The sequence below is a fragment of the Dryobates pubescens genome, chromosome 11 (genome assembly GCF_014839835.1).
Source record: "Dryobates pubescens isolate bDryPub1 chromosome 11, bDryPub1.pri, whole genome shotgun sequence".
In the NCBI taxonomy this organism is placed as follows: Eukaryota; Metazoa; Chordata; class Aves; order Piciformes; family Picidae; genus Dryobates; species Dryobates pubescens.
The window spans coordinates 13,987,788-14,128,997 of NC_071622.1; the positions used below are offsets into that span (position 1 = coordinate 13,987,788).

General features: G+C 44.9%; 4 protein-coding genes across 10 annotated transcripts; 2 read left to right on the forward strand and 2 right to left on the reverse strand.

The window, feature by feature from the left end:
- The first annotated feature begins 607 nt into the window (after nt 1–607).
- On the forward strand, nt 608–28,707 carry RNF2 (ring finger protein 2). Of its 2 annotated transcripts, XM_054165466.1 has the most exons (7): nt 608–846; nt 21,873–21,961; nt 22,835–22,995; nt 24,085–24,300; nt 25,116–25,388; nt 26,990–27,161; nt 27,946–28,707. In XM_054165466.1, the coding sequence occupies exons 2-7, from the start codon at nt 21,875–21,877 to the stop codon at nt 28,045–28,047; spliced, it is 1,011 nt and encodes a 336-aa protein (XP_054021441.1). In that variant the 5' UTR covers nt 608–846; nt 21,873–21,874; the 3' UTR covers nt 28,048–28,707. The 2 variants fall into 2 exon arrangements, with proteins under 2 accessions (XP_054021441.1, XP_054021443.1); XM_054165468.1 differs by lacking the exon at nt 21,873–21,961 and having other exon boundaries at nt 609–846.
- A 3,678-nt stretch (nt 28,708–32,385) lies between these two features.
- Nucleotides 32,386–55,160, reverse strand: TRMT1L (tRNA methyltransferase 1 like). 3 transcript variants are annotated; one of them, XM_054165293.1, is made up of 16 exons: nt 54,857–55,160; nt 51,986–52,132; nt 50,958–51,018; nt 49,588–49,703; nt 47,726–47,790; nt 46,388–46,517; nt 45,263–45,386; nt 43,733–43,812; nt 42,343–42,589; nt 41,195–41,407; nt 39,386–39,576; nt 38,025–38,103; nt 36,693–36,859; nt 35,073–35,129; nt 34,368–34,494; nt 32,386–33,889 (listed from the first exon to the last, which is right to left on the reverse strand). In XM_054165293.1, exons 1-16 carry the CDS (start codon nt 54,978–54,980, stop codon nt 33,646–33,648), a joined length of 2,172 nt encoding a protein of 723 aa, XP_054021268.1. In that variant the 5' UTR covers nt 54,981–55,160; the 3' UTR covers nt 32,386–33,645. The 3 variants fall into 3 exon arrangements, with proteins under 3 accessions (XP_054021268.1, XP_054021269.1, XP_009900959.2); XM_054165294.1 differs by lacking the exons at nt 51,986–52,132; nt 54,857–55,160 and having other exon boundaries at nt 49,588–49,701; nt 50,908–51,018; XM_009902657.2 differs by lacking the exons at nt 51,986–52,132; nt 54,857–55,160 and having other exon boundaries at nt 34,368–34,500; nt 49,588–49,701; nt 50,908–51,018.
- Nucleotides 55,161–55,269: 109 nt separating this feature from the next.
- SWT1 (SWT1 RNA endoribonuclease homolog) lies at nt 55,270–91,152 on the forward strand. Of its 2 annotated transcripts, XM_054165420.1 has the most exons (18): nt 55,270–55,439; nt 56,303–56,377; nt 59,885–59,943; nt 60,303–61,113; nt 62,801–62,857; nt 63,475–63,604; nt 63,729–63,830; nt 65,180–65,368; nt 65,918–66,011; nt 67,239–67,375; nt 68,416–68,567; nt 69,684–69,822; nt 71,347–71,492; nt 72,470–72,678; nt 74,246–74,368; nt 86,203–86,269; nt 89,837–89,901; nt 90,949–91,152. In XM_054165420.1, exons 2-18 carry the CDS (start codon nt 56,312–56,314, stop codon nt 91,052–91,054), a joined length of 2,652 nt encoding a protein of 883 aa, XP_054021395.1. In that variant the 5' UTR covers nt 55,270–55,439; nt 56,303–56,311; the 3' UTR covers nt 91,055–91,152. The 2 variants fall into 2 exon arrangements, with proteins under 2 accessions (XP_054021395.1, XP_054021396.1); XM_054165421.1 differs by lacking the exons at nt 86,203–86,269; nt 89,837–89,901; nt 90,949–91,152 and having other exon boundaries at nt 72,522–72,678; nt 74,246–74,355.
- Nucleotides 91,153–93,210: 2,058 nt separating this feature from the next.
- Nucleotides 93,211–112,104, reverse strand: IVNS1ABP (influenza virus NS1A binding protein). Of its 3 annotated transcripts, none has more exons than XM_009902650.2 (15): nt 111,854–112,104; nt 105,590–105,842; nt 104,197–104,319; nt 103,867–104,036; nt 103,696–103,771; nt 102,907–103,080; nt 102,162–102,287; nt 100,659–100,766; nt 98,393–98,519; nt 97,631–97,855; nt 96,696–96,817; nt 96,399–96,525; nt 96,175–96,306; nt 95,243–95,416; nt 93,211–94,674 (listed from the first exon to the last, which is right to left on the reverse strand). In XM_009902650.2, exons 3-15 carry the CDS (start codon nt 104,305–104,307, stop codon nt 94,421–94,423), a joined length of 1,926 nt encoding a protein of 641 aa, XP_009900952.1. In that variant the 5' UTR covers nt 104,308–104,319; nt 105,590–105,842; nt 111,854–112,104; the 3' UTR covers nt 93,211–94,420. The 3 variants fall into 3 exon arrangements, with proteins under 3 accessions (XP_009900952.1, XP_054020986.1, XP_054020987.1); XM_054165011.1 differs by having other exon boundaries at nt 104,197–104,323; XM_054165012.1 differs by lacking the exon at nt 111,854–112,104 and adding an exon at nt 106,235–106,480 and having other exon boundaries at nt 104,197–104,323.
- Nucleotides 112,105–141,210: the final 29,106 nt, after the last annotated feature.

Sequence of the window (141,210 nt, forward strand, 5' to 3'; positions counted from 1 at the left end):
TCTTCAGAAGCAAGAATAGTGAAGAGCCATGGACTTCAGTGGGCACATACAGGGAGAAAAGCCCAGTCGAGGCCAGCCAGAGGCCATGCCTTTGTTCCACGAGGTCCTGAGGCTGATGGGTCTGGAACCTGCTCTTGCCCACAGTTTGGTAACCTTACCTCAGCGCTCCACCTGCCATTGTGGTTGCCCGGCGTCAGGCCGGACATCAGCCCGGGTACCGCCGCCGCAGGAGGCTCGGCCCCGCTGCTTCTGACGCCTCCTCGACAGTGCTGAGCGGAAAACCCGAGATCGCAGCGTGAGGCCACCGCAGTTACCTCAGGACACCCCCTCCGAGCCCTCCCGCCAGGCGACACTGCCTGCGGCTGGCGCCGGCTCTGGTCAGGGGACCACGGCTGGCTGGAAGCCTTGGTCCCTCTGCGGGCCGTTAATGGGGGCTGCGGCGAGGAACCCCGCCGGGCTCGCTGCCACATCATCCGCCACCAGCGGTGGGGGGCAGGGGAGTGGGAGCGCGGCGGCGGCGCTGACAGGCGGTGGAGAATCAGGGCCGGGCAGCCGCAGCGGAGGTGTGGGGAAGGCGGGGAAAGGAGCGAGCGGTCCGCAGCTCGCGGAAAGGAGAGGGAGGGAGGAGGGCGCTGAGGCGGCCGGTGCCGGCACCCCATCCGCGCTCCCCCTGCCCAGCCCCGGCCATGAATATGTAACTCCCCTCTATTTCCCGAGTTCCATTGCGGAGGCTGCCGCTCGCCATATTGTGCTGCTGGGGCTGCGGCTTCACCGCCGGCGAGAGAGGGCGGCGGGAGCGAGCGGCGCGGCTAGGCGCGGTGGCCTGAGGCGGGAGCCCGGCGGGCGGTGAGCGCAGCGCAGGGCGGCGGGCGGGCACCGGAGCAGCCGCTGCCGCAGGCTCTCTCTCTCTCCAGTGAGGCAGAGCAGGGTGCGGAGCTGCCGGCTGCGGCTGGGTGTCCCGGAGGGGGGTCTGATGCTGGCAGCGGTGCCCGGCCCGGTGCGGGAGCTGCGGGAGGAGGGTGGTTATGGCGCGGAGCGGAGGGTGGGGGGGAGGGATCCTGCAGCGGGCACCCCGCCAGGGTAAGGGGACTGTGATCAGGCTGCCCCTGCCGGGCGGGTCGCTGCCGGCTCCAGCTCCGCTCGTCCTCAGCCCCCTGACAGGCAGCACCCGCCGGGTCGGGGCTGCTCGTTCCCCGCCGGCCTGAGGGCTGCCAGGGTTGGCGGCGGGGACCTGCCTGGAGCACAGTCAAGCCGGCAACCTTCGGCGTTGCCGCAGAGCCGCGGGGAGCCCCGCAAGTCCGGAGCCGACTGCGGAGCCCCGGCATATGTCCACCAAGCACGGAGATGCGTGTGTGGGGGTGTGCGTGTGTATGTATGTGTGCAGGTGTGTGTGGGGGTGTGCGTGTGTATGTATGTGTGCAGGTGTGTGTGTGGGGGGGTATGCATGTGTGTATGTGTGCGTGTGCACAGGCACGCTCCGGGAGCTGCAGGGAGAGGTACCATGCACAGCTTTGGGTCACGACCGCATTGCCCTCACTCCAGCCCAGAGAGCGAGGCATGTCCACATGTCTTGCTTGGCAGGGGAGAGCTGATTAACAGAGTCACGGGCCCTTACTGTTGTTTTAATAAACTGTCCCTGTTAAACACGATACTCGATGTGAGTTATGGCTCTGCATCCGCAGCCTTTTGTTTCTCCCAAAGACCCTGCACATCACCGTGCCCAGCAGTATGTGCCAGGCATGATGCTGATTAACTGTTACTGGGAATGACCTGACTGCTCTGGTGACAATGCCATAGGTTCAACAGGGCATCATGTGGAGAAAGACACTGTGTCAGGAGCTGTAGATGTGTCTCCTCCCTTCACACTTGCTTTCACTGCTTCCAGTATTAATTTAGCACCTGTTTCTTGCCAACTTTAATGCTCTGTGGTAGCTGGCTCTTCAAAATCATCTGCCTTCCTTGGGCCTACCCCATGGCATAGTGTTTATATGAAACAAATGCTCTGAGCAATGTCCTTCTTGGGATTTTTGTGAAGCTATTTGTTTTTCAGCTCCTCTTCTGTTGAAAACAATTAGATCAAGTCCCTAATTCTGCAGAAATGCAGAGGACAGCTAGTGGGGAAAGATGGTTTCCAGTATGATAAACCATAATCCAGTCCTACTTGGATAGAAGTGGTCACGTCTCTGTGCAATAACCATATGTTGCATATGGGCTTTTAAGGATTAAAGGGAATTGCTTGTATTTGAAAAAAAGAAATTACTGGTGTGCAGGTGAAATTATTTTTGCTTGGGGAGAAGTCTTTAACCAAATATGTCATTCATTCAGTGACAAAGACTCCATTTGTCATAGGGGTTCCCTGCAGAGGTACTTTCATTTGTAGTCATCTCTGTTCTCATAAAAAAACTTCTGTAATAAGATAATTTGACTTTTTTTATCCATCATGTCAAGCTCCAAGCTGGCGTTCAGCCTGCCAGCTAAGACAGAGGTGCTCACTTTGAAAGGAGCAGGTATCAATGGCAGGATATTTTGCAGTAAAGGATATACTTACTTGTATTGGCTTTGGTGGCTGTTTGGAGATGGGAGGAATTTTCACTGGACAGATGTTAGCATGAGCCACAGTGTTAGGCAGGAACCTTTGCAACTGAATCTGACTCTGTTAGGATGCCCTTCAGTGATGACATGTAAGTAAGATTAAAACATCTTTAGACTTTACTGACCTTGCACATTCTTATTTACAATGTTTAGCAAATACTTTAGCAAATACTGACTAACAAGGCCAAGTGCAAGGTCCTGCGCCTGAGTTGAGGCAATCTCCACTATCAGTCCAAGGTGGGGTTTGAGGGAATGAAGAGAAGCCCTCTGGAGAAGGACTTGGGGGTGCTGGTGGGTGAAAAGCTGGACATGAACCAGCACTGTGGGCTCACAGCCCAGACCCAGCTATGTCCTTGGCTGATACCCAGCAGCAGGGGCAGAGAGAGGATTCTGCCCCTCTGCTCCATTTTTCTGAGACCCCACTTGCCAGCTCTGGAGTCCTCAGCACAGGAGAGACATGGACCTGTTGGAAAAGGGCCAGAGGAGGCCACAGCAAAGATGGGAGGGCTGGAAGCCCTCTGCTGTGAGGCCAGGCTGAGAGACATTTGGGTTTGTTCAGCCTGGAGAAGGGAAGGTTCCAGGGGAACCTTCTGGTGGCCATTCAGTGCTTGAAGGGGCTGATCAGAAAGCTGGGGACAGACTTGAGAGAAGGAAGAAATGTTTTACACTGAGGGTGGTAAAACACTGGACCAAGTTGCCTGGAGGTGGTAGATACCCCATCCCTGGAGCCATGTCAACCACGTCAGGTTGTCTGGGGCTCTGAGCAACCTGCTCTAGTTGCAGATGTGCATGATGACTGCAGCGGGGTGGACTAGATGACCCTTAAAAGTCCCTTCCAACCCATACCAGTCTGTGGTTCTACATTCAGCTTCATAATAACAGTGGGACACACAGTTTGCACTGGAGGAGTTTAACTTCTTCAGTGGCTAAGATGTTAACCTTTGGCTTCAAAGCTTTGAAACCCCAGCCCTGCTGCAGCTGCCAAGAAAAGCACTGCCTGCAGTGTCTCAGACTGAAATAACATGCAAGTGCCAGTGACATAAATTGTACAAGGCTCTCTTTATCAATGACCATTGTGTTTTAAAAGTGATGCATGGTAATATGTTGAGTATGAAGGCTTGGTTGAGCATCCTGGGTGATTAGAGGAGAATTCTGGCACTTTCAGGGCTGTGTAAACAGAAGTATGACTGGCACCTATAGGAAAGCATCGGTCTTGTATGCAAAACAGATGTTGGGATATGTGAATTTCTTCAGCTTGCTTTATATGTTTCTCTTTTGCTTGCTTAAGAAGACAAATGCAATGTGGGGGGAAAAGCAAGGGCAAAAAGGAGCCTCACAAAATGAGACGCAAGTCTGCAACAGCTTGGTTGTATTTTTCTTACAAGGAGCACTGGATCTACTCTTACTGAGGAGCCAGTTCAGAGAACTTGCATGGAACAAAGTATCAGAGCAAAGGAATTCCTACCAGGGTGTTTTTTTTTTTTGCCTAATTTCTCTTTACCTATTTTTTTACTGAACAGATCAGCAGTTTAATAATGATGCAAATGGAGGAAAGCGATTGGAAAAGGGATATTGTTGAGCCCCAGCTTGGTTCTGCTTGGTGATGAAAATAACTGGCCTTTGAAGCTGACCCTAAATTCTTAATTTTCTGAGGAATGAGCAGCATTCAGTATTCTGGAGCTGTTTAGACTTGCTGCAGTGGAGAAATATTTTAGGAATTATCCCTGTCTGCCTTGCCCCCCACTTGTGGATCGTGGAGGTCTCTTGCCAACAGCTAGGAGTCAGCAGTAGTATTCTGCTAATTAACCCCCTAAGCCATTCTTTACTCCTCACCACTCAGGGATAGCATTAAACTATTTTTCATGATTATTTGGTTTGAATTCCCTAAGTATTGCTACTGTAGTACTGTTTACTTGGTTTTACTTCATTGCTTTTAGCTGTCACCCAGCCTTAGATGAGCGCTGTCTGGTTGCCAGATTAACTATTTTATGTCTATGTATTTATGGTAATTATTAAGCCAATCATCCAAAAGGTGACTTGAGTCTTTTGTGGTAGCTGTTGTTTTGTGTGGGGTTTTTTGTTTGTTTTTGTCTCCCAGGTGTTGTGGGGGAGTTTATTTTCTGTTCATTAATAATCAAGCCATCTCTTGTCCTCATTAAGAAAATGGTATCACTGTTGGTTGTGGCTAGCTTCACTATGATAACTGCTAAGTGGGTGAGATTTTTTTTGTGGCCATCTAACATAGCTCTGGAAAAACTGAAACCCAAGCACAGAGCTGGATCTAATGTTCTCAGAATTCTTCCCACACTAACAGTTTACTGCAGGGGGTTGGAACTAGATGATCTTTAGAGGCCCTTTCTAACCAAACCAGTCTGTGATTCTATGATTTGTATTAATAAAGGTGATAGTCAGTGGGCTTGTTGTATATGGTAAGGAAGGGTATTGAAGGGGCTCACTTGGTGTGGTCCCAGTAGCCTGTGGAGAGCAGTACAACCTGTTTACAGTATATTTGGCTTGAGCTTCAACAGTGTTTCTTGAAATCTGCTTAGCAGCATCTTGGATCCTGTAGTGCTGTTACAAAGCAGCCAAAGCACTAGTCCAAGAGGCTGATGAGCCAGGCTTTCACGTTTTCTGATAATGGAATGAAGAACCCATGTTGGTTTCCCAGTGGAAGGGGAAGCAGATCCGTGTTGGCAGCTAAAGCACTGCAGTTCGGGGTCTAGCTGGATGGGGTGCTTGGTTGCATGGTTTAGTTGATTAGGTGGTGTTGGGTGATAGGTTGGACGCGATGATCTTGAAGGTCTCTTCCAACCTGGTCTGGTCTATTCTATTCTGTTCTGTTCTGCTCATCTCAATGTGCCTGCAGTCTTACACTGTCTGGCGAGTGAGCTGCTCTGCCCTGGGCTCAGCAGGGACACTGAGGCGCTGGAACAGCCACCACAGTGCAGGGAGCAGGAGGCACAGCCCTGCAGAGCAGTCTAACGAATTAACTGTGGAAGTAACATAGCAGTTGGGCAACTCCTGTTCATTATGGTCCTATTAAGTTATCCTCATGTTTGCAGTAGAGCAGAGTGCAGGTTTTGAAGCTGTCAATGCCTGAAAGGAACATGAAAGCTTTGATTACACACACCTCTGGCAGGAGGTTTTTATCTAGGTGAACAGTGTTGTATTAAAAACTGCGAAGTCCTAAGGTGAAATTGAATCAGTGTGTTTCATTATCACCACCAAAAGTGGGTTGAGCTGTTGGATAGAACCCAGCTGCCTTGGTGGCTTTTTTTCCCCCCAAGTGTAACTGTAGCTAAAGAAGTGACTTTTGCCAGCAAAGTCATCAGTCAAGGGCTGTGTTTCTCCATGTTCCCATTGGAAAAACTGGAAGTGGAAGACTAGTTTCTTAAGACCTAACCTGTGCTGCTAAGCTAGTAACAGTGCTTGTGGAGGGAGATGGGGAAGATCATTTGAATTGCAGTGCAAGTATGTTCAGAGGATTTGCATGAAAACGTGCAGCAAACCGAAAGGCTGAGCACTGAAATGTTACTGAATTGATCAGACTTAGCCTCTACTGATTGAAGCATGCAGTTCTCACAGCTGTTATTTCAGGGAGACAGCAAGAAATAGGTTGGCCCCAAAAATGTGCCAGCAGGTGGTGAGGGTAAGATAGTAAAAGCACCAGTGCTATGGCAAGGGGGTACACCGCACAGCAGCAGGATATGTGGTGTTTTGGTACAGTCACAGCTGTGTCAATGGGGGTTTTTACTGTGGGTTGTGAGGTCCAGCGTGCTATGAGCATGCTACTGGAGAAACCTTTTTAAAAAGGATTTAAAAGAAGTCTGATTAAAACATTCTAAAGCAGTGTGTATCATTCCTGGCCTCTTTGTATCACAGAATCTCAGCATGGCAGGGGTTGGAAGAAATCTCAAGGGTTTACCCAGTCCAACCTCCATGCTTAAGCAGGGGCACTCACAGCAGGTTGCTAAGGGTCACAATGTCCAGTTGGGCTTGGAGTATCTCCAGAGAAGGAGACTCCACAACCTCTCTGGGCAGCCTGCTCCAGGGCTCCAGCACCCTCACAGCAAAGAATTTTCTCCTCCTGTTCAGATGGAACCTTTTGGTTCCAGTGTGTGCCCACTGTCCCTTGTCCTGCCACTGTGCACCGAAAGGACTCTGGCCCCATCCTCCTGCTGTCTGCCCCCTCCCCCTCCCCCCCAGTTGTATCTCTTGCTGTTCATTGATCAGATCCCCTCTCAGGATGCTCTTCTCTAGGCTAAACAGTCCCAGGTCTCTCAGCCTTTCCTCCTCACAGAGATGCTCCAGTGCTCTCAGCACGTTTGTAGCCTCTGCTGACTCTCTCCAGTAGTTCCCTGTCTCTCTTGAATTGGGGAGCCCAGAACTATACATGGCAGTCCAGGTGCGTCCTCACTAGGGTAAAACAGAGAAGAACCTCCCTCAACCTGCTGCTAGCCACTCTTCTGACACACTGTTTAGTCTATTTCATTGCTGTGACACAGTCGAAGTTTCTGGAGATTGAAGTTTTACTTTCATTCACTCCCAAAGGTTTTCTGTCCTTTGTCTGTCATGCTCTGATCTTATCCAGCACTGAAGTGAATTTAAGGCAGGGTTTTAGAATGACATTTTTGCTTTTCCCTTCATAGTTGGTAATTAATTCTGAAGTCTAAGACTCTGAGAACTTAACAACTTAATCAAGAACTACAGAAGTATGCTTCATAATATGAGAAACTTTGCCTAAAATTTAACAACTAAGAGAAAATTGCAGTTCTGCTCACTCCCCCACAGAGTTCTGCTGAAAATTTTTACTGCACAGGGCTGAATTATGGCTTGGTAATGGCTGTTTTCTTTTGTTACATGAATTGTTGGCAAAGGTCTTTGGCACATTTGAGGTCAAGTGCTTGTCTGATTTATTGGCTCGCAGGATGGGTGAAAAGATTCTATTCCTCTAATAGTTTGGTTTCCACTCCTGGCAGAAGGTGTTGCTGTTATATCATATTTTGTTACCTGCTTTGGACAAGATATATGGATGGTGTGAAAGGGTAAGCTGTGCCAGGGGAGGTTTAGGCTGGATGTTAGGAAGAAGTTCTTCATAGAAAGCGAGATTGGCCATTGGAATGTGCTGCCCAGGGAGGTGGTGGAGTCACCATCACTGGAGGTGTTTGGGAAGAGACTGCATGGGGTGCTGGGTGCCATGGTTTAGTTGATTCAATGGTGTTGGATGATAGGTTGGACTCAATGATCTCAAAGGTCTTTTCCCACCTGGTCTATTCTATTCTATTCTATTCTATTCTATTCTATTCTATTCTATTCTATTCTATTCTATTCTATTCTATGGATTTTTTGCCTTTAATGACTAAAATAATCTTACTACCTGCTGCATTACAGAGAATCACAGAATATTGTTGATTGGAAGAGACCTTCAAGATCTTCTAGTCCAACAGTGGAGAGTGTTTGCTTTTCTTTAGTACCAAAACCTGCAAAATTTTCTACTTAATCCTGCTAAGATGAAAAAAAAAATCAAAAAAATCTAAGCCTTTTAATTTATGAATAGCTGGGTTTTGAAAAGTGGTGAGTTTGAGCAGTTGTAGGTACAAGAACTGGAAGAAGGTAGATGAATTCTGGACCACCTGGAAGCAACTAACATGATCCAGAGAGAGTTCTCTGGAAATGGTGGGATAATTTTGTGTGTTCCATTCCTCACAGCTGACATGGTGTCCAGAAGGGTGTGATACATACCTGTGAACAAGAAGCTCTGGAGTCCTCAGTGTAGGAGAGACATGGACCTGTTGGAGCAGGGCCAAAGGAAGCCACAATAATGATGACAGGGCTGGAAGCCCTCTGCTGTGAGGCCAGGCTAAGAAAGTTGGGCTTATTCAGCCTGGAGAAGGCTCCAGGGTGACTTTCTGGGGGCTTTTCAGTGCTTAAAGGGGCTGATCAGAAAGCTGGGAACAGACTTTTTAGCAGGACAAGGGGTGATGGGTTTGAACTGGAAGAGGGAGATTCAGACCAGAGAGAAGGAGGAAATGTTTGACTATGAGGGTGGTGAGACACTGGCTCAGGGTGCCCAGAGAGGTGGTAGATGCTGCCACGTCCTTGGGGCTCTGTGCAGCCCAATCTATTTGCGGATGTACTCAGTGGATGAGGTTTGGACTTGATGCCCTTTAAAGGTCCCTTCCCACCCAAACCAGTCTATGACTCTATGATAAATTGAACACTAGGACGGAGGTGATAAGTTGAGCACCAGGGACTGAGGGTATTGACAGTACTGGAGTGATCCAGGGAGCTGTGTGAAAAGCCCACTGATTGCCTTAGCTGGGAGTGTAGAACTCATCAGAATAAACTCCCTTCTGAGCATCAGCTGGAGCAGAGCAATGCACCTGGATGTACAATGCCTATACACTGTTACATTTCACTGCTATAAATAGACAGGGAAGCACCAACTTCAAATCACATACCCATGTCTAAGAGTGTGTGACTGTCCTTCACACCATGATAAAGCAGCCTTGAATACACTCTACTGTTTTATTTGGTACTTCTTTTCCCCTTGATGCTCTCAACACCTGAAGAGGAGGATTAGCTCTCTTTGGTCACTTCTGTTAGCTAGATGCATCAAATGTTTCCAGAGGTGTACATATGCAGAGCAGATGGTCTGTGTGAGGTCACAGCACAAATGTTTCCAAAGGCCAGGGTGAGCAGCTTGATAGCCAGATTGGAAATGCTGCCATACTCCATGGATCGATTCCTTTCAGGTCCAGTAGATTGTGAATGGCAATTAACGGGAAGATTAAAGCACTAGGCAAAACACTTTCTTCCTCAGGAGAATAAATACAGTGAAGAAAGTGTAGAAGACCATGTGCTAGCAAGCTCTTGTGTTTCAGAAACACCAGTGTTATTGTTTTCCTCTCTGTCAGATGTCATCTGTCCTGTAGCCTGCTTGGCATTTCATAGTCACAACATTAGGTGGTGTTGCTTGGGTTTCATAGAATCATAAAGGCTAGAAATTGAGTCCAGCCATTAACTCGGCTCTGCCAAGTCACCACAGCATCACATGTCCCTCAGCATCACATCTACCTGCAGAGATGGGGACTCCACCACTTCCCTGGGCAGCCTCTTCCAGGGCATGAGCATCTTTATGGAGAAAAAATTGTTTATCATGTTCAACCTAAAGCTCTCCTGGTGCAACTTGATGCCATTTCCTCTTGTCCTGTCACAGAAGAGACTGACCCCTCCCCCATTCCAGAGATGGTGAACTACTGGAGAGAGTCCAGTGGAGAGCTACAAGGATGATTACGGGACTTGAACATCTCTCCTATGAAGAAAGACTGAGAGGGCTACAGTTGTTTAGTCTGGGGAAGGGAAGGCTGAGAGGGAATCTTGTTGATGTCTATAAATATCTGAGGGGTGGGTGTCCAGATAAAGGTGCCAGGCTCTTTATGGTGGTGTTCAGTGATAGGAAAAGGAACCATATGTATAAACTGGAACCCAGGAAGTTCCACCTCAGGGTAACTCCTTTGCTTTGAGGTTGCTGGAGCCCTGGAGCAGGCTGCCCAGAGAGGCAATGGAGTCTCCTTCTCTGGAGAGATTCCAAGTACACCTGGATGTGTTCCTGTGTGACCTGCCCTAGGTGACCCTGCTTTGGCAGGGGGGGTGTGTTAGATGATCTTCAGAGGTCCCTTCCTTCCAACCCCTACCATTCTATGATTCCATGATACTTGACTATGTGAAGGCCTTGTGGCTAACAGTTTTACTGAGATACAGGCTCTAGTGATGGCCTGGTGTGATCTTTGTGCCATTATTCAGCTGCCCAGGGAAGAGTGGAAACTTCAGTGAAGGTAGCTGTGGTTTTCTCTCTGATGTGATCTTTACTTGTGCAGTAGGTTTGGAGTGAGGTGGAAGAGTAGAGACTTCTTGCAGAGGCTTTGGGTTTATGTTGCTTTTCCTTGTGGTGTTTGGGTAGGAGCTGTCAAGGACTGTGATAACATTTGTGAGGCTTTTGAGGGGACTGAAGGTGGTAGTTAGGGTTGTAATGATGCAGATGGTTTCAAACACAGCCCGGTTCAAGATCCTGACAAGAATCTGATTCCTTACATTCCAGCAACACTGTTGCCCCTGGAGTTGGCTGCTGTGCTGGTTTCATCTGTTTCACAGAGCATCTAACAAGCTGTGGCTAAGTCTCTTCTCCCTGCTTGTTTCCTAATCCAGTGTTTCTCTCCCACAAAGAGTCCAAGGACGTGTTTGTTTGCAAGCTGGTGTACCATAAGGGTGGAAAGCACAGTGTAAATACTCATTATTTGTTATCAGATTTGACTTCTGGAGCATGTAATTGCTATTTGAAGTTTCAGCTTTATAGTCTGTATTAATTTGGCATCTATAATAGTCTTTTAATTGGCTTTGATTGTGCTTTGCAGATGATAGACTTCTAGTTAATGCCTACAACAGTATTTTAAATGCTGGCTTTGTGTAAGCATTGAGAACAACTCCTTTTTGAATCTCATGCACGTTAACAATGGAGCTCACTCACTTTACTACAGAGTTCTGACTGATCAAGTGTTGGTGATGATTTTGAGATTAGCCCATTAATGTGTTTTTAGGCCCCCTGTGTCTGATCCTGATGAATTTCCACAATGACTACTACAGTTCTGTCCAACAGCTGCAGATGTTTAATGTGAGCAGGTGTCATAGTATCAGTCAGGGTTGGAAGGGACCACAAGGATCATCTAGTTCCAGCCCCCCTGCCATGGGCAGGGACACCCCACACTAGATCAGGCTGGCCAGAGCCTCATCCAGCCTGGTACCTTCAGCTCACCTGCTTTTGGCCAAAGCCCAAGGTGGTTTTGCTTGCTCTTGGTCAGTTTAAATGTCCATACAGGGGAGAGAAGCTGTATGCTCTGAAAACACTGGTGTGGTGTTTTGGGCTTATTCATTAATTCCCCAAATGAGACAAAAATCCGTAGTTGGGAATTTTACTGCTGGTTCCACAAGCTCTCAGAAGCTATTTAAGGAAGGTGTCTGTGGTTATATCATGTGTTCATGGAGAAAACTCCCATCCTAAGCTGGATATTTTTTGTAACACAGAGAGTATCTGGAGGCCCAGTTCCCTTGTTGGTGTTTTCATGCAGTTCAAACAAATGGATTCTACTCGGTGTAAGTGATGACACTACACTTGGAATACTGTGTCCAGTTTGGGGTTCCCCAGTTCAAGAGAGACAGGGATTTGCTGGAGAGAGTCTAATGGAGAGCTACGAGGATGATGAAGGAACTTGAACATGGCTGATGCACTATTGAATTCAGTCTGCAAATAGGAAGAAGTGAAAAGCTTCCCCATGAGGGACATTGTGACACTGAACTTGATACTGGGGGACAAAGATTGATGGCTGAATGAACTAAAATCACTCCTCAGTCAAGCTTTATCTAAACCTTTCTGAGATCAGCATGTCATTACAGTGAGAGTGATACAGACTTGGGCAGTTTGACAAGTGGTGACAAGAGGAGCAAACCAGCAGAGGAGGAAGGGAGGCACAGCCAAACGCAGTGACACACTTGTTCAGGATCATTGAGCAGTTCATTTCAGAGCTGGGAACAAACTGAGCTCCAGGCCAGGACCTGATTTGGCTGCCTCTCAGGGATTTTGAGATCCAGAGATGAGAAGACCTCAGGAAAGAGTGAATACTGAAAGTACTGGATTGTAATTTAGTACTAGGTGTCCTAGATGACAGCAGGGTGTAAAGCAATCTGAGCTGTAGTGAGGAGTAATTCCTTCGAGTAGAGTCTATTCAGAAATTTTTTGGGGGTTGTTTCCAAATCAAGCTCTCAGCCAGAAAGTAAAAGCAGAAAAACACCTTAACCTTCAGGATGCTTTAATGGAATACATTGAAATGGATTATTGAATTGAAGACTGTCCAAATGTGCAATTCCTCCCTCATACTAGTTACAGTATCAGAGAGAGTAAAATGTGGAGCTCAAATCCTGTTAAGCTTCCAAGTAACTGGACTGTGATACCTGTTTATACAAGAACTAACCCTTGGGAGAAAACTAGCCAGAATGGGTGAAGGTGCTGTTGAGCTTGGCATGGCAATTACAGCTCTAACTCTCTTAGTTTTTAAAATCTAACTATTGACCTTTTAAAAGCTGGAACAAAAATGAGTTAATTTTGAAGGATTTAATGCTGAGCTTAAAAGATGTGTTTGGTTTCTTTATAGAACCTGATGGGGTTTTGTCCTCAAAAGTGGGGTTTTTTCTTTTCTTTTTTTTTCTTTTTTGTTCATGAAAGTATCAGAGATCAGTAGGCTGTTTGGAGTTAAACAGCAGCATGTAGGGTTATGGCCACACCTGAGCGTGGTTTGTGGGTTATTTCTTCCAGCTGCTCAGGTCTGTCCCACCCTTTCTCTGATCTCAAGGTGTGCTGATCCAACCACAAGTGCAGTTGCTCTTTGCCTGGGCTAAAATAGCCACTGCAGAGAATTTGGGAGAGTAACTTGGCTTGTGAGGGATCCCTGATGGCATCCAGTAGGAAGTCTCCAACTCCCTCCTCAGAGGAGGACGACCATGAAGGTTAGTTCAAAGCTAGAGCTAAGGAGATCTTAAAACAGCAGATTTTGAGGTATATGACTAAGAAGCAATTATACATTGGTGAAGTTAAGGGTGGCAAACCTCTGAAAAGGTGAAGCAGGGAAAGAGCAGGAGTTGCTGTGCTCCTTTGGCTGCCTAAACAGCCTGCTGCCTGCAGCTTGGAGTGGTCTGGAGTGTACTTGTTGCCAGTTGGATTTGATTTATACTGAATAGGAATAGGACATCTAATCAGATGTCCAACCCGTTGTGACTCATAACTGCATTTGAGCAAGTAATCCAATGTGTTTTGCTGTAAGGGCTTGGAAAGTGGATGTGAGAAGTGTGGATGCATTTGTGGCCAAGAGAGCAAATGGTATCCTGGGGTGCATCAAGTGTGCCCAGCAGTTCTAGGGAGGCTCTCCTCCCACTATTCTGCCCTGGTGAGGCCACAGCTGGAATACTGTGTTCAGTATGGGGCTCCCCAATTCAAGAGAGACAGGAGTCTAGTGGAGAGAGTTCAACAGAGAGCTATGGGGATGATGAAGGGACTTGAACAGCTTTCCTGTGAAGAAAGACCTGGGGCTGTTTAGTCTGAAGAGGAGAAGGCTGAGAGAGGATCTTATCAATATCTATAAATATCTGAGGGGTAGGTGTCAGGATAAAGGTGCCAGACTCTTTACAGTGGTGCCCAGTGATACTGAATACTGAAAAGGAACAATGTGTATAAGCTGGAACCCAGGAAGTTCCACCTCAGCGTAAGGAGAAACTTGTTTGCTGTGCAGTTGCTGGAGCCCTGGAGCAGGCTGCCCAGAGAGGCTGTGGAGTCTCCTCCTCTGGAGAGATTCCAAGCCCACTGGGATGCATTCCTGTGTGACCTGCCCTGGGTGACCCTGCTTTGGCAAGAGGGTTGGACTTGATGATGTGTTGAGGTCTCTTTCAAACCCCACCATTCTGTGATTCTATGCTGCTGTACTGGAGTTCGTTGTGAGCAGGTTGGAGAGAGGCTCCAGTATAAATTCCCCATCAGTTAGCAGGCAGGAGGTCAGAGTAGCTTTCCTGATGGATCTTTCATCCTGTTGTTTTTTTCCCCTATAGCTGTCTGCCTGTTTTCCCCCAATTTAGGAACAAGATTTAAGTTTGTTACTATGTTTTTTAAACCCCAGCCATTTGTCTTCAAATTTCTTTTGGAAAATAGTCTACAGATGGCTGAGCACCAAGAGTGGGGTTGCACAGGCTCTGTTTTCCAGGGAAATCAGGCTTACAGAGCAGGTCTTTCAGATGAAGTGATGCAATGCTGCCTTCTGAAGCCAGCAGGTTCATCTCCCAGCTCTAGTCAGGGAGCCATTCAGCTTGTGGACAGAATTTATGTAGAGAAACTTGATAAAAAGCTTCCAAAGTTCCTCGAGAGCAGCCCAGGTAAGGCTTATTTTATTCTGGTTTTAATGCTCTGGCAAGGTGGAGAGCTAACAGGTTGAGGGGTGATTCTGCTGCTCTGGTGAGACCTCGCCTGCAGTGCTGTGACCAGCTTGGGCCCCCAACACAAGAGACATGGACCAGCTGGAGTGGGTCCAGAGGAGGCCCACAAAGATGATCAGAGGTCTGGAGCAGCTTCCCTATAGGGACAGGCTGAAAGAATTTGGGCTGTTCAGTATGGAGAAGAGAAGGCTCTAGGAAGTCCTTAAGCTGCATTTCAGTATCTGAAGGGGACCTACAGGAAGGCTGGGGAGGGACTATTTAGAAAGGCCTGTGGTGGTGATAGGATGAGGGGTGATGGTTTGAAACTGGAGCAGGGTAGATTTAGATTGGATATCAGGAGGAAGCTCTTTACAATGAGAATGGTGAAATACTGGAACTGGTTGCCCAGGGATGTGGTTGAGGCCCTGTCCCTGGAGACACTTAAGACCAGACTTGATGCATCCCTGGGCAGCCTGATCTAGATGGAGATCTCCCTGCTGACTGCAGGAGTGTTGGACAAGATGACCTTTGAGGGTCCCTTCCAATTGGATGCAATCTGTGAATCCTGGATACAAAGAAATCAAATGTTACACATTCTGATAACCTTTAGCAGTCTCCCAGTTTCATCTTCCAGTGCTCTTCTGTAAAAGACACAGGGTGACAAGCAAGTTTTCTGCCTAAATGGTCAATGTTAGCTTGCTTCCCTTTTCTCAGGTGCTGCCTGGGACTGGGGGTGACAGGTTCTGAAATCTCTTCAGGTTTGATACCATTTCTGGATCTCTGATTTGTAATGTGTGCTTTAGGTTCTGTCACAGCCTGCTCTGGCTTTGCTGGTGACAGACACATTACAAAGTTTGTGCTAAAAAATTTTGCTGTGCTTGAAGACTGAATCAGTCTGAGGGACTGCAGGTGTCCTTGCAAATATCAGTCAGGCTTTGGTTTGTTTTTTTACTGATTGACAAGAGTGGTCCTCATGCAATAGCATAAATCACAACAGCCAGCAGTGGCTCAGACAGTGAGATGTAGTGATGGGACAAGGGGGAATGGATTGAAGTGTGAGAGGGCAGATTTAGACTGGAGATTAGGAAGAAATTCTTTGCTGTCAGTGTGGTGAGACACTGGAACAGGTTGTCCAGGGAGATGCCCCCCTCTCTGGAGGTGTTCAAAGCCAGGCCTTGAGCAGCCTGGTCTAGTGGAAGGTGTCCCAGCTCATGGAAGGGGGGTTGGAAATAGATCTTTAAGATGCCTTCCAACTCAAACCATTCTGTGAATCTACCTGCAGACTGAAGGATAAACATGAGGGTTTGCATTCTAGCTCTTCTCCCTGGGCCAGTGGAAATTAAAAGTCTGATGTACCTTCTGTCTAGAAACTCTCTAGTTTTCCCTCTGAACAAATTGTCAACAGTAGAAAAAAAAGTCTTCCTTTAGCTCAGGAAAGACTCTTCCTAACTTGGTAGCCTATGCCACCCAGGATTTCTTTCAGCAGGTGCCTGCTTCCAATCCAGCAGCAGAGGGCTGTCGTGAAAGCAAGCTGCACTAAAGAGCAGTTTGATGGACTGTTGCAGGCTGTGTCCTGGCACTGTCAGAACAGCCAGAAAAAGTCCTGCCATACTGATCTCCATTGCAGGTGAGGAGGGCTGCCTGTCCACAGCAGTTCAGCTCCAGGGTCAGCACAAGAACAGAGGCAATGGTGCACCAGTTGTGTCTTCCTCTTGAAGATTTTAAAAATATTTTTTGTTTTTCCTGCTGGAGGCCAACAGATGATGAGGAAAGGCTGAGAGACCTGGGGCTGTTTAGCCGGGAGAAGAGCAGCCTGAGAGGAGATCTGATCGATACTTGGCAAGAGCTACAGGGTGGACGGCAAGAGGATGGGGCCTCAGTGGTGCTCAGGGACAGGACAAAGAGGAGCTGGTACAAACTGGAATCCAGGATGTTTTATATGAACAGAAGGAAAAAATTCTTTGCTGTGAGGTTGCTGGAGCAGGCTGCCCAGAGAGTTTCCTTGTCTGGAGAGATTCTAAACCCACCTGAATGTTGTGGTCCTGGGCAAGCTTCTGTGGGTGCCTCTGCTTTAGGAATTAGTGCAATGACACCTGAAAGCGAACTGAGAAGTGCTGTTTGGGATGTGTTTTGAAAATGATAACTTCTAAAGAGTCCTTGCTACTTAGGTGTCAGCATAGCTGCCTGTTTGCTGTTAAAACTGAGGGGCCAAGTGAAGTCTCCTTGGTTGTAATGCTGGACTTGAGAGTCAGCTCACTGCTGAGATGCTTTCTGCCTCTGTTCCCCAAATGAATGGAGACCTGTCATTGTTGAGAACATCCAAAGAGAGCCTTTACTGGCTATGACTTTGAGACTGCTAGTTGTTACTTAGTGGCTATTACATGGTCAGTGCAATTTTAGGTCAAAATGCCTCTCCTGATTGTAGAGTTGGATCTTTGATACTGGTGCCAGCTGGTGATGTGTTAGATTTTCAGCAGTGTGAAGAAACACAATCCAATCTGATGTCCAACAATGTCATAAGGAAGGGAAGTCAAGCATTTTTCAGGCTCAGTGTAGATCTGGAAATTGTAGGGGAGCAGGGAAAATGCAGATTAAGTCTCCATGCAGTGTAATGGGATTGGTTTTGTTGTTGATTTTGGTGGGGGGAGGTTCTCAGCATCTCTGAATTGATCATGTTTGCAGTGCTTCTGCATGTTTGAATTGACCATGTTCCCAGTGTTCATCAGGCTTTTGCCTCCAGAGGCAGAAGAGGTGTTTGCTAGTGATAAAATGAGCTGTGTAGATCTCTCCAGCTTTCAGCTAGCTTTGGGGCCAGCACTTCCAATTTGAAGCTGAAAAATGGTATCAGTGCAGACCTTAAGGTGAGAATGAAGCTCTCAGCAGCTCAGATTAGAAGTCTTTAGTCTACATCTGGTCAATTATTCATCATGACACTTGTACAGTGTCTTCTGGAGTGTAGCCTTGAGCAGGTAGGTGAGGCTGCAGTCTAGCTGATGGTGTTAATAGACTTGTTCTCCAGACTGATAGGTGTGCTGACTGCCTGGCACACGAGAGCTGCTCTTCTGTGCTAGCAAGTACAAGCATGCAAGTTGAGGCAAAATGCTACTCGTGTGTGTGATAAGCTCTTTGCTCATGGATGGTTCCATGAGCTCTTTGCTGTGCTGGAGCTGTGAAATGCTGGGAGCAGGCTCCTCTGCTCAGAGAGGCTGGATTTACTAGGATTTAGTTGTCCTCATCTGCTGTAGTCTGACTGTGTGATTCAGCAAGTTGTGAGAACAGTGTGAATGATGAGCAGCTTTTTGAGCTTCTCTCAGTAGTTGGCATGATAGTTAATTAAATATATCAGCTTTAAAGCACTCAAGAGTAGTATCCAGTTCAGACAGAGAAGGCTAATGCCATGCCTTGGTTAGAACAAGCAACAGGGAACAAAAATCCTTACCCTGAAGGACTTGGCTTCCTTTGTCTCACACAAGAAGGACATCAAACTGCTGGAGAGGGCCCAGAGGATGCCACAAAGGTGATCAGAGGGCTGGAAAACATCCCCCAAGGGGACAGGCTATGAGAGTTGGGGCTGTTCAGCCTGGAGAAGAGAAGGTTCTAGGGAGACCATAGAGTGGCCCTCCAGTACCTGAAGGGGGCTACAAGAAAGCTGGAGAGGAATTTTTTACAAGGGCTTGTAGTGACAGGACAAGGGCAATGGCTTTAATGTGGAAGAGGGGAGATTTGTGCTAGAAATTGGGAAGAAATTTGTTAACAGTGAGGCTGGTGAGACACTGGAACAGGTTGCCCAGGGAGGTTGTGGAGGCCCCCTCCCTGGAGGTAAAGGCCGGGTTGGATGAAGCCTTGAGCAGTCTGGTCTAGTGGGAGGTGTCCCTGCCCATAGCAGGGGGTTTGGAACTCGGTGGTCTTCTTGCAGGTCCCTTCCAGCTCAAACCATTCTCTGAACCTATGAGTTATCTTAAATAGTAGTGGAAATACAGCACAGCAACACCATTGCCTTGCTGTGTCACTAGTACAAATCTCAAATTGCTCCTTTCCCGAGATGTGTCATTAACACCATCATTTAATTCATCTCTCTGAGTAACTTAAATACAATACCCAGAGTCCTGACAGAACAGCGCTTGGCCAGACTGGGAGCTGTAGCTTGTCACCTTTAATGGTGAAGTGAGGCCCCAGCTGGACACTTTACTTTTCTGAGCCATGTGGAGGAAGGTGTCTGCTGTGACAAGTAAACTCCACTGTTAGGACACAGTACTTACATAGGAAAAACTGGAGCTGATGGTCTGTCATCTCCTAATTATTTCTTTTCGGATCTCCTCAGACTCTTGTCATTGGTGCCCAGTGACAGGACAAAGGGCAGTGGGCACAAACTGGAACCTAGGAGATTCTGTCTGAACAGGAGGGGAAAATTATTTGCTGTGAGGGTGCTGGAGCCCTGTAGCAGGCTGCCCAGAGATGTTGTGGAGTCTCCTTGTCTGGAGAGATTCCAAACACACGTGGACTTTGTGGTCCTGGGTAAGCTGCTGTGAGTGGCCCTGCTTTAGCAGGGAGGTTAGACTGGATGACCTCCAGAGGTCTCTTCCACACCCCCATCATGCTGGGATTCTGGGGTTCAGACCCTTGCTACTTATTATACATAGTAATTGGTGTGGCTACTTAATGCCAGCCTTTTTTTATTTCCCTTCTCCTTTTTTCATAAGGTGAGAAAATTAATTTCTGTGCCTGGATGAAAGTCAATATAATAATCTATGCTGCATTGCTTCTTCTGCTTTTCCCTCAACAATTAATTAAAGCTTGTAAAGTAACCTTGCTCTCCAGAGAGGTTTTACCCTTCTCAGAGAACTTTATGAATTGGGAACTGGATTAGAATGTAGTGGTAGATGCCAATAGAAACTGCATTTGGCTGCTGATTTGAGGGGTCTGAAAATAGAAACCTTGATTTTAGAGAGTGATAAAAGAAATGAAGAATGATAGAATGGTTTAGGTTGGAAGGGACCTCCAAAGGTGCAACTTCCCTGCAGTGAGCAGGGACATCCTCCACTAGAGCAGGTTTCTCAGAGCTTTGTTGAGCCTCACCTTGAGTATCTCCAGGGATGGGGCCTGAACTACATCCTCAGGCAACCTGTTGCAGCGTTCCACTATCGTCATAGTAAAGATCTTCCTCTTAACATCCAACTTAAATTTGCTCTTCTCTAATTTCCACCCATTGCCCCTCATCCTTTCCCTGCAGGCCTTTGGAAACAGTCCCTCTGGAGCCTTTTCTTAAGCCCCCTTCAGGTACCGGTCTCTCCAGAGCTTTCTCTTCTCCAGGCTGAACAACCCCAGCTTCCTCAGCCTGTCCTCATGGAAGAGGTGTTCCAGCCTCTTGATCATTTTTGTGGCCCTCCTCTGGACCTGCTCCATCAGGTCCATATCCTTCCTGTATTGAGGGCTCCAGAGCTGCATGTGGTACTCCAGGTGAGGTCTCACCAGCAGATATAATTGCAGCTGCAGTCTTGCTTCTTACATGGTTACATTTATTGATTTAAACATACTGCAGCCTGGCATAAGGTTTTCTACTTGAAGGCAGGACTTCTGGAGAGATGGGGAGGATTGAGCACTCTTCCCCCTGTGTGAAAATATTTTCTGTTTCTTCTGTTATTTTGACTCAACTTCTTTTTACATGTCTGTACTGACCATGTGTGGTGGGTTTGCCTCCCAAAGGTTGATAGCAAAGCATTGCAGTTTCTCTGTGGTGATTTTCTGTGTGGCTGTTCTGTGGGTTTGGGTTTTTAATGAAAAGCTCAAGTGTGCCTTTGCCTATAACCAGGTTCTGCAGCAGTGGTTGTGGAGTTTTAAGTGCAGTTCTGTGTAGCTCTGTCCATTTACAGGAAAGCCTGTCTACCACTACTGATACCAAAAATGAGCAAACCTAGTGTGTGGATGATTTAGGTTTCTGAAACTTCAAAACTTTGGACTCCCCTCTCAAGTCATTGCAAATCAGGTGCACATAAAGTGAAACCTAGTGGGACTGCACAATACTCTCCCTCTTGAAATCAGAAACAAGGAGTCTTGGCATGGTGGTGGTTGGAAAGGACTTAGCAACCTGATCTAACTGGAGGTGTCCTGCTCCCTGCAGTGGGTGTTGGACAAGGTAACCTTTAAGGGTCCCTTCCAACCCAATGTATTCTGAGACCTCTGGGGATCATACAGTCCAGCCCCACTGCTAAAGCAGGGCCTTTCACAGTATCACAAAGGTTGGAAGAGACCTCGAGCAGGTTGCCCAGGATCACAATGTCCAGGTGGTTTTGGAATCTCTCCAGAGAATGTGACTCCACAGCCCCTCTGGGCAGCCTGCTCTAGGGCTCCAGCACACAGCCTCACAGTAAAGAATTTTCTCCTCCTGTTCAGATGGAATCTCCTGGGTTCCAGTTTGTACCCACTGCCTCTTGTCCTGTCACTGGGCTCCACTGAAAAGAGTCTGGCCCCATCATCTTGCTGCCCACCCCCCCCCCACCACCCCCTCCCCCCCTTCAGTTCTTGCTACTCATTGATCAGATACCCTTTCAGGCTGCTCTTCTCCAGGCTAAAAACCCCCAGGTCTCTCAACCTTTCCTCATAACAGAGATGCTTCTAGCCACTCAGTATCTTTGTAGCCTCTGCTGGACTGTCTCCAGTAGTTCCCTGCCTCTCTTCAATGGGGAGCCCAGAACTTAGCCAGTGCCTAGGCTTCCCTTGATCTTTCTGTAGTCTCTAAACTTCTGACTGTAGAGCTCAGTGATGGATGTTTAGGAGGAAGAAGAAGGGCTCTGCAGGATGCTCCCAGCGAGCACGTTTAGCCAGCATTCCATGTGTGTGTGCAGCTGTGACCTCCCTCAGAGCTCAGAAGCAGACCCTACTAGACCTGTCTGCAAGTGGCTGTTTTATGGCTGTTGTCCACGTTGGGTGGCATTTGCAGCTTTCACACCACACAGCCAAAGTTTTATGGCCTTCTGTTGTGTGTCACTTTTGTTTTACAACTGTAACTGATTTCTGCAAAGCCCTCAGGGCTGAGTGCCCCCCTCAGTGTGTTTGGAGCAGCACAGAGAAGGGGATTATCCGTGTGTAGCTCAGTGGAGCCTGGTACGTGGGTGAACTGGCGTGCCCCTGTGCTGCTGCTGTGCTGGCACAGAGATGGCTCTGTCCTTACAGGCATAGGACTCTGTGCTCCCAGAGGAGCCTGCTGGGGAGAGTGAGCTGGCTCCTGGAGCCAGATCTATATGAGTGTGACTTGTTTCTCTTTCTCTTCCCAGCCATGTCTCAAGCTGTGCAGACCAATGGGACACAACCTTTAAGCAAAACATGGGAGCTGAGTTTGTACGAACTGCAAAGGACACCTCAGGTAATAGGTGCTGAAGAGCTGGGCTCCATGGCAGGGCTGCTTTTTGTACTACTTAGGCTGTTCAGTGCCTACTCTAAATAGAATTATAGAATAGAATCATAGAATCATTTTGGTTGAAAGAGACCTTTAAGATCATTTATCCAACCGTTAACCCAACACGACCAGGCCACCACTAAACCATGTCCCTCAGCACCACACATACGCAGCTTTGAAATCCCTCTGGGATGGTGACTCCACCACTGCCCTGGGCAGCCTGTTTCAGGGCTTGACAATCCTTTTGGGGAAGAAATTGTTCCTAGTGTCCAACCTAAACCTTCCCTAACGCAACTTGAAACTGTTTCCTCTTGTCCTGTTGCTTGTTCCTTGGGACAAGAAACCAATAGAAATGACAGAATATGTTAAAAAGAAATCATTCCAAAATCACAGTCTGTTTTAGACTATTAGAAAAACAAACTGATGTTTGACCTGTATTTCTTTTTTCCTTCATCCTACTTTGTGTGGTGGAGTATGTGTCTTGGGGTTGTGTATCATGTGATCATGTATCACAGAATAGTTTCAGTTGGAAGGGACTCTAAAGATCATCCAGTTCCAACCACCTGCCACTAGACCTGGTTGCTCAAGGCCTTGTCCAGCCTGGCCTTGAACACCTCCAGGGAGGGGACATCACAACCTCCCTGGGAAATCTGTTCCAGCATCTCACTATCCTCACTGTAAATAACTTTGTCCTGATCCCGTGTGTGCATCTTGTTTTGTCTTTTTGCCGTGTCTTTGTGCTTGTCTTCATCTTTTCCCTGTGTTTCTCTTTAGAAGAGCAGTAAAACATGCAGTCTCCATGAGGTAGTTGCCATTCAAGTTTACTTTCTTCTCCACTAGGAAGCAATCACTGATGGCTTGGAAATAGTGGTATCACCCCGAAGCCTCCACAGTGAGCTGATGTGTCCCATCTGCTTGGATATGTTAAAAAACACCATGACAACAAAAGAATGTTTGCATCGCTTCTGCGCCGACTGCATCATCACAGCCCTCAGGAGTGGGTATGTACAGGGTGCTAGGGGGAAAAGGGGTGGGTGCAAGTGTGAGCAAGAAGATCCTTCAGGCCCTGGGTGTTGCTGTTAAAGTGTCACCTGCCTGTGCAGTGCAAGGGCTGAATGTGGAGCAAAACATTCCTACTTCCTTCCTGTGTGTTCAGCCATCTGTGGCAGATTAGATCTGTTCTTTTCCTCCTGTGAAAAGTCATCCCCTCACTTGTGTTTGTTGCAAGAAGTTGAAAATCTCTCTTGTCTTTTTCTGCAGTTCAGTCAGTGACGTGAGTATCCATTTGTGATAATGCCTTCTGTTCAGAGGTCACAATCTGCTGTGCCTGTGTAAATTCTGAGGAGTAATGAGCAAAAACATGTTTGAGGGAAAGAAGGAACACAGAATGGCTTAGGTTGGAAGGGACCTTGGAGATCATCTGTTCCAACCACGCTGCCAGGGGCAGGGACAGCTCTCAGAATCACAGAAACATTCAGGTTGAAGACCCTCAGGATCACCAAGTCCAACCAATAACCCTACTCTACAAGGTTCACCCCCTAAACCATATCCCCAAGCACCACATCCCTGGAGACATTCAAGATCAGACTTGATGTGGCCCTGGGCAGCCTGATCTACAACTACCTGAAGGGAGGTTGTAGACAGACGGATGTTGGTCTCTTCTCCCAGGCAAGCAGTACCAGAACAAGAGGACACAGTCTCAGGCTGCACCAGGGGAGGTTCAGGCTGGATGTTAGAAAAAAGTTCTATACAGAAAGAGTGATTGCCCATTGGAATGGGCTGCCTGGGGAGGTGGTGGAGTCGCCATCACTGGAGGTTTTTAGGAGAAGACTTGACGGGGTGCTTGGTGCCGTGGGTTAATTGCTTGGGCGGTGTTGGATTGGTTGATGGGTTGGACACGATGATCTTGAAGGTCTCTTCCAACCTGGTTTATTCTATATGTATTCTATATATGTATCTAGTTGGAGGTGTCCCTGCTGACTGCAGGGTGGTTGAACAAGCTGACCCTTGAGGGTCCCTTCCAACCCAATGCAATCTGTGAATCAGTGTGTCAGTCAGTATGTTTTTTCTCCCTTCTTGTTCATGTCCAGCAACAAAGAATGTCCCACGTGTCGTAAAAAGCTCGTTTCAAAACGGTCACTGAGGCCAGATCCCAACTTTGATGCTCTCATCAGTAAAATCTATCCGAGCCGGGATGAGTATGAAGCCCATCAGGAGAGAGTGCTGGCAAGAATCAGCAAGCACAACAACCAGCAAGCTTTAAGCCACAGCATTGAGGAAGGATTAAAGATCCAAGCCATGAACAGGTGCGTAATCCACCTCCTTTGGCCACCTGTAACCTTGTTTGACTCGCACTGAAAATACACCATCTGTCCTCGCTCCCTGTATAGTCTGAAAGTTCTCTTCTCTCTGAGGTCTGCCAAAATCATTTTTAACCTCTGGCAGAATGATTTGTTCAACCGAGTAACAAGGGATTGGACAAGAAATGGCCTCAAGTTGCACTGGGGAAACTTAGATTGGCTGTTAGAATTTCTTTACTGAAAGGGTTTTCAAGCCCTAGAACAGGCTGCCCAGGGAGGGGGTGGAGTCCCCATCCCTGGAGGAATTGGAAAGTTGGGCAGATGTGGTGTTGAGGGCTGTAACTTGGTAGAGGACTTGTAAGTGTTAAGCTAATGATTGGACTCAATGATCTTAAAGGTCTTTTGCAACCTATGCAGTTCTGTGATTTGTAACCTTTGAATACTGCTTTGTACCATAGAATCATTAAGGTTGGAGAAGACCTCTAAGATCATCAAGTCCAATGTTGTACCAAACACCTCCATGACCACTAAAACATGTCTCAAATAATTGTATGAAGTTTAAAATCATCTTAAAAACTGTGGCAGTTTGTTATTTTTTTTTCCTTATCCCTCAGTCTTGTCTGTATCTTTCTGTAAGAAAAACCATATAACACCACCCCCCCACCCCCCAATTAAATGCTTTAAAGATCTCTCAAATGCTTAGTTTCTATGTGTACTTATGACTGACTGGTGGCAGGACAGGAATGGGGAGAGGGAGAAGGTGCACAAATTTTGTGGGGCCTGTCTCACTAAAACATTGATTTCTACATATTTCTGATCAGGCTGCAGAGGGGCAAGAAACAGCAGATTGAGAATGGCAGTGGAGCAGAGGACAACGGTGACAGCTCCCACTGCAGCAACGCCTCAACACACAGCAACCAGGAAGCAGGGCCTAGTAACAAGAGGACCAAAACATCGGATGATTCTGGGCTGGAACTGGACAATAACAACACAGCTGTGGCAATAGACCCTGTCATGGATGGTGCCAGTGAAATAGAACTGGTCTTCAGGCCTCACCCGACCCTCATGGAGAATGACGACAGTGCACAGACGAGGTAAAGGTCTTCTCTTCCTCTTCATGTGTTCTGCTGTGATGTGTTGGTGTTTGTTTGCTGTCACTCCTTGGGGCTTTTAAAAATCGATTTCTTTTGGTGATCACAGTCTGTTATGAGTTGGAAGGGACCTCTGGAGATCATTGAGTCCAACCCTGCTGCCAAAGCAGGGTCACCTAGGGCAGATCACACAGGAACACATACAGGCAGGTTTTGAAAGCCTTCAGAAAACGAGACTCCACAACCTCGCTGGGCAGCCTGTTCCAGGGCTCCAGCACCCTCACAGCAAAGAAGTTTTTCCTTATGTTGAGGTGGAACTTCCTGTGTTCCAGCTTGTACCCATTGTTCCTTTTCCTATCACTGGGCACCACCAAAAAGAGCCTGGCACCTTCATCTTCACACCCACCCCTCAGATATTCATAGACATTGATAAGATTCCCTCTCAGCCTCCTCTTCTGCAGACTAAACAGCCCCAGGTGTCTCAGTCTTAACCATATCCACTCTCTTCCTTGTTCCACTGCAAGTGTGGTGTGTGGGACAGCTCAGACATTACCAAACATACAACAACAATCTGTTCTCAGCTTTTGATCACAAAGATGTTTTAAGGGATTTTAGCCTTGCAGCTCACAGTAGGTACTAGGATGATGGTATAAGATAAAGCCCTTATTAAAAGATTCTTTGTGAATAAACAACCTTTGATAGGAGGAGAGGAATTGGCCTCAAGTTGAGGTGTTAAGGGACATGGTTTAGCACTAGAATTGAGAACAGTTGGACTGGATGATCTTAAAGGTCTTTTCCAACTGAAATGATTCTGTGATTCTTGCATAAGTGCCAGCAGTTTGCAGAGCAGGATTTGCAGAGCAGTTTGTCAGCAGGATTTACAGGCTGGAAGCTTTTCCTGGCATTATTTTTCATGCTCCAGTCCAAGCACAGTCTGCCGATTTTTGGATCACACCAATGAGCAGTCTCATGGAGTTTCCTCAGATCTCTTCCTGGCTTTCTCTCCTGATGAGACAACCCTCTGTAGGGCCTATAAATATATTAGAAGCTTCAGCCAGCTTTTCTTTATGGTTTGGAACTGCAAGGGAGTTCTGGGTGTTGTTCTGAAAGCAGAAAGCAAACTAAGCTTCTGGGAGAGGCCACTGCAGCATGAATCAGCCTTCAGTTCTTAGGTGAAGAATCCAAGGGAGGACAGATAGTGAGATAAGGAAGAGTAACTAATGAGTGTTGTGTGTGCAGCTCTGACACCTTACAGTTTCTTGTCCAGGCACTTCAAGCTGTATCTGTGCTCAGATTTAAGCAGTCCTGAGTATTATGAGAACTCCCTGGCAACCTGCTATTAGTTTTTTCATCAGGAGCAGATGCCAGGCAGTGTTGCCTCCTTTCTACAAAGCAGGAGGGCTGATTGGAGGAGCATCACAAAGATGTATGGGCACTTTGGAACAATGAGCTGCTTGCATGTCTTGGGTGAAAACAATTCATGTTCTTGTTTGTGAGCTGCCTTTAAAGAATTTCACACTTCATGCTTAATACTTTGGGGTGTTCCAGATGTCCTTCCCATACCTGCAAGTGTCTTTGATTCTTTTTTGTGGTTGTTGACACAGATACATCAAAACCTCAGGCAATGCCACTGTTGATCACCTGTCCAAGTACCTAGCTGTGAGATTGGCTTTGGAGGAGCTTCGTAGCAAAGGAGAGTCCAACCAGATGAACCTTGACACAGCCAGTGAGAAGCAGTACACCATCTACATCGCTACTGCCAATGGGCAGTTCACTGTAAGTACAGCCTCTGGCTAGGAGTCAGCAGCAAGGCATCTTTGGTACAGACTGGATCTGGAATGGCTCAATGGTCTGCATGGAGACTGGTGACAAGTGGTGTCCCTCAGGAGTCTGTGCTGGGACCAGTGTTGTTTAGCATCATCGCTGACACACAGTGGGACTGAGTGCACCCTCAACAGGTTTGCGGGTGACACCAGCTGGGTCGTGTGGTTGAACTGAGGAACAGGATGTCATCTGGAGGGACCTGGGCAAGCTGAAGTGGGCTTTATGAAATTCAAAAGGAAAAGTACTGGTCCTGTACCTGGGTCAGGACAATCCCCAGTGTAGGTACAGGCCAGTGGATGAAGGGAGGGAGAGCAGCATTGTGGAGATTTTGGGGTGCTGGTGAGTGGAAAGCTGGACATGAGCCCGCACTGTGCACTCACCACCCACAGCCAGCCATGTCCTGGGCTGATCCACAGCAGCATGGGCAGCAGGTGGAGGGAGGGGATTCTGCCCCTCTGCTTTGCTCTGCTGAGATTCCCCCTGCAGTGCTGGGGCCAGCTCTGGAGTCCTCAGCACAGGAGAGATATGGACCTGTTGGAGCAGGGCTAAAGGAGGCCACAGAAATGATGGGAGCCCTCTGCTGTGAGGCCAAGCTGAGAGAGAATTGGGCTTCTTCAGCCTGGAGAAGGTCCCAGGGAGACTTTCTGATCACTTCTGATTTCAGCTGCCTTGTTTTTACAGTACTACCCATAAAAGGCACAGGTTACTTAATTTCTCCATTGGTGTTCTCTTCTAGGTACTAAATGGGTCCTTCTCCTTGGAACTGGTCAGTGAGAAGTACTGGAAAGTCAACAAACCCATGGAACTGTACTATGCACCCACAAAGGAACATAAATAAGCTGTGCTGGAAACCTGAGCTGGGACTAACTTTTTATAGCTATGACTTCTTTAATATTAATGAAGGCACCACTGTTATTATCTTCATGGACACTACAGGTGGTGCCTTCAGGCTCTCTCAGTATACTTCATTAATATTAGCCAGTATTCTGGGTTGTATTTAATTTAGTCTGTTTTGGGTTTTTGGCTTTTCCCTAGGAGACTAAATGACCTTTTCCAGTGCATTCCAATGTTTGACATGCTTTTTTGTTCCTGATGCATGATAACTGAACAAGTGTTCCAGTTTGGAATGTCTTAATTTCATCCAGGTACCTCTGGATTCCTGATATATTTGCCATGGTTAATAGTAGCCTTTGTGGAGTATTGAGCATGGGTAGCCAAGTCTATTCAATAGTTACCTAAGCCAAGGAACGTCTTAGATACTGTCATTTGCTAAAGGTTACCCATGTAAAAGGTGGGTAGAGAGCTGACTTCTGACAGCCTGGCAGCTGGAGGTAGTGGCATTCCCTGAAAAAAGATGTTTTAGTCACTTTGTTATCAACAATGAGCTGCAGCGACACTTTAAAATCCTGCTGTTTACTGGGCTTAATACTTCAGTGCAAGGTGAAACAGGAAATTTGCTTTTTAACCAGTGTTTCAGTCAAAAAAAAACCCCCACCAAACCCTTCACACCCCCAACCTGTAAGACTTGCCAGTCATGAGGCACGCTCCATCTTCCCGCCTGGCTCCTGTGGCAGTGTTATCCTGTCCTCACGAGCCCTGCTCTGTTGCCTACAAGAACAGATTTTCATTGTGAATGTATTGGAATGTTCTGTGTAGAACTGCCCTGAAAATGTGTGTGGGGGAGTGTCAGTCAAATCCCTGATTCCAGCACAGGGACATAAGGTAATGCCAACAAGCTTCACTTTGTGGAACTTGTGCCACCCCAGCTGTGAGCTTCTCTGGGCTCCAGGCTGAGCAGGGAGGACTTCAACCATAAGCTGCTTGAAGATTCTATTTTTCTTTTCTTTTTGTCATAGCTTTAACAAACATGGCTTAGCACTTTGGAAGACAATTTTAGTACTTGACCAAGTTTACCATTTAGTGTCTTAAATTTTGGTTGAAGTTTTCAAATGTGGCAGTAGTGTGAAGTGCAGTAGCTGCTGTCCTCCTGCATGTTCACCTCCTCTTCCCTCATTCTGAGCCTTGCTGTCACTTCGCAGGGGTTGCTTTACCTGTTGGCTTGTCTGAAGGGAAATACTGTTTCCTGAGAGTCTCTTGGCTCGTAAGACTCACTGATGGAGCCTTCACCCCTTTGCATCCAAAGCTAGAAGCAGCTACCATAGCTGAGAAGCAATAGACTTTAAACCATGTGACATTGCTCCTGCATCTTGGCTGTTGCCAGAATGGTTTTGGCCTGTGGTACCGAAGTATTCAGCTGCTCTGGGATTCTCCTGGGATGAAGTGCCCTTCAAGCACTTCTGTCTTTCAAGCACTTGTAAATACACATCCATTCCCACTGCTGTTTCAGATCTGCTTTATCCTGACGTGAGAACTGCGCAGGCTTTTTGGAGTAAACAAATTCTCTTCCATTACTGAAAGACTTGGTTTTCCGTGACACGGAGTTTTCAGACCCCAGCACACAGAGGGGGCAGTTTTGAAGGAGCTCTGTTCTTCATGACTTCCTGGTGCAATGTTGGTTGTATAGACTAGTAGTGCATGTCCGCTATGTGTAAGGCGGGGGGTGGGGGAGCAGGGATTATAACCGCTTTAAAGTGGAGGGGGAGCTGTCTAGGTTAATGGCCGTGTACCCTCCTGTTGTGATAGCTAAGGGCACATCCAGTCTCTCAAGAGAGTTGTTTGTGAAGCTGAAAGGTCTGTCTAGGAGCTGTCACTTTGTCCCCAGTTTGTTAAAGTGTGGGAGAATGTGAAGCTTTTATTTTCATGTTGTAGTGAATTTAGTGAGTATTTATGTTCCCTAAATATGATATCTAAATATCTAATGTAGTTGTTGGATTAAACCCTTGATTGCACTGTGACTCGAGTGCTACAAGCCATTTTATTTCCACAATGACTCTACTCCTCCACCTATTCAAGCTGTGTTTTTTTTGTGTTAGGTGTGGGTAAGCTCAATAGCTCTAGTATCCAACTAAACTCACCCTGAAATTCTCAAACTGACAATAAAAGCAGAAATGTTACCAACCACCTACAGCAATCCCAGTGCTGCTTCCTTTTAGAATTCCCAAGGGAAACCCTGGGGACAATTTGTGTTGGTTAGTGCTGCCATGCCTATGGCTCCCCAGAGGGAAGTGGGGGGAGGTGCAGCTGACCTCCGCTACTGTGGTGTCAGTTGAGCCTGTCCCTGACCACTGCTGCAGTCACAGAATTATCAGCCACCATCACCCCTAAATTATATCATGAAGTGCCATATCTACACCTCCAGGGATGGTGACTACCACCTCCCTCGGCAGCCTCTTCCACTGCCTGACCACTCTCGCAGGAAAGAAGTTGTTCCTAATCTCCAACCTGAACCACCCCTGCCACACCTTAAACTCATTTCCTCTTGTCCTATCACAGTTACTTGGAAAAGAGACCAGTATCAATTTCATTCTAACATCCTTTCAGGAGGTCCACTGGAACTGCCTTAACTGTGCCTGTTCTGTGCCTTGAAACAGGCACATGGAAGATGCCAGTTCTTCCACTGACCTGCCAGAGGTGCTGCTCTTCTCATTGGGGTCCTAGAGCCTGTGACAAGGGGTGAAGGGTTTCTGCAGCGCCCAGGTTAAACTCAGCAACCTTGCTTGTTTAGCTGTAAATTAAGCAGCTCCAACAGCAGTGTACAGAACCATAGAATTGTTTTGGTTGGAAAAACCCTCCAAGATCATAGAATCCAACCATTGACATAACCACCACAGCCATTGAACCAGAGTGCTGTGTCTACATGTTTCTTGAACACAAAAGGGTAACTGTAATGATTGACTTGGGTTGAGGTATATTATTAGAAAATGAAGTCCTGGTCCTTTCCTTATAGTAAGCGTAGGGATACAATAACTTCTAACTAGGACACACTGAGTCAAGATGGAATGCTTGTGTACACAGAGAATAGGGTTTCCTGAGCTGTTCTGCACATGGGACCCCGAGATGATCTTCTGCTTGTGCTCCTGCTGCCATGTTGGAACAGTTTCTAGTCCTTGAAAGCTGCCCTCAGCCATAGCCTGAAAGAAAACACCCAGAGAGCTTGTGTGCTGAGGAGCAGCCCCTCTCTGCTGTGGGCATTGCGTAGATGGACACATCCCTCAGTCAAAAAGCATTACAGGTGCCAGGGCTATCCCTTCTGGGACCTAGGATGGACCAATTCAGTTCTGGAACATCATCTCCTCTACTGTTTATCCTCCAGCTGATTGATGTATTTCCATACATTATGAAGACCACTTATTAGTCACACCTCACAGAATGAAGAAGTCCCCAGAAAGCAGCCTTGAAGCAACAACTGTTCTGTTGAGTAATTACTGCAGGACTGACCCTGCCTGATGAAAATGCTCAGACAACTACTAACAGCAAAGAGAGTTCCTGTAGGCCTGAGTCAACCCCCTCCTTTGCTGGATACTGACAAGGGGCAGAACTCCGAGCTCAGAGTTGCTTTGTCTTGGAAAAGATGCTGTAAGAGTAATAAAAAAATATCTCCCCCAATAGCCTTCAGGCAAACTTTCTTTCAAGCCTCTTTTATTTGTAATTGGAACATTCTTTTGCTCCAGTTAATTGACTTGAGACAGGGTCTATCCCAGTTACATTAACACTGAAGTGAGCAGTGTGTTACCAGCCTTCTATCAGCCTCTCCACTTAGAGCAACAAATAGTTCAGAAGGAGGGAACACCAATTGCATTTTTCTTTCCAATTTGATCCCAAGTTACCTTTGGAAAAGAATAGGAAGCAGTAATTTTTTGAAGGCAGCTTACTTTTATACCGTATCACTTCTGAAGTGCAAATTAGTTTCCATTTAATGATCTCCTGTTTCTTTTTAATTAGGACAGAAAATAACACATTATAAAGGCAGACCTGGATTGATGATGGTGGAAGAGGCAGTAACTTAATTCTGGAGTGCTGGGCTCTGCATCATCAGGAGCATGTCAGCCATGTTGTTCTTTCATGATGCAGTGAGAGAAGAAATACTCTGTTGTGAGGTTTCAGAGCTGGAGAAATACGAACAAGCCCCTGCAATGCTCCAGGCTTCAAGAAGAATGGAAAGCTGCCCAGTAGAGGATGACCTGAGGGTGTTGATCAATCTGGAGAACAAGTCTTGTGAGGAGCAGCTGAGGGAACTGGGGTTGTTCAGCCTGGAGACACAGAGGCTGAGGGGAGACCTGGCTCTCTACAACTCCCTGAAAGGAGGCTGGAGTTGGTTTCTTCTTCCAGGTACTAAGTGACACAAGAGGAAATGGCCTCAAGTTGCACCATGTGTTTAGGTTGGACATTAGAAGAAACTTCTTCACTGAAAGGGTTCTCAAACACTGGAAGACGCTCCCCAGGGAGGTGGTTGAATTCCCATGCATGCAGGTGTTTAAAAGACAGCTGTGGTGCTGATAGACGTGATTTAGCTCCTAGATAAACCTAACACTGGGGGGGCAGGTTAGACACCTGTGAAAAGCTGGAAGTAGTTCAGCTGTGATTGTTGTTTCCAATTCAGATGAAATGCACAGAAGTATCTGAACAAAGTTTGGGCAAAAGAAAGAACAAAGTCAAGCATATTTGGCTGGAGTGCTGCCATGTATTTGAGGAAACCAGAACCCAATACCAGTGCAGTGTCTTTGCTAGCTGACAGAAGAGATCTTTTCAACAGCTACAAAGGTATTGCTGATGAATTCAGAGGAAAACTTCGTCCACAGCTTCAACCTGTGGTGTCTTGTCACTGAACCTCTCTGCAGTGCACAACCAAATGTAACTTCTGAACAAACTACCTAGAGTGACTAACACAACTCACTAAGGTTTACTTATGAACTGAAGTTTCAGCAACAGTCCTGGAATAATTTTGTTTTCCACTCCCACTTGTGTGAGGTCCTTGCTTGCAGGCAGCAGTATGAAAACTGACCCAAATGCCCAATCACATGTGGAGTCTGGAGCTGGGAGAGCAAAGTCAGGACTTTCTGACTTGCTTAAGTTCGGATCAAACTTTATCCTGTGCCATTTTATCATCTTAACATGACCTCCCCCCAGATTGTTAGCAGCCAGGTTTTAGGAATGATTCATTTTAGGAATACTCCATTTCGTAGTAACCTCATGATCAGAAACGTGTAAAGGCTTCTGACCCCATCCACCCCCTTGGTTCTGTGCCAGCAGAAAGGCTTTGACAGAGACTGAGGAGCAGCCACAATGCCTTGTTGCGAAGGTGGATGTGAGCCTAAAACCAAGTAACTGTCTCGGAGACCCTCTCAAAGTAACAGTACCTTGGACCACACACACTGTGATCTGGGGTAAGCTCTACGTAATCCTAAGAGGTCTTTTCAAATTAAAAGAACAGGCAACTCAAACTGTCAAAATCCAGTCTGGAAAGAAATACTGGCTTACTTAACAGGCTGTGTTTGCAATTCTGCCACCTCCTGATCTACCAAGCAAGGAACTGGCATTAATCAGCTGCACAGTGAGGAGGGCAGTCTTTTGTGAACACAATGGCCGCAGTTACGGATCGATCCTCCTCCAGCACCTCAGCATCCTCCGCCTGCCCACCTCCATAGGTGGGAGTGCTGTACTTGAGCAGAACTGTCTTAAACTGTGCCAGGGGTGCATTTGTGCGGACCCCCATCGGGTCAAAGTGGGTTCTGCTCACTCTGTAGCCAGCTTCAGACAAATAGTTCAAAAACCTATTTAACCTGGAAAAAAAAAAGAACCCTTTAGAAAGGACTTCATACACTTGCAGGATGATTTGGGTTAGAAGGGACTCGAGAGATCATGTAGTTCCACACACACCCTGCCCCTGCAACAGGGGCAGGGACACCTTCCTCTAGACCAGGTTGCCTCATCCAGCCTGGCCTTGAACACCTCCAGGGAGGGGGCATCCACACATCCACAACCTCCCTGGGCAACCTATTCCAGTGTCTCACCACCCTCACTGCAAAGAGTATCTTTCTAATCGCTAGTCTAAATCTGCCCTCTTCTAGCTTCAATCCATTCCCTCTTATCCCATCATAACAAGCCCTTGTAAAAAAATCCCTCCCCAGCTTTCCTGTAGCCCCCTTCTAGGTACTGAAGGCCACTACAAGGTCTCCCTGCAGCCTTCTCTCCTGATCCCAAGTTATAGGGAGCAGTTGTTAGAGCAATGTAAGACTGGAACCTAAATGAAAACCTTACTTTGGCATGTTCATTCCTTTAATACTGTGTCTGTGGATGTTGTAGTAAAACGCAGGGTGCTCAGCACTGTTCTCAGCTTTCTGTCGCTTGTTCGTGTTTCGGGTCACTTCGTCACTTTTCCTTTTTCCTAGACCTCAAAAAATGCCAGGGAACATCCAGTGAGACCACAAAAATAATGCCAGTTCAGAATAATAATTCAGAAACCACTGAATGTTCAGTGAGGGCACAGAAAATGCCAGTGAAATCAGTGAATATACATTTAGAGCACAGAAGATGCCAGTGGAACTGCTGAACATCCAGCAAGCACAAAAAAATGCCAGCAAATATTCAGTGAAAACACACCAACAAAATGCCAGTGAATATTCAGTGAGACCACAAATGAAATGCCAGTGAAACTGAAGAAAGCCATACATCAATTACACCTCTGTGTATGCATTTTCTAAGGTAGTATTTTGCAGCGTTCAAATCTAGCCTGAATTTAACGTGCCCTTTTCAGTAATAAAAAGTGAAGGCAAGCGGGCTTCAGGGAGTGCTTAACATTCTGCTTTCCACACTGAGTATGGTGAAGATAAAGTAAAATCAGTATTCAGGGAAGAAAATAAATCCTGAGTGTTGTTAACTGGAAGATACTAGCTAGGCTTAGCCATCACTTCAACTAGAATTAGATCCCCAACTGCTAGAGCTACACCAAAATGATCTACTTACTGTGTACCAAGGATTCTGGAGAAGTATTTGGTGTTTTAATATATACGCCACACTCCTCTAGAACACAATTAAAAGGCAAAATTAACTCTACTTCAAGACAGTAAACTGGCAAACAGAAAGAAACAATACCACCTTCTGGCCTAAGGAAGCATAGTAAGCAGCACACATATGAGTAACTTCTACTAGCTCAGTAACTTGGATTTAGAGGGACTGTTCAAACTACAATTCCCTTTAATAGCAGAAGAGCAGTCCTGGGCAGAAAGCAATTTCTCTTGGCACAGATCTGCAGTCCCTGTGGGATATGCAGAGCCTGACAGCTGGAAACTTTTCTTCCCAACAGCAGGTGCTGGGATGGGGATACACCAGACAAGGAACAGACACTCAGTGTTAACATCCCCTCCAGGGAAGGTGTTTGACTTAGGGCAGTAACCTGCCTCTGTGTGTGTAATTTATGTCTGGCAGTGTTTTGATAGCAGAGAGAGATATAGGGTGGCTCCTATGAGAAGCTTCCACAAGCTCCCCCAGCTCCAAAGTGGACCCATCTCAGGCCAAGGCCAAGTTAATCAGTGCCTCTGTAATAACAGATTTTTGGAACCTCCCCTATGAAGAAAGGCTGAAAGAGTTGGGGTTGTTCAGCCTGGAGAAGGCTCCAGGAAGACCTTTTGGTGGCACTGCAGTGCTTGAAGGGGACAATCAGAAAGCTGGGGACAGAATTCTGAGCAGGGCCTGTTGTGACAGGACATGGGGTGATGGTTTGACATTAGAAAAGGGAGATTCAGACTTGAAAGAAGAAAGAATGTTGTATACTGAGGGTGGTAAAACACTGGCCCAGGTTGCTCAGAGGTGGTAGATGTCCCATCACTGGGAACCATCCCAGGTAAGGTTGTTTGGGACTCTTAGCAACCTGCTGCTACTTGCAGATGTCCATGCTGACTGGAGGGACTTCCCTTCCATCCAAAACCATTCTTATGATTTGATGAAAATAGCTGCAGGGCAAGCTGGAGTGGAGAGAATATACTATGTGGAAACCCAGATCATTGAAAGAGGAGGGGAAGTGCTCCAGTCTGTCTTCTGCTCATGGCCAGAACACTGGACCAGGCTGCCCAGGGTGGGTGTGGAGTCTCCCTCCCTGGAGATATTCAAAACCCATCTTGATGCATTCCAGTGTGATCTGGTATAGGTGATCTTGCTCTGGCATGGGGGTTGGACTAGATCTTTCGAGGTCCCTTCCAACCCCTAACGTTCTGTGATTCTGTGAGTGAGCCCTCCTTGTCCTTGTATTTTCTCTTCCCTGTCCCAGTGGAGGGAAGTGAGTGATTGTGAGGCATTTAGATACCCTCTGGGCCTAAACTCCAACCAGTGTTGCATTTTTCCCCCCTTTGGTTTAAGACCTGTCATATGATGTCTAAATCCAGTACTCTGCCTCTGAAAGACTTTCTGTAGCACCCAAAAAGAGCATCTGATAAGAGCCGACAAGTGCCACCCTGCATTCAAAGGAACAGACATTTTCTTGACCTTCTTACATGTACACTGCTGTTAGTGTGAGCTACCCAAGAGCAGCACCTCTCCAAATGACCACAAAGCCAGTCCTTTTTGTGACCAGTCTGCCATTTTGCTTACCTTGTTTGGTCTCCTCACAAGAAGTATGGATAGAATAATGTTTTAAAGTTGTGCACTCGGCTTCACAAACTAACGTCTTCAAAAGCGACTGAGTTTCATCCAAACCATACTGAGCAGACTCAAAATACATTCTTCTGAGGAACCCAGCGTTGAAGAGGGCTCCTGACCTAGGTAATACAAGGGAAAAATCAAGATGTCTTAATGAAAGAAAAAGTTGCTCTAAAAGATTTCTTACCCAAATTGATCAGCAGTTATACTAAAGAGAAGTGCTGCATCAGGCTGTGTTCTTAACTTAGTGACACTGAACTAATGAAATGTCATTTCCAATGACGTTAGCATTGGTCTTGCATTAAAAATCCAGATCTCAACAATGCTAATTTTATTTAAACCACTGACTTGGCCCTACTATGCTCACAAAGTAATTTAACCTCCAAAAGAAAGGTACTGTGAATTGTGAACTCTTTTCAGTACTGCTTTGAAACAGCTAAAAGACCTAACAGGTTTCCTTCTTGTTTCTAACAAGAGAAAACTCTTAAGTATTGATTATCAAGCAGTGTACTATTTACTGTCATCACACATGTAAGGCTTTACTAAACAGTCTCCAGAAGTATCATATAATCTGTTGTTTAACATCTGGTAACTAGAGGAGCACACAGCAAGGTTCTCCTGTGCAGGATTCATAGAATGGTTTGGGTCAGAAGGGACCTTAAAGCTCATCTAGTTCCAACCCCTCTGCCATGGGCATGGTCACATGGACACCTTCCACTAGACCAGGTTACTCAGGGCCTCATCCAGCCTGGCCTTGAACACCTCCTGGGAGGGGGGGATCCATGACCTCTCTAGGCAACCCATTCCAGTGCCTCACCATGTTCACTATAAAGAGAGACGTAGTAGAGATGTTGTGTAAGTTGCACTGAATGTGAAATTAAAGCTAATGTCTCATTCTGTATTAACCAGTTTCACTCTATGGACAAAAGCAAAACCAATACCCCACTAAATTCAAATTAATTCATTGTTGCCCAGAGAAGTTATGGGGGCTCCAAGCCTGTAAGTGTTCAAAGACAGGCTGGATGGGGCCTTGAACAAGCTGGTCGAGTAGGACATGTCTCTGCCCATGGCAGGGAGGTTGGAACTAGATAATTTTTAAGGTCCCTTCCAATCCAAACCATTCTATGAAATGTCCCCTGCATTCCTCCCTATTGCTACAGCCCATTTTGTCGTGCTAAAAAATATCCAGATGACTTCACTTTTATTCTGCGACTGAATAGCTGAACTCCAGAGGTCCTTCCAACCTAAATCACTCCCTGATTGTGTACTGTGTTCTGAACTTACCAGAGAGGACCAAGAACTACTGCAGTCTTCCCAGGCATACTGCCGTGACAATCACAAGGCAGCTGCTGATAGGGGTTTTCTAGAACAAAAGAAGAAAAAAAGGGAGGAGGGGGATTTTGGTTATTTTGAACTAATCAGCAATGCCTGCTTCACTGGAGACAGAGGACACAGAGCAGTAGCAGGTGACTTCAGTGGAAGTGCTTGGATAGGCAAGCATCAGCAGAAGTGTGACACTGCTCTCACTTCTGCCAAGCAGTGCTTAGGAGAATTTAGTAGCTGATGAGTTGTAAATCACTGCTTAACCATTAAAGCATTGCTACACATCCATGTTTCTTGGCAGAGGAAGGGAATTGCTAGCCTTTCTACACAGATATAACTACAAGTCCACATTAACAATAAACACCAACAAAGACTTTCAGACAACTGCACTTACAAAACACAACATATCATCAAGTTTCCTAAGCCATAATTCAGCTCACCTGGAATTAAAGCATTAAGTAAACATTGAATTTACTAATTAAGATCTCTACCATAACACTTTGCCTACCAGTTACCTAAGATTTAAAATCTTTTTTGCACGAAGGTCAGTCTGTGCTCACACACCTGTCTTTGAGCAGGGCAACCAAAGACATCACCAGTTAGTAGGTGGATATCCAACAACCTCGTATCTTTGAGTGAATATAAAAGGAAATGTCTTGTTTCAGACTATCTTGTAGCTCATAGATTGACGTTTGTCTCCTACCTCTGCCAACTCATGTGTAGACAGCACACAAAGAGCCGGGTTTAAACCTAGGGGCTACCTCCACCTACCACCAAGTGTTAGATCTGAGTTACAGGAATGTTGCAAACCCTTCCAACCAAGCTATTCCCATCAAGCACTTACGGATGCTGCCCAAGGCCAGGCAGAATAGACTTCATCTGAGAGGCAAGTCACAGTTTAGTCCACTGCACTTTAGGGCAGCTAAAATCAACTGTAGGAAAGCAATCTGGCACCAAAACCTACCAAGCTGCCACTGTATGGAGGAACCAAACAAAAGCTCTACTCTTCATGCCCTACCCTGAAAGGACAGATCCAAGGACATATCAGGCATCTTGGCAGCTTCTACAGCTACAGCAAGGTGGAGAATGCCCTGCCTAGAAACAAATCCAGTACCTTTGCAGCAAAATCTCTGCAGAAAACTAGTCTAACCTACTACCAGAAAGCCTGGTAGCTTCTCCACCTCATCCAGTATGCTCATTATTACACTAAATGCAACCACTACTTTTCTAAAGGGCTGTAAATATAAATAGGGCCTAAAGAAGCCCAAAACATAGATACAGGAATGAGACCTTGTAGAAAGTTCAAAAGGAAAGTAATTTACCTTCTAGCATATTGCCCTCTTTCTGAAAAGTTCTCTCTTCACACCACTGGCAGTGGATGAGGTATCTGATTTTCTGTGCAGAATCATCTGCAGAGGATGGGCCCCTTAAAACTCTCACCACTACTAGAACAAAATGTTCCAGAGCTACGGCCAGTAACACTTCGATGCCTTTGTTGCAGCGAGCTGCAGCTCTATGAAGGAGAAACAGAAACACAAAGCCACGTTGTACTGAGATCAGCAGGCTAGCTCTGCCATGGATACATGAACCTGCTGAAAGGTTATCGAGCTTATCCAGGCTCTAGAAAGAGATAGTAAGGATCTGAGAAAGTGATGAAGAGAAAGTGGTGATTATTCATTGCCTGGGTGTGCCCAGTGCCTACAAGGCTGAGCACAGCGTTTCTTGGTTTCCTTAACTCAGAATATTCTACAGGGAACAACTTTGCATGTGCAGGGAGACAGAGAAGCAACGTTTAAACATATTGAGATCAGTATTTCTACACACTTTATTTCATCCTCCATCTGTCCTGAGCAGATGTCCCATCCTCTTAAAACCTGGCCAACAGCTGGCTAAGTGTGAGCCAGGTGCACCCAGCTGGCTATGAAGGCAAACAGGCTTGGATCAGCAATAGTATGGCCAGCAGGATCGGGGAAGGGATTGTACCCTGTACTCAGCACTGGTGAAGCCACACCTCAAATCCTGGGTTGTTTTGGGGTTCTCATTACCAGGAAGGCACTGAGGCGCTGGAGCAGGCTCAGAAAAGGACAACAAAGCTGGTGAAGTGTTTGGAGAACAGCTGTGCTGAGGAGCAACTGAGGGAACTGGGATTGTTTAGTCTGGAGAAGAGAAGGCTGAAGGAAGACCTTCTGGCTATCTACAACTCCCTGAAAGGAGGCTGGAGAGAGGTGAGGGGAGTTGTTTTTTTCTACCCAGTGACAAGCAGTAAGATAAGAGGAAATGGTTGCACCAGAGAAGTTTAGATTGGCTCTTAGGAAGAACTTCTGAAAGGGTTGTCAAGCCCAAGAACAGCCTGCCTAGGGCAGCAGTGGAGTCCCCATCCCTGGAGGGACTGGAAAGCTGTGTAGATGTAGTGCTGAGGGACATGGTTTAGTAGTGACCTGGCAATGCTGGGTTACTGGTTGGATTCAATGATCTTAGAGGCCTCTTCCAACCTTAATGATTCTACAATTTTATTCCCTCAGATAAGGACCAGATTTTACATCCTCTTTCATGTAAAACTCACTGAATTAACTGAGAGTATCTATTTGCAAATGACTAATTTCAGCAGTTAGCAATTACACACATCTTTTAACCTGAAGCACAAGGTTCCAAAGTGAAAATCAGCTTCTACAGAAGCAAGTCTACCTGCACCCCTTAGCTAGAAGCCATTCAAGCAGCTTAATTAACATTTACAAAGTCCTGTGCAGCACTAAAATGACAAAATTGACAGAGGGATAAAAGAGTTTGCAGACAGGCAAGTCTGGGAATTACCTTTTCCATTACCAACCTCCCCTCAATCAAAACCATTCCACACCATCCTAATCCCTTCCCCTATTAATGCATTTTCACCTAATGCATTTTCAGTCTTTTAGTTTAAAGTTCATCCCACACCAGAACAAACTTAATAACAAATGTTACCTTTCTAGCAAGAAACCTGTATTTCAGAATTGGAGAATTCTGGAAACTGACCATGGGTAACTCTTACAGCAGCAGTCTGGTGGGGTTTTTCTTTAATCCCCAATAATTCTGTAATACTGGAACTGGAATAATTCTGGATGGTTTCCCTGGCACCTGAGTTGATGCAGCAGTACCTTGCAACAGCAGCAATCACTATCCTGGCTGCCAGCTCCTTGTAGTACTCTGTCCTGACGATATTACAGCCGTAATGGCGCAGGGCGACGTGTTGGGCCTTTGAATACAGAGAACTGATGTCTGTGGAAGTCAGTGACACAATGCCAAGGTTCCTCACATTTCTAAAGGCAGAATCCAGGTAATTCACAGTAGTTCCAAAGGGGTCCAAATGGCTGGAAAGCAAGGAAGTACCACTGAGTATCTATAAATGCTCAGGAGCTTAGCTCCACCCTCAGTAAACCTGCAGACAACACGGAGCTGGCTGGAAGCGTTTACCCTGCATGAGGGCCATGAGGCCTGCTGTAGAGGGAGGTGGCCAGGCTGGATCCATGGCCTGAGACCAGTGAAACGAAGTTCAAGGAGACCAAGTGCTGGGTGCTTAGGAGACAACAACCCTATGAACACTCCAGGTCTGGGAGAGGAGTGGCTGGAAACTGCCTAGTGGAAAAAGAACCTGGGGATGTTGGTCAACACCCAGCTGAAGATGAGCCAGCAGTGTGCCCACATGGCCAAGGCAGCAAACCGCATCCTGGCCTGATTCAGCAATAGTGTGACCAGCAGGACCAGGGCAGGGATATCCTCCTGTGCTCAGCACTGGTGAGACCACACCTTGAGTAATGGGTTCAGGTTTGGGCCCCTCACTCCAGCAAGCACATTGAAGTGCTGGAACAGGTCCAAAAAAGGGCCATGAAGCTGGTGAGCAGTCTGGAGCACAAGTCTTACAAGGAGCAACTGAGGGAACTGGGGCTGCTCAGGGGACATGTTCTTGCTCTCTACAACTCCCTGAAAGGAGGCTGGAGTCAGGTGGAAGCAGGTAACAAGTGACAAGAAAAACAGCCTCAAACCTGTGACAGGGTAGATTTAGGTTGGACATTAGAAGGAAAAAAATTCACTGAAAGGGTGGCTAGGTATTAGAATGGGCTGCTCAGGACAGTGGTGGAGTCCCCACCCCAGAAGGGATGAAAAACATTTGTAGATATGGTGCTGAGGGACATGGTTCCTCAGAGATAGGTTCATGGTTGGAATTCATGATCTGAAAGGCCTTTTCCAGCCTGACCAATTCTGTGATGAAGCCAGTAAATTATTAAGAGAAACATTCAACACTTACATAAAATCAAAAGATCTCAAATGCATTATGACGTTGGCATCCATTTTTGTCACCTCAATGGTGTCAGTGTTGTCTTCTCCATCTCTCATGGCTTCATCATTGTCATCTTCCTTGGTGTTCAGCTTCACCTTCATTTTGTTTAAATGGCAGTTTTCCTGGATCATTGCCACAGAGTTTTCATTGCAGTCATTAATGGTAACTCTCACAGAGCTTCGAAGATGCTTTGCCCATTGCAGTCCCATGATACCTACAGAAAAACAGAGCTGTGACTCCATGACAGAACAAGGATTTGGCTTCTGGGTTGCTGAACTTGGCATGAAAAAAAAGAAAATGAAACTATCCTTCTAAATGCCTGTAATGTGCATGATCCAAATGTTGTCACGTTCCTGCAAAAGCACTGGTGACCTTCTGCCTCAGCACAGAGACACTGGGGTACATGGTGGGGGGGCAACAGGATGAAGCCAGGTAAGAGTCTTGTCAGTGGTGGTCAGGGAAAGGACAAGGGGTGATGGGTGCAACTGGAACCCAGGAGGTTCCACTGAACAGGAGGGAAAAAATTCTTTGCTGTGAGGGTGCTGGAGCCCCGGAGAAGGCTGCCCAGAGAGGTTGTGGAGTTTCATTCTCTGGAGAGACTCCAAACCCACCTGGACACCTCCTGTGGGTGACCCTACAGTGGGGTTGGACTCCATGATCTCCAGAGGTCCCTTCCATCCCCATCAAGCTAGCATTCTGTGAATGTTTGCTGTCAAGATTTTTAGGTTGACTCCAAGTGCTTACTGCTGAGGTTCACGGAAAAGTCTATGCTTGCATTTAGAATCAGAGGACAGGCTGCACTTGTGAATTCTGTCCAGGTTCAGAATGGTGGTAAATTCATTATCAAGTTTTTACACAAAATGCTAAGCAGTTACTACTGTTCCCCATTATCACCTTAAGTTTGCAGTAGCTGGTGATTATGAGGCAGCAATCCAGATCTCCTCAGCCTTCTGTTCCAGATGGTAACTACTTTACGTTTACTTCACGTTCAGAATTTCTGCAATTTTGATAAAGAAGCTTGGATTCATCACCATTTCTAAACTATGGATAGATTTCACTGCCAAATTTCACATCCAGAGTCACACCTTGGCCACAAGTTGCCACTTCAGCAACATTAAGGCAACTGATTTTAAGGAGAGCACTCAACTTTGACTTAATATTGTTTTTAAAAGGCCTAATACCAGGCTCTTGATGCATGAGTTTTTTTTGGTGCGGAGGAAGTTCATTACTGTCTCACTAAGGAAGAAAATTATTTTGGAGCTCACATTAATTTTTAATCTGTGCCCTTAGTATGTATTAAAACTGATTTCTGCAGCTTCATACCCATGGATATTAGCCAAAAGATTAAAGAAATTACCAGTAGCACCAAAAGCATCCAAGCATTCTATGGGTGTACGTTCCTTAGCTAGGACGGCCAGGGCAGAGAAGATCAATTGCCTTGAAGATAAAGAATGATCATGGTAAGTATGCTGAGAAAATACTTGTCCCTCCTTCTCATTACTTACTAATTACTCTAATAGTGGAAAAAGTGGGTAGCATTAAGAAGTGAACAATGTGATCCTGCCCTGCTAATGGCTATTTAAAGACATTAGAAATTACTGCAGAACAATAAACTGCCTCAGTCCGGAGGAACAGGCCTTGCTCTTTCAGACACGGTGTGACCGTTTGACACTGTGCCTTTAGGGACAAGCAGTGCTGAGACACTGGCTAAATGTTTTCGGTACTAGAACCAAAACATTCTGATATTCTAAACGAATTTCATTGGTGGATAGACAAAATTGTGGAGCAGTTGGAATTTTTTTTTTCCTCAGTTCAGTTTGGTTGGGGAGTTGGGGGGAGTTTCAGCCTGTTCTCCCTGCCTGCTTCTCTGCGAACTGCTGGAGTTGGCCTTCAGATAAGCAAAAACTAATCCTGCATGGGCTTTTGAAGCTTACTAACAACTCTTTTCCTTAGTAACTTGCCTTTCTCTCTCTCTAACCCCTTTTTGGGGAAAAAGGGAGGTAGGGGGGGGAGAGAGGGGGTTCCAAGGAGGGGATCCCTCCCTCGGGGAGGGATTTTTGTTGTGTTATTTCTCTTTGCTGTATATTTCTGTGTATATATTGTAAATACCTGTATATATTGTGTTATATATAACCTGCTTTCCATATATGCTAGTAAATATATAGCTTGCTCTTCGACTGGGCTAGTTGTGGTTTCTTACTCTGTGGAGGAGCCCTCTCTCAACCTACCACACACGGCCATACCCTTAGTTGCAGTGGCCTTGCTTGGAGGCCTGCCTTAGCTTTCACAGATGTGTGAGCTAGGTTTAAACATCAAATATTGACAGCACTAAAGTCCCAAGGGGACAGCACAGACTGAGGCACAGTCCTATGCGCTGGGTGTCAACAGTCACACCTCTCAGTGACGGTACAGCCACCATTTATGATTTCCCTTTAAAAAAGACAATGCTTCTTCCTTCAGAGTAAGAAGATCCTTGAAAGAATCTGAATTCAAAAAAAAAAAAAAAGGCCCAGAACATGAAAAATGTATGTTATGGACAAGCTGCTCTTCAGTTAGAGGAGAAAGAGCAGTGACTATCCATTCACAGAGAAACACCCTAACTGTGTACAGTGAGGTTAGTTTTCAAGTGTGCTCCCTTCAAATCCTGCTCTTTTCTATTAACTGCTCGTCACAGAAAACCACTTAGTTCCTTCAGTAATGACAATATTTCCCATATAGTGTTTTGGAGTTTAAATATTATATGTGAAGAAGGGTTTCCTGATGGAAGATAATTTCTCCTGCCCTCTAAAACCAAGGTTTTGTAGGGCTTGCTTTTCAACATGAGTATTTTCCACTGCAAACTCATCACCCCTCTGCTGCATCCTCCCACTCCCTTTTCTCTTCTTACCTGTTGAGTTTCATTTTAGGATTAAAATAGGAATCTGTTTTCTGGGGTGTGGAGTAGTTAGGAAGAACTCGTATGTCTGTGGCTGATTCTTTCAGAACTTGATGAGAATTCTTGGGAGCAGGAACTAAAAGTAATTGTGGGGGAAGGAATCAGTCAGTGAGAATTGAAATTATCAGTAGATATTTGATAAATTAAGTTGAAAATGTAGCAAGAAGTCTGGGTTATGCTCTAATCCAGCTAGCACATGGGTGAGTTAATAGCTATGTGAGATGGATAAAAGCAGGCAGCAATTTATCTTCCAGTTCTAAGAGTGACAGATAAAGGTTAAGCTCTAACAGAATTCTCTTCCCATAAAACATCAGATTTCTTTCTCTTGGGCTCGTGTATCCATTCACATTTCAGAAAGCAAGCCCCTGAGCCTGAGTCTCAGGACATCTGCCTCCCATGTTGTGGGAAAACTGCCCTTGTTGCCCTGTAACAGGAATGCAGGACAGTGTGCTTATCTTATACCAGCCTGAGACACGAATGCAGAGTAAGCAGCAGCTTATCCTTGAACTGGCAAGAGCAGGGGAGGACGATGCACGTTTTGTTTGCTTATTTGGCCAACACACAGCATGGATGGGGGAAGTTTTAGGACTTGGCAACTTGGAAATTTCACAACCCAGCCCAGCTACTGCTGGGATGCTGGGAAGATCTTGTAGCCAAAGGTTGTATCAACAAAGCCAGAGACAAGGCCTAATTGTCAGAGGTTGTGAGAAGTCTAGATCTGTAGCAAGCGCTGGGCATGCTCCAGTTTGAAACCATTGCCCCTCAGCCGTGTCACACTCCTTTCTCAGCCTTCCTCTAGGTCCTGTTCAGATGTTGAAATGTAGCTATAAAGTCTCCCCAGAGCCTTCTCTCCTCCAGGCTGAACAGCCCCAACGCTCTCAGCCTATCTTCATAGGAGATTTGCTGCAGTCCTATGATCATCTTTGATGTCATTCCTATGATACTAAGGACAGATTTCTCCCTAGGAAAGCTACATCTGTTTCAGAATTTTTCTCTTGTCTCTCATCTACATATCACAGTTCCTGCATGTGCTATGGAGTACAAAAGATCTAATGTTTTCTATAAGCAAGAACCTACCTGTAATAAACCTTGACTCAGTTTCTCCTTTATTCACATGACGATTAATATGACTGATCATGTCAGTTCTTCGTGTGATAGTTGCTGAGCAGATGATACAATGGTAATGGGCTCCCATCTTTGAAAATGTCTGAAAAATATAACATCTGTAGTTTCAGAATAAACAAACATGATGAAAATTTAACTATAACTGAAGACAGGCACAGGAAGAAGTCATCAGTCTGTCACCTCCAGCACATACAAAATGTTTTGAATCTACATCCAATCCAAAGACTATAATCTTGCTCCAGGAACCAGCACAGCAATACTACCACAGCCAGCTGCTCTGCCAATCCTGGAATTGATTTAGTTGGAAGAGACCTTTAAGATCATCAAGTCCAACCATTAACCCAGCACTAAACCCACACAGGTCACCACTAAACCACATCCCTCAGCAACACATCTACACGGCTTTTCAGTCCCCTCCAGGGATGGGGACTCCACTGCCTGTTCCAGGGCAGGACAAGCCTTTTAGGGGAAAAAAATCTTCCTAATGTCCAATCTAAACCTAGTCTGGCACAACTTTCAGGCCCTTTCCTCTTGTCCTGTGACAAGTGGAGAGAAGAAACCAAGCCCCATCTGGCTCCCACCTCCTTTCAGGGAATCATAGGTCATCCCTTAGCCTCCTTTTCCCCTGAGCTGCTGCTCACAAGACTTGTTTTCCAGACCCTTCACCAGCTTTGTTGCTCTGGACACATATCAGGACCTCAATGTCTTCTTTGGAGTGAGGAACTCAAAACTGACCCCAAGATTAAAGGTGTGGCCTCACCAGCACCTAGTACAAGCAAGATAATCACTGCCCTAGTCCTGCTGGTCACACTATCTCAGATCCAGGCCTGCTGGCTGTTGGTTGTCTAGGCCATCTGGACACTCAGGGGCTCGTGTTCAGCTGGCTGCTGACCAATACCCCAAGAGCTTTTCACTGGGCAGCTTTCCAGCTTCTCCTCCCCAAGCCTGTAGAGATGCGTACCTCACATACGCAGCACAGGGAAAGGAGCCAAGCAGCACTCATTGCCTGGCCTAACGAAGCCTTCATGCCCTCCACACAAACCTGTCATTTACTCCAAGCTGTGACAGTGTTTGACATGATCTAGGCACATGCCGACCAAAACAGAGATACAACTACATTCAACTACCTGAGGCTAATATCAATACTCATATAGTGGGCTGGTAAGCTTTTGGTATCATACACTGCAGAGCAAGATGTATTTTGTGACTAAGCAGGTGACAACAGTTCCCCCAATCCACCCATTTCCCCCACTCTGCAGGGTAAATATTACTGTGCCTCATCATTTTTACCTGGTCTCCAATGAGGTTTGGTTTTACTGGATGACAGGGCAAGTAACAGATGCACATTCTGTACCCTAGAAAAGAAACTCTTGTTACATTACAGTTCAGGAAGTAAACAACGCCGATGGTCTCATTTCAGAATCCCAAATACTGCCATAAGACAACAGTAAGAGAACATCACCTATTATTTAGTACATTCACCCTCTGACCAAGGAAATTTATCAGCTAATTACAAATTTTCAAAGTTAAATGGACAAAAACTCCATACAGGAATTAATTTTAATGCCTGCTCTCATCCTACAGAGCTTCATTGAGTCTTCACTAGCTTATCCAGTCTGTAACTTCCCAAAGTACTTATGAATATTACTCTTACCTTGCTAAAAGATTTGGCTGAAGTCTCCTATAAAAGGCATATCCCAGTTTCAAGAAAAAAAAATAAATCAGAAAGACATCTGCCACTGCCTGCAAATCTCCAGTCAGAGCACTTTCAGTTTAACTTTAATCTTGTCCATCCTCTAATCATTTTATTTCCTGGAGAGCCATAGAGAATCCCAGAATCCCAGCATGGTGGGGATTGGAAGTGATATCCCAAGATCATCCAGTCCAACCTGTCTGCCAAAGCAGGGGCCCCCACAGCAGGCTGTCCAGGATCACAATGTCCAGCTAGGTTTGGAATCTCTCCAGAGGACACTCCACAACCTCTCTGAGCAGCCTGCTCCAGGACTATACCAGATTCACAGCAAATTTTCCTGCTTTCTACGTGGAACCTCCTGGGTTCCAATTTGGGCTTCCTGCCCCTTGTCCTGTCACTGGGCACCACTGAAAAAAAACACTGATCCCATCCTTGTGCCCCCTACTCTTTAGGTATTTAGAAGCATTAAGAAGATTCACTTTCAATACAAGGCTCACAGAGCTCTTTAAAATACACATCCTGTTCAGTCTCTGCTTTTCCCGTGGGGATTTTAATGCCTCTTACAAGCAGATCACACTGCTTTTCTAAAACCCCTATGGCTTCTACATAATGACACTAAACAAATACTTTACAGAGTTCTGCAAATCATGGACTTGTTATGATAAGCCAAAAATGACCCTGCAGGTGTGTATGATGATTAACAATAGAGTCAAAACTACTAGTAAAACAATTCTAATTATATACATGATATATTTTTTGTAGTCATTTGTTGAGGAATGGCTTGAATTGCAGGGGCATAGTCCTATGGAACAGCTGCTTGAACAAAGTGTGTAGGCCGGACTCCATCTAGATGTCTGCTGCTCGCAGTGAGCAGGTGTGCTGATGTAGGGGGATCATCGTGGCCTTGAAGCTGTGCTTGCAGCTGTGAGTATAGATAAAGTATAAGTAAAACAAAGAACTAATTAGAGAGGAGCTTGCACGTAGATCTAACTGTAAGTAGGCTGGATATTATAATGTAACCCTGGACTAATGGCCAATGAAATAATGACATCTGTGAACATTTAGCTGAGATGCTTTATAAGCCGTGCTTTCTAACAATAAAGTTGAAGCTTGCTTATCAATCATATTGATTGCTGCGAGTCTTTCCTCATCGTGCCTCACCGTTTGGATCTATTCAGCAACAGTCATTTTCTTGACATGAGAAGCAACTATTTTTTTTCAAATGAGAAGATGCAGAACTGTCAATATTTTGGCATCTACAAGAATACAGATCCATGAGGGTTTTAGATCTGCAACTTACATCTCAGGTCAATATTCCTTAGGTCAAAATATGGTTCTAATTCAGAGCAGGTAAAGAAAAAGCTTAAGCAAGGGAATTAAAAAAGGTGAAACACAGAATAATGTCCTGTATGTCCACAATTTCTTCCAGCATTTACTATTCAAACATGACTGCTATTACCTTCAAATTCAACAGAAACTTTCCAGTGAAAATTCAGAAGGTGCCGATGGAGCTTATGGCTATAGCAAGCTTTGTATTTCTCCTCAGAACACAATGGACAAGGCTTCTTTTCATCTGAAAACACAATTAAACAAGTCTGAGAAACACTCCTGTTAAAGGAAGCATTTAAGAAAGAAGGAACTAATGTTCTGTCCATGGGAGTTAAAGATTAATTCCTCAGGGTTTGTTCTATTTCAAGCTCAAACATACTTGAAATTGATGGGATTGCCTCCTTCTACTCCATAGCAAATAGATAAGAACCACTGTTACTCTAAATATCATAAACTTCTTAGAAAACCCCAGCATGGTGGGGACCTCTGAGATCATCCAGTCCAACCTCACTGCTAAAGCAGGGACACCCACAGCAGCTTGCCCAGGATCACAATGTCCAGGTGGGTTTGGAAGCTTTCCAAAGAGGAGACTCCACAACCTCTCTGGGCAGCCTGCTCCATGGCTCCAACCTCCCCACAGCAAAGAAGTTTCTCCTGTTCAGGTGGAACCTCCTTGATTCCAGTTTGTGCCCACTGCCCCTTGTCCTGTCATTGGGCTTCACTGCCAAGAGCCTGGCCCCATCCTCTTGCCCCTCGCCCTTTATTTCTTGCTAAGCATTGGTCAGATCTGCCCCCAGCTGCTGCTCTTAGCCTTTCCTGCCTGAATTCTCAAGTTCCCTCAGCATCTTTGTAGCCTTTGCCTGACTCTCTCTAGTGATTCCCTGTGCCTCTTGAACTGGGGAGCCCAGGAAAAAATATTAGGGCTCAAGAACCCTATGATGTGGACCCTAATAGTTTTTTTTCCATCTGTGAATAATTTGTTTCAACTGTCACTTCCAGCACAAAATACATACATGTCATCAAACTACCAAGTTCTATCAAAAACACTTTGCAGACTTAAAGCCATCTTCCAATATACATCTGGATCAGAACGTAACACAGAATGGGGATAAAGTATCCACAACGGAATGCTTTTATTGAAATGGATATTTAAATGCTGCAAAGACAACAATCAGCTTCCATATAATTGTGGTACTTGAAGTAAAATAAATGAGATGAAGCTTCTGATGTATAACTGGAATTAACATTTTGTTGGTCCATGCATGCTGCAATGTGAAAAAATGCTTCAGTTCAGAGGAGAAAGACAGAAAGGAATTATTAAGGCCTTAAATTTACTGGAGGAAGTAAAACATTCCCTAAGCACAGGAATGAATCAGAAAGCTGTTTTTTTTTATGAAAGGATATAAACATATGAAGTGTGTTACAAAAATGACCAAAAAAAGGTAAATACCTGTAACCTGAAGGTCTGTGTTCTGGGGTGCTGCTGTGGTAAATTCCCCTTCTTTCAGATTAGCTAGTTTCTCTAGCTCAGCAAAATCTCTTTGAATTGAAATATGCTTCTCTGAAAAGCAGTGATATTCAGAAGTTAAACATTCTTCATATAATAATGAGCTAATTGCTATTTTTCTGTGCCTCATTTCAAGTCTAACACTGTAAGAGAATGACTATAGTACCAATCCAAACACTTGTTTCTACCCTTAAACTTTCATGGTAGGAATGACTACAAAATTAGACCCCAGAATGGCTCTTTAAAATCCATTTGTTTCCACAGATTTCTAATACTGACACAAACTTCTTACACTGCAAAGACCTTCAGTTGAAGGTTGAAAAGCTGCAAATCACAATCCATTTTACTGCTCAGCATCACTAGTAAGTGCAAATCATGCACAAGGCAGTATAAAAACGTCTTAGGAATACTCTAGCAAAACTCAAACACCAGTGAGACATGGACCAACTGGAAGAAACAATCATTCACCGTACAGTCAGGATATGTTACATTTTACAACCTTTTTTCTTCCCCTTAGGAGACTGATTAACCTTTCAATTTACCTTCTGATTTTTTAACTTAATCATTGAGAACAGCAGAGTGTTTGGTAAAAACAAGAGAATTAGCTTATCCAATACAGAATGGTGGGGGCTGGAACAGACCTCTGGAGATCATCCAGTCCAAGCCCCCTGCTAAATCAGGGTCACTCACAGCAGGGTCCCCAGGATCACAATGCTCAGGCAGGTTTGGAATCTCTCCAGAGAAGGAGACACCACAACGTCTCTGGGCAGCCTGGGAAAGGGCCCTGTCACTCTCAATAAATCAGCTCTATTGGTTTCAGCACACAGAATATCCCAGCTTACAGTAACACTGACTCTGTACCCATTTTAAGCCTTTATCACATTTTCACAAGATTAGTCTTCAGGATTTTGTTACTGTTACTTGAAACAAAGATAGCGATTGATCAGTGTGCTCAAGCTGGGTTTTAAATCTAGGGTTACAAGTTATACAACACAAATATTCTTGAAGTTTATTATCAAACCTCTTGGATAACTAGATGAGACATCCAGAATGTTGCTATCAGATTCCTTTGTGGGTTCTTCCCTTGTTCCTTTTTCCTCAGTTTCCAGTTCTGGCTCTTTCACATCCAGGTTGTTGTTTTCCACTTTTTCAGAGACAACCACACCATCTTAAAAATCAAACAAAAAACATAAAGTGTTGTTGATATAACTGAATCACACAAATATTTTCATTTGTTTCCATTATTTTGGTGCTTCTAACATGCAAAAAGGACTACAAGTGTTAAGGAGGACAAAAGAAATGTATCAACAGTATCTTGGACTGTAATAACAAATTAACTCTTGCTGATCCTTGGAAATCACTGTACAATAATGCCATCTTGGACAGATAAAACGACTTATCTGCATCATCAGATGTCTAAAGTTAACAAAATAACACTTACACACTAGTGTGTTGCAAAATGCAATGTTAGCAAGACACAGCATGCAAGGAGCAAGTGCAAATGCTCACAATACTAGCTAAGAAAATCTGAAGACAGAAGTTTAGAGCTCTTTATGATGGATAACCTGAAAAAAAGAGGCCAGTTAGGAAGGAATTTGCTATCAGGGACTGTGATGAGCTTTAAGTGCTGGTGATACCAACATCTCCAATTGAATGGAGTTGGGCAGAATGAAGAATTTCAGACTTAAGAGGCCAGAAAGTACTGCTAGAAATCAATCTGATCTTACTATTCATTGTGACAGCCTTAATAAATACTTGCTTGCTCCTCCCTTCAGGTTCTATAGCGCCCACAACAGTATGCTGAATCAATACCAACAAAATCCCAGCAGCCAATTCCTTCGAAGATGAACCCATGACAAAGTCTGGCACTCCAGCCTTGAAGTGTTCAAAGACAGGTTAGATGGGGACTTGAGCAACCTGATGTAGTAGGAGATGTCCCTGCTTATGGCGGGGGGGTGGGATGGGGTGGTGGTGGGGGTGGTGGTGGTGTTAAGTTAGTCTCTTTAAGGTCCTTTCCCCCTCAAACCAGTCCGATAGGATGAAGTCTGGATCCAGCTGCACTCCTCTCTCTTAGCTTAGAGACAAAGGGCTCTATCCTGAACCTGTGACTCAGCAGGGGTGTCTTCCTTTCCCTTTCCATCCCAAATCTCCCCTGCAGATCATTTTAGCCCAATTCTAACTCGATTTGCCTTTGTATGCTTCTTCCATGTAGTAAACAATAGTGAACCTTGCCACGTTGCAGTTTTACAAACTGATATTAAAACTCACTTTCACCAATACCTGATGGTGATTTTTCAAGCAACCTAAATCTTTCCTCCAGAACACCATCTACTGCTGGTTGCTCCTAAAGGGAGAATAAGGGCTGGATTACATATTTCTTACAATTCCTTTTTGTTGTTGTTTTGTTTGGCTCTAATGTCCGAGTTGGATAAAGATTTTTGTGCTATTATTAAAAAATAACAGAAAGAGGAAATGGAAGGAATATCTCAAAACAGAGATTTCAGAAATTGTTTAAAAAGACAGAAGCACTGAGTAAAATTATTCTACCTGCCTTAATAATATATCAAGACCAACATTGCTACTCAGAGAATGTTGCTGTATTTCACACAGATCTATTTTTAAGCAGACAACTCACCTCAGCCAGTCCTATTTCCTGCCTACTTCTCGTCTAAAAAGTTGCAAGATGTCTAGTAAGTTTGTACACATTTCATTATTAGAAAAACAAAGAAAATGAGGAAGTAAAATGATCTTCGGTGAGAAATCCCCACGATAAAGGTGAATAAAGAACAATGATTGATAAGGACTCCACCACTTGCTATGAGAAAAACTTGTAAAACTGTTATAAAAGCAAGATAGTGAGAGCACACTAGTGACCAAAATGCACCAGACTTGGGCTGTCTGCATCTTCACAGCAAGTCTACATGTTAAAATGGTTAAAAAAAGTATGCACACATCTACACGAAACAAACTTTCATACTACACGATTCAGAGAAACAGGCTGCCCGCAAAGCAAGACTGTAGGAAATGTTAAATTCCACCAGGAATCACTGATCATGCACAAACTTAGTAACACTGCAAAGATCCAAAATGATGCTCCCCCCCCAGCCCCCCCCCCCCCCTTTTTCTTTTTTTTTTTTGTTAAATTAGAAGAATCATTTTGGTTCAACCGTAAACCCGCAGTAGCAAATGACTGGCATCAATGCCACGGCTGGCAAACTGGCACAATCAGTTTAAAGCTATTTGGCAGAAAATGCCGAGGAGAAACAGCGTGGGGCTGAGGCGCAAGGCACCCACCGCAGCCCCTGCCCGCCCCCGGCAGGCCCAGCTCGTGCACGGCCGTTTGAAATCATCACAGCAGAAATCTCTTCAGCGTTAACAGGAGAAAAAGGCGACACGAGCTCCTGCTTGCTAAGCCGCCCGAGGCACCGAGCCCATCACCGCCGAGGCTCAGCCCCTGGGCCGGGCCGCCTCAGGGAGCACGTGCAGCCCTGCCGCCGGCTCCGTTCCGCACCAAGCCGGCCCTTCCTCACCGCGCTGGGGTCTTATGGCGGCGGCGGGGGGAAGAAAGGAGCCCGCATGAAAGCGACTCTAAGCCGCCCGGCCGTAAATTCAAACGTCCCCGGGGTTCTGTCAAGGGGCCTCTCCTTCCCGCGCATCCGCATGGCGCCTGCCCGCCCTCAGTACCTCCTTAGCACGCTGGGGCCGTTCTGCAGCCCTCAGGACGGGACGGAAGACCCAGCTCCCGCCCTCAGTACCAACTAAGCACGCTGAGGCGGCGCCGGGCCCTCAGAACGGGACGGAAGAGCCGGCTCAGAGGCTGACGAGGACCCGGTTCCCACCCTACACACCACAGCGCCCGCCTGCTCACGGTCCCCCCGAGCCCGGCCCTCACTAAGCGCTGCAGTCTCGCCGTTGCCGCCTTCGGGATTCTCCTCCTCATCGTTCTCCCGCCCTGGCTGCCTCTGCTCAGGAGACAGCTGCGCCAGCGCGGCCTCCGCAGCCTCCTCCGCTGCCATCTCCTCCAGGGACAGTCCTGCGGCGGGTGAATGCAGGCGAGTTGAAGCAGGGGCACACGCCGATGCACCCACACGCCTCTTCGGGATGGGGCGGCGCTGAGGGAGGAAGAGAGGCGGGAGGTGGGCGGCAGGCTCGGCGCTGGCGGCCCGGCACGTACGTCGGGAGAGGAGGCGGGCCCGCTCTGCCTACAGTTCCCAGCGCCCCTTGGGCCTCCGGCTCCTGAACCGGGGTCCTGGCGTTGCCCAGCGCGCCCCGCGGCGGGGAGGGGCCGGGCCGAGCCGAGCCGAGCCGGGGCAGCCGCTGTTCCCGGAGGCCAGCGACTGGGGAAGTTGTGCTTGACAGGGAAGCGCCTGGCCCGGGAGCGGGACCGCGCTTGGGGTACCCCTGAGGTTTCTCTGCCAGGACCGCCTGACGCGACGGGGCTCGGAGCTGCTGCCCTCCTTGGCTTCGTCTGGAGGGTACGTTCGAGTTGCCTGGGTGTGAGGCGGAGTGCCCTGCTGCTGGGGAAGGGAAGCAGAAGGAGGAAGGGGAAGGGAAGGGGCATGATGGCAGCTGCCGGGTGCGGTGGGGAAGGCCGGCCGGCCTGTTCTCTGAGGGGCCCCGGACGGTCACTCTGTGTTTGCCTTTTCCTCACTCCTGGGTTTGGGGCTAAGGAGGCTGCTGTCCGTTCGGTGGTGGCGGAGCGGCAGCTTGTCCTTCACCCGTTTCAATCCACTCATGTTGAAGGTTGTCTTAGAGCTGTGTGTTTACTTGTTTTTCCCGTGTTAAGGATGAGCTCCTTCTGGGGCTTATCTGTTTAGATAGTTGACCTGTGCTCTGGAAATTCATCTCTAGAGCTTTGGGAGCTTCTGGTGAAATTTTGTTCCAGCCTTCTGTAAACCTCTGCTTCTTCGCGGCGGGCTCGGAAGACTTAAGTGTCTGAAGAGGGTAATAGCCGTCTGCGAGATTTCACAATGTTACCTCCATCCCAGGCGAAAGGGGGGAGACGGGGACTAAGGCGAGAATTAAATAGTTGGAACCGCTTAAAACTTGATGATTGTATGACTAAATGTTCAATGTTTGTCTCGGCCTAATGCATTTGCTGGTGCAAAATATGTCACTAAAGCAGATGGAACAGTAATTGCCATCCTTTTTTTCTGTGACATTCTCTAGTAGTGAGACGTGAATAATTAACTCTGTTGAAATATGCTGTGGCTCTATAATGAGAAAACAAAAGGAGAGTATTAAAGTTTCTTTCTCTATGCAGTTAAAATTTAATTTGTATACCAGCTGGAAATACAAACTTGAATTAAATAATAATGGCATCGTTGTTTTTTGTTAGGATTTGAAGATGTCTAAAAAGAAACTGAAGAAATTAACTGGAAAGGAAGACTGTTTGGATGGCCAGGATGACAAAGTAGGAACAGCTGTCTTATTACTATTATCAGTATTTTAGTTGAAACTCCAGTGTTCAAGAGAAGGACAGGATGTATTTAGCAGTCTTGGGATAGAAGAGTGAATCACATTTAAAGGTGGGGTCGTTAAGAACAGCAGGAGGGCTTAATTGGTCAGTTAACTGCAAGTTCTAATGGAAAGCTAGCTTAGGTTTTCCTCCAAAGACAATGAGTAGTGTGGGTATCAGAAAAGAGATTTGGGGTTTTTTTAATGTATTTAATATATTTTCTTGGTTGGGGAAAGTTGAGCTTGAAACTGTTACCAAACATACTGTTGTTTTCCCCAATTCTTCTGTAGCTTGGTTCATGTATCTTAACGTTCTACTTAATCTCATGTTGTACCCAGCAGCTTTTTAGCAGGCAACTGTGTTTCCTTTTAACTACTGAGACTTAAATCAATGACCCAAATTCTCAATGTACTCTGGTACATATTTGTACCTAGAGAGTAAGCTTTCACTGAATTGCTTGTGAAATGCAGGTGCTACAGGGGTGGTGATCTTTGTTAGATTTGCTAGATTTTTTTCCCCCCGCTATGAACTTTGTAGGGTGTTAAGTGCAGTCCAAACCCTCAGTTTCCAAGGTAGAGTCTCATACCTTGAGTCTCATAAATAAATAATTTAACAAAATGGTACAGGAGAAGGGGTAGCTTGAGCTGGGTCTCTGGAGCAAGACTTTCTAAAGCTTCATAGTCTATTACGTAAGTTGTTCACTTAATAAGCGTGTGTCTTGTCATCAGAGATTGGTTTGGGTTGGAAAGAACCTTAACAATATCTAGTTCCAAACCCCTTTCATGGGCAGGGACACTTCCTACTAGACCAGGTTGCCCAAGGCCCCATCCTGCCTGGATTTAAACACTTCCAGGCTTGGAGTCTCCACAACTTCTCTGGGCAAACTGTTCCACTGCGTCACCTTCACAGGGAAGAATTTGTTTCAAATGTCTAGTCTAAATTGAGCTTCTTCCAGTTTGGAGAAGCTATTTTTCCAGTCATACTGTTTAATGGTTGCTTGCCCTCTTTGATGGTTGGGGTTTTGGTGTGGGCAATTTTATCTACTTACACAGTTTCATAACATTTTTGTTCCATCTGCACTTGGAGCATCTGTTTTCTACTGACTGTAGGTAGAGTGAACTCTTAGCCCCTTGAAGAACGGTTCATTTCCTATGATGGTAATGGTCAATCTACCTTGTATTGCAAAGCATACAATCTTCATTAACATTATTTGTACAATTTCATGTTAGCTTAGTAACAAGCGTGTCAGAGTCATACAAAAGTACTCCCAGCTATTCTTTTTGTGACTGAGAAAGAATTCAGCCGGAGTTCACCCACCTCTGGCTTACAGTTTGCAGCCTAAAGCTTCAGGAATTGGCTACTCATGCTAAGCAAGTCGCATACTAATGTTAACCAAGGCACATAATATAGTCAGGTTTAAGAGAAGTTTAGTTCCCAACAGGTGTATCATAAATGTCTCAAAAGTATTTGGAATCCTATAAAGGAGTACGATATGGCCTTAGAGCTAGTTATCCATGTTAGAAGTTTTTTGCTCATATAGAAAATGTCATTCAAAGCCAAATGTTTGCAACAATTCTTTATTTTTTTTTCTTCCTGAACTCCTGATCATGATTTGGTTAGTCTTTTATCATTAACTTATCCTGAGGTGGTGGGGTTTTTTACTTCTATAATGCAAAGGGTAAAAACTTGGCTTAAAACCTTGTACTGCTGTTCCTAATGTCTACACCAGTTTGAATATCAACAGGTTGTTCACACACTCTTCCATGATTTCAGTTTGTTTGAAAACGCATTAAATATCACTATGGGTAGGCACTGACAACCCAAATTCTTAATAGCAAAAGGATATGGAAGCTTCTGAATAGTAATGAATGTGATCACAGTATGGATAAGAGGTACTTTCAGCTCTTCCAGGTGGGAGTGAGCCATTTAAGCAGAGTCATATTCTGGTGTGATTGTGTGGGGGCTTTAGGGGTTTTTGTGTGGTATAACCATGGCCATAGGTTACAGAATAATGAGTGAAAGAGCATTTGTCACAGTATGAATGAGACCAGCTTTACACAGAGCTGACTGGAGGAACTGGATGGCCCGGATAATGCCAGGTGAAATGATAGACATGGAACTGTAAACAGAACACCTAAACCAATCTGCTCAGGAGGACACTTTTCCCAAACCAATAATGTGAAGAGGAAAGTGAGAAAATTTGTTTAAGATGACCAAATTAATGAGAGCGTTTAAGAGACTTTTGAGGAAAGAAGGAGCTAGGTTGAAAAGAACAACTGACCAACTCAGGGAGAGGAACTGACCAACTCAGACCCAGGGGACTCCTCCTCCTGGGAGGGGGAAGCCAAGTCCACCTGGATCAGGTTTCTTTTGTCCCCTGGGGGAAGCAGGGCTCTCAAAACCTTCCCCCCTCCCCAGGATGGGTGTAAACCAGCACAATCCCTCTACTGCACCCATTGCCTGGTTCACTACACTAAGGTGGTCCTTACATTGACATTGAAACCCTTCTTCTGGAGGGGTGGATTTTAATATTAAAACCGCCACAGGCTTGATGGTTTGATCTCTGTCCAAATCTTGTTCTGGTTTGTGTAAAGAAGCTATATTATTTACAAGTAATTTATCTCTTTAGATACTGCTCTTAATGTGTCTTGTTTCTGATTATTTTACACTTTGGGGTCATCCTGTCCTTTACTTAAGGCCTTTCCATACTTGTTGGCCTGGTTTCACACCAGTTCATTATAAGCATAGTCTGTCCCAAAGTTTTTGACTCCATCCTCCCCACATCAGATGTTCTGTCTAAAGCTTCTTTATCTAAATAATATGTATGTTACCCATCTCTCTTGTGATTTCCTACACCCTGTTTTAGTTTTTGGGGAAACTGCATATAAAATTATTCCACAATACAAATGCAACAGTTGCAGTATGGATATGCCAAGTAGTGATATAACTGCTTTCTAAACAGGGACTGTTGCAGCTCTTTGTTTGAGGAATACCTTTATGCCAGACCTGTGTAACTCCACTTTCTCAATGGTGCACCTAGTTAGGAAGTCTGATGAAAATTAGTAACACATCCTTTCTGGACAAAAACCTCCTTAGACAGGTCTTCTCTTTGGCTTTGAGTAGGAGTAGCTGGAATCATCCCTCAGGTAACTTGCCTTCAGAATTTATAAAAATACACAAAAATGTATCTTGTTATGTACTGGTACTTGTGAGAGTATATGAAACACATGAATCCTAACTGTGTTTAGTTAGCTGATCTTTCTGTATTGGTAGCAATGCCACATTCACTTTTCTCCTCACATTTTTCTTAAATACAATAAAATCTCAATATTAAATTCTAGCCTTTTTCAGGGTTAACTTACTCAAAATCCTAGTGAATAATACCTTGTTCTATCTCATGAAGATTTTCTTTCTAACTGGTGTTGCCTCTATAAGCCCTCCCATTTTTGTCTTTTTTTTCAGAACTCTGAAGACACCAGATCTTACAAACATACTATGAAAGGAGAGACAGAACTTCAGAGGTAAATTCTTGCTCTTCTGTATAACTGAGCTGAACTGCTCCACACTTGCAATTTTAGGGTGAGACACTTCATGTATAGTAAAACCACTGCTAAAACTTAGCTGTGTGGTAAAATGAAATTAAACTTAGTAGTGTATCACACCAATAGCTTTTTTCCCTCAATTTTGTAAGATAAGATTGCTGTAAATACTAAAACTGCCGCTTCAACGGATTTTATGCACATGTTGCTGCAAGTTTGTATTCAAGACCATAACAAGCTGTGCTCATCAATTCTGAGCTGTAACTGCCTAAATCAAATGTTTGTTGGTTTGTTCTTTAGCAGGGTAAGATTACGTTACTTTTTTCATAATCTTTCCTTAGATTTAAAATAGGGAAAGATGACAAAGAGAAGAAGCAAGATCAAAGTTCTGCTGTTTCTCATGGAACTGATGGAAGATCACAAGGAGAATCTTTGAGAAGATCACGGGGAGAATCTTCAAATAAATCCCGAGGAGAATCTCCAAATAGGTCCCAAAGAGAATCTCCAAATCAAAGCAAAACCACAGACAATTCTTTAATCCCAACTGAAAAGCAAAAGAAAATAGTTATCCAGTTTAAAGCCAAAGAAATTAAGCAGGGCAAAAGTACACGTGCTGCTGAGGTAGGGGCTACCAGCAGAAGTCGTTTTGATGGAACAGAAGGGAAAAAACTCTGGCATAGCTTTGAACTTCAGAGAGATAAGGCACTGAAGAGGAAGGCGGCAGAGAAAGCTGCTGAACTCTGCAAGCTAAAGCTAAAAGCAGAAAAAACAATGGTGGAAAAGTTTAAGTCATCTGTGTCTGATTCACATATACCTCATAGAAAAGCAGACGGAGCAAAAAAACAGAGCGAGGAGGTCAGGATTCCTAAAAAACTATTTGACACCTCCACAAGGACTGTGCATGGAGACAAGCCTTCCACTAAGAAGCCAAGTAGACTACCTAGGCCTTGGGAAGAAGAGTCTGAAGAAGAATATAAGGAATTTCCTAAGAAAAAACACCATATGACTAAACACAGACCATCACACTATTCACCTGAACCCCCTGAACGGTGGGACCTCTGTAAACGAAGGAAAACAGATGCCAATTCGGGTAAAGCCACTGGTGATTCAGGGACTGCAGAAAGGGACATTGAAGCATCGTGTTCTAAGCAGGTAATGAGAACCCAGTCCATTGCTTTATGCAGGTGGAGGTTTCAGGCTAGTTTTTGGATAGCAGGCAGTTTTTATTTAAGGAGACTGTTGTCTTGTAGGTTGTAAATAGGAGTTCCTCGCTAACTAAACAAATGCTTCCAATGTAAACCATGTGGGAATGGTCCTTTGCTCTGCTAAATGGTTAAACCAAAGAAACAAAGTCCTTGGGTAATAGGACTCTGTCTGCATGTGTGCTTTCATAGTGTTGCTGCTGGGAGGTAGAGTACTTTAATTTCTGTATAAGTCAGTAGGGTTTTTTTGGAGTTGATGTGGTTGTGTCTTTTTTTTTTTAATGAATAAGCTGAAGCATTGAGAACTTGCCTGGCAAACAGGTGCTGATTGCTGGCAAAGTAATACCTGGGGAACGTGTTGTAAACCTAGGACGGAATTTGTGCTTTTCCTGCAGGACTTTACCTTTGGCTGCGATGGGTTTGTTTCTGAGTTCCAGCTGGTGTTTGGCTCTGCACCTCAGCTTTATCTTGGGTGTAGTTGCTTTGTTGTTGTTCCCATTTTACATGCCTAGCATTAGGAGATGTTAATTCCCGTTATGGTAGCACCATCACCTACAAAATCATAGAATCCTTGAAGTTGGTAGACATTGCTGGAGGTCTGGTCCAGCCCTCTTGCTCAAGCAGAGTCACCCGGAGCAGATTGCCAAGGACTGTGCCCAGTAAGGTTTTGAGTATCTCTAAAGATGTAGACTCCACAACCTCTTTGGGCAGCCTGTTTGAACACTATAAAAAAAGTGAGATTTTTAATGTTCAGGCCAAGCAGTCCCAGCTCTTTCAGACTCTTGTATTACATGTCCTAGTCCTTTAATCATCTTAGTGACCTTTTGCTCAAGTCACTTCATTAAATTCATGTCTGTCTTGTACTGGGAAGCCCAGAAGAATCATGTAGTCATAAAGCCACAAAGGATTGAACAAACAGGCTTGCAGTGTAAACTACTACATATATTTTTAAAACAAGCCATCCTTTTAAGCCCTGTGAGACTGTAGGTGGGTATTGAAAATAGACTTTGGTATTTATTCAGTTGGCTTGGGAATATGCAGTGTTATCTCAAAAGCTCTTTAAAAGACTGAGACATGATCTATTTCATTCCTATTTGTTTTTAGAATTTTGAGGTCCTGCACACATCTGACTCCTACCAAAAATGTGAGGACATCAGGTCTGTCCAAACGGTTAGTGGTGTGCTGCTTTTATACTAAAGAGGAGAAAAGGAGGCCAAGAGTGAAAAGGTCTCTCTACTACTCCCTGAAAGGAGGTTGGAGCCAGGTTGGCTCCCAAGCAACAAATGATGAGACAAGTGGAAATAGCCTCAAGCTGCAATAGGGGGGAGGTTTAGGTTGGACACAAGAAGAAATTTCTTCACTGAAGTGGTTCTCAAACACTGGAACAGGTTCCCCAGGGAGACGGTTGAATTCCCATCTCTGGAGGTGTTTCGAAGAGGCAGAGATGTGGTGCTGAGGGACATGGCTTAGCACCAGCCTTCATAGAGGTGGAGAGTGGTTGGACTCAATGATCATAAAGGTCTCTTCCAACCATAACGATTATATGATTCTGTATTTCAGAACTCTTGACATGGGGCTCCTCAGTCTCCCTTGATATATGATGGTGTTGATACAGCATTTTTAAATTCTTCCTACAGAGCTTTGAAGTCTTGCCACCTCCACAAGATAGTCAGAGCCCAGAAGCAGACCAAGAGGTTAGTAATGCTTTAATTTAACACTTGTAAGTTGTATTAAAAACTCTGGCACCAAGGTTGTGTAGCTGAACACTTCTGTGACCTTTCCTACTCTTCTGCATTCTTGGCTTATGATCTAGACTTCAAAAAATGTGGAGTGTTGTTTTCAGATCCTAACCAAACCTGCTGAAGTCCAGCTATCAGGAGCTTTCTGAGCTAGACAGACTGCCTTGCTGTTATTGTCTGCAGCACAGTGGACCTTCACAGTTGTTTACGTGCTCTGGCTATTTCAACGTCTAACTTTCAAGCAGGAAAATAGACTTTTTGTTAAAAAACAGCTATCAGGGAGATTGCAGTCTATGTAGAAAAAAAGGAATGAGGTTTTTGGGTACTAGTTGGAAAGGTCACAAAAAAACCCTTCCTTCTAGGCTGTGTTTTGAGTGGCTTATGTGGACTTCTGATAGTGAAGGATGTGCAGAAGGATCTCATGGCTTTGCTCTACCAACTTAAACTTTGCCATGCTAAATTTTTTGTCATTTTTAACACCGCAGCGTTCATGGAGAAGTGTCTTTCTCAGGCACAATTCTTAAGCAGTTACTTACAGTTGATGCCATATGTGCACGTTTGTTTCATTGTAGATGCAGATAGTTGAAGATCTGCATGTTGCTCGTGTGGAGAAGAGGATGGCACTGCCTGTAGTACAGACATGTGGAGAACTCACAAGCATGGAAATAGATCTTCCAGAACCAGATTTGAATATCTCTGCTGGTATGTCATGTTTTGGTGTTCTTTGCTATCTGCTTACACCTAGTTGTAACAGTTAGCTGGTGGTCTGAGCAAAGAGGATGCAACTGATCTTTTCACAAGTTGTCTTCTTTTCTTTTTCCCCCAGAGGCTCTTAGTTCTGGTCTGAACATACTAGTGGTGATCGACACAAATATAATGATTAGTCACCTTGAGTTTGTCAGATCCCTGAAATCTGAGGACATACCAGGTATGAGAATCCATGGAGATCACCAGGACATTTGAAAACACTTCAGCTCTTGTAAGAACTTCAGGCTACATGAAGAAAATCAAATCTGAGCTTCTTAAAAGGGCAGCAGATTTCATGCAGAAGCATATATAGGCTGAGAGGCTGGTTCTGTGAATCTAAATAGGCTGCCTCTCGGGGAGAATTCAGCTGTGAACATAGAGCCTACCATGCTTATACCTGAGAGAATCATGAAATCATTTAGGCTGGCCAGAACTTTAAGATCCTTGAGTCCAACCATTAACCACCACTGCCAGGTCACCACTAAACCGTGTTCCCTCAGCACCATGGCTACACGACTTTTTCATCCCTCCAGGGATAGGGACTCCACCACTCTGCTGGGCAACCTATTCCAGGCCTTGACTTCTCTTTCAGTGAGGAAATGTTTCCTAATACAAAATGATCCTGGACAACATTTCTAGGAATGTGCGTGATTTGTTAGAGGAAATAAGTTTAACCTAATGTAAGATGATAATTTTAAGCATTTAATCTCTTACTAGTGGTAGCAATGTTTTCCACTCTTTTTATCATTTACCATAGAAATCTAAAAGCATGTGAAGTCTGATAAGCAGGCAGCCCGTGCTTTATTTCTGTCTTGGTGAAGGTCACAGAGTTCTTGAGATGTGCGAGCAATTTCTCAGCACGTTGGTTCAGATTGGATTCAAGGCCAGGCTTGATGGTGCCTTGAGCAAACTGGGCTAGTGGAACGTGTCCCTGCTCATGGCAGGGCAGTTGGAACTAGAGGATCTTTAGGGTTCCTTCCAGAGAAGGAGACTCCACAACCTCACTGGGTTGCCCAGCAGAGCCAGGCAGCCTGCTCCCGGGCTCCAGCACCCTCACAGAAAAGTTTTTCCTTCTGTTTGGATAGAACCTCCTGGGTTCCAGTTTGTGCCTGTTGCCCCTTGTCCTGTTGCTGGGCACCACTGAAAAGAGTCTGGCCTCATCCTCTTGCTCCCCAACCCTTTAGCTACTGATTTGCATTGATAAATACATTCCTCCACACTGTGGTCAAAATACCCTGTTGATTAAAATTGCATCTTCTCTCTTTTTGCCTAATACTGTAATTTTAATGTGTAACTCATGCAGTGCCAGTTAGAAGTTAGATTAGAAAGAGAGCACTTGGCCTTTTTCAATGGCCAAGCTCATTTTTAAATGCTTGGATACTCTTGGACATGGGATATGAAAACTACTGTCCAAAAAGATAAGTGTAAACTTACATAACTGATGTTTGAATTGAAATTGTCCCTAGTAGTTTGTATGGCTCTTCAAAATGCCTTTGTTTTTAGGTTGTGTTGATCTATTTTTCCTTCCAGGCATTGGCAGACTTGCATTAATAATTCCCTGGGTCGTTCTACAAGAGTTGGACAACCTGAAGAAGGGGAAAATGTTGCAGCACGTTCGGGACAAAGCTATCCCTGCAGTCCAGTTCATCTACAGGTGTCTCAAAAACCAAGATTCAAAACTGTGGGGGCAGTCCATGCAGCTTGCCTCCCAAAAAATGTGTAAGAGATGTGCAGTTGATTTGGTGTGGGTGTTTAATCCTTGCAGTTCCCCCAGTGTGAGCCTTGGCACTACATTTCTAGGTGAATATAGTCTTCCCTCTGCTAATTAAAACTAGCTAATAGCTCACAGCAGCCTTCAGACCATATCCAGTACTTTCCTCAGATTAGTGCTCTGTTCACTGTTGTTTTATCAGACATTTCTCACCTTTATTGATATAGAATCAATATATATAAGTGAAGGAAATTCTTCTAGTAGCTTTTACTTTTGAGCTAAGGCTATGTTGTGTGCTTTTGGTTTTGACTTGGTCATCACAGCATCTAATCTAGTCAAATTGATGTGTGGCTCACTTGATTATTTTTTTTTTGACAAAACCATAATGTTTTTGAGTGGAGTAGTACCTAAGAATTCCAAAAGCTCAGATGCATGTTTAGCTTATACTTCTGTGTCCTTGTTTGGGGACCATTCAATTTGACCATGATGACACTGAAGTATTTCTTAACGTTGAGTTACTTCTGAACATGTCAGCACTGTCTTAACTCAACTTGCAGATGGCCTGAGTGATGAGAACAATGATGATCGTGTTTTGCAGTGCTGTCTACAGTATCAGAACCTCTTTCCTCAAGCTGTTGTCATACTCTGCACGTGAGTTCCTGTGTAGTTTTAGCTCACTTGTGAGGTGTAAAATAGTCTCATGCCAAATGCACTGTTTTCGAATTATATCTTAAAATGAAGAGCTGCTTGTGATTTAAGCTTTTAGAAGAGCAATCATTGTCTTAAAAGCTAGAGTAGAAGGATGTCATAAAACAGAGACTGTAGACATTTTCCTTCATGTGCTTGAGGCATGAAATAGATTTAACTTGACTCGATATTCAATTGTAACACTTTTACAGCATAGCTTTCCCAGATTCTACTCTGATTACTCATAAAAATTAGAATATTTGTTTAAAAGATGGAGATGCAGTTAGATACTGTATTTTTGCCTGGAAACAGTGCTGAACATTGGCAGGGGCTAATCTGAGAAAGAGGGGAGATGGTGATAGGTTTGCCTCTGGTTTGGGGTGGATGATGAGCATTGAGGGTTACTCCTAGGGGGAAGGTGGAGACAGGTCTGCCTCTGTGTTGTTTTTGGAGGGTAACAGCTGACTTCTAAGCACTGATTCACAATTTTATACATTAAGGGTTAATATCCCTTGACAAGTCCTGTAAAGAGCTTGCTTTGGTCTTGTAAGAGCTGTGCCTGCATTATTTAGTAAGTGGAGTTAAGACACTAGACAGCAGTTGGTTTAGGTTGATGTGTGGTTTGGGTGGCTGCTGATATCACTGTTTCAGTCACAGCATTGGTAGGGCTGTTGGCAGTGATTTCAGGTTTCTCTGAGTAAAGACCAAGAGGTGACTTCAGAAATGATTTTCAGCTGAAAATCCTATTATCAATGTAAGCAATGGGAATTTGGGAGAAAGTGCTGGGGTTCAACTTTGTACTTGTCTTTATAGTAGCTGTGTTCAAGCAGGGCAGCATCTGGCCAGTAGAACAGTGGAAAAAAAATCAGATATTTCTATCTTAGAATTACTACCTTATTTGCATTCTAAGATCATAGCAACTGTGCATCAGTGCTGTATTTATAGCTGTTTTTTTTTCCTTACAGTAAGCATACAGCCTAAAACATTTTTCAGTACACTTCTAATTTTTTCAGGTGATTTGAGCTCATGTTCTGGTTTAATATTTTGAACTGCTTCTAATTGCTTGGGAAAGCAATTATAAATGAAGCTCACAAAATAAGCTTCCCAAAGATAATTTTTCAGTGTGTTGCTTTTATTGCTTACTGTGTAGGAATGTCAGTTTTATGGCAACAATTAATTCCTTTCTCCTAGGGATGATAAAAATTTATGTAATAAAGCCATTGTCAGCGAGGTCAAGGCCTTCTGCAAAGCTGATTTGGTTAAAGCTCTCCGGAATCTGAACGCGAACAGGCACCAGGACTCTGCTGAGCTGCAGCAGTCAAAAGGTGGTAAGTTTGTTTAATGTGCACTCTGCTGCTTTTTGAGGCATGTAATGGATATAAAGAGGGACAGTATTTTCTGCTTTCATAGACTTTGAATCCTTAGGGAATGCTTTTTGCTTAGGGCAGGTTTATTTTCAAAGGAAAATGGTTTTCTGAGAGTTTGAGACCTTTATTAAAACATCTGTCACAGAGTTCTAGGCAATTCAAATAGTAGAACAAACATAGCATGATTTTTTTTTTCTCTGTTAATAGTCATTTGGAAGGTGTCTGAACTTTTTTTGGGCTGAAAAGAGGTTTATCCTCTTGAGACAGTCTGGGTCCTATTCTTAAGAGCTGCAAAATTCAGTGTGCCAAGAGCACTCCTAACATTTTATGCTATCCCAAACAGCAGAACTTGGTTCTTGGATTGCTTGTTGATTTTTCCTGAGCTACAAACTGACCTCCTCGTACTTGCTGATAACTCCACTGGCTGTGTATAATCTGGGTTATTTAAGGGGAAAAAAGAAATGTGGAGTAAGATCACAAGTGAGTAATGCTCTGAGGAAATTAATCATCTTTGTTAGTAGCTCATAATTAAAAATACACACAGAAAGACTGGAAATACTTGAAACCAAATTACACAGAATCCCATCATGGTGGGGGTTGGAAGGGACCTCTGAGATCATCCAGTCCAACCCCCCTGCTAAAGCAGGGACACCCACAGCAGCTTGCCCAGGATCACAATGTCCAGGTGGGTTTGGATTCTCTCCAGAGAAAGAGACTCCACAACATCTCTGAGCAGCCTGCTCCAGGACCCTCACAGCAAAATGTTTTTCCCTCCTGTTCAGATGGAACCTCCTGGGTTCCATTTTGTGCCCGTTGTTCCTTTTCCTATCGCTGGGCCACCACTGAAGAGTGCCCATTAGCTGTGGCCCCTCTGCTTTATAACATAAGTATCAAGTGCATTCTGTCATTATTTCTGGGGACAAGTTATTTGTGTACATTCAATGCAGATTACCTGTAGACACAGTTGCAATAAGCACCTTTTGTTATTGTTGGTTTGATAGCTACAGAATTGGAGAAAACAGGAAGAGGTGATGCTAGTCTGACTGCACGATTCCCAAATATGCTTCCAGACCTTGAAAAGAACTTAGGAGAAGCTTTGTCTTGTATTTTGGAGACTGAAATGAAAATTGCTTATGGAAACCTGTGGATGGAGGTATTTGTTTCTGCCATCTTTCTTGACCTTTCTAGAATTCAAAGGTTTCAGTGTCCTTAGTGTTTTAACAGTGTCAGTACCCGTGCCAAGGCAAACAGCCTTGGTTCACTAACAGTTCACTGTCAGGGAGCAGTTCAGTGTTGGGTTTTAGAACAATCCTGTTGCAACAGGAATGAGTATGTGACCTGCAATGGCGTGCTGTGTTTTAGTAGTCTCTTGTATCACAGTTACATGGATGCTGGCTGTTCAATGTGAATTTTCACAACTCTTTTTTTATTAGTTGCATTGAATGTCTGTTTCAGCTTTTCCAGTGTGGTTAAATCATACCATTTAAAATTTGTCCTTCAAGAAATTATTCCATCATGTTTTGTATTAGGGAACTGGAGAAGCTGAAGAAGTAGACCTGTGTAAACCCCATGAGATTCAACAAGGCCAAGTGCAAGGTCTTGCACCTGGGTTGGGGCAATCCCTGTTACCAATCCAGGCTGGGGGATGAAGGGATTGAGAGCAGCCCTGTGGAAAAGGAATTGGGGGCGTTGGCAGGTGAAAGGCTGGACATGAGCAAGTACCATGAGTTCATAGCCCAGAGCCAAATGTTGATCCCCAGCAGTGTGGGCAGCAGGTAGAGGGAGGGGATTCTGCTCCTCTGCTCTGCTGAGACCCCACCTGCAGTGCTGGGGCCAGGTCTGGAGTCCTCAGCACAGTGGAGACATGGACCTGTTGGAGCAAGGCTAGAGGAGGCCACAGCAATGATGGGAGGGCTGGAAGCCCTCTGCTGTGAGGCCAGACTGAGAGAGTTGGGCTAGTTCAGCCTGGAGACGAGAAGGCTCTAGGAGGACCTTCTTGTGGCAAATCAGAAAGTTGGGGACAGTCTTTGGGCAGAGCCTGTTGTGACAGAACAAGTGGTGATGGTTTTAAATTTTGAGTAGATAGACTTGTTAAATCTGAATATAACATCATTACTGAGGAGATACTGGACTCCAACAAGCAGAACTTGTAATGTTACTGAGGACTGCTGTGAACATCAGTTTGTGTATTGCCCATCAGTTGTGAAATGTATCAGAATATATCTAAGTGAAAATCAGACTTTGGACTGATAAAAATACTGTCTTTCAGATACTCTATTTGAAGCCACCATGGACATTAGTAAACCTGCTGAAGTGCTACAAAAAACACTGGATGGCTGTTTTTGGTTATGTTGTGCCAAGGAGTTTACTTTCAGCCATTGAATGTCTCTATAATCACCTTTGTACAGGTAAGGATCTCTGAGAATTTTACCAGTTAACTTGTGAAAAACTTCACAAGTTCTGGTTTTAGAAGAAGATACTTTGAGAAGGTACCTACTCTGCATGTTTAAGTAGTAATGTCACAAAACCACAGTGTGGAGGGGGTGTTATGAATTTATGAACATCATATGTCAAATAGGGATATCAATAGAACTATTAGTAGCTTAATATTAATAATTTTTTGTTAATATGAAAAATTGCCAAAAGTGCTCAAATAGGTTTGATGTATGGTTGGAATATATTTTTACAGTGGGGATGTGCAATACTTAGGCAAATACAACAATTGTAAGCAAACTGGGAGGAATGGCAGAAAGAGAGAATCCCTGGGAGCAATATGGTACTTGACCACAGTGGGGAGACAACAAGAACCATTAAGCCAAGGAGGCAATGAATTAGTTACTCATGTAGGGTTGTACCCCAAGTAAGGGGTGCTGCTGCTGTATTAGCCCTTGAGGCTTTTTGGGGTGCTCTGGTGCTGGCTTGGTTTAGGAAACTATATGGTGCATCTGATACGAATATTGCCATTCTTCAATCTTTAGCCAAGTTTCTTTATTGATTGTGGTAGATCTTGTTAGATCACCCTAATAACTGATTAATAGTTAAGTGGTTTTATCCCCATAATCCCTGCTCCCCTGTCCTTAGGTATAAACTATTGGAAGTCTGAGGCTAAATCTGGATCAATCCACACAGACTCCTTTCTACAAAGGAGTTTAGAGACCTGAACTCTTCCTGCTCAGCAGGAAGATCTCCCTTACTGTCCAGTGTCTCTATAAATCATCCTAACTTGAGTATAACCGAATTCTCCCTTGTATACTTCTTCCATGAAGTAATTAATAAGGTGAGGCTGGATGTCAAATTGAATATTGATAAATCTGTTTAAGTTTGTCAGCCTGGGATTGAATACTCATCCACAGAGTCAATTGACTGAACCCATGACACCATCAAATCGATTAAACTGTCAAATGATCATTCTGCCTCACAAAAGCATATTGCTGTGTCTGTTCTGAGTGAGGGACCTTCCACTCACTCCACAGAGGGTAAGAATCTGAACCAGGATTCCCTGACAAGTGATTGAAGTGATTCAAAACACTGATCCGTGACAGATGCTTGCCATGGTAGGGATGAGGACAGGGAGGTTTGTTTTCAAAACCACCCAACAAAAAAGCACCCAAACCCCTTTCATTTCTTTGAAGGTCTCTTATATTTTGATTTTCACAGAGATGTTCACAGGTATTGCTGTTGTGCAGAATTATTTTAGGTATGCCAGTTGATCCTGGGGTAAATTTGGAAGCGTTGGTTAACAAGTTAGCCATCCTCATTTCACATACATTTCTCTTGAGGCTGTTTTATCTAAAGCTTCTGAACCTTTTTCAAGGCTTTTTATGTGTTTCAGTTAATCCACATACTTGATTATATGCTTCCTAAGATTGATAACTCCCAACATCTAATACTATTTCTTCATTCTATTTCCCATTTTAATGCCTAAACATCAGATAAACCACTTGACTCTTCAGCAGTGCGGATCATGCTCCAGGAATCCAAAAAATTATTCCATGCTTTCAGTTCGAGGTCAGACTATGATGGGGTGCTTCCCCAGGCCTATGATGCACTGAATAAGCTCTACCAAATGCTTACAGAGGTAAGGGGAGCTTGAGTATTGTTCACCTAACATCTTCTTGAAGTTGCTTCATGTTCTCACTCCAAAAAGGACATTGAGCAGTTGGAGTGGGTCCAGAGAAAGGGCGGTGAAGCTGGTGAAGGGTCTGGAGAATGGGCCTGGTGAGAAGCAGCTAAGGGAAGTGGGGTTCGGCATGAAGAAAAGGAGGCTGAGGGGAGACATTCTGGCTCTCAACTCCCTGAAAGGAGGTTGGAGCCAGGTGGGGTTCAGCATCTTCTCCCTAGTAACAAGTGATAGGACAAGAGGAAACGGCCTCAGGTCGCACCAGGGGAGGTTTAGGTTAGACACTAGAAGAAATGTCTTCACTAAAAGAATATCTGTAGAAAGTAATTTTCAGTGTTGGAGAGGGCTGAAGGAGAGGAAAGTGGAAGATGGTCAAGGAGAGTAAGGATGATCTGGGGAGCCTTGATTGCCCTCTGTGCTTTAATTCTGGTTTGCAGTCAGCCCCTTAGTCTGCAGCTCTGTGGATGGTGCCACCCTAAGCAGCATGCATTCTGTCTGAAAACTTGTGTCCTCTTGACCTGTTTTATTTCCCAGAGAAGTGCTCTTGTGGGCAGTGACAGACCAGTTGCAGTTTAATCTGGACAGATTTTCTTTTTGCTGCTGCAGAGGAAGTGTGCCATCAGCAGTGGCATAGGGAGTGAGAGCAGTTCTGGTTTATACCAGCTTATCCTCCTGGGAAGCTTTGGCATAGGGTTTCCCTCTGCTGCAGCTTCCTGCTTGTAGAAATACCAATATATACATCTAGAGGAAAAGCTTGGTGAAAGCCAAGATGCTTTAGATGCAGAGACAATAATAATAAAGATGATTGTGACTGGAAGTGTTTAGTCTTGCTTTGGTGAGCATTGCTTTGGAAAAAAGAGATGTAGAAGTGTTCAGGTTTTCTTTAGTTAGGAATGAAATACATTCACTATTTGTTTGCTAAACTGTTTTATAAGGTGAGGTCAGACAGTGAGCAGGATTTATCAGAAGACATCGTGGTTCTTTCAGAAAATGCTGGGTGTGAAAAAATGGAAGCAATGGCACCAAATCTGCAAGAGTCTGAAGAAGGGGAGTCGTGTTCAAGCTTTCAGGTGGCTCAAGAAAACAGGCACCAGGAAATCTGGTCAGTCCTTGAAGGTGTATGGAATACAATAAACTTGTACAGGTATGGTATGCTGAAGTTTAGAGCTCCTACAGAGCCCTACATCATTTCCAAACAAACAGGCTTTAGAAACTGGGGGTCTTATTTTTAGGGAGGCAGCTATTACTAATTCATCAAAATTTATTAAACCCCACACAACTTGCCACAGCAAGAGGTCTGGAGCATGCAAATGGTTATGTGGATGCTCTCAGTTACCCGCCTGCTCTGCTGTTCTTTTTCTGGACAGTGACTGAAATCAGTTGCTTAGAGAATGTTGTTGAAAACTCCGTGAGAGCTACAAGTGTGAGAGATCCATGAAAATCTCATCTTTATCCATAAAGAAGGAGGCATTCAACCCTTAAGTTCCCTTGTGGTTATTTACTTTCCAAACACTGTGGAGGTAAACTAGCATATGCCAAATTGGTTGTTTTGGGTTTAACCTTTAATCAGTTTGAGAGATAATAAATTTTTCTTTTGAAGCAAAAACTTTCACTCTAAATCCAAATGCAGAATTTAGTGAGGAATTTCCTTCCTCCTGTAAGCTTGAAATTGCAGGAAATTACCCCCATGCCCCATCTAGATGTTTTACCATGGTTTTTATTTGGGTTATTTTTGAAAGTCACTGAGCTGCACACTTTTGGATGCCCTCACCAAGTCAGAATAGATACTGTGCTTTTTGTAGTCTTATCTGAAGTCTTTTCAAAGGAGGGATTCTGAGTTATGCCAAGCACAAAGGCACTGCATTTTTGGTGGTCTGTGAAGGGCTCACCTAATAAACAGTGGTAGTAACTCCAGTGCAGAAATGGCATCAGTACTGTTCTATGGAGCTACAGCAGCAGACTCTTCTTCGCCTACACCAGTGCAGAGAGCCTGGGTTTGGTGTGGCGTTGCGTGTGGTGTTCAGCTGTGGGTATGCATCAGAGAACAGTCCCAATGTGTTCTCTTACTGGAATAGCAGGCATGGAGGAGAAATTCTTTAAGTGTGCCACTTGGTAAGGAAATGCAGCTGAACTGTTTGCTCTGGCCACCTGCTAAGGGCTGTGCTGTGTAAAGAGGATAATATTTTAGAATCGAAGGTCACTTCACACTCTTGCGTCTGTCAAGAAAATGCTACTTTGTACCTGCGGGGATAATGCTTCATCACTGCACTGCAGCTCATTGTCCCAGTGCAACCATTACAGGGAAGGTGTCAAACCTGTTCCAGTAAACCTGGAAGCTGAAGATGCTAGGAAAATTGGAAGCATTTCTTTACCCTAAAAATTACCTAAGAGGTTTGCTCAGGTTGTGAACGATGAGACTTTCATTCTCAAATGAATTTTAATCGTAAGTCTAAGTCAAAGGTAAAATACTGTTATGGAGTACAGTTGCCAAGGAAAGTTGTGAACAGAGAAATACAAGTGTAAGACATTACCTTTGTGACAGTTACTCTAACACTGCTGCAGATAATATGGTTTTAGTATAGGTTTATATTTGACCTTGGTGGGTTTTTGTGATACTCAGTGTAGTGCATACAGTAGATGCTGGGTTTCTCTGGCTGTGGGGATTTTCATCAGCTGATTTTCAATATCTCTTTTTTTTTTTCTTTAACTAGTATTGAAATTTTCCAAAAGTTGGACCCTAATGCAGTGACAGCAAAGCCTTTATTTGAAGAAGCTTTTTTAGGTCTGCAGAAACTGTTGGCAGCTGTGAATGATATCCTAGAAGGAATCAGCAGGTAAGCATTTAAGCTGTTCCTAAAAGCCACTGACATCTTTTGCTGCCAAACTGCTATTTGTTATGTCTGCTTACTTCTGTAATTTCAGTAAGAATATTGGTATCCAGGCTGCCTGGAACTGTTTCTTGGTAGCAAAAGAGTAAGAAACTGTTGGAGACATTCAGATCTCTTGTAATAAAGTTTCTTTTTTATGACTTAGGATTTCTTTCCCAGTATTTGGTAACAAGCCATTCTCATCAGAGTGTAATTCAAGCTATGGCATGATTAAAACATTAGCTCTGATGGCAAGACCTTTGAATAATTCAGAGCATTCATTTTTCAAATGCAAAGCCTGCTGGAATTAGGGCAAATTTCTGATATAGTGAAGGACATAAAGTTTTGGGGCTTGCTCTTACCAATCCTAGAGTGTTTTTCATGTGTCAAAACCTGTATTGCAGCAGTAACAATGACAGTCAACCAACTCTGTAAGTTCAAGAAGGATAATATTCCCTCTACATTCTTTCCTTCCTGCTCTTTAAACAGTGCAGGCTTGTAGAAATGTGCCAGGAAGAATAAAAGTATCTCCTGGGCAGTCTGAACTTAGTCCTTGTTTAGAGCAATGGATTATGGAATCATTTAGATTAGTAAAGACCTTTAAATCATGGAGTACAGTTGTTAACCTAGCACTGCCAGGCCACCACTAAACCACATCCTTCAGCACCATAAACACATGGCTTTGAAACCCCTGAAGGGCATAGGGACTCCACCAGTGTCCTGGGCAGCCTATTCTGGGGCTTGACAGCTGTTTTGGGGAAGAAATTTTTCCCAATGTCCAGCCTAAACTTCCCCTGGTGCAACTTGAGGCTGTTTCCTCTCATTGTGTTGCTTGTTCCCTGGGAGAAGAGGCTGTCACCCCACCTTGCTCCAACCTCCTTTCAGGGACTTAGAGAGGACAGTGAGATCTGTCCTCAGCTGCTTCTTCTCTGAACAAAACAACCACAGTACCCTCAGCTGCTCCTTGCAAGACTTGTTCTCTGGATCCTTCACCAGCTTCATGGCCCTTCTTTGAACCTGAATATCCTTAGTTATAAACCACTGAGCAAGTCTGGGACTGGGATTGGATCCAGTTACACTTCATAGATGAATTTTTTTTAGAGGGTCCACTTTGAACATCGTGGCACAGTGGGATGGTCTCATTTAATCCTCTGCATGAACCATTGACCAAATCTGGGTGTTAGGGTGAGCACAGCTGCACCCAGACTCGTCTCTGAGAAGGAGTTTAGAGAGCGCAGGGTTCTTTTCTGAACCTTATGACACAATGGGACGGCTTCCTTACTCCTTTCTTTCCCAATCTGTATAAAAATCATTCCAGCCCAACCCCAAATCAATTTACTTTTATATAATTCTCCCAGAGAGTAATAGAATGAACCTTTCCATCAAACTGGACTGTGATAAACCTCTGCTGAACGTTACTAAAGTCCATCCAATTCATTCAACTCTATCAAGTTCCACCTCAGCCAAATATGTTGCTGGGTCTCTTTGCAGGGAGAGGCATCCCACTCTTTCCACATGAGCAGGATCTGCAACTAGAATCCCCCCCAAGTGATTTAAGTGCCATAAATGAAACCTCTCCCCCCTCGATACGTACTCTTAAGCATTTTCTTTTCTTCCACTGAACTGAAATACACGATTTATGTACACGGGGTGATTGTAAGAGTGAAGGAATTGCCCTGTAGGGTTGCCTTGGGAAGCGCTTGCTCTGAGTTTGTTCTGCAGGCTTACACTTGGGGGCAGCGTGGAGCAAGAAGTGTGGAGAGGCTGCGACGGGGACTGTTGTGCTTTAGTCCTGAATGGAGGTGTTTGGATCAGCTTGAGACTGCAGCTGAGCAGGTTTTCCAGAGACTCAGAAGCCAGATTTATCAATCCTTTATGCATATTGCAGAGTGTAATCAAAAAAAAATTTGGAGCTGTCAGAAGTGAGAGGGAGGCTCACTTTGCCTGGGCTCACCCTTTCTAAAATGAGTTTTAAGTGTATTGATTTTCTTCGATTTTGGAGAAGATTTCTTGCAGTGACTTGTAGGTAGTCTATAGTGTGATTGAAAAAGAAGAGGCATGTGGAGAAAGAGCAGTGAAAAGGTACTGGCTTGAATATTTGGAGGTAATATAGCTTCTAGTGATAAACTGCAAGTGCCTTCTGAGTTACCTTCTATTCCTTGCTGTCCAGAACAAATAATAGAATCCTTCCAGAAGAACTTGTGTGAAAGTTTGGAAGTATTAACTACGAATCATGTTGGAAGTTCAACTGCATTAACAGGTCAGATTTTCAGGTTGTTAAAAACAATTAGGAGAGCATAATCATGCTTTTTGAGGGAAGAGTGTGTCATGCTGCCCTTCCTCAAAAAAAAAAGGTAATGGCACTGCTACGGCTACTGAGACTTGAGGACTAGAATGTGTTTGTGACAAAAGTATTTTAAGAAAAAAGAAAGAAAAATAAAAGGGCTGTTTCATAGGCAAGGTTTTAATAACAACTTTTTACACCTTAAAATCCCAGAATCACCATGTGGTTTGGGTTGGAAGGGACATTAAAGGTCATCTAGTTCCACCGCCCCTGTTACAGGCAGGGACACCTCCTACCAGGCCAGGTTGCTCAAGGCCCCATCCAACCTGGCTTGGAATGCTTCCAGGCTTGGCTCCTCCACGTTATCTCTGGGCAACCTGTTTTGTGTCTCACCACCCTCATGGGGAAGAATTTCTTCCTCATGTCTAACCTCAATTGAGCTGCTTCCAGTTTCAAGCTACTCCTCCCGGTCCTGTCACTCCATGCCTTTATAAAATGTCCCTCTCCTGTATCCTTCTTTAGGTATTGAAAGGCTGCAAGGTCTCCCTGGAGCCTTCACTTCTCCAGGCAGAACACCCCCAACTCTCTCAGCTTGGCCTCACAACAGAGGGCTTCAAGCCCTCCCAGCATTGCTGTGGCTTCCTCTGGCCCTGTTCCAACAGGTTTTTGTCTCTCCTGTCCTGAGGACTGAAGAGCTGACCCCAGCACTGCAGGTGGGATCTCAGCAGAGTTGAGCAGGGGGGACAGAATCCCCTTCCTCCATCTGCTGCCCACGCTGATGGAGATCAGCCTAGGACTTGTCTGGCTCTGGGCTATGAGCTTGCAGTGCCAGCTCATGTCCAGCTCTTCACCCACCAGAACCCTCAAGTCCTTCTCTTGTGCACTCCTTTAAGAATTGCACCATGCCTTGCAAGGTGTTGCTGCTGTGGGGCACATGTTTGGTTTAGCCAATATTTTTCCTTGGCCAAGTATAACTTGTGAGTCAAAGGCTAGGGAGCTGTGTGTGGCTTTGTTCCCTGCCCAAGTCCCTTTTGGATAAGAAACCCTTGTGAACAGGAGAAAATGTTGACTTTCATGAACTGATACAGTTGTTTTTTTCATCTTCACTAAGAAATAATTGTTTTGTTCCCATGCCAAGTTTAAAATCACTTAAAATTTACAGCACAGAGATAAAATCCTCATAAATATTTATACTAACATGGTGTCAGCTGTAAAAATATTTCTTATGTACTGCAGTGAGTAACCTGAGTTCTGCTTCTCCAATAATTGATCTAAAGGGAATTTCTCTCCAATACCCAGTGATTTAGTTTGAAAAGCACCGATTGAAACGAGGACTCCTAAACATTTGTCAATTAAAAGTATAGTATTTTAAGATCTCAGTAGTGCAGGAAAGTGTGGCTTTGTCAGAACTGATCTCTGAATTGAATATTTTGGAATCAGAATTCTTCTGGTTGGAAGAGACCTTTAAGATCAAGTCCCACTCTTAACACAGCACTGGAATTAAACAATTTATAACCAGATCTGCAGTTTTACCAATTTAAAACCAGAATTCTCCATGCAAAGACAAACTGTTTCCTCTGTGGTTACTCACGTGGTCAGGAGGAACTGAGGCTTCTTTTTCTTGGTGTCTAGCTGGAAAATTGGCTTCCTTCCCTTAGACTGCCACAGCATTTAGTAATTTTTGTCCTAAAGCCTCTAGATTAAGAGCTCTGCTTTTGATCTTCCTCTGCAAGCATTTTCTTTCTTGGAGGTATATCCCTCCCAGTTCCTAAAGTATCAGTCTTTCCTGTCACTGGTTGGAGTTAGGTGGAGATGGTCTCTTCTCCCTATTATCAGGCAATAGAATGAGGAAATGGCCTGAAATTGTGCCAGGTTGGACATTAGGAAAAATTCCTTTTCTGAAGGAGTGGTCAGGCATTGGAGCAGGCTGCCAGGAGAGGTGGTGGAGTCGCCATCCCTGGAGGTGTTCAAGAAATGTGTGGACATGGCACTTTGGGACATGGTTTAAAGGCCATGGTGGTGTTAGGTTGATGGTTGGACTTAGTGATCTTTCCTTTCCACCCAAAACAATTCTGTGATATATTTAGGTGAAACCTGAAATGCACTTGACCAGAGGAAAACAGTCAAAGAACTTTCAGTGTAGATTTCAGCCTCAGACAGAATTTACAATGAGTGTGAAATGCCACATCTGAACATTACAAACACAGGCTATGGTTTCTTCTGCCTTTTCTTAGCATCAGTTCTGGCTACCCATGCTGCTCATCAGTTGTCTTCTGATCTCTGAACATGTGTGTAACATAATTTGCTTTACTCACAAGCTATGAGCAAGGGGAAGATTTAGCACCTCCTCCACAGAGGGTTCTGACCTTACCTCATCAGCATGGCACCGCCCAGAGCAGGAAGGAGGAGCCCTGAGGCATCTTACTGTGTGTGGAAATGTCCCAGAGGCAAACACTAGGGCAGAAACATCCCCTTGGCTACTAAGAGAACAATCACCTTACATCAGTGGCACTTACATGGCAGCTCATGGTTCTGTAGTGCTGGATCCTTTAGTCTGATACAGCTGAAAACTGTGTGGTGTGTGACAAAAGGGTTTCTCCCAGTTGTGGCATTCCTTTCCTACATGGATTCTTTCCCATGTATTAACACTTGAACTTCCCTGCTAGGGTCCATATTTATCCTTCACTCTTTTTCCTCTTTTAATGAGAGCTCAAAGAAAAATAAAAGTTTCAAGACCTTTGCCTCTGTCAGTGCTGAAACTGGTCAGCCCTTTGCAAGGTGTAGGGCACCGATGATGCTGTGGCAGCTGACTAAGCCTTGTTGCCTTTAAACTAGCCCAAAAAGCAGAAAGGTTTGAATAAATGAAGTAATGGTGTGAAAGCCATGGGCCTGTCTGACCCTATGAATCACACAACTACAGAACATTAGGGGTTGGAAGGGACCTCCAGAGATCATTGAGCCCAACTCCCCTGCCAAAGCAAGATCACTCAGAAAGACATGCAGGCAGGTTTTGAAAGTCTCCAGAGAAGGAGACTCCACAATCTCTCTGGGCAGCCTGCTGCAGTGCTCCGCTACCCTCACCATAAAGAAGGATCTTCTCATGTTGAGGTGGTACCTCCTGTGTTCTAGCTTGTACCTATTGTTCCTAGTCTTATCACTGGGCAGGTGGCACTAGGATCTGAGAGCTGGAGCACTTCCACCTCTCCTCTTCCAGGAGAGAGCAGGAGTTTAACGTTGTCTTGGAGGAAATCTTCATTTCCCCATAAGTTGATGCTGAACAAAACCGAGGTGTATTGAGTCTTGTATTGCAGTGCAGTGTGGTGAGGAGCTGTTAATAAGGCACAGAGAAGTTTTGGGTTTCTATTTCTCACCTTTTGTGCCTCCTCTGTGTTCTGCCTGTGAAGTTAAATGGGGCTTTCAGTGGGCTAATGCCTGCACAATTAAGTCACGCCTTTTTAATTATCTGTGTGGAGTCACTGGCTTGGCTGATGCTCTGTGGCAGCCTTATCAGCCTTAGCCACAGGCAGTTGCAAGGAGCTGTTGAGGAGGAGTGACCAACACCGAGGTGTAGAGCTTTGCCCGGATTTGAGAGCCATTACCAGTCTCATATGACTCCTGTCCATATGCTTTACTCTTCCCTGCCCAGCACTTTGGTGCTTGTGAGCAGGTGGCAGGTTCATCCTCTTTTACTGCCAGATCCTCTGCAGGGTTGTTGGTTTTCTTTTTCTTTGATAAGTTAATTCTCTGCTCCTTTCCAAACAGGCTTTGCTTGTTTCCCAAGTTTTCTCAGTGCACAAGTGAGAACCACGTGAGCTGTTCCTATCCATTTTCAGTTTTGATTTTCCTAGCACACTCAGATAAGTGACAGGAATAATTAAATCTGACTCTCTCCTCTCTCTCTTCTGCCCCAAGAACCTCCAATTTGTAGCTAGCACCTGTTCTGCTTTTGGTTCTTTCTATGAGAATGATCAGAGGGCTGGAAGAGCTAGCCTCTGGGGAGAGGCTGAGAGAGCTGGGTTTGTTTACCCTTGGAAAGAGAAGGCTTAGGGGAGACCTTACCACCATGGACCAGGACAGAAAAGGGGTGGCTGCCAGAAGGATGGAGACTCTCTTTTTATGAGGAATCCCTTAGGGAACACAGAGGTGGTGGGGACAAGTTACTGCTGGAGAGATTCCAGAAGAAAATGTTTCCCCATGAGAACAATCAAATAGTGGAATCCTCTCCCAAGGGAAGCATTGGTCAGGTTTAAGATTCAGCTTGACAGGATGCTGGATCATCTCATTGCAACTGCCCTATCACCTGGAAAGGTTGGACCAGATGATCGTTGGAGTCCCTTCCAACCTGGCATTCTCTACGTCACACACTAGCTGCACACAATCACAGCGGAGTTTTTAGCTTGATCAGTAACTTGCATTTTAGTGTCATGCCAGCTTTCCTGTCACCCAGCATCCATGCCAACACCTGCTCAGAGCATGATGTCTGGATCAGTTAAAAGTTGAAGCACATAATGTGGGGCTGTTTGCAGTTTGGTTTTCATAGGAGAGGCAAAGTGGATTTCCAGCCTCTGCTTTTGAAGTGTTTGATGTGTTGAGAGAGAAGCAGCAGCAGTGCTCACAACGTGTCCAGAGAAGGGCAACAAGGCTGAGGTGAGGCCTTGAGCACAAGCCCTTTGAGGAGAGGCTGAGGGAGCTGGGATTGTTTAGCCTGGAGAAGAGGAGGCTCAGGGGTGACCTCTACAGCTACCTGAAAGGTGGTTGTAGCCAGGAAGGGGTTGGTCTCTTCTCCCAGGCAACCAGCACCAGAACAAGAGGACACAGTCTCAAACTGCACCAGGGGAAGTTTAGGCTGGAGGTGAGGAGAAAGTTCTTCACTGAGCCTTGGAATGGGCTGCCCAGGGAGGTGGTGGAGTCACTGTCCCTGGAGGTGTTCAAGAGGGGATTGGACATGGCACTTGGTGCCATGGTCTAGTCATGAGGTCTGTGGTGACAGGTTGGACTCGATGATCCTCGAGGTGTCTTCCAACCTTAGTGATACTGTGATACTGTAACACTGAGACTCAAATTGCTCTCTAGAAGACTTGCATTTGCTTTGTGTGTTACTGAGTTAGAGGCTGTTCTGCAGACAGAGTTCTGTAGCCAAGACAGGCTCTTTTTCACTGACAAACTTGGAGGAAAACAAAATCAGCTTCATTTAACGGAGTAAGAGCTGCAGAGTGGATGCACACACAAACAGGGCCAGATTTCCCAGTGCACATCATCTCCTAAAGTCTGTATTTTCTGTAACAAAGAGTGGTGGCTGCAGGAGATGAAAGGAACATGAAATGATTCAAACCAGCAGAGAGCAGCCCTGTTGTGACTTCATTGCACTGCAGGCAAAAATGTGTTACCGTTTTCTACAGAAAAAGCTGTTCTGAGGCTGGGGCCCCCATCCCAGCCCCCCTTTAGTTGCAACCAGCAATAAACATCTTTTATGAATGCTGACCTGGTAAGAATTTGGGGGGGGTGGGGTTTACAGTGCAAGCTTTTCTCTCACCAGCCTCCTTTCAGTACTCTGTGTGTAGCAGCAGTTCTTCCTTGAGAAAAACAAGTGTCTTTTCTGTGACGATACTGTGAAGCTCTGAGCCAAACATCAAACTTCTCATTTTGTGTTAGAAACCCAGCAGCAGTTGTTGTCATAATCAGGTTTAGGTTCGCTAGTAATGGTTGGACAGTGCTCCCCTCAGTGAGAAAAGCCCAGACAGGGTGTCTGTGACCCTGTGAGGAGGTGTCATACAGCCAAGGGAGAAGACAGCACCTCCACTCTGCTCTCAGTCTCTTGTTTTCCCTTTCTGTACCTTGTCCATACATTTCCCTTCCTTAGATCCAGAAGCCCGTAATTAATGTAAGTCTTGCTCTCACCATCCTTCCTAGAGAAAGTTTACCTGGCTGAGTTTACTGCTGGCAGCAGAACCATGGCAGAAGTCTGTCATATGTATTTAGCCTGGAGAAAAGGAGGCTGAGGGGAGACCTGCTCTCCACAACTCCCTGAAAGGAGGTTGGAGGCAAGTGGGGATTGGTCTTTTCTCCCAGGAAACGAGTGGTGGGACAAGAGGAAATGGCCTAAAGCTGCAGCAGAGGAGGTTTAGCTTGTACAATAGGACAAATTTCCTCATGGAAAGCGTTGTCAAGCCCTGGAACAGGCTGCCCAGGGCAGTGGTGGATGCTGCATCCCTGGAGGACTTCAAAGCTGTGTAGATGTGGTGCCAAGTGACATGGTTTAGTGGTGACCTGGCAGTGATGGATTAACAATTGGACTTGATGATGTCAACGGTCTCTTCCAGCCTAGAAGATTCTCTGATCCAGTACCCTTGTACATGTGTCCTTGGCACAACAGGGAAAATGCAGTGATCAGCACGTTTTGCCTCTCCACAATGTGTAATAACATGTAGTTGACTTCAGGTAAAATTGTCAGTGGGGTCTAAGAATGGCTTAGGTTGGAGGGGACCTCAGAGAGCATCTTCTCCAACCTCCCTACTGATGACAGGGATGCCTCTCAACTACATTGCTCAAGGCCTCATTCAACCTGGCCTTGAACATCTTCAAGGAGGGGGCATCCATAATCTCTCTGGGCAATCTTTTCCAGTGTCTCACTACCCTTGTACTGAAGAACTTCTTCCTAAAATCCAGTTTAAACCTACTCCTGCTCAGCCCAAAGCCATTCCCCTTTGTCCTGTTGCTAGACACCTTTACAAAAAGTGTCTAGCCTTCCTGTAAGATCCCTTCAGGTATTGCAAGGCAGCTATAAGGTCCCCCACAGAGTTGTCTGTTCTCCAGACTGAACAACCCCAACTCTCTCAGCCTATCCTCATAGCTAAGGTGCTCCAGCCCTTGGATCATCTTTGTGGCCCTTCTCTAGGCTCGCTCCAACAGTTCCTTCTTATGAGGGGGACACCAGAACTGGACACAGTATTTGAGGTGGGGTCTCAGCAGTGCAGTTATGATTTGTACAGTTCTCTGAATACAAACACACAATGGTCCTCCTTTGTGCAGGAAAGAGCAATGGCACAAACCTCATGGGCAGCACAGTCCCTCTTCCCCAGGCTGGGGTGTGCTGAAGCTGAGCAGTGTGCCAGCTGAAGCTGCTGGTTGTGCCCTGCAGATGGGATTGCTGGCTGCTGGCTATATGCAATTATGGGGTGGGAGTCTCCCAGCCTGCCAAGATTCCCAGCCTTGCCAGGGGTGTTTGCCAGATGGCCTCTGCTGGGCTTCAGGACTGTCAAAGCTAGTAGCTTTCTCACTGAGACAGCCCTGGAAGGCTTGAGGGTGTTGGTAGGACAAGTAGTCAGTTGGGTCTCCTGCTGGCTTTGGTTTGGCAGGTTAAATGTTTATAGTTCAAGTGGAAAGATTCTGGGTGTATCTCCTTAGGAAGGGGGAAAGAAGGTGTGACTAATTTCTGTGACAGTGATAGCTACTCATACAGTCCTGGTGAGAACAAGCAGCAGAGTTGGTGGGTAGGATAAACCCTGGGGTATGTTGTGGTTTGCCAGCCTGTTCAAAATGTCTTTTTAGCTGGGATTTCTTCACTCATTCTGGTAGTTTTCTCCCTCCACCCCCCACCCTGCCCAGTTCCTAATTAATTCATTTATAAAGGCTTACAGCTTGCAAGGGGAGGGAGGAGAGAATTTGGGCACTTTCCCATGGGAAAGTAAAGAGAGCTTCCCCAAAAGATACTTCCCCTCCCTGGTATATTTTTCTTTCCCAATCCAGTCATTTTCATCATCATGATTTGCACAATTAAAACTGAACTTAAGGCAGAACTTTATCAGGAATTCTTAATCTATATATAAGTATTACATGTAGGTTTGAATGGACATTCTTCTGTTGAAGAGGGATCTGCTTTTTCCTGGTGAGCACAAATAAGGCTACCTGAGGTATAACCACATTATAGCTCATTAAATAGATTAGTATAATTAATTGGTATTGAGGCAGCCTCCCTCAGCAAGTTTGCTAGCAACACCAAGCTGTGTGGTGTGGCTGACATGCTGGGAGGAAGGGATGGCATCCAGAGGGCCTGGGATAAGCTTGTTAGTTAGGCCAGTGACAGCCTCATGAAGTTCTCCAAAGCCAAGTGCCAGGTGCTGCACCTGGTTTGGGGCAATCGCAAGCACAAATACAGGCAGGGTGGAGAATGGATGGAGAGCAGCCCTGCAAAGAAGGACTTGGGGGTGCTGGTGGGTGAAAAGCTGGACATGAATTGGCATTGTGTGCTCACAGCCCAGAGCCAGTAAGTCTTGGGCTGATCCTCAGCAGTGTGCTCTGCTGAGACCCCACCTGCAGCTGCACCCTGGGGCCACCTCTGGAGTCCACAGTACAGCAGAGACATGGACCTGTTGCAGCAGGACCAGAGGCAGCCACAGCAATTCTGGGAGGGCGGGAAGCCCTCTGCTGTGAGGCCAGGGTGTTCAGCCAGAAGTGAAGGCTCCAGGGAGATCTTGTGTGCTTTCAGTACTTAAAGGGAGCTACAGGAGAGCTAGAGAGGCATTTTATAAAAAGGCATGGAGTGACAGGACCAGGGAGAGTAGCTTCAAACTAGAAGCAGCTCAATTTAAATTAGACATGAGGAAGAAATTCTTCTCTTTGAGGGTAGTGAGACACTGGAACAGGTTGCCCATAGATATTATGGAGGCTTCAAGCCTGGAAGTGTTCCAAGCCAGGTTGGATGGGGCCCTGGGCAAGTTGGTCTAGTAGGAGGTGTCCCTGATCATGACAGGGGGTTGGAACCAGATGACCTTTAAGGTCTCTTCCAACCCAACCCATTCTGTGACTTTTGAGAGAATCACTTCCTTTTGGAGCCATGTGGAAAAGCTCATGCCTGCCTCAGAGCTTTACCACACCTTCCAGGGAGACCAAAGCTGGTGCTTTCTTCTGCAGGTGGTACCTCTAATGGTGGCATGCTGACCAAGGACAGGATTTGGGAGAAGACTGACATGTCACTGTGGTGACTGAATAAAATAGCTGTGTGAACCTGTGACACTGGGTTCTTCTGTACCTCTGCAGTTATCAAATTCCATTTTCACTTCTCAGCACTGGGTAGAAATTGGTCGTGACCGGAAGCAGCCAAGATGCTGCGAAATAGCAGCACTTCCACAGGGAATGAGTTAAGGCCGTAGCTGGTGTGGGAAAGTTTTGTGTTGCGTGTCACTTGTGTTGCTGCACATGAATACAGCAGGCTTTGCTGGGCTGAAACAAAAGGCTTTTAATTATTGCTGGGTTTCTTCCCCTCTCTGTGGAGAAACTGCTCATCAAAACATCCGCTGCATGTTTAATGAGGACAGACCTTGCAGAAATAATCAGCTCTCTTAATTCTTTGAGAGGGGTGGAAGGGAAAATTCTGCAAAGATCTGAATTTCCTTTTTGTTTAAAGAAAGGCATTAGGTTTTTGTTTGTTTGTTTCCATGAAGCATTTCTGACTATTAACCCTTCCATAGAATCTTTTGATACTTGCTTTAAAAAAAATGCCTGAACTTCTCTTTTCCAGAATCCTGACCCCAACCAGTAGCTTCCAAGATATTTGGACCCTCTATAACTTCCTCATAAGCAACGAGGTATGAAGTTCCCTTTCATATTCTGCCAGGCACTTAGAATCATAGCATCATTAGGGCTGGAAGGGACCTCAAGGATCATCTCGTTCCAGCCCCTCTGCCGTGGGCAGGGGCACCTCACACTAGATCAGGTTGCTCAGAGCCACAGCCAGCCATGCTTTAAAAACTTCCAGGGATGAGGCTTCCACCACCTCCCTGGGCAACCACCATCATGGTGAAGAACTTCTTCCTAACATCCAATCTGAATCTACCCATTTCTGGTTTTGCTCTATTCTCCCTAGTCCTATCGCTCCCTGACACCCTAAAAAGTCCCTCCCCAGCTTTCTTGGAGGCCCCCTTCAGGTACTGGAACACCATAACGAAGTCTCCTTGGAGCCTTCTCTTCTCCAGACTGAGTAATTCCAACTCCCTCAGTCTGTCCTCATAGGAGAGGTGCTCCAGCCCTCTGATCATCCTCGTGGCCCTTCTCTGGACATGCTCTAGCACATCCAGATCCTTCCTGTAATAGGGGCCCCAGAACTGGATGCAGTACTCCAGGTGGGATCTCACCAGAGTGGAGTAGAGGGGGAGAATCACTTCTCTCAACCTGCTGGCTGTGCTTCTCTTGATGCAGCCCAGGATGTGATTGGTTTTCTGGGCTGCAAGTGCACACTGGTGGCTCATGTTGAGTTTCTCATCCTCCAGCACCCCCAAGGCCTTTTCTTCAGGGCTGCTTTCAAGCCAGTTGCTGCTCGGCCTATATCAGTGCTTGGGATTGCCCTAACCCAGATGCAGGACCTTGGCATTTGGTCTTGTTGAGCCTCATGAGGTTGTCATGGGCCCACCTCTCCAGCCTGTCAAGGTCCTTCTGGATGTCATCCCTTCTCTCCAGCGTGTCTGCTGCACCACACAGCTTGGTGTCGTCAGCAAACCTGCTGAGGGTGCACTCAATGCCACTGTCCCTGTTGCCAACAAAGATGTTGAACAAGACTGGTCCCAGGACTGATCCCTGGGGGACTCTGCTTGTCACTGGCCTCCACTTGGACATGGACCCATTGACAGCCACCCTTTGGGTGCAGCCATCAAGCCAGTTCTGTATCCACTGAATGGTCCATCCATCAAACCCATACTGCTTTGAGACCAGGATTTCATGCACTTCAGTTGCAATGGGTTTATTTAAAGTAGTTCTGAGGTTAGTTGTCTCATCCTTCTGTTTCCACTAAGCTACACTTCTTCAGATTTGCTTTTCATGGAGGTTGGAACTAGATGATCTCTAAGGTCCCTTCCAACCCAACTCATTCTGTGATTTATTAAGTGTTGGACATAAAAACCTCTTTTTGGTTGGCATCTACCAGAAGTTGCTTAAATCTCTGCCAGTGTTTCTGGTTTCTTGCATGATTTTCTGAACGCTCCTTTGTTGTGAATGACTCACTGTCAAGAGTAAAAATCCATGAGGCTGAAGTCACTAAAACATTCCTAATGACAAAGGTGGTCCAAGGTCTGGAGCACCTCTGCTATGAGGATAGGCTGAGGGAGCTGGGGTTGTTCAGCCTGGAGAAGAGAAGACTCAGAGTGGACCTTAGAGCTGCCTTACAGTACCTGAAGGGATCTCACAGGAAGGCTGGAGAGGAATTTTTCAAAAGGCTGTCTAGTAACAAGACAAGAGGGAATGGTTTGAAACTGAGGGAGAGTAGGCTTAGACTGGATCTGAGGAATAAGGTCTGCAGTACAGGGGTGGGAGGACTCTGGAATAGGCTGACCAGCGACGCTGTGGGTGCCCCCTCCCTGGAGATCACAGAATCACCAAGGTTGGAAGAGGCCTCAAAGATCATCAAGTCCAACCTGTCACCACCGACCTCATGACTAAACCATGGCACCAAGTGCCACATCCAATCCCCTCTTGAACACCTCCAGGGATAGTAACTCCACCACCTCCCTGGGCAGCCCATTCCAATGGTGAATGACTCTCCTGGTGAAGAACTTTCTCCTCACCTCCAGCCTAAACTTCCCCTGGTGCAGTTTGAGACTGTGTCCTCTTGTTCTGGTGCTGGTTGCCTGGGAGAAGAGACCAACCCCTTCCTGGCTACAACCACCTTTCAGGTAGTTGTAGAGGTCACCCCTGAGCCTCCTCTTCTCCAGGCTAAACAATCCCAGCTCCCTCAGCCTCTCCTCATAGGGCTTGTGCTCAAGGCCTCTCCCCAGCCTTGTTGCCCTTCTCTAGACACGTTCAAGTGTCTCGATGTCCTTCCTAAACTGAGGGGCCCAGAACTGGACACAGTACTCAAGGTGTGGCCTAACCAGTGCTGAGTACAGGGGCACAATGACCTCCCTGCTCCTGCTGGCCACACTATTCTTGATGCATGCCAGGATGCCATTTGCCCTCTTGGCCACTTGGGCACATTGCTGGCTCAGGTTTAGGTGGCTGTCAATCAGCACCCCCCAGGTCCCTTTCTGTTTGGCAGCTCTCCAGCCACTCTGACCCCAGCCTGTAGCTCTGCATGGGGTTGTTGTGCAGCACCCGGCACTTAGACTTGTTCAATGTCATCTTGTTGGACTCTGCCCATCTGTCCAGTCAGTCAAGGTCCCTCTGCAGAGCCCTTCTACCCTCTAACAGATCAACATCTGCTCCCAACTTGGTGTCATCTGCAAATCTGCTGATGACTGACTCAATCCCCTCATCCAGATCATCAATGAAGATATTAAAGAGGATGGGGCCCAGCACTGATCCCTGGGGGACACCACGAGTGACTGGCTGCCAGCTGGATGTGGCACCATTCACTACCACTCTATGGGCTCAGCCCTCCAGCCAGTTCCTAACCCAGCACAGAGTGTTGCTGTCCAAGCCACGAGCTGGCAGCTTGGCCAGGAGTTTGCTGTGGGGGATGGTGTCAAAGGCCAGGTTGGATGAGGCCTTGAGCAACGAAGTCTAGTTGAGAATTATCCCTGCCCAATGGCAGGGAGGTTGAAGTAGATAATCTCTAGGGTGCCTTCCAGCCTAGGCCATTCTGATTCTGTGATTCGTCATTTGAAGGAGAGAGAGTGCTTCTATGGAGAATGTTGGCTGCAGTTCAGAGAAAAAAGAGAAATGGAAATGAACAGTTATTTGTGAATTCAGCACGTTAAAATACTCGTATTTTAACTTAACTGGTGCAGACAGATTGTAAGAGGGGAGCTAGCAATGAATGTTTGCAGTAGAATAAAGCTGGTTTTCCATTCACTGTATCACAGATCTCAGAGTTTCAGTCCCATACAGGAAAATATAGGAGGGTTGGGGGCCACTATATATCTTCTTGGAATTAATGTTAGTCAGAGCCCATTAATTTGCTATAGAGCCAATAGGATAAGCTAAAGGTGGGTAGGAAGAATTATAGGTGGTCTTTTTTTGTGCAGGAATTGTTAGAAAAGGGAGCTGGAGTGATCCCCATTGCTCCCTGATTGTTAACTGGTAATACTGCATCTGGTAATCCAGCATGTGACTCTTTATGTAATGCCTCACTTCAAGGGCCTGATAGGTCACACAGTGACCACATCTGTGCAGTTTTCATTGATCTATGACACTGGGTGACTGTGTTAATTCTTTCTTTGTTTTAGATCAATCACAGTATCAAATTCACTGCTGAGGAGCTTTATGAGTGTGTTTCTCAGGAGACCTATCGGTAAGGCACTTGCTGACAGCCTCATGTAGGGTTTGGGATAGCCCTTTGCCATGTATTAACCAAAGTGCCCTGAGAAGAAGCATTGGGGTGGCTAAAATATCACCACTGCAGAGAGAGGATGAAGTGGGGATGTCTGTCTGTCTTTCAAAAAAAAGTTCTTTTCCCTTTTAAAAATGACAACAGAGCAGCAGAGGGCACAAATTGCGTTAGAGTATCTACACAAGGGTTTTCTTCTGCTTGAGGTGAGATGTTGGTCTCTCCTTTCCATACCAGTTCAGGCTTCCTGGCTCAGTGGCAGACAGAGCCTGTGTCAGCATTCACTGTAAGGTAGGGCAAGACAACAGGACTGCATTGAAATGAAGCTGATTATAACAGGTTGTGTTTTGGTGAGGTGGTTTTGGTTTTCTTGTGATTTGTGAGGTTTATTTTGAGGAGGCCAAAGAGATGATGAGAGGGCTGGAGCACCTCTCCTATGAAGACAGGCTGAAAGAATTTGGGCTGTTCAGCCTGGAGAAGAGGAGGCTTTGGGGAGAGCTCATAGCTACATTTCAGTATCTGAAGGGGACCTACAGGAAGGCTGGGGAGGGACTGCTTAGAAAGGCTTGGAGTGATAGGAGGAAGTTCTTTACAGTGGGTGATGTGACACTGCCCCAGGCTGCCTGGAGTGGTGGTAGAGGTCCCCTCCCTGGAACCATTTCGGGTCAGGTTGGTTGTGGCTCTGAGCAACCTGCTCTAGTTGCAGGCGTCCCTGCTGGCTGCAGGGTGGTTGTACTAGATGCCCTTGGAAGTCTCTTCCAACCTAAACCAGCCTGTGGTTCTATCCAGCAGGGAACACTTAACTGTTAGCCAGCTCTGTCATAAACTTGATCTTTTGCTACAAAGATAACAGCACCTCTGGATTTCTGGAGGCCCTGAGAATTCTTTGCTTTTGTGGAGTTAAGGTGTGATAGGGGAGCCCCTTTGCATTGGAAAGGAACATGCAGAAGCCTTCCTGTCTTTTCAGTGGGTGTGCTGTCCCCTGATAACCTTTGTGTCTTCTTTGCCCAGGGAGCGGCTGCAGGTTGGCTGCGGGCAACTGGCACAGCTGGAGCACACCATTAAGCAGTGTCACGCGTCGGTTCATGCAGAGGCCAAGAACAGAGGCTGGCTGTGACCCTGGGACAAAGTTTGGAGCTGTGGTGTCATTCCCCTGCACTTCCCTCGTCCAAACTGAGGGATGTATTGGAGGAGCCAGAAAGCTGCCTTCTTCTCGCTCAATGGTGCTGTTTTCTGTTGAAGGGAAGTGTAGCTGCATCTATATAGTACATGTCAGCATTTCTGCTAAGAATGACAAGCAGAGTGAATTTTCTGTCCCAAGCAAGGGTCTTGGGGCTACCAAAGTTGGTTTGGTGCACAGCAGTGCCAGGCTGGCATTACTCTTGTTAGGAGCCAGGTCTGTGAGGGGTTGTACAGGAAAATCCACACCCAGCCTTGGTTTTGCTGAGCCTTGCAGTGCACTGAGGGAGCAAACAGCACCTGCTGTGACAGCTAGCAGGCTGCAAGGGAAGCAGTGGAGTATGACCCTGGGAGCCCACACTGCTATGCACATGAAGGACTGAACAGGTGCAGTGTATGCAGCCTGTGAACTCTGGAGGGCTTAAGGGAAAACACAGAAATGGCCAAGAAATGGATTGATGCTTGTTCTTTTTAAAACCAAACCAGAAGCCCTCATGAAGGTGTATTGCTGTTCAGAGCAAAGGGATGGTTTTCCTTTGTTAGAATATCTTCATCTTCATGCAGCAGAACCTGCTCCTTTGGAGTGCCTCATCCTTCTTCCCACTTTCTCCTGTAACAGCAGGAGGAATTTTTCCTCTGTGGGTTACCACCTGCTCCACAACTCATCTCTGCTCTCTGGCTGACCTCTCTGAATGTACTGTTCATTGCTTTCCAAAACTACAGTGAAGTCCATGAAACGTTCTAAAAGCCATTTTTGATGTTGCTGTGGCCTTTCAAGCTACCTCTTCTATGTATGTATTTGTACAGAGCCAAGAGGACTGGCAGAGTTCTAGAGGGAATTTATTTTGATATCAGCTTTGGGTTGTATTTGTAAAATCTTTCTTGTACAAATCTAATTTATTGTTTCAGTAGATGGCTGTTCATTCTACCTGTCAATTCCTGCCACCAGCTCTACTTTCACTTTGCCTGAGGACTGGGGATTCCAGTTTAATGCAGTTCTTGGTTCTTGCCCCCAGACACTGGAAAGGCTTCAGGTGGAGTTGCTGTGGGTACAGCATTCATTTTAAAGGCTGTTTCCCTTCAAGTTGCTATCCCAGTTGTGGGATCAGTGTTATACATTGTCAGTTTGTACATAAAGGAAGCAGCTGATCAACTTAAGGACACGTCTGTCTTGTTTTTCTCCTCTACTTCTGCAGAGTTGGCACAGAGGAAGACAACAATTTTGTCTTGTCTCACACTGACTCCCTCTTCAAATGCCCCATTTTACAGCTTGGAAGGGTTAGTGACTCTCTTTGGCCTGGTGTTTCCCTGCTCCAGGGTGGGAATGCAGTATCCTGTTCATGGCCCACTTCAGGACTGCTAAATGGTATGTGACAGAGCCTGCAGTAGCAGGCTGGTGGTAGGTGTTGGGATCAGACAGCTGTAGTAAACTAATACTATAATGGAGACTGAAATTAGTGCCACTGCTGGGAGCTTAATTTCCTAGAATTATTTACTGAGTGCTGAGGCCCACAGCTCGAATTGCTCACACCAACACCAGGTGCTTCTTTTCACCGCAGTATTACACACTATAACTCAAAGTTCACTGGGTCCCCTTCTCATCTGACTCCACTTCAATTTGCAGAGAGCTCTCAGTGAACTGATCCAGAGAGGAGCCTGAAGCAGGCAAATCTTCCCCAGACATCAGCAGCAGTGCTGCAGGAAGCCATCTGCTGTCTGCGTGCTCCCAGACCTTTACCTCCACTGGGAGGTGGGAAACGGACATGGCCCTTCACCTCCTCGTGTTTCAACTCAAGGTGTGGGATACAATTAAAGACCCTACTTTGCCTGCCTGGGCAGCTTGGTTCTCAAACATTGGAAGTGGCTTCCCAGGAGGTGGTTGAATCCCCATCCCTGCAGGTGTTTGAGAGGCACAGAGGTGGTGCTGAGGGACAGAGGTTAGCACCAGACTCAGGGAATGGTTGGACTCAATGACCTTAAAGGGTCTTTTCCAACCAAAGTCATTCTATGATTCTACATCCATTTGAAGTATCTGCTTTGACCTCCCCAAAATGTTTGCAAAGAGTCTTTTAAAGAAAAGGACACAAGGAGACATCACAGCAATCCTGTGGTGCAAGGATTTCCCACAAGGTACCTTTAATGTGTTTGCATCAGCAATAAGCAGTCAGTGCTGGGTTTGGCACAAGTAGTTAGATGTGCAGCACTACACATTAGACACCACAGCATCCTAACCAACATCTTATCTGCAGGAATAGAGCAAGTGAACTAAAACACATAACTATGAGCACAGACGAGATCGAGTTACTTGTGTTCTACCACACTTCCAGCTGCTTGTATTAGAAAAATAAGGTGAAGACATTACTAGTCAAATGAATACACTTCCACTGCCAGCTGGCAAAGAGTTTAAAAACCATGAGAAAAGCCCCACACTGAAGTCTGTGTTTTACAAAGGTTAGCTCACCCCAAGTAACAAAACTGCTGTACAGAAAGCACCCTCTTCATCTTCCTCAAGAGCTTTGGAGCCAAAAAATCCTTCTCCCAGCCTGCAAAGTCACAGCTAGGTTGTGTTCAGAACTCCATTCAGTGCTAGCACAGCTGTCACTTGCTAAGGGACTACACTGTACCAGAGGCCAAAGTCCAGAAGCTCACCTACAGTGGTCAAGCAGTTGTCCACTCAGTCTCTATGAACTCCAAAGTTGACTCTTTGCTTCCATAAGCAGCTGCCTACTGCTTTCGACAGATAAAATACTCTGCTGAGTATATAAAAACTGTTATAAAAAGGCAATCATAAAAGATAAGGTATTGGCAGGCATGTCAGCTTTTTTAATAAAAAAAAATAGCCATTTTCTCTATTTAAATAAGGCTTCTTGTTAGATTGTTCCAGTTACCCAAGGAAAACAAGGCCTGATGAAAAACCTAGCCCACATCACCCTGATGCTTCTTGCCCCAACAGCACACCCTCCAGGAGAAGCCCACGTGCCAAGTGCCCAAAGAAGCCCTGGGGGAATCTCCAGAACCGATATGCCTAGTCTAGTGTCTCCTGCATTCTCTTCAAAACAATCTTTTTACAAAAAGAAAACACCCCACCCCCCCAACACAAAGTCCTAAAATACACAGCCCCCCTTCATCTCGGTATTCCCTCCAAAACAAATATGTACAGCACATTAATATGCAATATGCAAAAGCTCTGTGTTGCTGTTGGCAACCTGTCTGCCCTCTCCCCACCCCTATTCACATCTGTACCTCTACTGAAAACACAATTACATCACTAAGCCTGTTAGTTTGAAAGGGCAATTTAATTCACTTAGAACTTGAGAATTTTTGTGTAGGGGCTCCACTCATTGGACTCTGGATTGTAGACTTCAACTGTGTTCAGGAATTCATTGCCATCGAAGCCCCCAACAGCATAAATAGTGTTTGCCACCGTGGTGATGCCAGCGTTGCTCCTGGGGGTGGTCATGCCTCCCATCATCTTCCACTCGTTGCGAGCAGGGTCATACATCTCCACACAGCTCACTGCGTGGGAGCCATCGAAGCCACCACCCACAAAGAGTTTTCCTATCAAAAGGAAACAAGAATCAGAATGGTTTGAGTTGGAAGAGACCCTGCAGACCATCTAGTTCCAAGCCCTGTGTCAGGGGCAGGGACACCTTCCACGAGACCAGCTTGCTCATTGAACCTGGCCCTGAATACTTCCACGGAAGTGGCATCCATGACTTCCCTGGGCAACCTGTTCCAGTGTCTCACCACCCTCATCGTGAAGAATTTCTTCCTCCTCACCAATCTAAATCCCCGCTCTTCCATCTCAAAGCCATTGCCCCTTGTCCTGTCACTACAAGCCTTGTAAGAAGACCCTCCCCAGCCTTCTTGTAAGCTTCCTTCAGCCTTCCCTGGAGCTCTCTCTTCTCCAGGCTGAACAACCCCAACTCCTGGAGCCTGTCCCCACAGGGCAAGGAAAAGTGCTGAGCACCAGCAGTGTGTGTTACAGCCCTGTAATGGGGAAGCAAACCAAACCAAAATGAAGGAACTGAAGAGTTTGTCAGAAACCTTTGCCTTATTCAAGGCCTGAAGCTACAGACCTGCTTTAGGTCCCTTAACCAGAAAGATCCCACAGTGGGCAGCCTACCGTCACGAACTGCCACCCCAGCTCCTCGACGAGCCACGTTCATAGGTGCCATCAGGGTCCAGGTGTTGTTCTCTGGGTTGTAGCGCTCCACACTGCTCAAGCAATTCCAGGATTCTGCTCCTCCAATGATGTAGAGGTACCCCCCCAGCTCACACACTGCAGACTGGTGTCTCCCTGCCATCAGACACCAGAGGTTACAGCCCAGACAGTACCCATGAAGGAGTGCAATCTACAGCAGCTGGCATAGAATCATGGAATGTTGGGGGTTGGAAAGGACCTCCAGAGATCGAGGCCACCCACCCCACAAATCAGGATCACCTAGGGCAGGTCACACAGGAATGCATCCAGGCAGGTTTTGAATTGTCACCAGAGGAGATTCCACAATGTCTCTGGGCAGCCTCGTCCAGGGCTCCAGCACCCTCACAGTAAAGAAGTTTCTCCTCATGTTGAGGTAGAACTTCCTGTGTTCCAGCTTGTACCTGTTGTTCTTTGTCCCATTATTGGGCACCACCAAAAAGAGCCTGGCACCTTCTTCTTGACACCCATCCCTCAGATATTTATAGACATTGATAAGATCCCCTCTGAGCCTTGTCTCCAGACTAAACAGCCCCAGCTCTCTCAGTCTTTATTCATGGGAGAGATGTTCAAGTCCCTTCATCATCCTCATAGCTCTCCATTGGACTATCTCCAGTAGATTCCCATCTCTCTTGAACTGGGGAGCCCAAAACTGGACACAGTATTCCAGGTGAGGTCTCACCAGCGCAGAGTAGAAGGGGAGGAGGAACCTGCTATACCTGCTGGACACTCTTCTTGATGCATGCCAGGATAGCATTGGCCCTCTTGGCCACAACTAAACTGGGTTTTTGTTTGCAGGTTTCACACCAGTTGTGCAGTCACCCTTTTCACCCTCTCCCAACCTGCAGAGCACTTACGGATATTGAGGGGGGCACAACTCGTCCAGGACTTTGTTACAGGATCAAACACATCACAGTTCTTCAGTCCCTTCTGGCCATAAGGATCTGAGCCACCAACAATGTACAGCTTCCCGTTCAGGGCACAGACTCCTGTTGGTGCAGGGAAGGACAGCAAGTGAGCAGCGAGCAGCTGAGTTAAGTGTAGGACCCCCCAGAGAGCTGCTTGGCTGCAGCTGTGGTACCTGCATTGCAGCGGTTGGTCCTCAGCTCCGGAACAGGAGTCCAGTCGTCTATCTCCGGCTCATACATCTCTCCACAGCTCAGGTCATCTGAGTGGCCATTTGACCCACCCACCACATACAGCTGCCCCTGCAGAGAACCAAGAAATGCCTGCCTCACATCTAAGCACACAACAACTCAAATCATTACGTAGCTAACTAGAGTCACACAACTTCAATTACCCCTCTGTGAAGTTTGCCCCGCCTCTCCCACCTATCTCTACATGATGTCACACTTTGTGCTCCCCACCCACCACCCACCATCAAAACTGCCATCTGGAACCGAGCTCTTGGTGTTCTCATTGGTGCAAGGAAGGTCCAGGTGTCCTTCTGCGGGTCATAGCACTCCACTGTGCGCAAACACTCCTCTCTGTTGTAGCCACCTAAAAGCAAAAGCTCAGATGAGGTGACATCTCCAAAGACCAATTACTTTGATGTTACTGGATCACAGACTGGTTGGGGTTGGAAGGGACCCCGAAAGGCCATCTAGTTCAAGTGCCCTGCAGTCATCTGCAACTAGAGCAGATTGCTCAGAGCCCCAGACAACCTGACCTGGAATGGTTCCAGGGATGGGGGATCTTCCACCTCTCTGGGCAGCCTGGGCCAGTGTCTCACCACCCTCAGCATAAACAATCCATACCTTGTATCTAGTGTAAATATCTTTCTTACGGCTTAAACCCATTGCCCCTTGTCTTGTCACAACAGGCATTGCTCAAAAGTCTGTCCCCAGCTTTCTAATCAGCTCCTTTAGACACTGAAAGATCACCAGAAGGTCTTTCTGGAGCCTTCTCTTCTCCAGGCTGAACAATCCCACCTCCCTCAGCCAGGCCTCACAGCCCTTGCATCATTGATGTGGCTCCTCTGGCCCTGCGCTCCAACAGGTCCATGTCTCTCCTGTGCTGAGGACTCCAGAGCTGCCCCAGCACTGCAGGTGGGGTTCTCAGCAGAGCAGAGGGGCAGAATTTACTTCCTCCACCTGCTGCCCACACTGCTAGGGATCAGCCCAGGACATGGCTGGGTTTGGGCTGTGAGCTCATGGTGCCAGCTCATGCCCAGCTTTTCACCCACCAGCACCCTTAAGTCCTTCTCTGCAGGGCTGCTCTCACCAGCTCTAACCCTATACGGAAGGTTGAGAAGCCACTGTCCCCTCCACCCCACCCAAGTGATTGTTTCAAAACTGCTACCATTTCCTTTACCTGCAGCGATGAGCTTGCCATTGAGCTCAGCAGTGCCGAGCCCGGAGCGAGCGTACTGCATGGGAGACATGGGCTTCTCGATGATGTCGTCTGGTTGGAGCTCAAAGCTCAGGCTCTTCAGCAGCCGTGGTGTGCTCGTGGGAGAGCTCTGGGGGCTGTTGCGGCCATGCAGGAATATCACGCACAGCACACCATCCAGAACAGCCAGACACAGGTAGGTGTTACCTGTCATGGGGAGAAAAGGGGAGACCACCAATGTAACAAAATTTGAGGTGAATTTCTGTGAATGCCAACTGGTTATGCTCCTCCCCTTAGAAGTCTGAAAAGTTTTTTTGTCTCATTACTGGTTCCAGTTTATTTTACTGAAAAAGATGAGGCCTAGATATTGATACAGTGCTCCAAGGATGTAAACCAGCCGTCTGAAGACATCCTGGGAGGAGATCTCCTGGCACACATACGGTTAGTTCTGTTAATTAATCAGAGACTGTCTATCTCCTTAGGAATCTGGGTAAATTATATAGACCATGGGATTTCGGGTGGCCCTGTCAATAAGGAATTGAGATGTAAGTAATCCCAGTTTGGCCTCAGTTACATTAGAAACATCCCACAAATTACTGAGTCAATTACTTGACCAGCACCAGCAGCAAGAAGCAGTATCTCTACATTCCTTACAGATACTGAAGGAAATCTCCAGGGAGTGGGAGGTAGGAAGCACACAATACTAGATGTGGCTTTCAGGTGAAGCCTGCCCCAGTTACTCACTTGATGTCTTCTCTGAAGCAATGATTTTCCAGTCATGTTTAGGACTCTGAGCAGTAGCATTTGGAGAAAGGCTTCCAGAGGAGCTGCTACTGATCTGCCTGTGATCATTCTCACGTGGTGGCTTCTTCTGCAAAATCAAAAGGCAGCTAGAGACTACACCTCCTTCTATCACTGATTCTCTGAGCTAACACACGACTATGCAGGAAAACACTGTCTACCACCTCTGCAGAGCACCATTTCTAACACACCTACATACTCAACAGAACACCTTGCCTGCTCAGCAACATCCAAACCCACCCTACCTCTGATCCTGGCACTCATGTCATCCTATGACTGCACCTGTACACTGCTGGGGTCTGACCATAAATCATATCAAACCCCTTGAGGGGAGCAGGCACTACCAGTGGGACTCCCCAGTGCAAGAGAGACCCCACATCCATTGGGCAAGAACTGATCTGCACTCTGGGAGCCTGGCTCACAAGCTCTGCTTCTGGAACTCAAGTTAATTATGGAACGCCGTTTGGAAATGAATTAACAATTCTCTTCATTCCCCTGCTGAAGACAAATTAATTTCGCCTCAGTTCCTCTCTGTGCTCAGATTAGCTGGTTCTTGGATTTTACTCCCTCACTACTCCCCACCAACAGGAGATTTCTGCTTTCTTTTCTTCTTCAATTAAATTTATACTGCAGCTTCATTATTTTGCTCAATTCAGCAAACCCCGGAATGTCACATTTCAGATGACACTGCACAATTTCTGAACCAAGCACACAAAGCTACCCTTCTGTCTGCCCTGGTTAGCAGCAGTTTGTGACCACAGTACCAAGTTTGTGATGCTTGCACAGTTCCCTGAGGTCTGAGCTCCATGGAAACTGTCATAAGGCTTCTGAAATACATCACCTCACTTCCAGATAACCTCACACAGGCGGCATGGATTGCTATACTCAGCTCACCATGAAAAGCAAGTCATTTCTGGCTACTATTGCAGTTATTTATGACTCTCCACTTAACTCAGAGCTTATTCTCTTACCATTCCAATTACAAACTTTTGTAAATCAAAACCTTGCAAGTTACAATTTTTCCTGGCCTGTCAGGTGTGGGTTTTCTGGTGTTACCTCTCTCAGCCATTTTGAATCTCTGAAGTTAACAATTCTTACGATCAGAAAGGATTTAAATAAAAACAAAGTTGAGAACTCTTGCTCTTATTTCTGAAAGGGAATTTTGGGAACATTCACCTCTCAGCTTCTAAGTATTACAAAGAATAGTTACACATTCAAAGGCAGGTTGGATGGGGCCGTGAGAAAGCTGGCCTTGCAGGAAAGCTGGCATGGGGGTTGGAATGAGATGATCTTTAAGGTCCCTTCCAACCCAAACCAGTCTCATTCTATGATCCAGAGGCAGTGAGGTCTGTAATGGCTTACTACAAACCAGACACTGGGAAATTAGATGTCTTTTAACTTTCTTCTCTTTTCACTCCTAAAATCCATGGAGAGTGCTCTACATTAGCTAAAACCTACATGTTCCACTGTTAGGAGTTAAAATATTACAATATATTTCCTTCCAATTTATTGAATTTAAGCAACCCTAATTTGTATAAAGCAACTGATACCTGACAGCTCTTAGCCTTTTTTCCCCTAATTTTTTAACCAGTCTCCATTGTTTAAGCCCTGTGTTTTCCATGAGTTGAGGACTACTTTATCTGACTCAAACTAAAAAAGAAACAAAAATCAAATTAAAATCTCAAAACGCACAGGACTGATCTCCCCAGAGTCCAAGCATCAGCTGTCTCTGGACCAGAAGCTATCTACAGCTGCTTTTAAAATCTCTCTTGCACACCGCAAGTGCAGCTTAACAAGGGAAACGGAGGCTGGCAGCTGAAGGATTGGCGCTTACGCCTGCAATCTTTGCCCGTGCGAAAAAGCAACAGGCACATTCTCTGCTGCAAGCCAAGCGGTCCAGGATGCTTTACAGTCTCTTTAGTATCTCTGCAAAGCAACAGCTGGCTGCTCTCCTACCTCTTCTGTCTTCCAACAGCCTGATTTCTGTTGAAGTCAAACCTATAGCACTGTTTTGCAAAGGTTTAAAGTCAGTCTGCTGAAAAACCACGAGACTAAATCATTGCCTCCAGGAATTAAGAAAGACTTTCTCATTATGTGTTTCTCCATTAAAGCTACTGTTGCTTTGTCTGCTACAGTACACAAGAGGTTAAGTGTGCTGTAAACTGCACCAGTCTACTTGGGGTTACCTGAGACTGTCTGCAATTTGTACCTGCACAAACTGAATGTGGTCATCATCACTGCCATACACCTCAGCCTGTCCATCTAGCAGATTTCCATCAAGCAGCTTGTGATCAGCTGAGTAGTACAGCGTTTGAACCTGCAAAAACAACAACAGAATACCCATGTGGCTACTTTCTCCACTGCTCCTTAGCTACAGGCAGCTTACAAAAGGCAGTCGCCAGCATACTTCTCGTCAGCTCATCTCAATCTAGTGGAATGACAAAACTAAAAGGAAGTAGATGTCATGGGGGCAATCTTCAAACACAGGATGGAGGTTCCTTACTTTCTCAGCTTGAGAGAAATCTTCACATTCCAAGGAGTTCTGTTTTTTTTTCCAGCACAGAAACATCAGACAAGCAAGAGGCACATTAATTTGCAGAGTTACACAAATTCACAATCTCATGCAAGCATTTTTGTTATCCCCGCAAACAAGTTTTCTGCTTTGAAAGGTACACATTTATCTCCACTAGAAAAAGTTAAGGGAAGCCAACAGTGGACTCTAAGAGAAAGGCATGGGAATGAGAGAAGACAACACAAATTTAGATTCTGGAGGAAAGTGTTGTCCACAGTTCAGTATCAGATGCGACCGTTTCAATAAAATGCATCTGAACTTCACCATGCTGAAAGCTTTTAAAGCGGAGTTTTGCCCAGAGGAAATACACACTTGAAAACATACGACAGCATCAACATCTGGCTTTGCCTGTACAAGTGTTTCCAGCAGTCTGTTGTGCTCACAACAACAAACCTGGGAAATGCTGGCGGTTCATGGGTGTTTGCAAAGTCCATTTTCTCCAGCCAATTCAAAATTTAGACTCCCCACTAGTTTTTTTGCATTACACATTGCCCAGGCTACATCTAGTATGAGCATTCATAAGTAAAGCCATTTAATAACACACAACTTTCAAAAGCAATGTATCCTGTAAAGGAGTAAGTAAACACCATTAAATCATCATCATCGTTCTCTGCCCACAGCGGATTTTCTTAGGAGAACTGGGGCAGGACTGCTGCTTCTGTACGTGTCAATACACTTGAGGTTTCTTCTTGGTTCTTCAGCCTTGGTATCCTAGTTTTGTTAATAAACCTATGGGGAGATAAATCAATGGGGAGGAACAACCATTAGAAGCTTTTCCCTACTTTGTGTTTACAAGCAAAACCTGCAAAGGAAAGCATCAAGAATCTCTAACAAGTTTCAGTACCACCTCCCCAAACCTAGAGTGAGATACACGCCGCTGTGAGGTTACTGTACAGCACGTCGTGAGCAAAAAAAAAAGGAAAGCAAAGACCAGACTGAACAGTTCATTCAGCTCACCTGAACACCCCCCCAGTTTCTCAGCTTAGGGGTACCTACAGCAAAATTTAAATTCTTTAGGGTCACAGTTAAAAAAAGTGAAAAAAAAAAAAAATTAAAAAGGGATCAGCCTTCATAATGACTTTTCCTTTACATAAAAATAACATAAAATAGATATTGAACCCCATTTTCTGAAAGACTAACCTCTTCCATGAGATCTTCCAGGCTGTCTCCGTTTTCCCAGATGCTGCGCTGGACCCAGTTGATTACCTTTGTGTACAATTTGCCATTGCTGGGCAGGCCAACATTGTCTTCCAGCATGACTTCAAGCTTCAATTAGAGAAAAGGATGATTTACTCTAGAGGTACTATCTAATACCTACTTATATTTCTAGTATACTGTACTTTATATAGTGAGCATCACACAGAATCCCAGCAATGGTGAGGGCTGAAAGAGACCTCTAGAGGTCATCCAGTCTAGCCCCCCTGATAAAGCAGGGATAACCACAGCAGGATGCCCAGAATCAGAATATCCAGGTTGGGTTTGGAGTCTCCCCAGAGAGGGAGACTCCACAATCTCTCTGGGCAGTCTGCTGCAGGGTTTCAGCACCCTCACAGGTAAAAAAGTTCTTCCTTTATTCTCACTTTACCTCAGAGCTACAAACTAGCACATATGAGGAGCTTTCAGCCAATGCCACTAAAACTAGGAAGCACACTGAAGCACAACTGCAGACATCTTTTGCTCTTAAAGGCTTGAGAACATGTATTCTCTACAGATAATATTCAGTCACAAGAACATTACACAGACCCAGAATTTTCACTCTGTTGGTAGAAGTCAGTACAAAAGTTTTCCTCCTCCCAAGAAGCAGCCATAGCAGCTACTCCTTGGGTTGGTGGGTTGGTTTTGTTGCAATAACATACCGGAAGGAAGTCTACGAACTTAAGCTAACCTTTAGCCGTGGAAGTTTGAGAAATTCTTCCTGTTCTGAAATCTGCAAAAGGTGTTCCTGGATGTAGCCATCGATCTTGTTCAACAAACGCGAGTCTCCCATACAACTTGCAAAGTTCCGGTAAGAGATGCAGCTCTGAACGTCCATCTTGGAGAGCAAATAGTCACCGCAGACCTTGGAAGTAAAAAGGCTGCCACTGAGCTTACAAGCAGACAAGATTTTTATGCATCTAAACGATCCACCCAACATACAACAACAGCTGTTTCCTAACTGCAGACTAGTGACCAACTGTGATCATCCTCCCCTGTGCAAGGGCTGTACACAAAACTTTGCCTTCCGTATGAACACGTGGATATTAAACAGTCCTGCACATTTTGAAACTTCTCGTGTCCACCCTCGACTGAAAGCCTATCTGCAGTCAAGTGAAGATAAGAATTCCAACTGCCTTGGCGAGGGTGTCCCTGTGTGGGGCAAGACTAAGTATTTCTGAAGTCGAGCACTGCCAAACTCATGTTCAAGTGCAGAGGTTTAACAATGCCCCTCAATGTACCCAAGCACACCACTGCTACCATGAACCCAAAGGGAAGGAAGCACTGTGGTTCAGAAGCCATTTTGCACAAACATAAACCTTAACTTCAGAGAACCCTTCAGCACAAAATAACACAAGTGGAAGCACAAGTGGAGATTCTCTCCACAGAATCACCATTTTCTGCATTATTCACATGAAAAAGCATAATCCTGTCAGTCTGAGAAAGCAGAATGGACTTGGGGAAGAGCTGAGACCTGTACCTGCTTAACTCTTTCCATCTTCAGCTTCTTTGCTGCAGAGTACACATCCTTCACCAATTCTTTATCAGCTTTTAACCTATTGAGGAAGATGAGTATTTTCATTATTTTGTTGTGGTTGGTGGTTCTTTTTTTAATTGAAGTCTAGTTTCTCTAGTTCTTGTGCAAACTTACTGAGCAGTATAGGCATAATTGAGCAGAACTTCAACAGCCTCTGGGTTGAGATCATCAAATTTCACGTGAGAGATCCCATGAGAATCACTATCACTGTTGAAGATTTCAAACAGGTAGGGGCTGCAGCAAGCTAACACGGCTCGGTGTGCCAACATCTCATGGCCACATACCTTTGTTGAAAACACAAGTAAGAAACCCACATGCTGGTGAGAACTTTCCTGAGGTATGTTTTAACCAAGTTAATGTCACAGTTCAAATAATTGTTTCCAATCAATAGTGTCTCCAGTTTGCATCAGCTGAAAAAAACCCATTTGGACAGAAAAAAGGTACCTGGAGACGGACATCGCAGAACTGACCGCTTTTACGTAAGGCATTTAGTTTGGCAACAGATGACTCAATGAAGTTTTCATCCTCGAACATCAGATACCCATTAGGAATCATTTTGGTGTTGGTCTGGCTGAAAACAGAACATACAGAGTTTAGAAATACAACACTTTTCTTTAGTACAGAAGCATTATTGACATGCTGTTTGCTAACAAACATTCATGAGGCAGTTAAAACAAAATCCACCTCAAAAAAAGCACCTAGGCAAGTACTACTGCTGATGGGTACGTGTTGGATTGACTGGATTCATGATTTTCAGAGACTAAGGCCACAGCTTTTAACTTCTCCACATCACTTCAGCAGGTACCAGCTCCACAATGACAAGGTGACCCTGCTCTAGCTCTGTAGGAGCAAGGTGGAAACCACTGGGTTACATGAGAAGCTTCATTCCCCTTCATTTTAAGGGAATTGGGGTTGTTAGATTCATCACTTGTTTCTGCTCACTGCATGCAATCTGTCGTTCGGTTTTTGCACAGACCCCAATCCAGCTACACTGAAAAACAGGAACTGAGAAACCAAAACTGGTAAAGTAGAACAGCTCCACAAATTTTGTTTGATTTTATGAGTAAGGACTTCATTAAATATTTTTGAGCAGCTCAAAGTCATGAAAGAACATTAACACCAACAAAACAAGCAGAATCAAAGACATTCTGAGCCACCACCATCACCATCTATTTCAAGTCATCACAAAGCTAAAACAACTTTCCCTGAAGACCTCACCCACATACAAACATGCCACCTCAGGTAAAGTTAGACCAAGACTGGAAAGCTAACTGTAGGAAACTGACTTTTTTTTTTTTTAAATGGTATTTCAAATATTTTAATGACTTGTTTTAGTTATGCACTTTTAGGAGAGGTCCACTTTCTAAATAGGAAGCTAATTAAGAATACTAAGATATTCACCCTGAGGTGAACTAATTAGTTCGAAATAGTAAGTTAAAAAGCAAAAATAAAATAATATCTGGAAGTTGAGAGGAAAGAATAAATGGGATATTACTACTATTACCAGCAAAAATTTAGATTTCCATCTTAGGAAAATGCTGAACATCAGACTGAGCAAGAAAAGCTCCAAACCACAAAAAGCGTGTATCAAAAAATCAGTACTAGCAAGCCCCACACAGAGCAATTCTAGTTTTAATCTGTCTATTTCAAAATTCACTTACTACTGAAAGCATTTGCCCCTAAACTGGCAACAATAATCTTACTTACAGAGATTACTGTCCATTTGTGTATAGTTCGGTTTGCTGGGTTTTAGTTAAAAAAAAAGACAGCAAGGTTTTAAAGTGGCAGAATTTCAGAGTATTAACTACAGTACATGCAACTAACTGAAGCAACTCACCTGGCAAATATATCACTGTCAATTTTTAACTGGGGGATCTGAAATTAGTCCAATGGTATCACTGTGTTAAAACAGAATTTTAACTTCAGTTGCAGTGTCTTCTGACAGGGAAGATGTTTGTTGAAATGCAATGGCAGACGTGGGTTTTGCGGCTGCAATATGGATTCCAAAACTATCAGGCTTGAAGATGATGTAATAAAGTCCTTAAGAGCTATAGACATGAATTTCTTCTGTGATAATCATGCATCATAACCTGCAATAAAGAAATAGTTAAGAAGTTAAGACAACAAAAAGCACCACTCTCTTTTTCAGGTGAAACTTTAATGTTGATGTAGAAGTTCCTGAGCCAAAGTTTTTCCTTACAAAAACAACCCAAAAGATTCCACACTGTCACCAACATTCTTGCGCCTATGGAGAGGTCAACCACATCAATTTTTATACCCACAGTGACAAGGAAGTGGCTAAATTGGTAATTAGGTGAAAATTTAAAACAGCTGAATCCCATTTTTAGGCAGTTCCTCACCAACCCTAACCTTGGCACTTTCCATATGTAGATTACTGCTTGCTTACACAAGTAGACAACGCTTAAGTAACACAACAAAATAACTGCATTTCAAACCACACACCATAACACATGCCTCCTACCTTTTGCTTTTCCTGTACCCATCTACTTATATCCTTCTTCTACTGAATGCCTAAAATGGACTGAAGATGGATTAAGGGCACGTCTGAAACGACTGGGCATGTCTCCAGTCTCCAGTACTGCCAAACAGATGATAAAGTCAGAAATCCCAATTTTGATGGTAACTTTCTGTGGTAAAAGGCTCTTTGCTACCCCACAGGAACAATCTGTGAAGGTCTGGTCAAGTTCTGCACTGGCTGTGCAGACTGCAGAGCTCTGCTGGGATTCTGCATGCAGGTGGCCTCTTTATGATGGGCTTCACTGGGGAGGAGAACACAGTAGGAGGAGCAGCCATGAGGAGGGGACAAGCAACAAACACCCACTCTGGAACTTTCCATGACCCTGATACCACCTCAGGAAAACATCAATCACTTTATCCACTTGAGTTCCCCACTGCTGTTCCAAAACTATATTTGTATCTGCAGATTAAATGCCACATTGGAAACTGGGTTTCCTAAAAATAGGTGCCAGCTCATTTCTCCTTGTCAAGAATTAAAAGTCCCCTATGTTGGAGGTGAGAGCCTTGTGGACCCACTGCCTGGCTCTGGCTGGACTTGTACCTCCCATGGTCTTTCAGCTGACCAGCAGCTCAAGCTGAGGCTGGTTCTCAAAAAGCAGCAGGGGGCAATGTCCCACAGAACACCAGCTCTACCAGAAAACTGCTCCCATCACTCACAGCTTGCAGCCTTGAAGACAGAACGTTTCAGCCAGGAGATAACCATGCTGAAGGAATTAACATTAGGTTTGGCTACTAGAATAGACACAAACATACATATTAAGGAGGAAACAACTGCTCCAGAGCACCAGTGGTGTCTGTCTGTAACACAGCACCCCAGAAAAGAGCAATACTACAGGAATAGCAGCCCAGAGACTACAACTGCATTTGGAAGCCATAATTTCCTCTCTTGTTGGTACAATTGGTGTAATTGTTTCAGCAATGAAAACATTTCACTTGTCAAAAATAGTATGATATCCACACTTTCCCCAAAGCTTGACCTCAGCTAAGCATTCTGTTCAGAGATGCAGAGGCACTGTTTCAGCACAAGTATCACAATAAATTAACTTGCAAAGAAAGCTAGAAGATACTGAGAAATTACGCTTCACCAAGTCTATCCACGAATGTATGAGAGAATCACCACCAAGAGACCTCTGACTTGATCAATTTCCAATTTCAAACCTCCCATTTCTGTTGCAGGAATTTGCCAGACCCACCCAGCCAAATGCAAACTACAACAAGCATCTAAAAATGACAGTCAAGGTGGGGACAAGGCAGGAGCTGCACTGGGTGGTTGGCACAGTGTTACCATTTTGGTGCAAAGGCTTGTACCAAGCTGATCACCACGGGCTTGATTCTGAGCAGAAAGATTATCCACTTTGCTCAGACTGGTTTGCAACCACCTTTTTGACTCTCAAAGAAGTTCTATTGCTCACCGAGCAGAGGTCCATGATCACCAAAGCAAATTAAATGTATGTTGGTACGACAGCTCAATCAGGACACTGGTCTGCCTGTGCATCACATTACACGTTCCTCTTCCATATTCATTGGTATTGTTAACAGCCGGTACTGGGGCTCTGGGGAGATTCTGAGTTACAGGACAACTACTCCAAAAATTTCAAGTAAATTCCAGAATCACCCTCACTCAGTTTACATCTCTGGGCATGTTTTACTCAAGTAGAAGAGCTTTACTTTTAAGTGCAGTGTTTTAACTTTGCCTGATGTACTTGCTTACAACCTTGAAGACCTGTAAAAGACATCCAAAATAATTCTGGATCAAACCAGAAGATAACACTGCATTTTCTGCATTACAGGTTACACACAAGTACTGCAAATTAATTTCTTTTGTATATTAAGAATCTAAACTTTGTAATGACCTCCCCCCTCCTTGCTCATAGCTCCCCACATGAAGAACTGTCAGCAGTCTTTTTTTGCCATTTTCCAAGACTGCATTTTTTTACTGTGTGATGTTCACAGATCACTGTCAGCCAGGTGAAGTATGAAACCTGATGCCTCTGAAATGTCTACTTTTCATGGTCCATCAAAATGCACTTAAATATGCTAAAACTACAGAATTATGATTCCAGACTGAGAGCACCACAGTCCATTGGAAAAAAATTATTCTTTAGAGCAGGCCTGCACTTCTTTTTCAAGTGAAGCAAAGCAGAAGGTAAGTGGTACATAAACTCTGGATTTCCATTCTAGCTTTACTATGAAAGGTCAATATACTGGTGGAGAGCCAGTACCTTTGATCATGAGTCTATCACACCAGGTGTGAGACTGCACAGGGCTAAGACAGTCAGTGGCCAGATGCCACAAAGCATTCCCATGGTATGTCCCAGTGATATAGCTGCACCCAAGACAGCACACAAATTCTTCCCAGCTGCTCCATTTAAACACAACTGTGTTCTAATACTGGTGTTTCCTAAACACTGACATGCTCAGAGTGAGGTTTTCATTTGCTACATTTATACACCACTGGACCATGAAAGCGTCATGGCTCACAACACATTCGCTGGATAAACTTGACTTGCAGGAGAGATCTCCTCCCTTTTACTCACCTTTCCATCTTTAAAGACACATTTAAGAAGACTCACCAACGTAACAACACTAAGTATCCTTCACTGCACTATCCTCTTATATGTACCTTGCAAATGCAAATCTGACTGCAAGCTTGCTTTCAATAGGAAATAAAATTCATACACTTTAATTTGCCGTGTTTAAAATTCAGAATCTCTTCATCCAAACGTTAAGCAGCTGCTCACTGCATAAAACACTTCAACATTTAAAAACCTGCCACAAGATTACGGTTGAATTTCTCAAGATCTAAACACCTTTACCATGCCCTAGGACTCTCCACAACACACAGAGCCATTTCCAGAGGATGTATGAGCTGTTATCTCAGGTGAAGTACCAAGACAACAGATCCCAGAACCACTGACTGAGGCAAAACTCAGCTTGCCCATGACCTAATGCCACAGGTAGTGTTTATGTTTCCTCCCTTTTAATATAGTCCACTTGCCAGGTGCAGTATTTCTTTGAACAAGGTCCTTGCTTTGTGCCAATTTTGCACAAACCTCATTGCCAGATTAAGGTTTCACCTCTTCAACTCACAAATAAAACACTAACTGGAGGGAGACACTGTAAAAGTAGATACTTGTTGATATATAGATGGACATTCGATTGACACTTATTGGTACAGCAAAACAAAAATGGAATTCAACACCACAGTTGGTGTTTTTCAAGCTGCTGTGGGTTTTCTGGCTTTTCACAGAAATGTAGGTCACAACAATGACTGCTCCTAGTCCCTTACTTGTAGCAAAAGATAAAACTAGATGTCCTCAAAACATTCCTTGCCTAAATTAGCATTCATTTATGAAAAAGCCACACAATCTTTCTGTGCCCGAGTCTGCATTTGGACAAACCATCACTAAGACACATATCAACATACTTTACACCACTAAACAGGCTCAGTTTCATTACCCTAGTGGCTTAAGTAAGACTCAGAGAATTGTTTATGATTTTGTTTTGCATATTCATTGTTTAGTTGTTTTCCAGTATTTAGTCTCATTGATAACTATGACTTGAAAACAAAACAGTTCTATTTCCCTACAATTCAGCCTTGGTTGTGTTCCCCACAAACAGTGAGGAGAAAGAATTTGCTATCACCAGTTGAGAATTGAAGGGGAAGAAAAAAGTACTGTGGACATTTTCTAAAGTCTTTTACATGTAGTCCAAACACATGTAATACTTGGACTCTCCTCTACAGAAAGCAAGCCTGGAGAGCTCTTTCAAACACACATTATATATGTAGATCTAAAAAATGCATGAGAAGCAGGTTTTATATTTCAACGTTGCTGCTCTTTCAGCTACAGTTCCCAGCTCCAGCACACCAGCTGCCTATTTAATACCTCCAATGCTTCTAATAACACTGTTTCACTGGATTTTAGCAATGGAGAGGGGAGTCATGACCTCCCCTTTCCATACTGATTCTACATTTCCTCTTCTCCTTTTCTATATTGTATTCAGAATCTTCATCTACAGGTCTTTTTCTACCTTCTGCCGCACATGCAGTCTTGAAATCTGAGCTCTTTCGTTTTTTTCCTGAGCTCTTCAAACATTTGTCACACAACCAGCCAGCTGGTAGGGCTTTGTGCTTGTTGTCATGATCTCCCACCCCCCCATTCTGGCAATTTCTTGCCTCCTTAAGAACTCAAACTGAGGAAAACAAAAAGAGACCTATTTACAGTAGCTAAAATACTGTTTCCTAAGTGGAAAGTATTCCTTGTCTGTTGCATCCTGTGCTCCAGGCGTTAGGCCTGTGGCTACAAAATCCACTTTCTAAAATTAAACGAATCTCCTCATTGAAGCACCACATCCTGCTTGGTTTGTTATTCCGGAGATCCCTGACAGAAGAGAATTAATGTGGTGTCTACACACCCATCACTGCAAACAAAAAAGTCCTCCCCTTCACAAACCACCACAAATAAGGAGGAGAGTGACATGATACTGAATTTCCATTTGTCTATCACCACTTAGCCTTGCCATGCTTCTCTTTAGTCACTAACTCAAATGCCTTGCCTCTCAAATCACCAACATTTTTCCACCCTGCATGAAATAATAACCAACGCAGTTTTCATGCTTTTGGGAACGATGGATGAAGGAACAGCGAAGTTGCCAATGCTGAGATATTGTCTACCTCAAAATACGTCTGAAAAAAAAACAAAACTAAAAAGATGCTGGGAATTTGTGCATGCAAGCAGAAAATACAGCACTCCTCCTTCCCCTCTGCCTCACACCCCTTCTGGTCATTCCTACCTTTGACCTTTCTGCAAAAGCACTCATGTGGACTGACGGCGGCTGTCTTCACTGCAACATCTCCTATTTCCTAGGACTGCTATAGGTGGCAGAGAGGGTCACGGCATCGGCAACCAGCTGTCAGCACATGAGACGTCTATTTTCTTCACTCAGAGCCCAGGATTTCTGCCATTCTCTTCCCCCCACCCCTTACTACAAAGCCTTTACAAAAGGTGCCACTAGGCGCCTGCAGCGTGGCGCTGGGGAAGGCGCGCAGGCAGCGCCTGACCTTGGCACAATACCCGCGTGGGGAACACCGGCTTTGCTGCACACGCCCCACAGCCACCGCTGTCCACGAAGGGGCCAGGGCGGCAGGAATCGGCCCCGGCAGCCGCGAGGGAACCGACCTCAGGCCACCCACGCCATGTACATAACTTCGCCACAACGGGCACCGCAACGTGGCGCGTTTGGGAACCCCCCGCTCAAATAAGCAATGAAAAGCTGCAGAGCCGGCAGGTCTCCCGTTCTCCCAGCCAAAGACGCGGTGCGACGGGCCGGGACGCTACCGCGGGGTTACCGCCATGGCGGGGCCCGCCCTGCCCGACAGCAACCCCGAGGCGCCGCCACCCCCCGAGCCAGCGCCGAGCGGGGAACAAAGAGCGGCGGGACCGAGGTGGCGCAGGGCCTGGCCGCCCCCAGCCACATGGTCGTCGCCACCCTTCTCTTCATAGCCGGCCGAGGCGCGTCTGCGCCGGCCGGGATATCCCGTTGGCTCCCACGCGCGCCGTACCTGGTGCCTCTCAGTGCAGACGATATTGTTCATATTGAAAGTCTCCAGGCTGAGGGGGAAGCCGACAAAGAGACGCAGCCCCAGCCCGCCGGGAAGGGAGAGTGAAGGGCGCAGGAAGAGCGAGGCGAGGCGCTGCTGAGAAAGGAAGGCGGCAGCAGGAACGAGCCTGAGCAGAGCGAAGACAAGGTACCAACGGATCCGCCGCGGCAGCTGGAGAACCCCACACCGCCTGCGCACTGCGTCCCGTAACCCTCCGCCTCCGGCGGGGCGGGCAGGAGGCGGCGCTGAGGAGGCCGGAGGCGATCCACCGAGAAAGAAGGTCCGGCCGCGCCCCTCGTTCCGTCCTTACTTACGCGCAGCCGCCGCGGCGGCCTGGGGTCCGCGGCACGGGCCTGAGGGAGCGGTGGCCTCGGGCGGGAAAAGCGGCCGGAGCCTGAGGAGTTGAGTGGGCTGCGGGGAGAGAGGCGCAGGAGAAACTGGGGTTGGGGCACGTTCCGCGAGTAGTTCTCTGCCACAAGCCCAGCCTGTTCACAGAAGGGAAGGGACCTTAAACATCGTGTAGTTCCAACCCCCTGCCATGAGCAGAGACATCTTCTACTAGACCAGGTTGCTCAAGGCCCCATCCGGCCTGGCTTGGAACGCTTCAAGGCTTAGAGCCTCCACAACTTCTCTGTGCAACCTGTTCCAGTGCCTCACCACACACTGGGGAGGAATTTCTTCCTCATGTCTGATCTAAACTGAGCTGCTTCCAGGCTCAACCATTTTATTTTTCAAGCCTAGTATGGCCTGTAGTTCGAGGCTTAACAAAAAAAAAAAAGCCACATTGAATGGTGGAAACTGCCCTGCAGCCTGTCCCGTGTGTCCTGGGCTCCATCCTGCCTCTTATCTCCAGCAGCCCTGAGCTGTGGGGAAGGCATTTTCAATCTGGATGAGAAATACTCCCCCCATGCTTCTCACGATAAATCCTATCTTGCTAGGCAAAATAGTTTTAAAACATCACTGCTGATAAATAAGGGTTGTTTGAAGCCTTGTCTGTTTGTTGTGTGTTTGCATTTGTAGCGTAATGGGTTTCTGATTCATGGCTGGGACCCTGAGTGCTGCTGCAGTATCATCATAAATAAAACATGGAGCTGGATGATTTCCTCACTGGCTTCCTGATTTAAAATGCCAAGGTCACCTGGAAAGCAATGATGTTTCCCCATGCTATTTCCCTCTGTGCATCCTCCTGACTCAGAGGCTGCCTTGGTCAGAAATGAAGAATTCTGAGATTATTTTAAACACATCCTCAGTGTCTCAGCTGTCAGAGGTGTGTAACATACATGATATTTGCCAGTTTCTCTTTCTTCATTAATCTTGGTGGAGAAGCCTATTTCAGAGCACTGAAATTGGATGATTCTGAGGGTTCAAGCAGAAAGGGCTTCAAAATACTGAAAATTATGATCTTGTCTCATCAGAAGTGAGCAGAGGCATTAAATTGTGGGTATATTCATAGAACCATAGAATGGTTGGGTTGGAAGGGACCTTTCAAGGTCATCTAGTCCAATCCCCGACCAGGGACATCTTCCATCACAGCTCTGAGCAACTAGATGTGAGCCCATTGCAGAGCTCTCTGAACAATTAGCTCAAGTTGCTCAGAGCCCTGCTATTCCTCGCTTATGTGAATCCCTCCATATCTGGAGACATGTATGATAGCACGGTGCCCATGCTGGAGCTGGGATCTCTATCCAGCTTCACATTCGCTGGCAGCAAACAGGACCACCTCGACTTTTCACCCCTCTCTGATGCATTTCCACTCCCTCCTCCTTTCAATTTCTAATTCACCAGCCACACCTCAGTGCCTACCTTCCCACTCACTGCTTGCTTTTTGAATGAAGCTTCTCATTAGGGCTGTGCTAATCAAAGGCACTTGTGGTAACACTGGGAGGGGGAGGCAGGCGAAAACAGACAGGAACTATGATCAAATAAAACGGTGCTGGGGATGTTCCTTAATTAAGTAAATCACAGGATTGCACAAGCTGCTGTTCCAGGATTCTTAGGAAAGAAGATGTCTTTATGAATCACCATCAATTTTCATTATCTGCCACAGCAAGTAAAGAGCAAGCATAGCATCTTCCCATCTGCATAGAGCTGCAGATCAGTGTTTCCAGTTCACTTTTATCTCTGGGACAGGGGGCACGTCTGGGGTTTCACAAACTGTGGCTAGGCTGGGAGCTCAGGCAGCGTCTCCTTTGGGCCAGTTGCATTCTGATCACCCAAACTCACCTCCCACTGAAAAAGAGGATTTTTTTTCTTCTCTGCTTCTTGCTTTGCAATCATCATGGAAATAGTTTGCATCATTAAAATACCAATATCCCAGCCGCCATGTGACTGTATCTCCTGTGATGAGGGAAAAGACTTCTATAACGTGCAGATACTTTCATTTCAGTCTGCTAGATACTTTGCAATCCTTCCCAGTGAAACTGAGGTTGAATCCTAACTGATTTCTGAAGAACACTTTATAGAAGGGGATGAGTGAGATCAAGTTGACACCAGATGACTGAGTTACTGGGAGTTGAACCAGAACTGGTTAGCACACATGCAGCCACCATAGCAATGGTGATGTTCATGGGGGTCTTGAATCTCCTAATTTGACAGCTGTCCTTCCCTCTAACTGTTCTTAAGGTGTCAAGGGTGCTCCTTTAACAAAACAACTTCTCTAACAACACCACATTAAAAAAAATAATGAAGAGGTGCTCATGGAGGTTCTGATGTTCTGCATGCTTGTCTCTCATGATGGAAGATACAGTGTTCCTAATTATTGGATTGGAAGCCCTCTCTTGGAAAGCCCTCTTGCTTTTCTTCCAAATTTAGGCAGTTTGTAGATGTCCCCGACTCTGATGTGGCTCTTCTGCTCTTCTTCCAGGTAAGCAGCTCCACAGTATGTGGAATGTTAAATTAAGTGTCATGTTACATTTCTCTTTGGGCACCACCTGAACAAGCTATGCTGCCAGTCAAGGACCTGATCCCCGACTTTCTTTTATAAAGAAAATTTGGTTTATGAGCAAACAAAATGTGTTGTGAAACTGAATACAGTTTAGTGAAACATCACACATTTAACATATGTTTAAAACACATAGAGATTCATAGATTCATAGAATGGTTTGGGTTGGAAGGGCCTTTGGAGGTCATCTAGTTCCAACCCCGCTGCCATGGACTTCCACTAGACTAGCTTGCTCAAGGGCCTGTCCAACCTGGCCTTGAACCCTTCCAGGGAGGGGGCATCCATGATCTTCCTGGGCAACCTGTTCCGCTGTCTCACCACCTTCACTGTGAGGAATTTCTTTCTAATCCCCAGTCTAAATCTGCCCTCCTCAAGCTTCAATCCATTCCCCTCATCCTGTCACTACAAGTCCTTGTAAAATGTCCCTCCCCAGCTTTCTTGTAGCCCCCTTCAGGTACTGGAAGGCTGTTCTAAGGTCTCCCTGGAGCCTTTTCTTCTCCTGGCTGAACAGCCCCAGCTCTCTCTCAGCCTGTCTCATAGAGGAGGTTCTCCAGCTCTGATCATCTTCATGGCCTCCTCTGGACCCCCCCCAGCAGCTGATGTCCTTCTTATGCTGGGGGTACCAGGGCTGGATGCAGTACTCCAGGTGGGGTCTCATGAGAGGAGAGCAGAGGGGCAGAATCACATCCCTTGTCCTGCTGGTCACAGTGCTTTTGATGCAGCCCAGGACTTGATTGGCTTTCTGGGCTGCAACCAGCTATTGCTGGCTCCTGTTGAGTTTTTAATCAACTGACACCCCCAATATGTATTGCAATTGAAGGTTACTTGTGTTCTCCATAGTCCAGTCTGCTCCTTCCATAACTTTTCCCTGATGCATTGTAGAAGCCTTTTTGAGAACTCATTATGGATGCAGAAATCCTGGTGTAGAACAGGTTTTGTTGGTGCCTTGGCTCTCAGAGTCCTTAGCAGTGACATTTTAATGGTGTTTGGGGTGTAGAGGCTGTGCTGGAATTAATGATCTGTGTTGGACTCTTTCCTGTATATTCTGGCACGTCGTTTGCCATCTGGCTGGCTGATAACAGCTGCTCCAAGGAGGGCTCTTCGTCTCCTTTTCTTTCCCTATTCTTAGGCAAAGCAATGATCATCTGGGATGAATTCTTTACTTAGAAGCAAAGACTGCAGGAAATTTAGATGCAGTATGAAAGAGTACTGAAAGGCACAGTTTTAATAGCTGTGGCCTTAAATTTTAGAGGCAGGTTCTCTGTCAAATCTCTGTTCATCTTTCTTACATAGTGTAAGCAACTTTCCTTCTTTATTTCAGGAGACACCATTCTTCCACCACAGTGACCTTCCTTGATTTTAAATGGTTTTGTGCTGGATGGAAAACCAGAGACTCTCTTCCACAGCAAGGTAATAAATCATGTTTGTGTAATTTCCCTTAAGCAAATAGAACTCTTTTTAATTAATTCTGTTGGATAAAGTCCATAGGAAATGTACAGAGGATTCTGACAGAGCCTCCAGTTAATGTCTTGATAACCCCCTTCTTCTGACTACCTGTCCTTGAAGGATCACCCCTGTCATCTCAAAGCTTTTCGGGTATGGCATCACGGCAGCTCCCAGCTGCATGGAATGCATGTTGCATAGAGAAAAATTATAGCCTTTATAGCTCTTTCAAGACAATTCTGACCAATTGTCAACAGTATTCTGTGCATGAAGATCATAGAATCATAGAATCACAGACAGGTTTGGCTTGGAATGGACCTTTAAAGGTCATCTAGTCCAATCCTCCAGCAGTCAGCAAAGACATGTGCAACTACATCAGGTTGCTCAGAGGCCCAAACAACCTGAACTGCAATGATTCCAGGGATGGGGCATCTACAATTTGCTGGGCAGACTGGGCCAGGCTCTCACTACCCTCAGTGTAAAAAAAATCTCCTCTCTATCTTGTCTAAATCTCCTTCTTTTAGTTCAAACCATCACCCCTTGTCTTGTCACAACAGGCCCTGCTCAAAAGTCTGTCCCCAGCTTTCTGATCAGCCTATTTAAGCACTGAAAGGCCACCAGAAGATCTCCCTGGAGCCTTCTCTTCGCCAGGCTGAACAACCCCAATTCTCTCAGCAGATGGCTTTCAGCCCTACCATCATTGCTGTGGCCTCCTCTGGCCTTGCTCCAACAGCTCCATGTCTTTGCTGTGCTGAGAATTCCAGAGTTGGCCCCAGCACTGCAGAATGGTCTCAGCAGAGTGAAACAAATGGGCAGAATCCCTTCCCTCCACCTGCTGCCCACACTGCTGGGTCTCAGCCCAGGACACAGCTGGTTCTGGACTGTGAGTGCATGGTGCTGGTTCATGTCCAGCTTTTCACCCACCAGCACCCTAAGTCCTTCTCCATGCCTTCATCCCCAGCCTGGATTCATACTGGGGATTGCCCTGACCCAGGTCTAGGACCTTGCACTTGGACTTGTTGACCCTCATGAGGTTCACAGGGCCTGCTTTTCCAGGTCCCTCTGCATGACATCCCATCCCACCACACCCCTACCCTGTTCAGGTAGGAAGTTATTTTTGCTTAGCCTGGGACAGGGCTCACAGTATTTGACTCAGGTGTAGCACCAGTTTTCAAAGCATGGATGGGCTTCTGTAAACTGCATGATGGTGGAACCCATTAAGGAAACTTGTTTAAAATCTGGTCCTGAATGCTCAAGAGCTGAACAGGAAGTGCCTTTTAAAAAGATCTCTAGATTTTGGCTTTCCTCTAGAACCTGGACTTTTATTATTGGTTCTTTTGGAGAGAAAGTCTGGTTAAAATTAAATGAACTGTCCCAGCCTTTCCAGTTGTATTAATGTATGATGGCTGTGAGGTATGCCTGTAAGTCCTAGCTGTCCATTCTAAAAGTGCTGACTTGTCCCACACACCTGTAAGTCTTACTTCCATGAGGACAATAGTTCCTTTGGCTGAGACATCCTGTTCAGAGTGCTACAATAAAAAGCTGTAAACCAGTTTGCTCCGAAATTGTTTGCCTTCATGACCCTTCAGCCTTCTGCCAGCTTCTGGCTCTGCATGCAAGTGAGAGCTTTGTACTGTTTGTCCTTGGTCTTGCATTGACAAAATATCTTTGTTGGCTCTGCTGCAGTCTGGTAGCTTTTCCTTCCTCTCTTTTTTTTCCCCTTCTTTTCCCCCCTCCCTTGAAACAACATCATTATTTCACTCATGAAAAATTAAAATCTAAAGGAAAATCATTTACAAATCTTCAATTTTATGACTGTTTCTCAAAATAATAAGTGGTAGTGCTTGGAAATCTCTCAAGAAAACAAACAAACACCTAACTGCTTCTAATCCAAAGGAAAACTGTTAGTCATGGAGGTAAAGAACAGTCCAGCTTTGTCTCCCAGCTTCTTGTGCCGAGCAATCAGTGACTCCTGTTATGCCACCACAAGTGAAAAAAGGCTTTGTTTTGCCAGTGGTGTGTCACTTACAGTTCTGCAGACTTCCACATGCCTAATCTGGTCGTTAAGTGGGGACTGTAATTAGAAGCACCAGAGGACAACATCAGTGGCGGGCACAGCGCCATCCTAACAGCTTGGGAGATCATGTCTGTGCTCCCAGACAGGCCGCTCTCGTTCAGCAGCGGTGAGGAATACACTGTCTGCCATCCCCAGCTCACAGACAAGCTGGCTCTGAAAATAACAGAAGGGCTGTGAGTGCAGGACTGACCAGGTAGAGAATTATCTGTTTTGCTGGGAAAGAAAAACACAATTAAACATCTTGTTCCCTCATAAGCTCTGAAAATGTCCCAGGCAATGACCAAAGATTTAGGCCAGGAGGGCCAAAGCTCCTGTTTCACTGCTTTTTTTCCAAGTGATATTTTTTCCCCCAGCTTTTGCAAAAGAGTGTCCTTAAATTAACACAGAACTATGAGGATGACTAAGGAATTGGAATATCTCTCCTATGAAGAAAGGCTGAGAGACCTGGGGATGTTTAGTCTGAAGAAGAGGAGGCTGAGAGGGAATCTTCTCAATGTCTGTAAATACCTGACGGGTGGGTGTCATGATGAAGGTGCCAGGCTCTGTTTGGTGGTGCCCAGTAATAGGACAAGGAATAATGTGTATAAGCTGACACCTCAACATGGGAGAAACTTTGCTATGAGGGTGCTGGAGCCCTGGAGCAGGCAGCCAGGAGAGGCTGTGGAGTCTCCTCTGAAGAGATTCCAAACCAACCTTGATGCATTCCTGTGTGACCTGCCCTAGGTGATCCTGCTTCAGCAGCAGGGGTTGAACTCCATGATCTCTGGAGGTCCCTTCCAAGCCCAAACATTCTATGATTCTATGATATCTAAAGCTAATTAGAACAAAACTGATTTAAGAGTTGGACTATGCATTTGTAATCTCTCCACAAGCAGAACAGCAACATTATTTCTAAAGTCACTTCAGCCTTGCTTGTGTGTTTTAGCCATGATAGTGGGCTGACTAACTTAATTATAAAAACAAAGAAGAAAAACACAACAAAACCTTTATATCCTGTGAAAGGAAAGCACTTCCCTTTGTATATCCATGCTAGCAGGAAGGCAGAAGGTTAATGAAGATACTTCCTTTAGGGTTATTTTTCACATCAACAAGCCAAAGAGAAGCTGTATTGTTTCTCAACCAAAAGCAATGAATTAATCTTTAAACTTCATCATTTAACCCAAAGCACACAGACATTTATTATAACTGTGTCCTCACTCTGTATTATGCTGCAGTTGACAGTGTCTGGAAAAAAAAAAAAGCTCTTGGGCACATCTTCTCTTGATTTCATCAGAGCCATGAGTTCAGTCAACATGGAAAGGGCATGGGGGACAGGTCTCTTTTATTGGTATGATTTGTTCCCCAAAGCATTGGTAAGTGCTACAACCAGCCTGCCATCAATGGTAGGTTTGGATAGGGCTGAGGAATGCTGCCATGGAAATGATGTCACTCTGAACCAAAGGTTCAGTTTGGCTGCCAGAGTTGGTGTTGAACTGATTTCTCTCACATGGCTCATGATGCTTTGCAATTCTATAAGGCTTTCTGTTTGAAGACCTTAGGACTGTATGGAAATTGATTTAGCAGCATAGAAATGCATAAGAGGAGATGATTATTTTATACTTATGCTTTGCTTTTTTTTGTTCATAGAACCACAGACAGGTTTGGGTTGGAAAGGACTTTTAAAGATCATCTAGTCCAACACCCCTGCAGTCAGCAAGGACATCTGCAACTAGAGCAGGTTGCTCAGAGCCCCAACCAACTTCACCTGGAATGATTCCAAGGATGGGGCACCCACCACCTCTCTGGGCAAACTGGGCCAGGCTCTCACTACCCTCAGCAAAAAGATTCTCCATTCAAACATGTCTAAATCTTCCTCTTTTAGTTCAACCCCATCAACCCTTGTCCTGTCACAACAGGCATTGCTAAAAAGTCTGTCCCCAGCTTTCTGATGGGCACTGAAAGGCCACTAGAAGGTCTCCCTGGAGCCTCCTCTTCTCCAGGCTGAACAACCCCAACTCATCCTGGCCTCATAGCAGAGGACTTCCAGCCATCCCATCATTGCTGTGGCTTCCTCTGGCCCTGCTCCAAAAGGTCCGTGTCTCTGCTGTGCTGAGGACTCAAGAGCTGGCCCCAGCAGAGCTGAGCAGAGGGACAGAATCCCCTCTACACTTGCTGCCCACTTTGTTGTGTGTTTGTTTCCAGTGATGGTTTAACTGCCTGAAAAGAACCATCTGAGTTCCCTGAGATCACAAAAAATGCAAGAACTGACATCAGTGGCAGAAACAAAGTTTCTCAACTGTTGAATTTAGAGATAGTACACTAAAAGGAAAACTGGGGCAATTAGCACTCAACAGAATTTTTCTTGGACTTCTGAAAGTGCAGTAGTGTATGGTGTGTGTCCAATGCATGTCACACTGTTCCAGGAATGATCTGGAATACCTGGGAAGGAAAACAGAGAGGGACCTGCAGCAGGATGCAAATGATGGGCATGATATTTATTAGCAGGTTGGAGAACTGCCTGTCATTTGCCCAGCTGGTTGTGCTGAGCCGTGCTGAACTGCTTCCAGCACAGCCCTGACCGTTGACAATTCCAGTGTATCAACCCCTGTGTTCCCTCCTGGGATCTGTGTGGGGGCTGGATCCTTGCTGCCTGGAACTCCTCCATTCTTTGGGATAACTGTCTGTGTCTTGAGCAGCTTGCTCCTCTCTGGAGGACGTTGAAGAGGCTGGGGCTCACCAGAGGGGTTATGTGGGACAGAGGCTGTGTGAAGAATGGTACATTATCTTGGAGCTAGAAGGACTTCATTACACTCCTTGTTGCAATGGGATTCACTTTGATGGTGAGGCAGGTTAGGATGCCCTGCTTGCATGCTTCCTTTGAACATGGAGAAAGTCATTGTTTCCAGCATGTATTTGTTTTGTATTCATCTGGTAGCTTCTGATTGCAATGCTCATGTGAGCAAATCTCTGGTAGTATAAATGGAGGGTCTTTGTAGTTAATACCTGAAGTGTGACCAGTTTCAGCTCAGGGAACTGAGGTTGTTCAGCCTGGAGAAAAGGAGGCCAAGGGGAGACTTTCTGGCTCTCTACAGCTCCATGAAATGAGGTTGGAGTCAGGTGGGGGTTGGTCTCTTTTTCCAAGTAACGAGTGATAGGACAAGAGGAAATGGCCTCAAGTTGCACTAGAAGAGGTTTAGGTTGGACATGAGAAACAATTTCTTCTGCAAAAGGTTTGTCAAGGCCTGGAAAAGGCTGCCCAAGGCAGTGGTGGAGTCCCCATCCCAGGAGGGATTTAAAAGCTGGGCAGATGTGGTGCTGAGGGACATGGTTTAGTGCTGTCTTGGCATTGTTGGGTTAATGGTTGGATTTGATGCTCTTAGAGGCCTTTTCCAGGTTAAATGATTTCTGATTCAATGTAACTGCAAGTTTCTCTTTAGCAAGGATATTCAGTCCAAACACAAGCAAGCCCACAAACGCAAAGAAAGCAGTTCTGTTTTGGAGCCAGTCAGCTACATGCTGGTTTCTTCAGGAATCAGTTCATGCAGAGGCAACCTTAGGTTGCCCACACTTTGTCATGCAGTCACAGAAAGCCTGCATCGTTGGAAGACTGTGAAGACATGTACACAAGAGTAACTAGGTTGTGCACTGACAGGTTTATGGGAAATGGAGCAGCACAGAAGGAACTGTAAGAATTTAGATCAGGAAATATTTTTCCTGCAGTGCCAATATCCCTTCAGGAATCTGAATCACCACAGAGCCTTGAGAAGAGACAAACGGGCTGCAGAGATGTAAAGTTGTGGGGTGAAAGCAGGTGGGAGTGAACTAAGTAGAAGAGTATGTAACATGCATCAAGCATCATGTATCTCTGCTCTGCCCAGGGCTGCAAATGCCACTGTAAGGTCACACATCTCATTTTTGGCTCCATCCTTTTAGCATAGAGGATGGTAATGGCTACAGGCTGCCTCATGTTACACTGGAATATTAATAGTGTTGTTATGTGGCCAAACTCAGGGGGGAAATGCCAGCTTATTCCTTTAAAAATCTGTCTGTATTTGTGCATTATTACACAGTGCTGTTCTTACATGTTGCATGTTAATGTAATAGGAGAGAAAGTTAGACCACAAGCTCCATTTTTATTGACATGAAATACTCTAGTATTGGACCTCATGTTAAGGACTCAATTATTTTATTATCATACCTAAGATGAGGAGTTGCAGCATGCTGATAGATAAATGTTGATAGTGGCAAGACAATTACTGATGTGTGATAGCCATGTGGATTTTGCTGCAGCTTCAAAGCTCTTCAGCCATCCCTGCCAGCCAACATCAAATTCCTATTCCTATGAGAATTAAAAGCATGTTTACCTTTGAACTCTGTGGGAACAAAGACTGGGCCCTTGGGTAACTGTGTGAAATAATATATTTGAAGAACTTATACTTCACTCATCTGAGCAGCCCTGTGAGCTGATTTGAACCAAATTGTTCAGTTAATTGCAGCAAGGTTTACTTACACTTCTAGATTTTTAATTACCACGCAGGTCTCTCAATGTTGGGAATGATCTGGGTTTAAGAAAAGGAGAGAAAAGTGTTAGTGATTTCCTACATGCAGTGATCAGATAATGCACACAGACCAAAAAAGCCATAAGCCTCTCCAAAATATGTAGTGTGAGTTCTTGCAGTCAGCACAGCCAACAAAGCAGCTGCTCATTTTATATCAGTCCAAAGAAACCTTTTCAATTCATATTGCTGAGGCCTGAAGTTCTGAAAACAAAATGAGAATCTTGTCTTGCTTTCCCCCAAAGAAGTCAACTCATTATCTTAATCTCCTCAATTTTGCCCTTTGTTTCACAGAATCACAGAATGCCTGTTTGGAAGTGACCTCAAGCATCATCTGGTCCAACCATTCTAGGTGATAGCGTAGTTGAAATGAGCTGGCCCAGCAACCTGTCCCCCTGTACTTGGCACTGGTGAGGCCACACCTCGAATACTGGATTCAGTTTTGGGCCCTTCACTCCAAGAAAGACACTGAGGGGTTGGAATGTGTCCAAAGAAGGTAAGTAAAGCTGGTGAGGGGTCTAGAGAACAGATCTGTTGAGGAGCAGCTGAGGGAACTGGGGTTGTTCAGTCTGGAGAAAAGGAGGCTGAGGGGAGAGCTTTTTGGTTCTCTACAGCTCCCTGAAAGGAGGTTGGAGCCAGGTGGGAGTTGGTCTTTTCTCTCTAGTAACAGACAACAAGAAAGAGGAAATGGCTTCAAGTTGCACCAGGGGAGGTTTATGTTGGATATTAGAAGAAACTTCTTCACTGAAAGGGCTCTCAACCACTGGAATAGATAATGGTTGGACTTGAAGACCTTAAAGATCTTTCCCAACCAAACCAATTCTATGATTCTTTGATTATTATCTGCAGACATTTTTGCCAGTCCCCACTCCCAAGCACACCTCTGGCTCCACTGCCTGACAACCTGCCAGTTATTACCAAACCTCTCAACACCATTCACTTCTGAATTTTCTCTGCATGCTCCCAAGCTCCTTGCTACCTCCCTCCCTCCCTTCCTAGTTTAGGCCAGAGAAGCAGCTGGTGAAGTTAGATGTTGTTTCTCTGACAGATGCAGAAACATTTGCTTGTCTATCTAAGACCACCTGCTCTGTCTGTGCAGCTGCTGCCTTATCTAGAGGAACAGGAGATCAGGCAGCGAGAAAAATTTTCCTAGATATTGAAAACAGTTGTCCTGAGGCTCTGTGGGTCAAAGAAAAGTCAGCTGTGGGGAAAATAATCCTGCATCCTTCACCTTCTGCCTCTTCTTCATGCTATGGGACTGGGAGCACTGGATGAGAATCTGAAGCACTGAGGATTTCAGGGAGTAGCACAGCACTGCTGTGTGCTTTTGGATATGTGGTGGGCTTCACTTTCAGGGAATTGTCATTTCAGTGGTGGGTGCATGATTCAAGAGGGTAAAATACAGAATGTGAACTAAAGAGGGCAAGATACAAGCTGCAGCTGCACTACTTCTCCTTTCAGAGGAATGGGAAACCATGAGAATATCAGCAGCCACAAGAAGGGCTCCCCTCACAACAGCAGAGAGAGCCTGTTGGATTTCTTGGAATGGCTTGTTATTTTTCAGGAGCAGATGCAAAAGCTGCAGTAATTGTGGCAAGGTCGATAGGACGAGCACTTCAGCACGTCCCTCTGTTAGACATGGAGTTAGAGTTTTGCAGGTTGGAGGGAAATAAAGGAGCAACAGAGATGTGTTCTATAATCATCTGTATTTCTATTCCTAATGAGGAAAGGAGGGGTTGTATTCATGATGATCTCAACTGGTGTCTAACAAAACAGGGATATGGCAAAGGTTTCCCTTCAGTGTAGGTCACCACTGTTGCTGTAGCCCTGAAAATTCAGCTGAAGAAATGAAGTAATGGGAAGAGGAAGCCCAATGGCCTAACCATTCTTTAGTATCACACCTGTAACACAGCAGTGTAATTATTTCACAGAATGACAAGATTCCAGTGTGCTGGGGGTTGGAAGGCAGCTCTGGAGATCATCCAGTCCAACCCCGCTGCTAAAGCAGGGTCATCCACAGCAGGTTGCTCAGGATCACGATGTCCAGGTGGGTTTGGAATCTCGCCAGAGACTACAACCTCTCTGACCAGCCTGTTCCAGGGCTCCAGTACTCTCACAACAAAGGAGCTTTTCCTCATATTCAGATGGAACTTACTCTGTTCCAGTTTGTGTCCATAACCCCTTGTCCTGTCACTGGGCACCAGAGAAAAGATTCTGGCCCCATCCTCTTGAACACTTTAGGTAGTGATAAGCATTGAGCTATTGATAACTTGCTCTGGGTGACTGCTTTTGCAAGGGTGTTGCACTGGATGATCTCCAGAGGTCCCTTCCAACATCCACCATGCTGGAATTTTGTGATTCTGTGAACATCCCCAACACAGTTGTAGGTGTTGGGCAGGAGGAGGGACCACAGGTCAAGCTGTTGAGCTCTCCCAAAACAGGATTTTCTGTTGTCACTGTTGGTTGCAGAAACCTAGGCAAGATGGATCATTGACCTAAGAGCATTTCTGCTGCCTGCTGCATAAATAGTCTTGGGATTACTAAATATATGTTTCAGATACCTGGAATTGCTCTAGTTTTGAGCAGCACAGTATCCAGTAGTATGTGAATGCTGTAATGACAAACACAAGATAAAACAGTGAGGAGTGTTGGGAGACAGTCTACAGCCAGGCACAAAAATAACCACCTCAGATATGTACTGAAGAAGAGGTCACTCTGTCATGGTCCAACAGTTTGCTATCAAATAGAACTTGTGCCTGAGAGAGGCACAATTCATGCTCTGGTTTGTTCAGTGCTTTGGAGGTATGGGGATGAGCAGTTTGAGAGTTCTTACAGAGATCTCTGGAGGCTGAAGTCCAGAGAAAGGATCCTGTTGTACAGATACAGCTGTACCATGAGGCCCTTTTTCTCTCTCCTGAAGATACTTGTGGTTAGGCTGGGTGCAGTTTGGAGTTTTGGCATATTTTATTAACCAGCATCATTTTTATGTGGTTAAACACCCACAATATAACACTGATTAACTTTGAACCTCTCCTGGTCTACACTGCTCCCAAATGACCCAATCTACTGCCAATGCAGCACTCATCCTTCTCTCAGGACATGGCCCAAAGTGAGATATTTGGAGGGACAAAGAAACCCCATTGAATGATCAAAGATGAGACAACTTGTCTTATTTTAAGGTTTTTGGGTCAGATTCCTTTCTATCTCAGTACATTTGCTGCATCTTGATTCCCCTGCAGTTATATAAGGCATAAACCCAGCCCTTTGTCACCAAAAGCAGTGCAGCTGTTTCCAGAACCATGAGTCATGTGCATGACTTCTCTTTTTAACTTCCTACTGGCTTTTTAAAAATATACTTTAAATCACTTTTGCTTTTCAACACCAGACAGCAGTAAGTTCTCCCAAGAATGGGAGATTTGGGCAAAACATTCAGTTTTCATACTCTGAGAAGGTTGTGTTGGAAAGTTTTTTTAACCTGATAGTGATACGGTGTTCTAGAATATGGTAGGAGTAATGGATGTGAGCACACACATTTTAAATCCAGATTGGAGATACTAGAGTAGTAAAACACAGCTGCTGAGGGGCTGCTAGAGCTATTTTAGATAACCAGGAAAAGTCTAGACCTTCTCTAAGTTAGGCATCAAATGTTGGTTGCTAGAACACTTTGTGGAAACAAATTGATGTTAGTAGCAGTAGGAAAACCTGAGAAGCTTAGTCTGCACTCCCACTTTTGTGGCAATGTGCTCATACATGGTTAGGTGTGGAATCATAGAATCAGAGAATTGTTTTGCTTGGAAAAGACCTTTGAGATCATTGAGTCCAACCATTAACCCAGCACTGCCAGGTCACCACTAAATCACGTCCTTCAGCACCACATCTACACAGCTTTTAAATCCCTTCAGGGGTGGAGACTCCACCTCTGCCCGGGGAAGCCTGTTCCAGGGCTTGACAACCCTTTTGGGGAAGGAATTGTTCCTCATGTCCAATCTAAACCTGAAGCATTTTAAAGCCATTTCCTCTTGTCCTATTGTTTCTTCTTTGGAAGAAGAGTCCGACCCCCTCTTCAGTAGCTAATGAAGCCTATGAAGGTGGCTGTACTGAAAAAACCACAGGTACAGTGTGAGACTGAAATTCTCTTTGAATATCTTGTGTAATCCCATATGGATTAGCAAAACAACCCCTAATGATTAAAATCAGATTTTCCTTGTCCTCTTCCTGTAGTTTTTCAAACAAAGGTATAACAGTCTCGTATTTGTGTAACTGATTTTGAATACCAGAATCCCAGCAGAGCACAGGTTGGAAGGGACCTCTGGAGATCATTTAGTCCCACTGCCCTCCTAAAGCAGGCTCAACAGCAGCAGGTTGCCCAGGATCACAATGTCTAGGTGTGGACATTGTGGAATCTCTCCAGAGAAGGAGACTCCACAATCTCTCTAGGCAGAGACATGGCAGTGCAAGAAAGGCTGAGACATCACTGGATAGTTCTTGTATATATTATGAACCTCTTTTGTTTGCTTCAAAGCTTTTCACTTTTGCATTTGAAGCCTGACAAGAAACTCAACTCCCCCCAAAACCATATGCATGGCTTTTATGATGAATTTTTCTGAAGCAAAAATGTGCTAAAAATGGACCAGCTAAAAATGTGCTAAAATGTGCAAAAGTGGACCAGCTTCATTTCCCGCCCTCCCCCTCCTCCCAGTGTAGGCATTGATTAATACATTAAAGAGGAGAGCTCACATGATCACAAAATGTTCTGGGTTGGAAGGGACCTTAAGGATCGTCTAGTTCCCACCCCATGGCAGGGACACCTTCCACTAAGCCAGGTTGCTCAAGGCCTCGTCCAGCCTTGTCTTGAACACCTCCAGGGAATGGACATCCACAACCTCCCTGGGCAACCTGTGCCAGTGTTTCACCACCCTTATGTAAAGAATTTCTTCCTAATCTTCCTAATCTCTTCCTAAATCTGCCCTCCCCCCCCTTCAATCCATTCCCTCTCATCCTATCACTGGATACTAGTTTTTAAGTCAGTTTGTACCATTGCCCTCCGAAATACATACAAGAACACAAACATCTTTTCCTTTTATCTCTGTATGTACATGTATCCATATATAACAGCATCATGGAATTGTTTAGGCTGGGAATGACCTCTAAGATCATCAAGTCCAACTGTTAACCTTAAGACCGTTATGTCCTTAAGTGCCATGTCCACATCCTCCAGGGATGGTAACTCTACCAACTCCCTGGGCAGCCTCTTCCAATGCCTCACCACTCCTTCAGGAAAGATGTTTTTCCTAATATCCAACCTAAAGGACCTGTGGCACAACTTCTGGCCATTTCCTACATCTACATTGTGTGAGGTATACAGTGACATATATTAGTGGATGGTGTATAAGTTACCTTCCTGGGGCATGACATCCCTGTGTATAAGCACTTGCAGAAGTCAGTGCAGAATCAGGCCCTTGCTCTGCCTTTTAGAAAGCAATCCTGCTGCTTAGCAACCATTTTCCACCTGGATGAAAGCAGAAACCTTGCAAATCATAAACAAATAGATTCATAGACTCATAGAATGCAGTTGGGTTGGAAGGGACCTACAAAGGTCATCTAGTTCAACCCCCCTGCAGTAAGCAGGGATAAACAAATACATAGGACCATAAACAAATGCAGAAGCCAGGATAAATAAAGTGCTATCATTTACCCTAACTCTGTCTGCTCCTCTTATTTCATGGTAAAAATCTCCATGAAAAATAAGGGGGAGTATAGAAAGCAGAGCTTTAAAGGAGGGACTTAAAAAGTGAGTAAGTAGGAAGTAAATATGATGTACTGGAAGTTTACTATGGAAAATAAAAGAGCTCCAGAGCAGATGAAAAAAAATGTGTTCACTCTTTTAAAGCCAATATTTAAAGTGGATTTAAAATTGTCCTTTTTCTTCCTCCACAAATAATAACTACAAGAATGTTATTTCTTCCATAAAACAAGGTGGAATGAAGAGCACAAAGAGCTACTTCTGATACCTTTACTTGCAGTTATTTTTAATCTGATTGATGACCTACTCATTCACCAAAATGCCATTAATGCCCAGGGCTGACCAGGTGAGCTTCAAGAAGAGAGCTGGTGGATTCACCATCCCTGGAAGTGGGACATGGTTTAATGGCCGTGGTGGTGTTAGGTCAGCAGTTGGAACTGATGATCTTAGAGGTCTTTTCCAACCCAAACTATTCCATGTTTCTATGACTCTAAGACAGCCACAGCCAGCGGGCTCCAGAGTTGGTGTTCCTGAGTGTGCTGCCTGCCATAGCATGTGCTGGCTGGTGAACTGCAGAGAGCCCAATCTGCAGAGACCTTTGTATCCATAGAAATGTGTCTAGCACCCAGGCATTGTATTAGCAAAAGGCCATCTAATGAAAAGAAAATTGGGTGTCTAAATCTCAGGGCAGCTAGGTGCTTAATCTTTTAAGGTCCTTTTGAAAATCCCATTAGGCATCTAAATATCCTTGGGAAAAATCTGGACTTCTAATGCTGAGCAAAATCTCCTTGAAAGCTGTGGAAGTCACTCCACTAACTTCAGGAGGTTTTTTTCCTAAGTAACTAGTGTTAGGATGAGAGGAAATGGGCTTAAGTTGTGCCAGGGGAAGTTTAGGTTGGAGATGAGGAAAATCTCTTTTGTGAAAGAGTGATGAGGCATTGGAAGAGGCTGCTCAGGGAGGTGGTGCAGTCAGCATCCCTGGAAGTGTTCAAGAAGCTGTAGATCTGGTGCTTCAGGATATATTTTAGTCGTCATGGTGTTTGGGTTCGGGTTGGACTTGATGCTCTTAATGGTCTTTTTCAACCATAATGATTCTGTGATTCTATGATTCTATTACTTTGTACCAGATGCCTTGTTCTGTTGTACCACTTTCCTATCCCAACAGCAGATAATGATCCCATAGCTGCTGCATGGCAGAAAGATGCCAGTCCTGGAGAACATAGCAGTAAAAGCTACTCACTCAGGTGATTTCTTACTCTACCTTAGCTTATATGATACAGAAAGAGCAGAATACAGAGAGGCTGAGCCTATTGGTCTGTAATCTCGGGTGATGGTCTGGAGAGCCTGAAGGGACCAGATCCTTTCTCAGAGTGATACCTGCACATCCCAGGCAGGCACAGGCTGTCTCCCAGACATGTCCCTGTGGGAGCAGGGCCAGAGGGGCAAAACAATGAGAGGGCTGGAAGCCCTCTCCTGTGAGCCAGACTGTGAGAGCTGGGGTTGTTGAGCCTGGAGAAGGCTCCAGGGAGACTTTTTTGGTAACCTTTTAGTGCTTAAAGGGGCCAATCAGAAACCTGGGGACAGATTTTTTTTGGCAGAGCCTGTTGTGACAGGACACAGGGTGATGGTTTAAAATAAAAGAGGGAGATCTAGACTAGAGGGGAGGAAGAGTATCTTGTACATTGAGGGTGGTGAGACACTGGCCCAGGTTGCCCAGAGCAGTGGTAGATACCCCATCCCTGGAATCATTGCAGGTCAGGTTGTTTGGGGCTCTGAGCAACCTGCATTCTATGACTGTGAATCTATAATCCTATGAAAATGAATGAATCCCAAGAATCTTTAGGAGCATGATGGCAAGTTTCCTGTAAAACAGAAAAAAAACAGAAGGTTTGAAATTTTTAATAGAATGATGGTGCTTTTTAACTTCCAATAAGAATAAAGCACCATACTCACATATTTATAACTATATCATTGTAGAATTTCCAACCTACAAGAGGCAGGTTTTGGCTCTGGAGCATGCTTTTGTATAAACCAGTGCTGACATACTCACTGAGCTTTGGAGGACTTTGAGCAAGGAAATCATACGTAAGCAGGAAGCCTGGCTGCAGAAAGCATTCTGTGTACACATTGCTGTCATAAACAAAGTTAAGAGTTACAAGAATACATTTATATCTTCCACTTATCTTCCTGTTTTGAAGTCTCGTTATCAAATGTTGTAAAAAAACTTCAGGAATGTAAAATTTGGTTTATTGTTTTTAAAAGCAATTGGCTTTGTTATTTTTAAAAACATGAAGGGGGTATCATCACTAAATGTTACAGACAGATTGGTGCTTTCTGTTTAGGAGAGATCACAGAATCCCAGCATGGTAGGTATTGAAAGGGACCTCTGGGGATCATCCAGTCCAACCCTCCTGCTAAAGCAGGGGCATCCACAGCAGCTTGCCCAGGATTACAATGTCAGGTGGGTTTGGAGTCTCTCCAGAGAAGGAGACTCCACAACTGCTCTGAGCAGCCTGCTCCAGGGCTCCAGCACCCTCACACCAAAGATTTTTTTTCCCCTCCTGTTCAGTTGGAACCTCCTGGGTCCCAGTTTATGCCCATTCCCCCTTGTCCTGTCACTGGGCATCACTGACAAGAGTCTGGCCCCATCCTCTTGCTCCCCACCAATTTACTCTTGCTGAGCATTGATCAGATCCTCTCTTAGGCTGCTCTTCCCCAGGCAAAAACAGCCCCAGGTCTCTTTTCCTTGCACTGATGAAGGCTATGAAACACAGATGCAACACTGCCAAACTCTGTGATGATGCTTCTGATACCACAGCTTTCAGAAATAAACCAAACCTCTCAAAACTCCCTTTTAAAAAGCACTCCTAGCTATTCTGGTTAAAACAGAGTTGGAAATACCAGTTTTCTGAAAAACATCTCTTCGGGGGGATTTTACAGGGCTATGTGAAAGGGAAGGAGGATTTCTTGGCTGCTAACAGTGACAACAGCTTTCATCTTTATCAGATTTTCCAACACAAAATTAATGCTGTTCTTGCTTATGAAAATGACTGGTAAAAGGAACATCATAGAATCAGTTCAGTTCTCTATCTCTGCAGAGGAATTCCTTTTCTGAGGCCACTGATCCTTGGAATGTGCAGAGTAAAACCAGGAGCAGTTACACTAAGTAAAACAGGCAAATACTGCCAATTCATTTTGGTTGCAGCAACGTTTATCGAGAGAAATTACTCCAGGGTGAAAGGGAATGTCAAGTACAGGGCACTCAGCAAATGACCATCAAAGCTGAATGGTTCTGAAAATTGAATAGGGCTTGCAGGTTATAACTGGTGCCTTTTGGGGCTAACTACCAAGGAATATACAGAGTTTGAAGAGCAATAAGTTTACAACCCCACTCCATGTGAGGTGACTGAGGACAGACATCAACATGTAATCTGTCAGCCTTCTTGTGTAGTATACCCTAACTGCATTAGTAGCTCTGTGTACATGAAGTCTCTTAGATTGTTAGTCTCAATTTAGATTTAGTTAGTCTCAATTTAAACTTAGATTGAAGTCTCCATTAGATTGTTCTGCTTAGGCTCGGAATCAGGAATGGCATTCAGATATAGCTGGTGGGCTGGAAAAGGTTATAAGTCCAAAAGCAATCTGAGAATAGACAAACACACCCACTGCAAACAACATGCTTGTAAAGTCTTGTGCAAATACTTCCTGACAATGAGTATAGAAGTACAAAATTCCAGTAAGCCCTAGAGACGTTGCAGCAGGAGGACCTTCACCTTCAGAGGGGTGACAGCGAGGAGAGTCATCCAGTAAAGCCAAACTCAGAAAAAGCTGCTCTGCCTCAAACATGAGGTACACTATTCAGTGTAAAGCTAGACTCCATGGGAGATGCTTAATATGGCATCAATTTATCTTATAGAATACAGGTTTTGGTGTTGAAATGCTCAGCTACGTGCTGCTTGCTTTACCTTTTACTGTGGGAATCAATGGGTTAACAAGCCAAAGCCCAAACACCCCAGCTTCAGGCTGCAAACCATGAATTTTATGGTAGCTCAGGACAGAAGAACAAGCCCTCCCTCACATCACAGGATCAATATCCTTCATTTAAATCTTACAAAGATCTAGTAAACCTTGCCCCATTGTTGCACAAAGGAGGCAAGTGTTATCAATCTCATCTTATCAGGGCTAATGCCTCAGAGAGATGTGAGGTAACTTGACCAGTTGAGCTGGATCTCTTTTTTAATCAGCAGCTAACCTCTTCAACATAAGAAGATAGTAGTCCTAAATATGAACACTTCAAAATACAACACTTGTCTCCAGCTGAGAAATAGGTTGTTTAATGAGGGGATAAATACAATGATTCCCTTTGAAATGCAAAGCTGCCTTTGGCTGTAGCAGAATAAATATTAAAAGTACTTCTGTGCACAAAACTGGGTGCACAGCATTTGGTGGGTCCAATACAACACAAACAAGATATAATGTATGTTAAAAAGTATAAGCAGATTTCTCCAGAAGGGCTTATATAGATGATACCTGCTACTCCAGATCTGGTTACCTCTGTACAAATCATAGAATCACAGAAAGCCAGGTTGGAAGGGATCCCAAGGATCATCTGGTCCAACCTTTCTAGGTGAGAGGATAGTTGAAATGAGACAGCCCAGCACCCTGTCAAGCTGAGTCTTAAACATGACCAATGTAGGGCAATCCACTGCTTCCCTTGGGAGATGATTCCAATGTCTGATTGTTCTTATGGGGAAATATTTTCTCCTGAAGTCCAGCTGGGGGGACCCCAGGGTCCCCATCACTCCTTGTCTTTCCCAAGGGAGTCTTTGTAAAAAGGAAGTCTCTGTCCTCCTGGTAGCCACCCTTTCTGTCCTGGTCCATAGTAATAAGGTCTCCCTAAGCCTTCTCTTTCCAAGGCTGAACTAACCCAGCTCTCAGCCTTTCCTCACATGCAAGGCTGCCAGTCCTCTGATGATTCTCATGGCACTTCTCTGGACACTTTCCAGCCTGACCGCATCTTTTCTGTGCAGTGGGGGCCAGAACTGCACATAGATATCTTCTTGTTTCTTTGCAGTCCATCCCCAGCTGAAGATGGGCTGGTTTTTGCTGGTGCGTTACTTTTGTTTGACATCGAGACCTTTCCTCAAAGGAGGAGCTATTGCTGTAACACTCCAAATCTGAAATGTGTGTCTGAACATGGCAGTAGGATTTAACGTACACCAAGGCATTAAAACAGGGGCCGCAAATGTCAGTTCTTACAAGCAGTGTTTTGTGAAAAGACATGACTCATTTATTTGCTTCATTCCAATATTTACAGTTTGAATGTCACCACTGTGGGGTTTGCCTGCCTCTCTCCTAATTTAGATAGTGTTTTTTCAGGATTTGCTTGAATTTCACAGTGCTAACAAATACTGCCACTTTTACAAGCAGCTATTATCTCCTTCCCTTCACAAATCATTTCCATTGAGCAAAACATTTGGAGAATTTGCAAGCAGGGGAATAGGGTTTCAAGTATTTCATCTTAACTCTTACCTTGTCTCTCTTTATCACTTACAGTTCATTTCAGGTTTGGGTCTTCAGTCAACTGGCAGCACACTGTGGTTAGAGTGAGATGGCAGATGCTTGGAGATGCATGGTCAGCAATGTCAGGTTGGTCACCTTAGAATCACAGAATTATTAAGGTTGGAAAAGATCATAGAGTCCAACTGTAACCCAACTACCATGACCACTAAACTATATCCTGTAGAACCACATCTACATGCTTCTTGAACACCTCCAGGGATGGTGACTCCACCACCTCCCTGGGCAGCCTCTTCCAATGCCTCACCACTCTTTCAGGAAAGTGTTCCTAATATCCAACCTAAACTTTCCCTGGCACAACTTTAACTCTTGATGGGGAAAAAGACACAGTGCAGCTGAGAAGCACCACTGGGGTCCTGGCTCCACCACACTCAACATGCATGGAGACAAAATTGATGATGGGTTATACATAAGAGAGAGAATTCAGGGAAATTTGCCTTTACTTCAGGTTTTGTTGAGATTGAGAAGCTGAGGCAGCAGATCTTCCATGGTCACTGCTGCTCCCCACACCCTCCCAGCAATATAGAGCTGTAAAAACTGGTAGAGAGCCTGAGTCATAATTTTGGTGTTCACTTTCTCACCCACAGAAATGTGGTAAATACACTCTGTCAGGGGATGGCAGGCAGAACTGAGAGCAATTACACTCCCCAGTATGAAGCATCTCATATTAATAAGGCTCACTTTAGTGCTGGGGATTCAGTGGGAGGCTGCATCTGACTCCAGTGGGCTGTGGAACACATCCTAAATAGAAAACAGTGCTTCACCTTAACTTTGCTTTCTAAAATAGACTGCTGATACTGAGAATTAGAGAAATAAAGACAAACAGAAATTCACCATCAGTTAGAGAATTATATAATGGTTCTGGTTGGAAGGGAACTCCAAAGGCCAACCCCCTGAGCAGGGACATCTGCAAGTAGACCAGGTTGCTCAGAGCTCCAAACAAGCTCACCTGGAATGGTTCCAAGGATGAGGCATCTACCACCTCTCTGAGCAATCTGGGCTAGTGTCTCTCCACCCTCAGTATAGAACATTTCTTCTTTCTCTCTAGTCTAAATCTCCCTCTTCTAGTTTCAAACCATTACTCCTTGTTCCTTCACAACAGGCCTTACTAAAAAGTCCCCAGCTTTCTGATTGGCCCTTTTAGGTACTGAAAGGCCACAAGAGGCTCTTCCTGGAGCCTTCTCTTCTCCAGGCTGAATATTGCCAACTCGCAGTCTCAACATGTTTTGGGGTTTTTTTGTGGCTTTTTGTTTGGTTGTTGTTTTTTTTTTTTTCCTCTCCTGGGTTTGTTTTTTGTTGTTGTTGTTTTTTGTTTTGTTTTGTTTTTCATTAGAGATGTAGAATGTAAGTAAGGTTACTTAGGGCTGGGAAACTTAACATTACTTGGACTATTTTGTTTTTCCCTGGTGTATTAACCAAATCCACCTCAGCTATGCTTCCCTATTCACTCTTTTTACTCACAGTGTCTCATTTGTCTTTCCTCTAAAGTTAATATTTCTATCCCATGCTTAGTGAATAGGCTATTTAATGGAGAGCTCAGCACTGAAGTGAACATGTGATTTTTATCTCTCTTTGTAGTTCCATATCATAGCAACTATCCTGCTTAAGAAGGGCTGGGTTTAACATCTGATATACATTTTCCCTTGCCAAAACAGATTAATTAACTAAAGAAAAGAGAAAATCTGACTGTGTCTTAGAAGCTTTATTTTCTTTAATGGTGGCTACCAGTCTTCAACAGTGATATGCCTAACAATCCAGATTCTGGATAAGTGTTCTGCTCTGGCATTTTTAAGTGTAAAATTATTTGAAGCTTTAATAGATTCTGCTTCACTATTTGATTGGTGATGATTATTCACATTCTAAGGACCAGCTTTGCTACAGAGTTGATCTAAATACACACTGATTATCCTATTAGAGATTAGTGCTGCAGAGAGTTTTAGATGTGGAGGACACAAATGGGTACCACCTCATTTTATACTCTCTCAGTGGTAATAGCTTTGGTCTGGTCAGTGCTATGTGAAAGCTACCAGAAAAGGTTTCACAGCTAATTACAGGTAGTCTTAGTGACAGATTATTCAACTTTTTCAGCTGCTATGCTTCCCCCTTGCACGGGAAGACCTTTGGATCTCTACTGAAGTGCCCAAGGTTTCTTTCAGGGAGCTTGTTATCCCTGTATGAAGTACTATATGCAAAATATGAAAGCTGGAACATATGATTTAAACAAACCCCCAGAGTACAGCAGTGCTGCAGTGGTGCATAGCAATTGAATCATGTATTCTCCAAGCAGAATCTGTAATAGCTTGCCAAGCCCCTATAGCAAGAAGTATAGCAGGTTTATGACTGCTATGAAAACAAGGCTGGGAAACCTAGATGAGATCATAAATGCAAGTATAAAATGATCATAAATTCAAGTATAAAATTTGGGACACTGAAACAGGTTGCCTAGAGAGGTTGTGGAGGCTCCAAGCCTGGAAGTCTTCCAAGCCAGGTTGGATGAGGCCTTCAGCAACCTGGTCTAGTAGAAGGTGTCCCTGCCCATTGCAGGGGGGCTGAAATTAGATGATCTTTAAGGTCCCTTCCAACCCAAACCATTCTTTGACTCTGTGATTGTAAAGATGAAAATGCTGAGCTAAAGATATGTTCTTATGTTCGTAAGTGCAGTTAGAGTCTCTGTCATGCAAAACATTGTTACTCTGTGGCTTGGTTTTAACCTGGGGCTGTAACAGCTACTCTGAGTTTGCATCATTTTGTTAGAATGGTTCATCAGAAACCACTCCTATCAGTTGATCTCTGCTGACTTCACTGGTGTTATGCCTTTATCTCTTTCCTTCTCTCTAAGAAGAGATTCCTGACCTTTCATTCTGGCCTTAAACACCAAATTAAATACCATACTATCTTTTCTGTTCAGGTTAGCAGAGTCCTGTGCTTTCAGGGTTGAATCCCATTGTCATTAAGTCAATGTAATGTTTGTCATTTATTTCTACAGGAACTAGGTCAGACTTACATAGTGTAAACTGAATTACATATCACCTCATAGTATATACATTGCAAAATTTCAGGAGACTTCATCCATTTAGGTAGCTTGAAAGGTGAAGCTAACATAAACCAGAGCCTCTTACCTAAAATCCATTAAAATAAATTAATGTGAAAACAGCCTGGCTCCAAATTTCCAAGAAATTTCAAAAATTAGTGATACACAGGGAAAAAAAAACCAACCAAAAGAACAAAACAAAACAAAAGGGAAGATAAAGAAAGTTGTAAATATTTTCCAGACTGTAATTGTTGAAGATGTAAATCCATTAGCTCTTAACACAATCAGTGGGGAGCGTTATCTGTAGTGAGCAAGTGTTTTTTTCTGGATGTGCCTGTCTGAGAGAATCCTTGCTCTGAGTCTCTGCAGGAAATATTGGATAGCTTATGAATCTGCTAGGCAACAGTAATTAATTGAAGACACTTAAAGCCAGGAAATCTCTGGTGTGAGATAAGGTTTATTCAATTTTTTAAAGGAGAACTTGGTAAGCTTTACATCCCTCTTGGGTGAGGGCAATTATTCATGACACTACATCTATGAAACTAAGAGCTTAAACTCTTAGTTCTCTTTTAGACTCCTAAAAATAAATTGAAAAATAAACTGTTGCAGTACATAAAGATTGAGTGATAAAGCATTCCTGAATACACAGAAATATTTCCTGATCACTGACTACCATAAAAAGCATTACTGAAGTCATTATAGCTCCACTGAACCCATTGAAATAGAGATGTTTAAGGGTTCTGATTATGTCTTGGGGCATCAGTTCTGGAAGTGGTTTTTTTTTTTTTACATGACCCATTTTCAACTACATAGACATTTTTATAATGAGAGCCATGAGAAGATAATGAAGTGATGAAGAGCTCTTTGATTTTTGAAGCAAGCAGGATGCTATGTGGTATATATAATTTAGACTCATGGTCAAAGAACAGCAGTAGCTATTAATGGCATTATATGTTGAAAAAACAGATCTGTGAGAGGCTGATGGGTCCAGATTCCAGAACAAACAAAAAAGGTGGCTTGGGTTGCAACTGTTTTAGCTGAGCAGAATCTGTCTCATACTGGTAGAGCAATATGAACTTGAATGGTCTATCAGAAAAGAAATTCCTGTCTTATTACTGGGACTTTTAGTGTTCATTCCTTGAATGTGGAAGGTTTGATGAGGTTACCTTACAAAACAGCTTCAGAGTAAACTTGAGACTTCCCTGGCTTATACACAAGAGTGTGACGTGGCCTCTTACAAAGGAGGTCAAGTGGCTTTACCAAGAATGAAGAGCAGGGAAATAGAAGTACTTTATCTTGGCTTCTGCTTCCCACATGGATCTCTGCACATACCTGTGGCTGAGCATATCTCTCTTAGGCAAGCTCTATGCAGAGTTTGAATTAAGATAGTCTGTGTTTAGCTTTGTCTCTGTGCTTTTAAGTTCATAAACTTGTAAGTACAGTATTTTTCTTGTTTGTTAGCACAACCTGAAATTGCTATAGGCAGACACAGCAATGATTTCTTTTTTTCCATAGATGAAAATGTCTGATGGTAAAGAAGATGGTTTCATAGAATCATAGTATCATTCAATGGTTTAGGTTGGAAGGGACCTCAGAGATCATCTGCTCCAGCCTCTCTGCCATAGGCAGGGGTACTTCTCAGCTAGACTGAGTTGTCCAAGGCCTCATCCAACCTGGCCTTGAATACCTCCAGGGAGGTCATCCACAATATCTCTGGGCAATTTATTCCAGAATCTCACCACCCTCATACTGAAGGACTTCTTCCTAAGATCCGGTCTAGACCTACACTCTCTCAGATTAAATCCATTCCCCCTTGTCCTGTCTCTAGACACCCTTATGAAAAGTCCCTCTCCAGCCTTCCTGCAGGATCCCTTCAGGTATTGGAAGGCAGCTCTAAGGTCCCCCTGAAATCTCTTCTCCAGGCTGAACAACCCCAGCTCCCTCAGCCTATCCTCACAGCAGAGGCGTTCCAGCCCTTGGATCATCTTTGTGGCCCTCTTCTGGAGTGTGAAAGTTTAGAAGTGCAGTGGGAATTGTTTTTTGAAGGAGTCTGTTGTGGGAGGTTATTTAAGAAAACAAAGCATAAATCATCACACCTACTTGTATGGTAAGGGAGAAATACACTGGGTCATGCTGTCATGAGTAAACAAAGCAAGGAGGTGAAAATGCTAGGAGTGACTGAATAAAGAGAGGTTTGGGGTTACAGACAAACTGAACTATTCAAGAACAATGGAGTGAGGTTTCAGAGCAGACTTAGTTCCTCTTGTCATCTCCAATATGCAGACAGTGCAAATAATAATGGGAAATGCAAACTGTGCTGCCAGATCTGTTCCCTTTTATTTTGCCTGATGATTTTTAGAGGCAGGAACATCTTGAGCTTCCCTGGATAGCGCAGCTGCAGTGTTTGTGACAGTTTTTAAGCAGCCCTTTCTAAAAGACAGTGTCACCTCAATAAATGGAGGTGAGCAAGATACTGGAGCATTAAAAGCAAATTATCAGAGCTGAACAGCAGTATAATTAAGTGGATTAAAAGTGATTTCTGGATAGTTAGCATATGAATAATAAAGGAGAGTGGAAGTATCACTGCCCCAGATGTGACATGCAAACATCCACCTCATCTCTTCCTGAATTTGAGTTTGTTCAGATGTCTGGCTAATCAAACTTTTCTCTGCAAACTTATCTTTAGTGTAAGCATGTAGAATATGGCCAGCACAGCAGCCTGTGAATATGCTATCAGTGTATGATCTTCTGTATTTAGGGAAAAGTAAGTCATTTAAAAAAACACCCACAACTTCTAAAACCTACAGACAAATTCAAAGAGAAAGGAACACCAGAAACAAGTTGCCAAGACAGAAAATAAGGCACTGGACCCCTCCTCTCTGGCTTTATCCAAGGATCCCTTTGCCTTTATTCTGCTCCAGCTCTGGCATATCTAGGCCAGCATTTACTAATTACCAGGAAATGGAAGACAGTTACTGAATAGTGTTCAAGGAAGGTTCTCACATTTAAATTTAAAGCTTGTGTTGATCTAACATGCTCCAGGGGAAAAAAAAAAAAGAAGAAAAGAAAAGAAAAAGATAAAGAAAAAAAGCTTACTCAGAAGAACTTGAAGAAAACAACCAAAATTGAGTGATTATATAAATGGCTGCATTAAGCTGGGTGCACAATATAATAGTGCTTACCAATCCTGCTGCTTTTTGCCTATTTACCTATCCCTCCAAGCACAAGACACGGTAATTATTACCACACCTTAGAAACTTTCCACAGAAAGGTGTGGTCTATTGTCAGAATTACATCAGATCTGGAGATTACATCCATGGTGAGGAAGTAGTTACAGCCTGCCAGGAACTACAGCAGAAAGAAGAATTTAGGAAGATGAAAATAGAAGAAAAACTGCTACTATAATTAACCCACTTTTTTCCTCCCTTTTTCCCTAGAATCATTTAGGTTGCAAAAGATCCTTAAGACCATCTTCAGGTTTCCAAAACAGATTTGCATAAAAGTGTGTTTGGAGAAATGGAAATAGGTGAGGAGAAGGGTGCTAGCATACCATCAATGCTTAACAGTATGCAGAAAAGGTGTGGAAATGTAAGATTTACTAATGCTTCAGGCAAAGCCATAAAGGACAGGAAGGGGTTTGGGAGCTGGCATGGCTCATGTGACTAGCAGTGGTATGCAATCTTCTGAAAGCTTGTCACCAGGTTAAATTCTGGCCAGGCAGGGTTAGACATTACCACTGCCAACAAAGCTGGCAGTTGATTTGGGCACAATGTTACTAGATGGACATTTGATAAGTTAAGGCATATGTATAACTTTCATTTCACTTCCCAAGCTGATGGATTCAGCCCAAATACATCAATCAGCATTGCTCACTTTGTGTCTGTTTTCTGGGGTGCTTATAAAATTAGGAAATATTGGAGTGCGCTGAAGACAGAAGTTGTTTTCCTAAAGCAACTTTTTAAAAAGAT

Coding starts and splice junctions, on each gene's coding strand:
- RNF2 (XM_054165466.1), top strand. CDS start 21,875: ATGTCTCAAGCTGTGCAGACCAATGGGACACAACCTTTAAGCAAAACA. Junction 21,962..22,834: donor AACTGCAAAGGACACCTCAG/GTAATAGGTGCT, acceptor CTTCTCCACTAG/GAAGCAATCACTGATGGCTT. Junction 24,301..25,115: donor AAGATCCAAGCCATGAACAG/GTGCGTAATCCA, acceptor ATTTCTGATCAG/GCTGCAGAGGGGCAAGAAAC.
- TRMT1L (XM_054165293.1), bottom strand. CDS start 54,980: ATGGCAGCGGAGGAGGCTGCGGAGGCCGCGCTGGCGCAGCTGTCTCCT. Junction 45,387..46,387: donor TGAGTCAAGGTTTATTACAG/GTAGGTTCTTGC, acceptor AATTACTTTTAG/TTCCTGCTCCCAAGAATTCT. Junction 35,130..36,692: donor TTGTGAGGAGACCAAACAAG/GTAAGCAAAATG, acceptor ATTGTGTTCTAG/AGGAGTGTGGCGTATATATT.
- SWT1 (XM_054165420.1), top strand. CDS start 56,312: ATGTCTAAAAAGAAACTGAAGAAATTAACTGGAAAGGAAGACTGTTTG. Junction 59,944..60,302: donor GGAGAGACAGAACTTCAGAG/GTAAATTCTTGC, acceptor ATCTTTCCTTAG/ATTTAAAATAGGGAAAGATG. Junction 62,858..63,474: donor GCCCAGAAGCAGACCAAGAG/GTTAGTAATGCT, acceptor GTTTCATTGTAG/ATGCAGATAGTTGAAGATCT.
- IVNS1ABP (XM_009902650.2), bottom strand. CDS start 104,307: ATGATTCCTAATGGGTATCTGATGTTCGAGGATGAAAACTTCATTGAG. Junction 100,767..102,161: donor TGGAAGATCTCATGGAAGAG/GTTAGTCTTTCA, acceptor TTGTTTTTGCAG/GTTCAAACGCTGTACTACTC. Junction 96,526..96,695: donor TCCAGATGGCAGTTTTGATG/GTGGGTGGTGGG, acceptor GGTTCTCTGCAG/GGGCAGCTGTATGTGGTGGG.